We start from the raw sequence: 144,179 nt of genomic DNA on the forward strand, positions 1-144,179 counted from the left end.
TATCACCCCATTACTTGTAGTATGTAAGCTCGTTGGAGCAGGACCCGCACCCCCATTGTTTCCATCAATTGATTACTATGTAACTGTAGTTCTGTAATGTTTGTACTTTTGTCTTTCTGTATCCCCCTGTCTATGTAAGCGCTGCGGAATATGTTGGCGCTGTACAAATAAAGTTTATTATTATTATTATTAATTGACTTTCTACTCACAGACATACTTCATTTTATTCATGGATACCTTATTTTTACATTTTGCATGTTGTATGTAGAGAAGGATTAGAGTAAATGTACTTTAAAAGATAATCTACACCATTCATGTAAAAACACACATACACAGCATATTAACTATAATTTGCTCTATACATTTGCAAGGAAAGGTAAATGAACTCTTTGGAAATATTGGGATTTCTGCATTGATTTAAAATGTGGTTTGATTGTTATCTAAATTACAATAATTGACAGCTAATGGGCCATTTACACAAGACGTTTATCGCTCACAATTCGTTCACAGGTTTTTAAGATGTTATCCTTGGGTCAGCTGCAAGGCAGCCACATATTTCTTCTGCAGAGAATTGGCACCCATTCAAATGAAGAGGCGAACATATAATTACAGGGGACACTTAGTTCTCCACAGCTGTAGCCACCTTTTTGCTGGTGATCTCCCCTCATGCTACAAGAGATGTCAATAGAAGATGCTAATTTGCCATAATAGTGAATATTGACAGGTGTTTTCCTAATAGGACAACCCTTATAAAGAGTAGTCCTTGTAGGAAAACATTTGCAAGGTCCCACACATTGAAGAAGGTGTCTAGTTGTAGGATTAACCCTTTCCAATCCAATTTGTATCAAGATTTTTCTAGGGGCTTACTCGTTTTCTGCCATTACACAACTGCACTATCTGCTGGCTAAAGCCAGTACTGCATCAGGTGACACGTTGGATGGGCTCCAACAGCAGAGAGGCTGGCAATATACAGTAAGAGAACCCGAACAGATGTCTTCCAACATCGGAGCTGTACAGCCTTAAAGGGGTTGTCTCGAGGAAGCAGTGAATATTTTTTTTTGCCTAGTCCCCCTAATTAAGCATACATTACTAAGCCCCCCTGTAAATGACTTTTCTAGCTGGTTTGTACTTACAGTTCCAGCGTTTCAGCAACTTATAAAAATTTTCCCAAGATGGCCGCCGGCTCTTTTCCCATCGCTTGCTGTAGCCCGACGTGCGCGCTCCCGAGACGCTACCAGCTGTGTCTCCCTGACAACCAGACGCCCCGCAGCCGCCGACCGGACCCCTGGATTGAACGCGGCCGACCACGGCACACAGTCACCCACCGCCAGGCAGCAGGTAACCGGCGCAGCCCCCCCCGGCACAGCGGCAGCCCCCCCCGGCACAGCGACAGCCCCCCCGGCACAGCGACACCCCCCCCCCGGCCCAGCGACAGCCCCCCCGGCCCAGCGGCAGCCCCCCCCCGTCACAGCAACAGCCCCCCCCGTCACAGCAACAGCCCCCCCGGCACAGCGGCAGCCCCCCCGGCACAGCGGCAGCCCCCCCGGCCCATCACTTACCTGGGCGGCAGGACGGCGGGACAGCTGTGCGGCTTCTCGGGACAGCTGTGCGGCTCTGCACCTTCCTCTAACAGAGGATGGTACAGAATGGCCGCTCCAGCGCGCTCCCGAGCAGTGACAGCTCGTCTGCGCATGCGCAGAAGAGCTGTAGCGGCGAGCACACTGAAGCGGCTCGTGCTGAGAGGAGAAGACCGGACTGCGCAAGCGCGTCTAAAAAAGCAAGCTGCCAGCGAATTTAGACGGAACCATGGAGACGAGGACGCTAGCAACGGAGCAGGTAAGTGAATAACTTCTGTATGGCTCATATTTAATGCACGATGTATATTACAAAGTGCATTAATATGGCCATACAGAAGTGTATAACCCCACTTGATTTCGCGAGACAACCCCTTTAAATCATAATGTCTTCAGAGGTCAGACAGTGGATTGGAAAGGGTTAATGGTTCAGTAGTTTAGTCTAGCGGATATGTTGCTCATAGCTGCAAAGAACTGTGATTTCATATTTTGATATTTCATCATTTGGTTATTAAACAATATAAACACGTAAGCCATCTGTAGTTGATCCAGACAGTTTAGCATTGGCCACAGAAGATGATTGGACGTGATAAAATATACATAATTTACGTTTTTGAGCAAAAGAAACAGTGGCAAATAGTGTCATAAATTTAGTGAGTACAGGGTAAGTACAATGAGTAACCAAAGAGGTGCATGCCCATCCACATAAGCTTACCATGTGCATGAAATTGGAGCAGCTCGGCTGGCAAGTGGGTGCTTGGTCTACAGCTTGATAGTTTTTTCTCTCTAAAACAGAAGCGGGCACTTTCAGTCTCATGATGCTCTGTCTGATGGCTATATGAGCATAGTAAATGCTGTGACTAGTTGGGAATTGATTCTTTGGTCATAGAGAAGTGGTTCAACAAAGAAATTCCATAGAATAATAGACTAGATATATGCACGTCAGTTGACAACAGCAGAGAACATTACTCTTTTGTTTCCCCTTGTAAAGTCTTCACCTATGGGGGTCATCTAAAATCCATCTACTGTCTCATAACAGGCTTAAAATGGCCATACACATAAGCAGAAGTAGGTTGATGGTTGAACAACTAGTGAATGAACAATTGTCTAGTGAACTATCAGCTGTACATACTGTAGTCCATATTGACTATTATATTTGTTCAAACTGACCATAAATGTTTAATGACATACTTTAAAGTAGGAGTCCCCAACCACCGGTCCGCAGACCAGGAGCAGGCCAGGCCACTAGCTTTTTGTTTCCCAGTCCGTGGCGCCTCCGCAGACCAGCACTGAACACTGACAGTGTGCTTTTCGTCCAGGGATACTTTGGCCAGGGAACATACTTGCAGCTGGGCTGGAGAGCAAATGGGAGAGTGACCTGCTCGCTGCCAACACTGCTCCGTGACCCAGCACAGCTCAGAAGCCGAGAGGGACTCTTAGGAGGCTACTGGCGGCAGTGGCAAAACACCCTGCACTGCGCAGAGGCCGAGAGGGACCCTGAGGAGCATCCTGCTGCCGGCAGCGGCAAAGCAAGTGTCGCCACTTACGCCACTGGGAGCACTACGAAGCAAGTGGGGGAAGTTGCAGGTAGTCAGAGCGTCGTGAGCAAAGGCAGCCATACCCATCTCGCTGTATTTGGCAGGGTGGGGAGCAATGTCAGCTCCCCATCCCGCTGTGTTCTGCTGCGCCCATAGCTGTATGTATGAGGGCGAAACACCTGTGAACCACGTACAGCATCAGCTAATGGGAAGCTAGGGGCTTGACAGGGGGCATACACTGCAGCAAAGGGCAGTCAGCCCCTAGCTTCCGGTGGCGTCAAGATTCAACAGTACCTATTATGCGGGGCGTCGCATCTTTCAGCGTTAGGGGGCCGGTACTGTTGTATTATGTCACCACCGGAAATTAGGGGTGGTGACATAATGCAGCAATCTTGAAATTTGTAGACGCCACCAGCTTCTGATTGGCTGGGGGCGCTACCATGCTATGAGACTGTCTCACCTCTCAAGTGCCATCCAGCAGTGAGATGCTACAACACACGCTACTCCACCGGGCAGCAAAGCGGCGCTGGAAGGTCCTGAGATGGAAGTCTGTAGGGGAGCACAGCGCCAGCAGTGTGAAAGGTGCCAGCAGGTGCGTGCACAAAGGAACAGCAGCTGCAAGGGAACTGGCGGGGAGCAAAGCGCAGTGACACAACCCCAAACTGATGAATGCCTGGCTGAAAGCTGTTGAAGCCGCTATTCACCTCATCGCATGGGAGCGGACATCCCCGCTAAAACTCCAACCCCCTCCATAACCACGCCCCCATATGACCAAAGCCCCACCCCTGCCCGGCCATGGAAAAATGGTTTTACTTGAAGCCGGTCGCTGGTGCAAAAAAGGTTAAGGGACCACTGCTTTAAAGCATACCTGTTGTTTCAGGTGATATAAGCTGCCATTGTGTACATAAGGAATAACATTATCTATGGCAATCATATTACTTATATTCTGCATCTTTCAGCAGTTGTCCTCTGCAGGCTACACCTTTAATTCTCAGTTTCCTCTGAGCTGGTGGCTGGAAACTAACTGCTATGAAGTCTTCCATACATTACACATGGAGAAAAAAAGAGGATTCTGCTCCTTTACTCACTCTCACTTAAAAGCAGCAGCACCATATAAGACATTATATAGAAGTACTGGATACTATTGGAGTGAATAAAGTAATTGTGGTGAGATAGAAAACTCACTATGAGCTGTAGAAGCCTCAGTGTGTATGTGTCTTTCACTCAGCTCATTTCTTCCTCCTCCCCCTCCTCTCTCCATACACCCCTATGAGCAGTATGTCTGTATCTTTTTGCAGCACCTCCCTCCTCTTCCTACTCACCTCTCCATAGATTTCCCTGAGCAGCATGTTATCTGATCTGTTAGTGTGCTGTTAGTTGTCTTGTGTTTATCAAGATGGAGTTTAGCAGTTTTTCAGGCCTCCCTCACACAGGCGTTCACTTTCGGCTGCAGCACCCTGCGGACGGCGGTGGAGTTTAGCATATCTCATCATGGATGAGGTGCGCTAGACGTCAAAAATAGAACAGACTCTGCTCAAAAATCTCAGTGCTAGAAAGCGCTGCAATCGAGCGGCTGTCTGAGAGGCTCATTGAAAACAATGGGAGCATTATTGTCAGGTTTGTGCTGCTGGAGTCTGTTGTTCTACAGGGTTTCAGGAGCACATCTTCACAGGTGAGGGATAGTTTAGCTGGCAGGGTGTGGTTTGCTCTTGCCAGCCAATCCCCAGGGTCTGAGCTCATATATAAATACAGGCCTCTTTCAGTGTCTGTTTGGTGTCCAGGGTGAGTAGTCATGTTTCCTTCTGTGTTGCAGCTTGCTGTGTGACTTGCGTTCTGCTAACCTTGTGTTGAAGCTTGCTGTGTGACTTGTGTTCTGTTACCTTTGCGGTGCTGCTTGCTGTGTGAACTGTGTCCTGTGCTGCTGGATCATGTGTCTCATTAGAGTAGGGACCGCGAGACACGAGGACCCTTGATCGCTGGGCTTGCGGCTTAAGTGACTTGGCCAAGTCATGAACCAATCCCTCGTATTTATATTTCAGCTATTCCATCTGCTTTAGCGTGCGGGATGTTTGGCGAGTGTGTTGGCTGTTTGTTCTAGGTTATGGCTGTCTGTGAGTCCAGTCCGCAGTATGCAATTCTTTGTCCAGTTTGGTTTCTGCCAGTATGTCCAGTCTCTGTTTGTTTTCGGTCCCCGTGTTTATTCTATCCCCATCCTGGGCATGTTCGTGTGGGCCTGGTGCTTAATTTCCCACACGAATGTAACAATTATACCATGATTAGCACAGAGTTGAAACGCAAAAAGAGCCTGTGTGAGGGAGGCCTCAGAGTGAGTGAACAGTTTAGGAGGAAGGGGTGAAGAAAGGAGCCTGATAAATGGAGAAAGCAGCATTTTCTTTCTTCTAAGATATATTTGCCTGTACTATTGATGTGAAGTTTGTTCAACCATCAGTAGCAAACATGTCATCCCAGACTAATCTAGTAACAAAAAAGTCATCCAGGACTAATCTAATTTCATTCTTTGACAGAATCATGGACTGGATTAATCAGGGAAATGTGGTAGATCTAGTATATCTTGACTTTAGTAAAGCATTTGAAATATCTCATACCAACCTTATTGAAACAATGACCAAACATGGGATTGACAAGGCAACTGTTAGGTGGATTCACAACTGGCTGTATGATCGTACTCAAAGAGTGGACATAAATGGCTGCAGATCTAATTGGAAGAATGTATCAAGTGGGGGACCACAAGGCTCTGTCCTAGGCCCAGTGTTGTTCAACATTTTTATAAATGATCTAGATGAGTGAATTGAGAGGAAACTAGAGATGAGCGAACGTACTCGGTAAGGCCGATTTCGCAATCGAGCATCGCGATTTTCGAGTACTTCACTACTCGGGTGAAAAGTACTCGGGGGCGCTGTGGGTGAGCAGGGGGTTGCAGAGGGGAGAGGGAGAGAGAGAGAGAGCTCCCACTTTTTCCGCGCTGCTACCCCCCGCTCCACCACGCCACGCCCCACAGCGCCCCCGAGTACTTTTCACTCGAGTAGTGAAGTACTCGAAAATCGCGGTGCCTGATTGCGAAATCGGCCTTACCGAGTACGTTCGCTCATCTCTAGAGGAAACTGATTAAATTTGCTGACGACACAAAGTTAAGAGGGATAGCTAACGCTAAGGAAGAGCGAGGATTGGAAAAGATCTAGACAAGTTTGTGACTAACAAAATGGTATTTAACAAGGAGAAATGCAAAATCATACATCTGGGCAAGAAGAATGAAAAAAGCACATACAGAATGGGAGGAATGGAGCTTAGCGGCAGCACATGTAAAAAAGACGGGTATACTAAAAGATCACAGAGTGAGTCAACAGTGTGATGCAGCAGCAAAAAAGGCAAACCCAATTCTGGGATGTATTAAAAGAAGCATAGAGTCTAGATCACGTGAGGTAATTATCCTTCCTTGGTCAAAACTCATTTGGAGTACTGTGTCCAGTTCTGGGCACCCCAATTTAAAAAAGACATTGACAAACTTTAACAAGTTCAGAGAAGAGCTTCCAGGATGGTGAACGGTCTGCAAACCATGTTCTATGAGGAACGGCTAAGGGATCTGGGAATGTTTAGCTTGCAAAAAGGAAGGCTGAGAGGACACATGCCCCTTTTAGACGAGCTGATTCTCATTTGAATGAGGGAGTAACATCAATGCTAACTCTTTCACACCTGTTTAGACAGGCAGATCATCGTTGAGAATCATTCACTTCTCATTCAGTGTTTCACATTGTTACTCTGAGCGGAAGGGGGTGGGGTGAGAGGGGTTAGATGCAGCAATAAGTGCATGACCCAATGATGATTTTTAGTCCTGCTGAAACTGAACAACAAACAAAACATGTGTTACCATGCGGCGGTTGCTAGTTCTCCTAGGGCAGCGGTGTGCGCGGTCCTGCGGTCGGGGCACGTCCCCCCAGCTTGTTGTCCGGCTGTTGGGGGTGCGGGTGCCAGGCCGGCATGGTGCTGGTGGCGCGTGCGCACCTGTGAGCACAGCTGCCAATGCACGGGCTCCCTTTTGTTGTGCTCTGTTTGGAGTTGGCTGTCTCCCTCTCTCCGCCCCTGGGTGGAGGCTTTTGTTTAAAGGTCAGGCAGAGACTTGCCATCACTGCCAGTTATTGGTTTCCCTCAGTGTGCTAGCTAGTCTGCCTCTGTTGGTCTCCTGCTCCTGTCAGCTTGTCTGCTATACTTGCTATTATCCACCAGATTTTACCATCTGCCTCAGTTCAGCTTAGTATTGTTCGTGTTGGTTATTTACATCTGCCTTTTCTGTCTGTGTTCTACCCTTTCCATCCTGGTACGCCAGTGTCCCTTTTTCAGTCCCTAGTGAGAGTAGGGACTGCCTCCCAGTTGCCCACCTGGGGTTAGCCAGGAGTGGAGGAAAGCAGGCAGGGACAGGGGTTGTGGGTGAGATCTAGGGCACCCGGGCTGGCGTATCAAGGGTAGTATACTGTAACAACATGATTCTCGTTCGCTATTCGGCTCTTGTTTAAACCAAACATTTTTTGTTCACTTTCCTTTATTTGAAAGATTTTCTGAATGATAATAGTTATGTCAAACAAATTTTCAGGTGTGCTCTAAAAACACACCTCTTCAGGGAGGCATACCATATCCCCTAATCCAAACCCCTCTTTACGCCGCCTGACAATCTTCTCCCTGTCCTACTGACTGCAACCCCTGCTAGCCACCCCCTACAGTCATACCGATTCAGCCACCATACGGCTTAAGTCTGACCATTGTCTATGCGTATAGCATCCCTTACTCTCCACTTTGCCCAACCTTGCACAACTCCAGCCCTTTTACCTTCTTTATCACCTCACTATTTGCAGTATGTAAGCTTGTTGGAGCAGGACCGTCACCCCTACTGTCTCCATCAATTGATTACTAAATGTAACCGTAGTTTTTGTATTTTTGTATCTATTCCCCCCCTGTTGTGTAAGCGCTGCGGAATATGTTGCCACTATACAAATAAAGATTATGTCTAAACACAACATTAAAGGGGTTGTCCCGCGCCGAAACGGGTTTTTTTTTTTTTCAACCCCCCCCCCGTTCGGCGCGAGACAACCCCGATGCAGGGAAGTAAAGAAAGTTTACCGGAGCGCTTACCTTAATCCCCGCGCTCCGGTGACTTCAATACTTACCGCTGAAGATGGCCGCCGGGATCCTCTGTCTTCGTGGACCGCAGCTCTTCTGTGCGGTCCACTGCCGATTCCAGCCTCCTGATTGGCTGGAATCGGCACGTGACGGGGCGGAGCTACACGGAGCCACTCTCTGGCACGAGCGGCTCCATAGAAGACTGCTGAAGACCCGGACTGCGCAAGCGCGGCTAATTTGGCCATCAGAGGCCAAAAATTAGTCGGCACCATGGAGACGAGGACGCTAGCAACGGAGCAGGTAAGTAAAAAACTTTTTATAACTTCTGTATGGCTCATAATTAATGCACAATGTATATTACAAAGTGCATTATTATGGCCATACAGAAGTGTATAGACCCACTTGCTGCCTCGGGACAACCCCTTTAATAGCTGGCTACAAATATCTGAAAGGGCTGTCACAGTGCAGAGGGATCAGACCTATTCTCATTTTCAGAAGGAAAGACTAGAAGCAATGGGATGACACTGAAAGGGAAGAGATAGATTACATATTAGAAAAAATGTTTTGACAGTGAGGGTGATCAATGAGTGGAACAGGTTGTCACGGGAGGTGGTGAGTTCTCCTTTAAAGGAAGTCTTCAAAGAAAGGCTAAATAGACATACTTCTGGGATGATTTAGTGAATCCTCCACTGAGCAGGCGGTTGGACATGATGACCCTGGAGGTCCCTTCCAACTCTGCGATTTTATGACCATTTAAATTACGCTTACCTGTCTGTCTTGCACTGAGTCACACTTGTGGAAAGAAATGATCAATCTTTTTATGTGTTCATGCTAGAATTAATCTAAATGCTTACTATAAACACTTCCCAGGATAGGCGTTGTACAGCAAAGTATATTCCTGTCTCTCGGCTAGTACATCTCTTATGGCAATACCTAGAAATCACAAATGTAAATTATATCTGCTCGAGATCATGTATTCTACTAGTCTGTGTAAACACATAGCAGTATAATATACTGTTTGATTGTGTCTACTGGTGGTTACATAAATAGTTATAGCTTTAGAGTTAGTCTATATATTTCACAATATTTATGGTGCTTGTCACAATGAGTAAGTGAAGCATGCGAGAAGTTCTGATCTGTAATGGTAAGTCTGACTGTCCAACGAAAACAACCAGTAATTTACAAGTGTACATAGATAGCTTCAGACGAGATGCTGGATAATTTGCACCTTCTTATTTTGAACCTCATAAACAAGTGATGGCCTCTAAGTAACATCAATATCAAATATCACATTAACTTATTTTGATCTGAATCATACCTCATATTAGAACTTCATCCAAAGCTGTCCATAAACATGACTTTAAAACCCACCAATTACAACTTGTTCTTACAAAGTTAAAGGGGTTGGTATTATCACCGAGAACCCTTTTTAATGTGGAAGCGGTTTATTCTGCCAGGAGAAGTTGCTGTCAAATGATCACTTTCTCTGCTGGGGCCCTACAGTTGAAATATAGAATTACATGATGGCCATTGAGGTTCATGTAATACATAGAAGGGTGAAGTTTGCCACAGAAGGAGCCACTGCTTGTTAGTGGTTCTTGGCTCTTGCTTATAGAAGTGGGAATTGGGTTTAAAGGGGTTGTCCCGAGGCAGCAAGTGGGTCTATACACTTCTGTATGGCCATAATAATGCACTTTGTAATATACATTGTGCATTAATTATGAGCCATACAGAAGTTATAAAAAGTTTTTTACTTACCTGCTCCGTTGCTAGCGTCCTCGTCTCCATGGTGCCGACTAATTTTTGGCCTCCGATGGCCAAATTAGCCGCGCTTGCGCAGTCCGGGTCTTTAGCAGTCTTCTATGGAGCCGCTCGTGCCAGAGAGCGGCTCCGTGTAGCTCCGCCCCGTCACGTGCCGATTCCAGCCAATCAGGAGGCTGGAATCGGCAGTGGACCGCACAGAAGAGCTGCGGTCCACGAAGACAGAGGATCCCGGCGGCCATCTTCAGCAGGTGAGTATGAAGACGCCGGACCGCCGGGATTCAGGTAAGCGCTGTGCGGGTGGTTTTTTTAACCCCTGCATGGGGGTTGTCTCGCGCCGAACGGGGGGGGGGTTTAAAAAAAAAAAAACCTGTTTCGGCGCGGGACATCTCCTTTAAAATATTCATATGCTATAAAAGGGTATATTGGAAAGAGGTAGTATTGATGGGACAGCTCCTTTAAAGAGAACCTATTCCAACAATGCCCTTGTTAAAATAGTCAGCTTGGCCTTTAATAATGAAATTTAATAACATACCCAGAATCACTGAGACAGCATTGGAGCCATGCAGGATTATGGCTGTAATCATACCCATTCCCAAGTCATTCACATCCCCCTTGCCATTTGATTTCAGTGCTACCCATGTGCAGTGAGACAATGAAGGCAAGGTGTATATACCTTGGATCACTGTGCATGATCAAAGTGTACCAATAAAGGGGACAAACAATTAAAGGGGTTGTCCCGAGAAAGCAAGTGGGGGTAAGCACTTCTGTATGGCCATATTAATGCACTTTGTAATATACATTGTGCATTAAATATGAGCCATACAGAAGTTATTCACTTACCCGTTCCGTTGCTAGCGTCCTCGTCTCCATGGAGCTGTCTAATTTCAGCGTCTAATCTCCCGATTAGACGTGCTTGCGCAGAAGGGTCTTCTCCCTTCTCTTGGGTCTCGGCACGAGCGGCGTTCTGGCTCCGCCCCCTTCTACGCGTCATCGCGTAGCTCCGCCCCGTCACGTGTGCCGATTCCAGCCAATCAGGAGGCTGGAATCGGCAATGGACCGCACAGAGCCCACGGTGCACCATGGGAGAAGACCCGCGGTGCATCGTGGGTGAAGATCCCGGCGGCCATCTTGGTAAGGTAAGTAAGAAGTCGCCGCAGAGCGGGGATTCGGGTAAGTACTAAACTTTTTTTTTTTTAACCCATCCCTTGTGTTTGTCTCGCGCCAAACGGGGGGCCTATTGAAAAAAAAAAAAGCCGTTTCGGCGCGGGACAACCCCTTTAATATAAAAAGTCTACAGACCCCCTTAAAACGCCAAGACATTACATATACCAAGGAACATAGTGAAGACGGTCATCAAGAAGTCGATTAAATTTGGCACAACAGGGATATTAACAAGAACTGGACGTCCCTCAAAACGTGATGAAAAAAACTGAAGAAAATTGGAAGCTGCCAAGAGCTCTACAGCAACATTAGAGGAGCTGCAGGAATTTCTGGCAAGTACTAGTTGTGTAGTGCATGTGGCAACGATCTGCCATATTCTTCATATGTCTAGGCTGTGGGGTAGGGTAGAAAAGCGGAAACCTTTTCTAACAAAGAAAAACATCCAAGCCCGGCTAGGTTTTGCCAAAACCTACATTGAGTCTGGCAAATGTATGTGGGAGAACGTGTTAGGTCTGATGAGCCCAAGGTGGAACATTTTGGCCATATGTCCAAAAGGTATATTTGGTGCAAAGCCAAGATTGCGCATCACTAAAAGAACATCATATCCGCAGTGAAGATGGTGGAGGCTGCATTGTGCTTTGGGGATATTTTTCTGCTGCTGGAGCTGGGGCTTTAGTCAAGGTGGAGGGAATTATGAACACTTTCAAATATCAGTCCATTTTGGCACTAAACCTTCAGGCCTCTGCTGAAAATGAAGAGGAATTTCACCTTTCAGTACCACAACGACCCAAAGCATACCTCCAAATCAACAAAAGGATAGATTTGTCAAACATTCGAAGTTTTAGAATGGCCCAGCCAGAAACTATTGAAATCTGTGGGATGACCTGAAGAGGGCGGTACACAGAAGATGCCATCACAAGGTAGAGTGGGGAAAGATAGCCACGTCAAGATGTGCCATGCTGATAGACACCTACCTAAAAGACTGGATGCTGTTATGAACTCAAAGAGTACATCAATAAAGTATTAGGCCCAATGTCCACGGGCAAATCTGATCTGCGGAATCTGCGCGGGACATCCGCGGGGAAGATCCGAAAATCAAACCACCCACAAGAATACATGGGCGTACGCAAGTGAAATAAAGCATGCAGGTCCGATTTGCGGACCTTTTGGTCTGTGAAAAAAACCCAAAATGCAGCATGCTCCATTTCACTGCAGATGCCGCATGGACTGCTTCCACTGAAGTCAATAGAAGCTGTCTGATCTGTGGATTACGCGGGAAAGCAGGAATTTAGAAAAACTTCGGTACTTTCTCACACATCTGCAGTGAAGAAAAGAGAAGACCTACAGAAGATCCGGATGGTTAAGTAGAATCCCGCAGTGTTCTCGGCCAGGGTCAGATTCCGCTGTGGGCTCCCGCATGTGGAATCTGATCCACCCGCAGACATGAGGCCTTAGGACTCATGTCCACTGGCAAAATCGAATTGTGGATTCCACTGCAGAATCCGCATTCGATTTTGCCCATAGGGATCTATTAGCCATCTGCGGGCAATTAAATTGTAATTTGCACCCACTGATGGCATTTTAATGGATTTGCGTTTTCTCCCGCACGTGAGAGAAAACGCAGCATGCACCATTTTCTGCGGGTCTCCCGCAGGCTTCCATAGAAGCCTATGGAAGTCGCCCGGTCTCGCGGTACACCCACAGCTGAATTTCTGCTCTCCGGCGCGGGAGAGCAGAAGTTCAGAGAGGAAAAAAAAAAAGAGTGCACGGCGCATGCACACGGCACGCTGCCGGCGTGCCGAGCGCATCCGCCGGGCACAGGGAAAGAAGATCCGGCCGAGACGGACAGGAACCTGCAGCGTCCGGTCAGGTAAGAAAATTCTATTTTCAGGCCTTGTGTCCCCGGGAAAGGAGGGTCCCGCTGCGGGATTCTGCATGGAGAATCCGCGCGGGCCCGAATTTCCTAATGGACATGAGGCCTTAGTTCTAGGGTGTGCTTATTTATGCAACCGCATTATTTTTCAGCAAAGACTTCAGCTTGTTTTTCAATGGAATTATACAGATGTATTATAATGGGTCACATTGAAGGTAGAAATAAATTGGAAATGATTCATCTTTGTCAAATTGTTTAACATGACAAAAACATGGCATTTTAACAAGGGTGTGTAGACTTTTTTTATCCCCTGTAGCACCCTGGATTTCAGCAGCTAGTGCTGTTGTCAGACAGCAAGTTGGATGTCAGTCACTCAGGAGCTATTGTTAATTCAGCCATGACTCAGTGACTGCACAGATTTGGCACCACCCCGATGACTCCAGGTATGTTGTTTGCACACAGCATGGGCTCCTAATAAAGTTCTTTTTCTTAAAAAAGGCCAGCCAGACAATCTTAACAATGGCATGGTTGCAGTAATGTTCAAAAGTCCGATTCAACCATATCATTGGCTTAACAACAGAAAAACTAATGACAGGTTCCCTTTAATGAATTAAAAAACAATACTTAGGCTAGGTTCACACAGGGCGGATTTGCCGCGAAAATTCCGTCCGGAATTCCCCAGCGGCTGCTAATCCTGGGATTAGCCAGCCATGTGGACGAGATTTGTGAAAAATCTCGTCCACACGGGACGGCGAATCAATTGCGGCAATGCCAGCGTTGCGTCACGGATTCCCTAGCCGCAGCATGTCCATTTTTTTTCCCCACTGCGGACACGCTCTCCCCTATGGGAGCGCCGGCCGCAATGGAAGAGCATGCGACCAAGCCGCTCCAAAACCTGTGGCTAAGTGCCATGGGTTTTTCGCTGCGTTTTCCCGGTGGAAATCGCACGGTTTTTCGCTGCGGCAAAACCGCAAGATTTCCGCCGGTAATACGTCCCGTATGATCCAAGCCTTAGGCCTCATGTCCATGGGGAAAATCAGACCGCCGTGGATTCTCCATGCAGAATCCCCCAGCGGGTCCCTCCTTTCCCGGGGACATGAGGCTAAAAATAAGAATAAACTCACCTGTCCTGACACTGCAGATCTTCCCTCTGTCACGGCCGGATCTTCTTTCTTCGGCCCGGCGGCTGCCGGGCACATCCGCCGAGCCGAAGACAGAAGATCCGGCCGCGAGGGAGGGAAGATCCGCAGCGTCCGGACAGGTAAGTTTTAATTCTGGTACGGGTGTTCACGGATCCGGACGACTTCCATAGGTTTCAATAGAAGCCTGCGGGAACTGTCCCCATGGGAGACCCGAACTAAAATGGAGCATGTCGCGTTTTTTTTCCCGCACACACAATCCGCGCCTCAAGGGGAAAATGACATCTGCAGGTATTTAACTACCTGCGGGTGTCTAATGCATCCCTATGGGCGCACGGATCCCCATCTTTTCTCCGTGGACATGAGGCCTTACACTAGCAAAAAAATGTGCAATAGTAATAATACACAGATGACCACAAATAGTCAGCCTACATTGATGGGGCAAACAAAGCACCAAGAAGACCTGAGGTTATTACGACCACCAAAGAAAACCTAAAGGTCAGCACATTGTGCATTGTCCATATATAAGGCACAGTGCAGCGCACATTCCTGTCTTATAGGTAAGCAATAACTAATGAAATGTGTGCCTCTGATTGAATTATGGTAAGATGTATATATTTATGGTTTCCATCAGCCCTACAGGGACTTGATTGTCAAATGTTATTTCAATTACGATGTCCACTGTTCATATTCAATGTACAGTGCACTGTCCTCTTTCTTTATATTGATTATGAAGTCTAATGTTATGAACTCCCATTATTACAGTAAGATCTGTGCATTTATGGTCCGTTAGCCCTACAGGGACTTTTTGGTATCATGAATGACATTTGTTTTTGCTAATCAATGCAAGGAGGGTCTATTTGGTTCCCAGATTAACCTATTATTTGTAGAAGAAACGCATCTGAACCCTGTCTTTCTTTACCTTTTGCGCAGGAAGGTTAAGGAAACCGATGAGTCTCATAGACCTGTTTCAGGGACATTCATGCTTTTCCTTTTTAAAGGTACAGCATTTTGTTTCTAAAGGTCCATTTACACACAAAGATGATCTCTGAAAATTCGTCAAAATCTGACAGCTTTAAGCATTAATCAGCCCATTAGTAGCTAACAAGCTTCATTTGCATGTATTTAGAGAACAGCAGGTGGTCTTTTCTCTAAATACATTGCTTTTGTTCTCCTGAGGGCTCCTGGCTGCATGCAATACTATCAGCGCTGCCCGCGGAGACCACAGCATGCAGTCCCTCTTATCAGGGACGACGACTTTTATGCTGAGCTGAAGTCAGCGATGGACGAAGAGTGCACGATGGGCACACATTTACACGCTACAGCTATCGCTCAAAAGCCGTCGTTAGGATGGATTCTGAGTGATAATCTTTGCGTGTAAATCAGCCTTAACTTCATCCTTCCATTTTTTTTGGGGGGGGCACTACTATGAAGGTTCTTTTTACCACCATTTTTCTCTTAACACTCTGTCAATTTGTACCATTTCTCCATCCCCTTTGAGCTCTTTCATAGGTAACGAAATTTGTCCATCATTGCAAATCCATGTCTTTTTTCCATAGTGGAAAAGGTTGCTGCTGAAGAATTAATAAGATCTTGCAGAATTAAGCTGGAGCTGTAAGAAGATAATAGTATTCATTCCATGTAACAGTATTCTGTTACATGGAATGACAGGCAATGAGGGGGGTAGCACTTGTCAGATTGTGACGCCACCGTTCCATACACCGGCACTCTCTGGTGGTGGGACGTTTGGGGGAAAAACATTTAGGCCCACTCACTCCCATGCGCTTCACATATGGTTGGGTAGTCTTACCTTTTCCTACATCTTCAGCGACACAAGGGCTGATGGTTCCCTCATGCGCTTCTGTGGTAGCAAACCCTCAGATGGTAGATGGGCGCTCCTCAGCAACAAAAGACAGAACTCTCTACTAGAACCTAATCACTCATACTTATAGATTCATCCACACCATGTCACATGACACTGCAAGATAGATACATTCAACATGCAGCAAAGCTCACAGGCAATGGTTTTAATGTAGTTAACCCTTCAGACGCTGCAGTTGTGCAACACACATACAGAAAATAGACATAACAGCTTTGTACAGTGCATCTACATAAGACAAACATGTATGACAATTATGGAGGGGACCAGGATGGTGTTCTAGGACACTACACAAATTTTGAGCGTGTAAATGGGGCTTAAGTATGAAGAAGAACCCTAAGGAGGTTCAAAAGCTCACTCTAACATGTCTTTTTGTAAGCCATTAAAAGGTATTATATCTACAAGATTACTTGGTTTCTCTTAAGGCTCATTTAGACAGAACGAATATTGGGCAAACGATGCCCGACACTCGTCCCCGCATACACTCGCTCCCGTTCTGTTACACGGGAGCTGGTATCACTGGCTCACTCACAGAGCGGCCAGCAAGGGGGCAGGGAGGCTGCATGAGATTTCAATCCTCACTCTCCCCCGCCCTTCTGCATTGACTTAACATAGCGGCTGTTCAATACTGAACGGCTGCTAGTTACACTGAAGATCATCGTTCAGCTCATCGCCCATTGTTTATGCAGCATAAACGATGGACAATGAGCTGAACGCTGATTGCTCAGTGTAAATAGCAGCTGTTCAGTACTGAATTGCTGCTATGTTATGTCAACGGAGAGGGGTGGGCTACAGCGAGGAGTGAAATCTCCTCCAGCTGCCGACTGTGAGCCAGCAATACTAGCTCCCGTGCAACAGCACGAGAGTGAGTATGTGTGGGGACGAGTGTCGGGCATCGTTTGGATCATGGGGGCACAGACAAAGCATGTTTGAAAATCAATAAAATACTATATAAATTAGGCTTTATAAATAAACTATTACAAGGAACAGCTGCACCTGCAGTAGAGAGATCAGTGCAGGCACAGCTGGAGCTCCCTGTTCTGCTATATAGTTAGCTAGCCGAAGATGGATTTCTCAGTACCGACTTCACCTAGCTGAATAGGGTTTTGTACAAAAATCTACAGAATAAGCTGATGAAACCTATTGCAAAAATGCTTATAATCCCCTATTCTGTACATTAAAAAATAATTAAGTGCAGTCAAGGCCCTTTTACATGGCAAGATTATTGTGTAAACTGCTCGTTAGATGATTATTGTGCAGTATAAACACATACAGTAAAAGATCAGTAATCTACAGCATATCAAAAAAACCTCTTGGTCTGCTGCTGCATCTGCCTGTGTGAACAGGTAGTTCATATAGGAACGACTGCCTGTTTACTGTGAATGTAGGTAGAAGGGCCGGAGCGATCTCCGGCGCCGCTTCACGTCCGTTCACTGAGCGACGATCACTCCTGCGCAAAAGAATAGGAGCGATTATGGCCGGGACGGCTGGAGCCCCGAGAGCTGTCCTGTGTAAATGGGGTTTTCCTGTCAGGCCAGCTTCACATGAGCAGAAGCGTATTTACATGTGCTAGAGCGCTGCGTATTTGCGAATGAACTATGCTTTTTTTTGCATGCGTTTGGCGTATTTTGCTCTACTCTTTGCTCACGTAAGACATGTCCACTTTTCTGCAGCAAAGATTGAAATGGCTAATTAGTCTACTGAGCTCCAGATGTGTTTTTCCAGCGTATCACGCATCTCCTGGAGTACTGTGCGTGCATTTGTGCAGCCCCCCCCCCCCCCCCCCGTTGACTTCTATGGAGACCTTTGGTGTGCAAATGCGCAGGAAAATAGAACATACTGTTTTTTTACACCCATGAGAACCAAACCATAAAAATCAATGGGTTCTATTGTCTGCGTATTGTGTGCAAATACGCCTGTGTGAAGCGGACCTAAGAAGGGGGGGGGGGGGGGGGGGCTTTACAGGCTTGCCTTGTGTCTATTGCCAACGTGTAGGGCAATTTGAAACCTTTCTGCACTGCCTATATACTCCAGTGTATACTGCGGTATAGTCCCAGAAGTAGTCTGTAGATTGGATTTGTATACTCCACAGTATAGTCCCAGAAGTAGTCTGTAGATTGGATTTATATACTCCACTGTATACTACAGTATAGTCCCAGAAGTAGTCTATACATTGTATTTATATACTCCACTGTATACTACAGTATAGTCCCAGAAGTAGTCTATAGATTGTATTTATATACTACAGTGTAGCCCCAAAAGTAGTCTGTAGACTGTATTAGTAGTCCCCGTGACCCTGAGGAGAGCTGCAGCCTCTCTCCCTCACCTCACCCCTCCTCCTCCTCCTCTGGAGACAGATAGGGGGCTGTTTATTTTGGCACAGCCTGGTAACACAGGAGAGAGAGGCTGAGACTCCCCTCCTCTGTCCCTCCCCTGAACGAGCATCTCCTGCCGGAGAGTACAGGAGAAGCCAGCGGTCCTCCACTGCCTGAGGTAGTCCGGCAGGGAGCAGCCATATATAAGCGCAGTGGTCACACTATAGCAGTACAGGTAGTGAGCTGCCCGCTAGATCCCGGCACACAGTAACAGGTGACTCGGCCGGCATCAGCTGCTGTCCTCCGCTCTACCTCGCACCGCGGAAGTGTCCGCAGCCGGACCAGGTGTCTCACTACACGAGGGTGGAATGTGCCGCCGCTGAGGTAAAGAAGTCCCGCACGTTGCTCTTAACCCCTCCACTATGGATCACCACGATGTGGAAGTGTCGGTGTGGCCGGCGGTGAGCTGCAGGAATATACCGGACGACGACAAGGTGTGCCCGCTGCACGGGACGGTCCAGAGGCTGCAGGCGGAGATGGAGGAGTTCAGGCGCGGGGTGGAGAGGCAGCTGGAGGACGTGCTCAGGCTGGCCGCACCGCTCTCCCGTTCTGTCACCGACCTGCAGTGCGAGAACCGGCGTCTCCGAGAGCAGGTGGAGAAACTCAGCCGCCAGGTGGAAGCACTGAGCCGGACAGTGGGGCTGAGCGCGGACGAGCAGACCAGGTACTCCAGCCATGCCCAGCTGGCAGTGTCCACCAAAGCTCAGGTCAGTAGTCCCTGCTGCGGGAGGGCGGCAGTCAGAGCGGCTGCTCACATCTGCGGGGGGTGCCATGCCCTTTTTCTTTTTAAGCCACTCCATAAGAAAGTCTTAAAGGGGAGTTCCATTTTCCACACAAGAGGCAGATTTATAAATGCAGTTTACAGTTACCCTGCCAGCCCCAACCGGGCTGAGAGATGGTGCTCAAATGGTGAGCAAAACTCCTATACCGTGTGTCTATGGGCTCTGGAGGTGCGCAAATGTGTGGGGGGAAAAAAAGCTTTTGTTTTTAACTTTGCGTAACTGAACAAACCTATTGACATTAACAGGCTCTATTCTCGGTGTACTGTGCGTGCGAATCCGTCCGTGTGAATATGGCCTAAGCGGTCGTTCACACCGCAGATTCCACCACTGACTTATCCACACAATCTGCCTGTAAACTCCGGCAGAAGTCGGCAGCTATTCCCTCGCAGGTTTATCCCGCTCAATAGGCAAAGCTGTGTGTGGAAGTTCCAAGGGGTGCGGGTGTGCCCGCGTGGATCTGCCGAAAGAAGCGACTTGATACTTCAACGGAAACATCAGGGATTTTGCCCATTGATAAAATAGCTGCAGTTTTATAGGCGGAAAGTTCTGCAGTGTAATCGGCCTTGTGAGCGCACCCGGAGGGGGGTACCTGCGTATCTGCGTGTGCAAGAAGGTGCAGGAGACTTCTCCTTCCTTCCTGCGTAAATCCTTTTTTTTTACATTTTTTTTTTTTTTTTTTTTTTTTTTTTTACATTTTTTTATTTTTTACTTGGGTGAAGAAAAAAAAAAATGTCTGAATACCCCAATACAAGTCTGTGGGGTTTCAGCACTGTATTACATGCGTAATACGCAGACAAAGTACTTGTGTGAGTGAGCCTTCATGCCACGTGAAATTCTGCACTTATTTAGCACAATTAGGGCTCATGTCCACGGGCAAAATAAGAATTAAAATCCGCAGCAGTTTTTAACTCTTCTCCTGCCCGCGGATCCGCACCCCATAGGGATGCATTGACCACCCGCGGGGTAGATAAATACCCGCGGATCGTCAATAAAAGGAATTTAAAAAAAAATGGAGCATGAAAAAATCCGGACCATGCTCCATTTTCATGCGGGTCTCCCGCGGGGACGGCTCCCGCGGGCTTCTATTGAAGCCTATGGAAGCCATCCGGATCCGCGGGAGACAAAAATCAGAGTTTACTCACCCGCTCCGGTTCTTCTCTTCTCCGCGGCGCCATCTTCTCTCCGTCGCGGCCGGATCATTTTGCTTCGGGCCGGCGCATGCGCGGGGCACGTCACCGACGTCATCCTGCACATCCGCTGAGCCGAAGAACGAAGATCCGGCTGCGACGCAGAGAAGATGCCGCCGCAGCGAAGAGAAGAAACGGAGCGGATGGGAGGTGAGTTTATTCTTATTTATTGTTATTTTCAGCGCTCATGTCCGCGGGGCAGGAGGGACCCGCTGCAGATTCTCCATGTAGAATCTGCAGCGGATCTGATTTTCCCCGTGGACATGAGGCCTTAGGCCTCTCTCGCACAGGCGTCTGTTTTTTTTTTTTTTTTCTTCTACACGCTAGGGCTTATTCAGACGACCGCATATCAGCCGCGTATTCAGGCCGGACGATATACGGTGTCCCTCTCTGCAGGGGGAGGAGGCTGGAATAGCCGGGAGCAGTGCTCTGAGCTCCCGCCTCCTCTCCGCCCTTCTGCACTATTTGCAATGAGGGAAAGTGGGGTGGGGGCGGAGCTAATTCCCAAAAGTTAACCCGCCCCCCCCCCCCCCCCCATTACAAATAGTGCAGAGGGGCGGGAGCTCAGTGCACTGCTCCTGGCTCTTCCAGCCTCCTCCCCCTGCAGAGAAAGACGCAGTATATCGGTTGGCGTGAATACCCGGCCGATATACGGTCATTTGAATAAGCCCTAAATTGAATACTGTATGTCCTACTTTACAGCATTGCAGAACGTTTTTTGACGCCCTACATCACCCATTAAAATGAATGGGGTGCGTTAAAAACTCTAGCGTTATTAACATCGCTTACTATGTCACCGGGAGGGACAAAAAAATATTTGTGACATAAGCCGACTCTGCCTGCGCTGTTACTGCACAGCATATACATTAAAAAATGCAGTGTATTTGCAGCCGCTTATGTTTCAGTGGCTTTGGGGTCTGCGCCCACGGGGTGGATTTACAGTAGCGGAAAAATCCACAGCAAATCCTCAGTTCGCTGTGAATCAGCGGTAGATTTAATCGCTTCAACTGAATTGAAATTTGCATTAAATGCTGTTTTGCTTTGGCTTTTTCTGCTGCCGCCGCACCTTCTCCGTGTATCCAGGAGGGCCCAGCAATTGGCCAGAGCAGATCAGCCTCAGCAAGAACAATCACCCTAAAAACAGCAACGATCATCAATTGAAGTGACAACATTTGGGATGATGCGTACCTAAAGCTGAATCCCTGTCTAGTAGAACGGTCAGCAGCTTCTTAATATACTTTGAATCCTTCACTATTTGAAGACTTTAGATAGCGGTCAGTGAATGAAAACCTTTAGGCCTCCTTCACACGGGCGACACCGCACCGCTGCACCATGTGATATCGCTGCGATTTTTTTTTTTTTTTTTTTTTTTTTTTTTTTTTTTTTTTTTTTTTTTTTCCTCGCAGCAATACTGCGATTTTTGTAGCGCTACAAAGTCGCATGTGACACTACAAAATCATGCGACTTTGTAGCATCACGGGGGGGCTTGAAATATAAGCCCTACCCCAAAAATAAGCTAACTATAGGAGAAAAGTATACATTGCCTCTTCCGCGCTGTCCGGGGTGCCGCTGCAGCTTCTCCCCGGGTCCCAGCACTGATCTTCTTCATCTTCTGGCCTGGGATTGAAAAATCCCCGACTGCTGGAGGTGTTGGCTGTGATTGGCTGACACTTAGCCAATCACAGCCAGTGCTCAAAGAATGGCTGTAATTGGTTCAACCACTGCCATTCATTGAGCACTTGCTGTGATTGGCTGACACTTAGCCAATCACAGCCAGCGCTTCCAGGAGGTGGGGATTTTTGAATCCCCAGCCAAAACAGAAGATCAGTGCCAGGACCTGGGGAGAAGCTGCGGCCGGACTGACGGCTCGTCTAAGGGTGTGTGTCTGTCTTTTTCCGGCAGATAGGGCTTAGATTATAGCTTTGACAGTAGCATTTGCTTCAAAGCTAATCCACCCCTTGTGCATTTACTTTTAGGGTGTCTTCACATATTGCATATTTATTTATTTTTTTCTTTTTTAATTGTTGTTTTGTTTCCTAAATGCAAAATGAATCCACTTTCTGTCGGCTCTCTGCTCTTTCCTCACCTCTGTTAGAACTAGCAGGAGTCCTACTTGGAGACGACTGTCAGAGCTGTTGAGCAGCTCAGTAGACAGCATGGGGGACACTTTCCAGAGCAGCAGTGGCAGATTAAAAGTTGATTTTCTTTGCAGTGGTGACAGTGATGACACTAAAGAGGTGTGCCCTAGCCCTGCTCCCATCCCCAACTGCTGCTGGACTCCATTTCAAGGGGTTGTATTAGGATCACAAGTCATCCCCTATCCACAGTATAGGGGATAACTTGCTGATCTGTGAGGATCTCACTGCTGACTCCATCCCCTAGAAGGAATTGTCAGAATGGGATGGAACTTTCTCTGTGTGATTGTGACATTGATATAAGTAAGTGATTACAATATCAAAGCAAAAGGAGAATTTTAAGGGGTCAGTTTTTCACAATAATGGAAGCTCTAGTACCCTGTTGTACCGCCTCTAGCTTGGTTACAAGATGTGATATGGGCGGGAATGGAGGCTCTAGCACCCTCTTGTACCGCCTCTAGCTTGGATACAAGATGTGATACAGGCGGGCATGGAGGCTCTAGTACCCTGTTGTACCGCCTCTAGCTTGGATCCAAAATATGATATGGGCATGCATGTAGGCTCTAGTAGTCTGTTGTACCTCCCCCCCCCCCCCCCCCCCCCCCAAAGAAAAAAAAATTCCGGCAAAAGAGCAATATTGCCACGAGAGAACGCAGCAATATAGCACAAAACACCGTGGCAATATCTCTGTCGCCATGTGGAAGAGGCCATAGGCCGCCCGCAGACGGGCGGATATTCCGCTGTGGGATTTCCCGTAGGATTTCCGCCGCTGGAAGCTGCCATAGGATTGCGTTAACAAACGCAATCCTATGCAGACGGCCGCGATTTCGTGCGGCAAACAAATCGTGGCGTGCTCTATTTCTGTGCGGGGCAAACGTCACTCGCCGGCTCCGCTCTGCTCAGCCGGCACATGAAAGAGTCGGGGCCGCGGGAGAGGTGAGTGCCCGTGCTGCTCTCTGCAGACACTCAGGTCTGGTCCCGCTGCGAGAATTCTCGCAGCCAGATCCGACCCGGCCGTCTGCAGACTGCCTTATAGTACAAGCTATGTGGATGAGAATTTAATGCTGTAAATGTATTTAATTTCTTCACTTGAGAAGGAGCATCTGCAATGTTTACACTAAGTGCTATCTTGTGGGGACTCGGAACTCTGCATTTTGATCCCATGTGGATGGTCTGTTCGCAGGACAAGACAACCTCTTTATTTCTAAGTCCAGGTTTAAATAGACCGATATCTTCATCCTTCATACGGCTTTATACAGTTTTCACTGGAGACACTGTATCTTGTTCCTTTTTACTCCCAAGGCCACACATCTCGGTTTGTTGCTAAACTAGGCCATTTTTGCAGTTCAATGGAATAATTCGAAACAAAGTTTTCCTTTTTGGTTTTTTTAACACTGATAAAGGCTTTCATTTGGCAATTCCAAAGAATAAGTAATAATTAGTGGTTACGGGGGGTTGTTCACTTTGAAGAATGTTTGATTTGTGGTTTTCTCTAGCAATTACCACTACTAATAAACTGCTGTCACAGGGAAAATGAAGCCGTACCCAATGAAAGCTGATATTAGAGGCCGGGTGCTCCAGCACAGGAACCACGGTTTGTACTGACTCAATATTCAGGCACAGAAAGGTCTGGAGCGGAGGATCCTCCTTCTATTAACTCTGTATGCTGTGGATGTGGGCATAACATTCATGTCTGCTAAGTGTCTACGGACTTAAATCCGTATTATTGAAATTAAAGGGCTCGCCCAACTTCTCAGGGTGTTTTTTTTTTTTTGTTTCCGCATTGACCAGTTTGAGGCACGATATGCAAGCTACAGCATCTTAGTTGATATATAGTAGCTGGGACATATGTGAATTTAACATGACCCAAAACATGCACTGTTTCTTTTTGGATGCATAGGAGTGGAATTTTTTTTAAAAGCTCATTCACTTTAATAGGAAATGTTTTTGGTGAAATAAGACCTACCTTTAGGCTCTGTGCACTCAGCCATATAATGGCTCTATGTAGGGGACATATCTTTAGATCCTGATTGGCTAAGATAATGATCTGATGAGTTGGGGAATGCCTTTTCCAAACTTTGCTGTGGGAAAGACTACTTGCCTTACAAAATGGGATTCAAACTCATACATTACTTTAAATGTCTGTCTACATGAGATTCTAGCTTTTTTTTTTTTTTTTTTTAAAGGAAATCGGCGTCTTCACAGTTGCTATCAAGTCTACCGACAGCATGTCGTAGAGCAGGAAGACCTTGCAGAATGACATCTTGTATCTTTTTAGACAAAATACAATAACTTGTAACGGATTCAAATCTCTGCTTGTCCTATGGTTAGGAGTTCAGTGGTCGGTCTCTTTCCAAAATTGGCAGCCTTAGCTGTCAATCGCTGACTAGGACCGCCCACTGGACTCCAAAGCATACTGCAAGAAGTTACAATTTATACTGAATTGTTTCCCATAAAACGATATATCAATCTGCTCAGCTCGTCCTGCTCTATAACATGCAACTGGCAGATTGGACTGAATATCCAGCATGACTGAGAAAAGATGGCGTTTCTGACCCCAGAATCCCTTTAAACGTGGCCCTGTAATAACACAGAGCTGCTGAAGTAAAAGTATTGGAAGTGTGCTATAGGCAAAGAAGATCCCCAGAGAACTGTAAACTCCATCATACATCGAGGAGTGAGATATTTTAAATGCTTATAAAAACCCTTAAAGGATATGATGCACTTCGGTATTAGTGTAACTTGACGCCACCAGAAGCTAGGGGTTTGACAGGAGTAACGCCCCTGTCACACCCCCAGCTCCCGATAGGGTCAACATAGTAGGGTCCTAGCAGCACAGTGTGGATTGATTTCTGGACAAATCAATCCAGTGTGCTGCTGCCTGTGTGTTCTGTGGGCCGGGCGTCATTTCAGCCATGCTCCACCGAAGAAACATCAGAAGACGATGGCCACCTCTGTGATAGGTGACGGCGGCCGCGACAGTGATCCATTACTCCCGCTGACAAATGTGAAAACGTGATGCTTATGCGAAAGAATACAAATGTTACATTAGGCTCCCTGCTGGGGTTCGGCGTTGTGGGCCTGCCACAGCTCCCTAAAGGACGCTCCCCTGCTGACAGGTGAGAAGCTAAGTGCCATTCCTTCAGTGGGCCAGCCGGGGAATGCACTTGCACCAGGGACTGTGCGGAAGCCGTGGCAGCACCCCCTCTGTGACTAATTTTAGTGCCCTTGCAGGACCTGAGGAATGACAAGCACTACAGCCAATCACGTTGTCAATCTTGACTCCACCAGGAATTCCTGGTGGCGTCAAGATACACTAATACTGTACACTACTTCTGGTGAGAGTCTTATAACCAAGATATTAAGATTCAGAGTTTGAGAAGTCTTCAGTTGACGTGATTGTGTAGTACTAGAGAACTTTTAGACTGCATCACCTCCGCTGTTTGCCCTTAAACGTATACAGTGTAATGTTTGCATCACAATAAGGCAAAATTCAGACATGACAGATTTTTTTCTTTGGTTGGGGAGAATGGCGTTCGGTGCCTGCCGATTCCACACTTCAAACCCTTTTCATGTGTGATGGAGAAACATCATTGTGGATTTTATGGCGCGCTTCGGATTTTCAAAATCCACAGTATGTCTTATGTGTCACAAACTTGTTAGTGAGTTTTCTTGTGTTTTTTTTTTTTTTGTTTTTGTTTTTTTTTTTTCCTCACCTCTGTGATTTTATGAGTTTTCTCGAGGATTTCGCTGGTATTTTTGCATAGCTGAAGTGATTCATTGGTTGGCCAGCATGGTACTAATGTTCAGGACTCCTTGTACATGGTATCCCTGTAGAGTGGTAAACCATAGAAACCACTACAGACCCTGTTTCTGTAAATGATACCACAAGTGAACTACTGCCTGTATATGATGCTATACTGTGCCGTATCTTTAGATTTTCCCTTACATGAGTAAAATGTATATAATCGTTTACAGCCCCTTTTAAGCTTTAATTGCAAGTTTTGCGAGCTGGAAACAAACTAACATTTTTATTGCATATGAACATTGACTAACTGGCTGGACACATTATTTCTAAGTGCTTTTAATGACTTGTAGCCACTTCTTTTCTATAAATTGTTGAATATCTTTAAAGGTTTGTCTCCTCTTACTCCATATACCGTGTGTTTTTAAGACTGGGGCTAGCATTGGTAAATCTGAGATGACAATTGCTAGATACGTCAGCCCTTTCTCATTGACAAGGACATAATAATTCTAAGCTATTCAGTATTTTCATGTCTAGTAGAAACAAAGTAACCAGTTCAGGATGAAAACATCATAGATACGTTCCCTAAATATCTACTTGCGCAATCATGTGGCTATATCTAGAGTTCAACTTCTTGTGTCTTTCACTGCTGGACATTTGGTGTGGAATTCCTTCCTTCCTCCCCCTTTCATGCCATTGTTAAAAATAGCTGACCACTTTAAGAAGTCCCTTGCCCAGTCATTGTATCAGACTGTCCCGCGGAGAGCCTACGCACAATCTTTATCCTCATGTCCTGTGCTTCACAGGTAACCCCAACGTCCCTGCTCAGCAGTTTTTTTTCTTGGTTTGTTGTGACTTGCCTGTCTTGTTAGAGATGATTGTATTTTAGTAGAGTTCATTGAATTTAGTTTTGGCTGTATTACTTTTCTGTTTTTATGCTAACACAGTTAAAGAGCATTTACTAAGTGCTCCTCAAAAAAATCACTAACTTTACCCTATTTTCTGGTGGCTTGTATTTTATTTTTTATGTAATTTGGTGTTTTTTGATGTATACAGTTTGTTTCAGACAGATTTTTAATTTGTAAGATATTAATTCACCCATCAGTGGCTTGAAAGCTCTCTTTGAATTCCCCATTTTAGAGTGCGTTCACACGTTGCAGATTTGCTGCTTATTTGGGGGCAGATCTGCTGCAGATTTCACCACTTTTTAATTTGATTTCAGTCGAGAGGGTCAAATATGCTGCAGATGTGGGCCAAAATCTGCAGCAAATCGGCGACTGGTGAACGCACCCGTCAAATAGTCGCTAGAGGCGGTCGCTACGGCGAGTTGCACAGAGTGGTTGTTCATGGCACACCTTCCTGCAACGTTGACTAGTTGTTGAAAGAAGAATAGTTGCTCTTTTCCATCAGACTGGCAATTGTTTTTAGGTGAGCTGAAAAGAAACCTCCAGTGGGTGAATTCTCACTGGTCGCCCTGTTTGTGGCCATGTTTGCGCAATGGAGTGAATGTACTGCAAGGAATAGTAAGTAGTTCTGTGTAACTATTTGCACAACAGATGTGCCATGTAAAGCCGCTTGTACTTTATATATGGGCTGTGTTTTCTAATGTTAGATGATTTGTTTTATGCTCAGTTATGTTTAAATACCACAAACATTAGTCCAAGCTGATTAATTATGATTGTAGTAAGTTAATTTTAATTAAGCGCTGCAGAATAAGTTGGTGCTATACAAATAAAGCTTCTTAATAATAATCCATTTAGTAGAATAGCAGGGGGTAGTTCTCTTGCTAGAATAAGGAATCCATTTTTCTTGTGAGCCTGAAAAAAAATGGCAATGTACAAATAAGTTATCAGGAAGTTTGACAAATTCGGGGCCATAATGTATGCCTATTGTTCCACCGGGACTCCCCCAGAGTATCACAGTACATGTACAGTATGTTGTAATGATTCACAGACCGCCACTGTCATGACATTGCCAGCGCTGCCTCCTGATTTCCTGAAAGTCACCTGCTGTGCTCTATATAGCGCAACTGAAATCTATTTTATGGGAAACCTTCCCCGTCGTTTCTTTCCCTTCCCCCTTTTCGGGACTAAAGGTTGTGTGATTTATTGTCTTGGAACAGGTGGATAAGTGGGTCGCTGTTGGGCTATGGCCGTTCTCTCCGTAATGATGAAGCCACCTGCTGTGTAATGTATAGAGATCATGAGAATGTGCGCAGAGTTCAGCGGAGCTGGAGATCACCGACTAAATATAAATGAAGTGCAGAGCAGACCCACCAAAGTGACCTATTTCCCACTGCACCTGCTGTTCTACTTCTCTTCTTGCCCACTTATTTCCACAGAAAATTGAACTATAGTAAACCGACTGGAAAAGTAAAGGGAGGGGGGGGGGGGGGACGTTATCATTGACAATGCACTAAAAATAGCAGTTACTCGTTACCATTGGGGCCGTGTGTTCAACAAAACATCCATAATTTTGTAAATATTCTGGGTCTACCATGAAAACACAATCGTTCCTTTTTTCTGAAGTAACAATTTAATCAGGGTATCGCCCAAATAGTTCTCGAAACTGCTTGTTTTTTTGTTTTTTTCCTGGTGATTGTTGGTCCTTTTTATGCAAATAAGGGAGATGGAGCAATACCTCCTGCAGCGCCACCTATTAGAATGTAGCCTTCTAAAGGCCTATTTAGACACAATGATTATCGCGCAAAAGTCATCTTTTGAGCGTTAATCGTTGTGTCTAAACGTGCTGCCATTGTGAACTATTCGTTCATCGGTGATTTCTAGCGAGCTAGAAATCACCAATGACTTATCAGCGCCGCACGCTGATTTTTCTCAGTGGGCAGCGCTGCTAGTATTTTTTTTTTAATTTTTTTTCCAGCTGGTATTCCGCTGGCAGTTCTCACCAGCTGAAAGCTCAGAACAATGCAGCCGTTTGCATATACAAAACAGCTGCTTTGTTCTCTAAGCTGCATTAACTCTTAAGTAGCTACTTAGAGTTATGCAAAGATGATCGCTCAAAACTGTCACTCAAACTTGTTTGACAGTTATTTTTCAGTGTAAATGGGCCTTAATAGGTGGCGTTGCAGAGGTATTGTTCCATCTCCCTTATTTGCATATTACCCAGAGGCGCATGCATGGTCTTATAAGTCTTCTCACTCACCTTCTAGGTGCTCTCCCTAAGGAGAAAAGGTGGTGTTCCTGACCCTTGGTCCTCTTACACAGAACTGATGAGGGGGCCTGAGTGACACTTTGCTCAATCGCTTTCCAGCTCGTGAAACGAAGCTACCAATGAGCAGCTTGTCGCGCAGTTTAAAAAGCAATTGCTTAGTCTTTGAGCGACTGTCTGTTTGCAGTGAATGGAGGCAGGTGACCGGAAGAGATCTCTGGCACTCTGCCTTCATTCACTGAACGACTATGGCTCCTCTGTGAAAGCGTAGGAGCGATAGTTGTAGGGACAACTGTTGGGCGCCTATATACCCAACAGTTGTCCCATGTAAAAGTACCTTAAGAAAAGTAGTCCTAAGACCATTATCATAAACTAGTCTGCAGCTGGTAAAGGTGTACTACGTTAGTGTAAATACCCCCTGGGATACACTTACCAATGGTTGAGAACCTAGCTTCTTAAAGGGAACCTTACAGCAGGTTCATGCTGCCAGAGCCACAATGGCTATAAGTGCATTGTGTACCTCTATGTCTTAAGATGGCTTCATAGGGAGCACTGACAGCGGGAAGTCTATGGAGCAGGTGAGGGGGATCGCCGCATAGTATGAAATCGTCTGCGTATCCGCGCGCATGCCCACAGAAAGGGCTGTGACTGCCCCCTCTGGCACGTGTGCCATAGGTTCACCACCATGACTTTAGGTGATCTGGGCAGGAAGAGGCTAGCACAACCCCACCTTCATGACTCCAAGCTCCCAACACTGTACAGTTTCAGAATAAGACTTGCATGCCCCCATTGTACATGCCTGTCCCACCACGGGGAGCATCAACCTGCTGACAGGGTTCCATTGAATATGAAGGATTTGCAATCTGCATATGCAGCTCTTCCCAGCCTATAACACACATGTGCATATAGGCTTTAAAAGCCGAACATTAGGCATTACAATCTTGTTACTCATCAACCGTTTCTGCATCATTGTCTGTTTCTTCTTAGATATTCCAAGATTTATGTAATAATCCTGATTGGATGAATGAAAGGCCACAATTTCATAAGGTCCTCTTACATTGTTTGCTTGATATGGTCTGTGGCTATTGGGGTATTTGGCGCTGAGTGTGATTGTAGATGATCCCTGTGCTTGAGAAACTTTCTGCCAAGCACCTGCATTGGAGTGGTAGATATAGCAAGAATGTCATGCTCTGGTTGGGTAATGTGGATTGATCTTACATCATGAAAGCTTTCTGCTGAACCATCTGTAGTCTTTCTGTTGACAGGAGCTTTTAATAATGACATAAGTGTGGTGCTGGGCTACATTTCTATAGTCTGCCCTGTATAAAGGTGAGCATAGGGCCGAAGCTGCATATCCCAAATCGCTGATCGTTACAGAATACGTTCATGGATGGTGGAAATCTCACTTTTGGCCCGGAGTTGGCATATAAGATTCTTGCACTGAGCTCTTCAATTGATTGCCTATCCTTAGGTCATTGGTGCTGATTTGCTAGGGTTTTGGTCATTGGACCCCTGCTGATGATTACAGTGGTAGGGCAATTTTATTGCTTCCACATGCCACAGTGGTTCATCCGCACACACTGTGAATATACGAAGTTACCAATTTTTTTTTTTTTTATGTAGAACACTTGTGTATGTATTAAGGCCCATTTAGACGCAATGAGAGTCGCTCAAAGACATCATACAGTTTTTGTGCACGAGTCGTTGCTCGCTGAATTCTAGTTTGCTAGAATTGAGCGATCAGCTGTTATTAGCAGAGCCGGCTGTGCTGGTAAGATTGGCTCTGCTAGTTTCTCACTGTGAATTCACAGCGGGGACACTGGCAGTCAGAGTGGAGAAGCATACAGCTGTTTGCTTAAGCAAAACAGCTGTATTGTTCTATTAGTGGCCATGGCTGTGTCCCGCCCCGGCTGCATATTCTATAGTAGCTACCTAGCTACTATAAAGTATGCAAAGATGATTGCTCAAAACTGTCACTTAAACTATGGTTTGAGCGATTTATCTTTAAGTGTAAATGGGGTATTACTTGCAAAATGGTTTGATCTTCCAAACTGTTTTTCAAAAAAAAATAAATAAATTGCGTAGCTGATGCAATCCTTCTTACTTTGTTGACACAAATCTGAGTACAGTGCTGGCAGTGTGTATGTGGCCATATAAATGAGTAAAATAGATCTTCTGTAGAAGACTATTTTTGTCATCCTTTTAAGGTTCCAGTAACTTATTTTTTTTAATATAGAACTTTTTTTTTTTCTTCTTATTGCCAAAAATAAAACTGCTCTTTCGCTTTTGGAACTTTCCCAAGCATTTTGGTTCATTCTTTCCTATTGTTTTGACTTAAAATAGAGACTGACACTTATTTTTAGCCCTATAAGCTTATTTTATGGGCTGAAAATATGTGATCCTCTGAGATTGGGGATGTAAGTGTTAGGCTGACTGCACACGAACGATCTGGATTCCGCATGCGGGTGCCTGCAGTGGAATCCGGCTGTGACCCTGGCCGGCGACCCAGCGTACCTCCTATTTCTGTGCTGTGGATGAGCATGGATGCTCGCCGTCGGTCAAGGGCAATACTTATTAAAAAATTATTATGAATAATATATATTTCTCGCTGTCGCTAGGTGATAACGTGGTTACCCACAGCCTGTGTGCAATGTCTGTTGTCAATGGGCAGCAGGTCGGATGGCCTCCATTGACTTCAACGGAGAGTCTGCAGCAAAATAGAGCATGCTGCTATTATTTATTTATTTTTCCTCCCTCTGCTTGCAGAATACACAATTCGTAAAATGGCTTTTTTTTTATTTTTAAAAACACTCCTTTTCAATGCATCCAATTTGCAGTGGATCGTCCAGGCGGACGCTGATCGCTGTTTCCGCGATAGAAATCCACCCGTGTGAGACCAGCCTTATATTTGCCTCCCCAGTCATTCCCCCCGATCTTAGTGCTGGAAGCTGCAGTGCATTGAGCAGTGCTGCGAAGTAGTCCTTCCATTGTAAAACTAGAATGGACTGACTACTTAGCGTGCCGCTCACTGTATTGAGCAGCAGCTTTAAATGGTGACCCTTGGGGAATGACATGGAAGATAAGTATAATGCTCATTGTACTTTTCTGTCTTGAAGACCAGAAAATGGAGAGAAAAATCTCTGCATCCTATTTTGTGACTGTACCTTAAAAAAAAAAAAAAGTTTTACTTTCTTTCAGTGAGGAGGGTTGTACAGAGGCAGTTTTATGGCTGAGCAATCCTCTTCTGAGAGTTCTTATCTCTCTTTGTGTCTCCTGTGGGGTCAGCTGTAGTTCCAACCTGTGGACAGTGTGGTGGCTGGTGGAGGGGGATGTGTGTCAGGATGGATCCCTCTGTGATCAGATTAATTGGAGTTTTCATATAGTTTTATTGCCTTGCTGCTGACAGTTTGATGGCAAACATGGGCGGATTTTTACTGCGGAATCCGTGGCGGAGATCCGCAGCAAAGGCCATCTATAGCAGGCTATGGGAAATCGCTTCTTCCTGCATACGAATGGAGACCAATTGCGGTTTCTGCTTGTGGAGGAAAAATCGCAGCATGCTCCATTTTTGCATGGATTCTGTACGGACGGCTTACATTGAAGTCAATGGAATCTGCCCCACCTGCGGCCCTTCCGCAGTTAATGTTACAGAAGGGTTGCACGTTCCCCGTCATCGCCCAGCGAATATAAAAGCAGGAGTATAAGAAATAAAAAATCTGTAGTGCACATGTCGGACAGCGAGCCATGTGGACCACTCACAGTACAGAAAATGCAAAGAAACTACAGGTACCACATGCGGAATCCGGCTCTGCCATGTGCAGGCAGCCTTAGGCCTCATGTCCACGGGGAAAATCGGGCCCGCTGCAGATTCTCCATGGAGAATCTGCAGCGGGTCCCTCCTGCCCCGCGGACATGAGCGCTGAAAATAGCAATAAATAAGAATAAACTCACCTCCCATCCGCTCCGTTTCTTCTCTTCGCTGCGGCGTCATCTTCTCTCGTCGCGGCCGGATCTTCTTTCTTCGGCTCGGCGGATGTGCATGATGACGTCGGTGACGTGCCCCGCGCATGCGCCGGGCCGAAGCACAATGATCCGGCCGTGACTGAGAGAAGATGGCGCCGCGCCGAAGAGAAGAACCGGAGCGTGTGAGTAAAATATGATTTTTGTCTCCCGCGGATCCGGACGGCTTCCATAGGCTTCAATAGAAGCCCGCGGGAGCCGTCCCCGCGGGAGACCCGCATGAAAATGGAGCATGGTCCAGATTTTTTCATGCTCCATTTTTAAAAAAAATCCTTTTTATTGACCATTTTAGCGGATTTTAACTCTTCTCCCGCCCGCGGATCCGCACCCCATAGGGATGCATTGACCACCCGCGGGGTAGATAAATACCCGCGGATGGTCAATAAAAATCGGGATTTACTCACACGCTCCGTTTCTTCTCTTCGCGCTGCGCCATCTTCTCTCCGCCGCGGCTGGATCTTTTTTCTTCGGGACGGCGCATGCACGGGGCACGTCACCGACGTCATCATGCGCATCCGCCGAGCCGAAGAAAGAAGATCCGGCCGCGACGCAGAGAAGATGACACCTCCCATCTGCTCCGTTTCTTCTCTTCGCGCGGCGAGTTTATTCTTATTTATTCCTATTTTCAGCGCTCATGTCCGCGGGATCTGATTTTCCCCATGGACATGAGGCCTTAGGAGGAAGCTCTCTGCACTGAAAATCTGCGACTTCTATCTGTCCGGGCTTCAAGCAACTGTCCTCTTTTAATACCACTTCTGATGATTCCTGCACCATGCGGTTCCAGGAGGTTTTGTCAGGGGGAAGGGTATCGTTTCTACTTAAGGAGAGCATCTAGGTGTGTGAGCAGACTTATAAGGCCACCCATGCTCTTCTGGGCAATATGCAAATAGGGAAGATGTAACAATACCTCTGCAGCGCCACCTATTGGAAGGCAGCATCCCTGCAACCCAATGTTAGACTCTTTAGATAAGCCTTATAGCAATGACTGGGAATCGAAAACCAAGCTAGAAAGCCATATACATACAGCTGCTTTGGGGTTTTTGCACCTCCTCAGTGTACAGTAGGTTTCTGGCTTGGCTAGTAAGTGCCCTATAAACATGGGTCAGGAAAGGTATTGTTTTCAATTCCCAGTCATTGTTATAAGGCTCGTATAAAGAGTCTGAAATTGATTTGCAGGGATGCTGCTTTCCAATAGGTGGCGCTGTAGAAGTATTGTTCCATCTTCCTTATTTGCATAGTTCCAGGGGCTTGAAATGTAACAGAGGGATGGAGAATAGGCTCTGTCAATCCACAATCACTCTCGCATTTTGTCCCACAACATTCCTTGATTGATTGGCCAGCCTGCCTGTGTACATAACAATGGGAAGCTACTGTCAGGAGGACTTGCACTTTTTTATGGCATACTGCTGAAGCTGAACGACAAACGGAAAATGCATGACTTTCGTTCACCATTCAGTGATTTGGTTTGCGTTTTAAAGCAACCAATTCACTTTCGATCATTTAAACAATTTTTATTTATTTTTTATTTTTTTAACTATGATCGATATGTCTAAAGACGGCGTAAGTGACATACGTATACTGGATAAGTAATGAATGGGGAGTTAGACACTTGCAGAAAAGCAACGTTCTATAATTTTTCAACTGACTAACAGATGAAAAATTCACCAGCACCTGGCCTTGAAATATTACCCTAAGGTGATAGCTTTTGTAATATTACAATAAAATGACAGTCTTGTGAAGCTCCTGGGGTCCGAAGCAGAACCTGTCACACTGATCTCAACTAATGTGCATCATTTTTAGTACTCTTCTTGTATAGAGCAGAAATTCTTTAGGATTCCTCAGGCCCGAGGGCAATCCATATAGTGAAGACCACAGTAGACTGAGCTCAGTCTTGAGTTTATAACTGGAATGGAGCAAAATAATGTAAAGGGCCAAAGAAGATCGAAGGCAGCAAAAGGCATCATTTAGAGGATTGTGTTCATTGTGAAACATATTGGTGCCTGACTCTGTTAAGCCCTTCCTTCTTTTGGGTCTGAGACAATTTTACAAATACATTAAAAGAAACAAAAAAGGAAACGCAGGGCACAAATCTAGATGTAGTATTAACCCTTTGCAATCCAATTTTGGATTCAAGGTTTCCTAGGGGGCTTTGTCTTTCTGCCATTGTACAATGGTGCCATCTGCTGGCTAGAGCCAGTGCTGCGATATGTGACATGTTGGAGAGGCCCCAGACAACAGAGCAGCCAGTAATATACAGTAAAAATACCCTGCTGGGCATCTTCTGACATCGGAGCTGTACAGCCTTCAATCTGTGTTTTCTTATCCATTCAGATGGCTGGGTGCCGCTTATATACGCTGCAGCCCGGAATTCAGTCAGTCGGCGGAAGAGAGTTTAGCGATGCTTAACTCTCTCCTACCTCCCTTTGCCAGCTTATCGTGGCAATAGAAGCCTTAGGGGAGCTGCAGGGAAAAAGGAGGTGGGTTGGAGTTTGGCAGTGTGAGCTGTTGCTAAAGTCTCTCCACCTCCCCTTGCCAGCAATGGGAGCTGCTGGCTGATAGGGCAAGGCCTATCTTTTGGACGCAATCTTCAACGGCCATACGTAAAAGCGTCCGACCAGAATCCGCAGCATAGTTGCAATTTTGGCTGGCTGATTTTATGTGCCGGAAAATCTCCCAACTGAACAAATGCATTAAAATCCACAGCTTCATATCGTTGCAAAATGACTGCGATAAAACGTTCATGTGAATACGGCCTTGGCCTACAAAATACCTGACTGCAAGAATAGCTACAACAATTGATGATGTTTTTGAAGGCAAACTGTAGCCACACCAAATATTGCCTTGCTTTAGATTTCCCTTTTGTTCATTGACTTTGCATTTTGTTTAACTGAAAAAAACTATTAAAACTTTTACTTTTGAAAATCTTCTTACTTTGCAACACTTTTTTTCCCCACACCTGCCTAAAACTTCTATACAGTACTGTATTGCATTGTCCTTCGGACCCAGGAGCCAGCGGGCAGCGCCTCCAAGTGATTCCTTTCCAATTAATATGCTTGTGGTTTGGTTTGTGAGGCCAGGTGCATACTTGCCATGTGTGCCCCCTACGCCCGAAAGGCACAACTTTGCATTGGACAGCTCGCGGATACCTGGACAGGAATAGGACATGCGATTAACTTTTCATTATTTTATTTTTTTAACACTGGCCATGTGAAGAAAAAAAAAAATTAAGCTATATAACCCCATAGGCCTATAATGGGGCCATCATGAATTTAACGTGGACAGTGCACGACCCGAAATGTGCTAGTGTGCTTGGAGGCCTTAGGCCTCATGTCCTCGGGGAAAATCAGGCCCCTTCTTCATGCAGAATCCCACAGCGGGTCCCTCCTTTCCTGCGGACATGAGGCCTAAAAAGATTTACTTACCTGTTCGGACGCTGCGGATCTTCCCTCCGTTGCGGCCGGATCTTCTTTCTTTGGCCCTGCTCTCCTGCGCTACTGCGCCAGAGAGCAGGAATTCAGCTGCGCTTGTGCCGCGGATCTGGACGGCTTCCATAGGCCTCAATAGAAGCCTGCGGGAGACCCGTACGAAAATGGAGCATGTCGCGTTTTTTTTTCCCGCACGCGCAATCCGCGCCTGAAGGGCAAAATGACATCCGCAGGTATTTAATTACCTGTGGGTGTCCAATGCATCCCTATGGGCGCGGATCACGTGTGCGGGTGGACCCACTGCGGATCTGTCCCCGTGGACATGAGGCCTTAGTTGTGTTGTGATGTATTTTTATATTTGCAGGGTGACCAGATAATGTTATGAAGAAAGCCTTTAGAATAAACGGGCACAAGCCTGTAATATCCAGTAGTAGGTCTGTTTTTGGAACTCTGAGAACTTGTGTTACTAAATATAGTGCCCATTTACATTAAGTGCACTACTTGTTCTCCCCTCTGTGACCTGACCTTTAGGCCCAAGAAGTAAATGTTCTTAGTCAGCTACACAAGAACCTTATGAATACTATTAATATAAAGTAGCAGTAAAGTCACATGTGAGTGGTTGTATCAGTGCTGTGGAATACGTTGATGCAATATAAACAATGGCTATGGAACAAATGGGAAAGACCACCATGATTTCATAACATCTGGAATACAACCCAGTGGTTGAATAGGGCCCAGGCTCTCCAGTGTATTCTAGAAAGCCTGGGCCCTGCTGTAAACTGTTCAACTGACAGTGGGGAAAGGACATTAAAGGGGTTATTCCGATCTTGGCAAGTTATCCATTAACTTGCAGGTCTGATTGCTACCCCCCCCCCCCCCCCCCCCCCCCGATCCAGATAAATTGCCCTCAACACGTTTCTGAACATTGACAGGTGGCTGTGCATGTGCACTGCTGCAACACTTAAAGGGGTTTTCCAAGTTGTAGCCTTTCCCATGCAGCAAAATGATCCCGTATATAGTCATACCGCAATCGATGACTTGGCTCTATTGGCTGCAACGCCTGTGATGTCCCGTAAACTGGGTGGGATTGGGGAGAGATGAGTATAAAAAAACCAAAAAAACAAAACAAAAAAAACCCAAAACATTGAATAATTTATTTACTTTTGATGCATGGGAAAGGCTTTTTACTAAAAACCTGCAACTCAGGAAAAACCCTTTAATTCAATGGGAACGGCCAGTCAAGTGTTTGGTAATCACCAGTGGTACCATTCACTTCCGAGGGACTGCCGAACACTTTGCTATCTCTGGTGGTCGCGTTGAAATGAATGGTGCGCACGTGTGACCACTGCTGTCAAAATTTTAGGGTATTGGAGAGAAATTTATCTGGAGTGATGGGGGTTCTAGCAGTCTGACCCCCACTGATGGGCAAGTTAGCCCCAGTCGTGTGGATGAAGGATAACTTGCTAAGGTGGGATAATCTTTTAAGGCTTCCTATACATAGCTGCGTGTGATATCGGGCCGTGAAACTTCTGTAAGGTTGCGATCCTCAGACGCAGCTGAAAGCCCCGCAGAAGGATCGGCAAGTGTTTCCTGGTTTCAGTGGAAAACCTTGCATCGCACTCTCGCGCACATATCGTATGCCCATTGAAAACAATTGGTGATGCGTTCTGAGGGAACGTCCAAAGATGGGACATGCTGTGATTTTTGGGAGAAAAATCTCATGTATATGACACCATTCAAAAGAATGGTATTCGCTACGCACACATCTTGTGTGATTTTCGTGGCCGTATGAAAGCAGCCTAAGGGTATCTGCACGCTGGACATATTGCTGTAGATTTTCCACAGCAGTTTTGTCATGGATTTTATCTTATAAGTTGCAAGCGGTGAAATTGACACTGCAAATCGCAGCGGCAGCTGACAGGCCGTGGCTTTCGAACATTGCACGGCAATTTTTGCAGAGAATATTTCTGCAGCAGGTAGACAAGGTTCTATAAAATATCTAATTCATCTGCCCTGCTGGTATTGCAGCATGATGCGGATTTGCAATCGGAGAATCTCCATTGCAAATCTCCAGGTAATCCACAGCATATGCATTTACCCTAAGGGCCCATTTACACGCAAAGCTGATCGCTCAAAATTCGTGCAAAATACAATTTGAGCAATCATTTTGTATAAACTACTAATGCTCTTTTGGGCCACAACCGTTGCGTGTAAATGGGCCTTAAGAGAATGCTGTAATCTACTGATGGGCCATGGTTATGAAGAGAATGTTTCCAATATTACATTATGAAAGGTACCGGTAAGAAAAATACCCGCAGCTTCACTCTATACATATTTTGGAGGGTTTTTTTTTTTTTTTTTTACCTGCTGGTTCTCAGAAAGTAGTGCTGAGCTAGCATGCCTTCCATTCACACAAGAGGCTATTAAATTGCAGTCAAACTTTCCATCCTATTATATTGCTGGTAGAGTGGTGACAAGGGAATTTACATTTTGTAACCTATTGGTTTCCGTAGTGAAGGTACAATAAAATGTACAATCTACAGGCTTCCTAATAAAAAAGCCCCTTTTAAGGGTGCATTCACACATCGCTGATTTGGTGCGGATCAGCAACAGATTTCACCCTTTCAATTGAATTGTAATTAAAGTGAAATCTGCAGTAAATCAGCGATGTGTGAATGCACCCTAAAAGCTCGTTAACACAAGCGCTGCGGGCGTGCAGTATAGACGCACACGAAGATCTTAGCTATACTGCAATGAAGATCACGTGAATGGATTAATTCCAGCTACTTGAAGTAGCCCGCTCATATGATACGAGGTGCGTGGTGCATGCTATCGAGCTCCCATAGGAGTCTACGGAAAGCACGCACCAAAGATGGGTCAGGTCCTTTCTTTGCACGCACCACGGAGCGCAGATGCGAGCTTGCCGTTGCATGTCCTTAGGTGCGCGAATAGTGATTCTCCGCTCGCGGCCGGCAAATCGTAGCATGCTGCGAGTTCCCGCGATTCTACGCAGTGATGCTGGCTCCTGCGGCGGATCTCCACCATGGGATACTGCACCGCCCGTGAATAGGCAGCCTAAGAGACATCCAGAGTACGACAGTCAAGTGAGTGCGGCACTGATGGAAAATTGTGTCTCTTGCTGCAATGGCTGTTAAAATGGGGAAAGACCATAAGTAACTATTTTCATTCGATGACGTTAAAAAGTAAACTGTTAGGCTGCCTGTCCACAGGCGGGTTTGAATTGCGTTCCCCGTGGCGATAGTCCGGCCACAGGGAACGCAGTGAAAGCTCTCCATAACGTTGCTATGGAGAGCGCTTCTCCCTGAGTTTTTTTAAAAATTTTTTTTTTAATTTTTTCCAACAATTTAAAGCCAACACTGAGGCACCAAGACCATTTGATGGGTGCTGAGCAGCATTCTAGTATGTCGTAGTAGCGTTATTTGTAACACTTTGTTTTTTGTTTTATGCTAGTGTTATCCCCACAAAAGGCAACTTTGGTGACTGTGGATGCTTTGGAGTTATTCTGTCTGGCTCTGAGACGTTGTTGTTTTTTCTATTTCTGTCACTGTAGCTCTTTGTGTTTACACGACCACTTCACATACTAATCACTCACGATAATAGAAAGTCTGCACTTTCTACATATCTGCCAAATGGACTTGGCAGTATGAAGAAAGAACAACCGTATGTTAGACTCTTTTGTGTATTTTTGAAAAGGGTCAACAAATTTTAAGATCGTTGTATAGGCACATATTGAAAGATTTTAGGATGCTGCAGTTTTTTGTATAGTCTTGGATACATTAATGTGGCTTATGGGGGTTGCAGTTGGAATGGGGGCTTTTAAGCTAGGGTGGCCCACAGCCTCCCCCCTCCCCATCCACCACACTAATGCTGTCTCTTCCTCTAATAGTCAGGTGACCACTGTTCCCCAAGTTGAGCACTAACACACTTTCACTGCTTTAGGCCACTAGGGATTCTGATATTAACCCTTTCAGTGACCTAGCTAATCAGGGCTGCTGATGCTAGGGCTACACAGTGACATTGGTTATGATGGGTCACACACACCCTGTGATCTCCAAATCCATTAGGCATTAATGTGGGTCTCAGACCAACTCACACACTGCAAATAATCCAATCTTGCTGACTTTTCTCCTTGTGACCTGTAAGTCGTGGCTACTTGAGAGTTGCTACAAGACCCACACTGACTTCTAATGGCTTAAGAGTTCACAACAGGGTTACATTGTAATCTCTGGTTGTACATACAATCCCTATTGTGGCTGAAGTCACAGTGTAGCCTTTACTGCCATAGACGACCAGTCATATCAATATTAACCCCTTCATTTCTCTAGACCACTGTTCGATGTGGCCCTCTATATCTGGTTGTTTTATAGCTAATTTTCAGGGCACTACATGTTAATTCATGTCCAGCTTCAGTATTGCCCATCTTTAGAAGAAACATTGCCAATGATCGGCATTCGGCACCCTTCCCTCTGAGGGGGCCGCAGCTTGCAGTCATAAAGAGAAATTGTATGCTGAACTTTTGCTCAAAGGCTCATTGCAGAGGTACTCTAGTATCATAGGGTTTGGGATTTTTTTTTATTTTAGGAGAGCCAATGGTCAATATTTGGGGAAAAACTTAAGGACTGTTTTCCTTAGTAGTAAATTGACGAATTGCTGCACTAGCCATTCATCAGTGAAATTGGTTTCTTTCCTATAGCTTCATCTAAGAAGTGTGTGTTAGATTTTCTAAATGGATATCTGAGGTAATGATGAGAAGAAAAAACTTTAATTTATGCTGCTAAGGAAATTATGTACTTCTCTGCACATGAGGAGGATAATCCATTCAGTCGCAACCAAGCCTTGGTCATTTTATGGATCAACATTCTGCACGCATTTTCTGTTTTTCACAACTTCCTTCAGTTCGGCAATTGACATGTTGGTGGTGGCCTTGGTTGTATCTAGCTGTCTTGTTCTTTGCCGTCTTGATCTTCTATTTCCACTGACCTTGCCAAGTATCAGTACTGTTTCCAGTGAGTTAGCGCGCATCACATTGCCAAAAAAAGAGCCGCTGTCTGATGATTTTGCCCTCTAGTGATATTTGCGGTCTGACATGATCTAACACTACCTTGTTCATTGTCATGGCTGCCCAAGGTATCTGTAGCATTCTCCTCCAGCACCAGAGTTCAAACGCATCAATTATTCTTTTGTCTGTTTTCCTGAGCATCCAACTTTCACAACCGTACATTGTTATGAGAGACGATTGCATTGACCAGTCTGGTTTTTGTTGCAATGCTAATATCCTTGCTTTTCCAGATCTTTTCCATTCCTTGCATTACAATCCTACCAAGTGTAATCAGTCTCTTGATCTCGGGTCCAGATTGCCCGCTGCAATTGATTATTTTTTATTTTTTTTGGATCCAAGGAAGATGAAATCCAGGACCGACTCGACCTTCTTGTTGTTGATCCTTATGCTCACTGTACTGTTGAGGTACAGTCCCATGCGTTCACTTTCCTTTTGCACTTGTTGGATAAGGTATTCCAGGTCCTTTTCACTTTCCGCAAGCATGGTTGTATGTCATCTGCATATCGGAGGTGGTTGACATTTCTGCTACAGGTTTTTTTTTTTGTTTTTTTTTCCCGACTCTGATTTTCAATTCGGCCAAGTTGCATCGCCTCCTGATAGTTTTTGCGTACAGATTGGAAAGGACCGGTGATAGAATGCAGCCCCGCCGTACGCCTTTCTCTATTCTGAACCAATCCGTGTTTCCATAAGCTGTCCTGACTGTTCCTGCTTAGTTGTCATAAAGCGACCTTATCACCTGTTCAGTATGTTCTGGGACGCCCATTTGCTTCAGACACTTCCAAAGCTTGTCATGCTCGATACAATCTAATGCTTTGCTGTAGTCGATGACACATGTACATGTCCTTTTGATACTCCCGGGTCTTCTCCGTAATCCAGCGCAGGGCTGCGATTTGGTATCTGGTGCCGCGTCCGTTGAGGAAGCCAGCTTGAACATCCAGTCGTTCCCGTTCAACAATTGTCGCAATTCGTTTTCATATGATCTTTAGAAGAATTTTGCTCACGTGAGATATGACGGTGATTGTGCGGTAATTGGAACTTTTTTTTGAGCATTACCTTTTTTTGGAAGTGTGGCGAAGACAGATCTTGTTTAGTCTTTTGGCCACGATTTGGAGCTCCAGATCAGTATCGCCATTATCGAGTACATGCCTGCTTGTCCGAAAAGATTCGGGGTCGGCGGGGGTGAGCAGTGAGTTGCAAGAGTGAGCAGGGGGGAGAGAGGGGAAGAGGGAGAGAGAGAGAGATTGATTCTACCCCCCCCCCCCCCCCTCCCTGCCGCCACTTGAATCTTTTCGGGCAAGCAGGCATGTACTCGAAAACGGCGATACTCGCTCGAGTAATTTCCTTTAACGATTACGCTCACATATCTCTAGTTAGGATGTTGGCTGATACTGCTTTGAGCAGTTCAGCTGGTAGGTGATCAATGCCTGGAGTTTTCGTGCTTGGTAGCTTTTTTTCAGGGCCCATGTGGGTTCTTCCTCCAGATTGCCCGGTGGTTCTTCTACTTGATGTATGTGATCCAATGGGTTGTCTGTTTGATTGCCTGCATACAGCTCTGCAGCGTATGCTTACCAGCTACACTTGATTTGATCATCTTCTTGTAGTAATTCACCATCCGAGTCTTTGGTTGCTGCCTTGCATGGTGCGAATGGTGCCTGGGTCTGCTTCACATGGACAAAGAGAGCTCGGGTGTGGCCTTACTGGTTTGCTTCTTCCAGTTTTGGGCATCGGTCAATCCAGTAGCGGTCCTCGTTTCACCTGCTACTTCTTTGCACATCAAGTCTTTAAAGTAAAACAAAATACCAATTAGCATGGTGTCTCACTAACCCAGCCAGAAATCTGTTGCACACTGATGTGGGGCATATAAGCCCCCCCCCCTTCCCCCGCCCCTTTAAATAAAAAGAATTAAAAAAAACCTAGCAAACTGAAAATAAGACACTGTCCCTCTTTTGGGGCAAAAATAAATATATGACAATGTCTAATTTTTGGGGAACCCCGGTATGAGGCTTGTTTAAAAAGTCTGACATTGACTTGCAGAAATGCTGCCTTCCAATAGTTAGCGCTGCAGAGGTAGTATTCCATCTTCCCATTTGTATGTTAGTAGTATACTAAGGGGTGTTACAAAGAAATTGCAGCGTAACCTCATTCCTGCATGAAATAAATTTTAGTGCATGTGTATAAGGTTTTGAAAATCCCTTTCACATGTATTGTGATTTATTGCAGATTTTCTACAACAAAACTGACGTCCCAATATGTCTTGCAGAATGAAGGCTTTAGTCCCCCTGTCCACGGGTGAGGCAGAATATCTCTAGTGATATTCCGCCGCCGGGGAGCGAACTAACAGCCTCACCGCAAAGAGCTATCTGACAGATGGTCTCACCATGGAGATTCGCGGCAAATCGCAGAATACTACGATTTGAGTCCAGCGAGTGGAGATTCTCTGCTTGTGGACAGGGGGCTGCGCTTTCCATAGCAACGGTATGGAAAGCGTACAGTGCGTTGCTCGCTGCCTTATCTCAGTGAGTAACGCAATGCAAGATCGCCTGTGGACAGGAGCCTTAAATAAGCACTATTACATTCTCCTTCTAAAAGTTAGGAGAAGTTGTAAAAAGGGTTAAATATTTTGGGTGCATTCGCCAAATATTCGGCAACTTCCCACCCCCTTCCCTTCTGAATCACATGTGATATACAAAGTCTGGTTCTAGGAAAATGGGTTTAAATGTAAACTCCATCCTGCAATAAGTCTGCTGCTCCAGACAGCTGTTGGCTGCGGCGTCCGGATTGGCTTCTGGTGACATCACTTCACCACAGCTGGCTTTGTGCATTACTCCTGAGGCAGCGTTTACAGCTGGAACTGCTTCCAGCATGGGAGGTGATATCTGCTTGTGTGATTAATGGCTTATTCTTTCTTAATAGACAGTGGAAGCACTTAATCCCTCCCCCCCCCCCTCTTATTTAGCCCCGTGCTATAAAGGCTGACCTGTATTGTGCATTAAGGGGCATAACCATTTTATGACAATACAATGTTTCATCAACCAAAGTGTGTGTATTTTAGAGAATTACCAAATTTTGCTTACAGTTTTCTTTAATCTTATACTAGTTCCACTTAAAACGGTTCCCCGGGATGTATATATGTGTATATATAAAAATTTATTTATAATTTTATTTTATTTTTTTAAATGGGCATGGAATATTGTAGGATAAAGAAATAAGTTGTACTCTCCCCTTAAATGGCCTTTAGTTCAGTGGAGGAGGCCCGGTGATGACTGCCCTGAAGCTGGTGGCGATCATGTATGCAGATAGGTCCTCTCCTGGCTCAGAACAACTGAGATTTTGCACATAAGTTTTTGGTTTTTCAATAAGCTTCAAAGTATTTTCAATGTATCACTTTGAGCACAGATGTTGAGTAGTACATTGCTCAAGGCAGTCACTCTTGTGCATAGCGTTACAGTCCGTCTTGTTGAAACATTTCACCATCCTTAGGCCTCATGTCCACGGGGAAAATCAGGCCCGCAGCGGGTCCCTCCTTTCCCACGGACATGAGGATAAAAAGATTAAACGTATCTTTCCGGACGCTGCGGATCTTCCCTCCGTCGCGGCCGGATCTTCTTTCTTCGGTCCGGCGGATGTGCTCAGCACACCAGCAGCGTGCCGCGCGCATGCGCCGGGCACTCCATTTTTAATTTTTTTTTTTTTTAACTCCTGCTCTCCCACGTTACCGAGCTGGAGAGCAGAAATTCAGGTACGGGTGGGCCGCGGATCTGGAGGGCTTCCATAGGCTTCAATAGAAGCCTGCGGGAGCCGTCCCCGTGGGAGACCCGCACTAAAAATGGAGCATGTCACGGGTATTTTCCCGCAGACACAATCTGCGCCTCAGGGGAAAATGACATCCGCAGGTATTTAACTACCTGCGGGTATCCAATGCATCCCTGTGGGGCGCGGATCACGCGTGCGGGAAAAACGCTGCGGATTTTAAATTTACAGGAAATCTTGTTCATCTTCCACAAACAAACAAGTTTCAAATATGTGGCTGTTGCTGGAAATAAAATTAAGACCTCCTGTGCACAGGTGTAACGATATCCCACAGCAGACGTCCGCCGCGGAAGCCACTGCCGGGGAGAGCTGACAGCTCTCTGCGCTGAGCCTGAGCCTATCTGACAGATGGGCTGACCATGGCAAATTGCGTCATGCTGCAATTTAAATCCCGCGAACAGAGAATCGCTATGATTCTCCGCTCGTGGACAGCGGAGCTGCGCTTTCCATAATAAGTCTATGGAAGGCGTTCACTGCGTTTCCTGTGGCTGGGTTTTTGCCGCAGGAAACGCAGTGAAAATGGCTCGTGGAAAGAAGGCCTTAGGCCCATTTACACGGAGCGATGATCGCTCAAACGACAGTTTGAGTGACCGCTTTGAGCGATCATTTTGCATATACTATTAAGTAGCTACTCAGCTACTTAATAGTTTATAAGCGTGCGAATGAAGCCTTTAGCTGAATGCAGTTAATAACCAGAGGGTTAAATAGCTGTTCTCAGACAGGGTAAATAGCTGAACCGATGCTATCAGCACTACGCACTGAGAACTCAGTGTGCGGTCCTGATAAGACTGCACAATGATTTTTAGGCTGGCTTGAGTTTAACATTCACGGAGCAGTGCATGATGGCCACGTGTTTAGACGCAACGATTATCGCTCAAACGATCGCTTCTGTGTAAATGGGCCTTAAAGGGTTGTCTCGCGAAAGCAAGTGGGGTTATACACTTCTGTATGGCCATATTAATGCACTTTGTAATATACATCGTGCATTAAATATGAGCCATACAGAAGTTATTCACTCACCTTCCCTGCGCTGGCGTCCCCGTCTCCATGGTGCCGTCTAACTTTAGCGTCTAATCGCCCGATTAGACGCGCTTGCGCAGAAGGGTCTTCTGCCTTCGGGTCTGTCCGGCAGCATCGACGTTCTGGCTCTGCCCCCTTCTACGCATCATCACGTAGCTCCGCCCCGTGACGTTTGCCGATTCCAGCCTCCTGATTGGCTGGAATCGGCACACGTCACGGGGCGGAGCTACGTGATGATGCGTAGAAGGGGGCGGAGCCAGAACGTCGATGCTGCCGGACAGACCCGAAGGCAGAAGACCCTTCTGCGCAAGCGCGTCTAATCGGGCGATTAGACGCTAAAGTTAGACGGCACCATGGAGACGGGGACGCCAGCGCAGGGAAGGTAAGTGAATAACTTCTGTATGGCTCATATTTAATGCACGATGTATATTACAAAGTGCATTAATATGGCCATACAGAAGTGCTTAACCCCACTTGCTTTCGCGAGACAACCCCTTTAAGTGTCTTGGTGCATCATACTTGCAGTGACTAGGTCAAATGCTACAGCGCTGCTACATAGCACCTGGTCCACTCTGCAGTTTCATTAATAGTTTGCCCTTTCCATAATTTTCAGTAGCTGCTAGAAAGATGTTTTCATCACCTCTATTTTATGACTCCCGAACCATGGTAATTTTAAGTGCGTTCCAATTTTTGGAAATGTACGGCAGTTAGGACTTCAAAAAATGTTTATATAAGGAGTCTGGAGGCTGGGGACTTGCTGGTAAGCGATGAGTTAATCTTATTATGGGAAAGGGTACATTTGCTTTTTCAATAACCTAGTGTTTTCTGAAGACCTTCTGTGTTATATTTCGGGATCTCAGAATTTGCACCTGTCCTTCCCTGAGGCTTTGTTTCAGACTGCTTGTCAAATTGCAGTGAAGGAGGAATCTTATTAAAATGCACAGGAATGAGGTAGGATGATCGCTCTAGAAAAGGGAAAACAGCGGGTTCATTTGTATATAGTTTCCACTGGCAAGCATCTGCTTTGTGCTAGAAGTATCAAAGTTTAATCATTTTTGTCTAGCCTCTGTTCATTCATCTGGCTTCAATCACTCACCATTTATATAAAGTGCAGACGGAGAAAGTGTTGATTTTTTATAAGAACTTTAACAACATTTACAACAGAATTGTAATATTAAAGTACATTTCCCTCAAACTTAAACCTTTGCAATCCAATTTTGGATTCAGGGGTTCCTAGGGGGCTCTCTCTTTCTGCCATTATACAATGGCGCCATCTGCTGGCTAGAGCCAGTACTGCGGTATTGGACATGCTGGAGCGGCCCTCCGACAACAGAGCGGCCAGTAATGTACAATAACAATTCCCTGGCGGATGTCTTCCGACATCGGAGCTGTATAGCCTTCAATCCGAATGTCTTTAGACGTCAGACAGTGGATTGGAAAGGGTTAAAACCATTACTTGGGCATAGGAATCAGAATTGTCTGTATGAAATTTGAACACCTTTCATTGATGGCTGAATAATCTTGCTATTCACCTATAAGAGTAGAAGCTGCTACATAACTATTGAAAAGCATCCTCCGAACATAAAGAGAACAATATTCAAATGTATGAAGTACAGGTGAGGTTGAGGAACCCACACATACCTGGACTGTGTAGATACTATTTTGGCCTTTGTTTCTCCTTTTAAAAGGTGCATTCCAATCTTGGCAAGTAAACTCTAGAAAATGGTCTATACTTTTGAGTATAGCAAGAGTAAACCACTTCTTAATTATTTTGATCAGTATTCAAGATCTCTGCTTGCTGTTCTTCAGTAGGAAGGTTATTTACTCCCATGAGATGAAATGTTATCCTTGGTCATGTGGAAGACACATGGGGGTGCATGGCTGTTGTGACACTCGTCACAGACAGGACACTGCACTTCTATCTTGGTCAAGTAATGACTGATTAGTTATCGGTTACTGGATATATTTGTATTCACTGTAAGTACAAGATCGCATATTGCTGCCCTTCAATAGCAAACTTCATTGATTAAACTACGAAAGTTTGAGAATTTGTATTATTCAATTATTACTATTCAACTTTCAATTATTGAAACAAAATAAAAACTTGAAGAGTAATTCACCAGATTTTCGTGTCCTTGACTAGAAAAGTCCCCTTTTTTGCTACAGGTTGCTAATTTATGCTATATATAAATTTAACTTCACTTTGAAATGAGTACAGTATAATTGAGCCTGTGGCTAGTTCTATGAGCAAAATGAAGTGCCATGATATGCAAATAGCTGCTTTTGCAAAGGTAAAACAGGTATTGTTCTCTGCATCATGTCCTGAAATGTTCAGGTTTTGCCACGTTTGCTCCAGTTCAGCTCTGATTCTATCTGCGTTATCTCTAGTTTCATGTATTAAATATTAACTTTCTTAACCATTCCAGAAATAATAAGAAATAAATAAAGCCGTAGTAGATTCCTTATCTTATCAGAAAGGCAGGCCACAATTATTCATACATTCCATTAGAATAAAGGTCCAGGCCTTGGAAATTCCTTACCAATTCTTTAAATAGAAATGAGGGCAGCCACACTTCTTTTCTTTTAACACTATTGCCACCAGAATTTTGAAGTGATCGCCTATCCACAGAATAGTGAGTAATTGCTGAGACCCCTGCCGATCTCAAGAACGGGGGTCCTGTGACTCCCATCCACTTCACTGCGGAGTTACTGCACAGTGAGGAGGAGACTGAACAAAGCACTGGTCGCAGAAGCACAAAAGCGCTCCATTCGCTTTCACTTTCGCACTCCATGCCAAGATACCCGAGCTGATGTAATTTCTGCCAGCCGCACTGAAATGCATGGAGTGCTGACCATACATATGTGGATAGTGCTCCATTCAGAGTGACATCACTACGGGGTGAGAAGCCAGTCTTGCAGTGATGAAAGAGCGGGACACACAATCCTGTTCTCGCGATCTGCGGGGTCTCGGTGGTAAGACACCCCACCGTTTAGCCCTTTTACACACGATGATGATTGCTTTTGAGCAATCTTTTGAGCAATAGTGGTCGTGTGTAAATGTGCCCATCTTTTACTTTTCTGGCGAACGATTATTTTATGTTCTGCATAAAATCCATTGTTCGCAAGAAGAGCTGATAAAGACCACACGCTGTGTTCTCCATTGTTTCAGCTGTCAGCCCCGTGGCAGAAAAAAGGGAATGTATTCAGAGAACAGACCACCCGCTGTTCTCTGAATATAGCTCCCAGCGGCTCACACTCATTGCTTAAGCTACTAATTGGTACTAATGGGCATTAGTAGTTTATGCAAAATGATATTTTGTGTGTAAATGGCCTTTATCCTCTTTTCCATGGATACGGGATAACTTGAAATTCTGGTAAAACCCCTTTTAAGGCTGGTTTCACACTTTGCAGCAGAGTGCCATGTAGTGAAGCATGTTTCAAAAAGGAAAAAAAAAATTCACCTATAAAGGTTGTTGGCAATAACGACATTGCAAAACTGTGACAAAATACCATAGCATGTGAGCTCCGGATAAGGCAAAGCTTAAGGCCTCCTTCACATGGGTGACAGTCGCGTGATTTTTGTCACATTGCTACTATGCTACGAATCACATGTATGTGAAGCCTATGCTTTCCTATGAATTGATTCACATGTGGGATGTTTTGTAGCATGCGACATCCCGAAACAAAAACCTTGCAGGTCCGGCGATAGGCACGTGACTTGTGAGGTTTTGTAGCCCATGTTTCCCTATGGAGCCTTCCCCTCTGTTGTATCGCACAAAAACATGATCCTCTTGCAGTGCAGGAAATCCTACTGTCAAAGCCCTAATCTACGCCCTGGCTGCAGGAAGAAATAAAAAAACAGTATACATCACCTTAAAAACACTGTCAGCCCAGTCGAATTTTCTCCCTGGCCCCCAGCACTATTCTCCTTTTTCTCTTCTGGACGGGGATTGAAAAATCCCCGCCTGCTGGAAAGGCTTCCTCTAAATGGCTGACGCTTAGCCAATCGCAGTCAGCGCTCGATGAAGCAATTGCAACCATTCGAGTGATGTCCCTGATTGGCTAAGCGTCAGCCAATCCTAGCCAGCACTTCCAGGAGGCTGGGATTTTTCAATCCCTGGCCAGTAGAGATGAATACCAGGGAAGAAGCTGCAGCAGAGCCGGACAGCACTTGTAGGTGATGTATACTTCTTCTTTTTTTTTTTTTTTTTTCCTCCTTTCTGCTGTTGGGGCTTATTTTCAGGGTAGGGCTTATATTTCAAGCCCTCCCCTGAAAATCCTTGCATGTGGTGCTACAAAGTTGCAGCGATAACGCTGCAATTTTTCTCGTGATGATGCTGTGTCACCTGTGTGAAGGAGGCCTAATACCTGACACATCTATAGTAGTTTTAGGTTTGCCATTTTAGAGTGGCCATTCCCAACCTAAATGATTGATTTAGGCTGGATGTGATTTCATCTGAGTGGTGATCCCACAATTCATATTGCGTTTAAGCTTTATATTGAAGTTTCTGTCCTGGGCTTTCATGTAAAATAGCCGAAAACTGTACTCAAACAGAATGGACAATGGGACCATTGATTTTGAACATCTCGTTATTAACTCTCTATCTCTCATTCAGGTGGAATATATCTGCATTCCTGCAGCAGAAAACTCATACAACTATTGGGAGTGGAAACCCAGCAGACTTAGCTGCGGAATGCAGAAATATTCCACCCGTGTGACTAGAGCCTTAAAGGGACGCTATGAGGTCCTTATCTACAGGCACATGGTATCTGGACAGATACTGATTTTAGCTGTCTTGGAAATCTAAAGTTCCCAGCATGCTGCAGGGCCGGTTTTAGTATGAATCCTTAATAATTTAGTCACCGGTCCACCTTCTCCCTTCTGATTGACAGGTATCTCCACATGCACCGTAACATAGGGACATGTCAATCAGCAGCAGGAGTGTCACTGTACCATGCTGCCCACAAATGGGAACCCATAAGGGACCTGATGGGTTCCCTTTATAATCAATGGTTCCTTTTGAAATAGTTTTCGCTTATTCAGATCGAACCCAAAGATGGTACGCCATTGTGTTCTCCAAAAGGAGAACCATATTGAACGGAGATCGGACTTTGCCCCTGTAGTCTGTTTGCCTCATTAAAGGTACAAACTTTGGAACCATGTTGAACACCAGACCATTCCCTTACATCTTTTTTCCCCTTGAGCACACAATAGCATACCATCCAAGGGTTCTGTTTGAATAGGCATAAACTGTATTCAAATGGAATCCTGAAAGTCAATGGTTCTGTTCATGAGGCAAATAGAGATGGAAACTAATCTCCATTTGCCTCATTAAAGTCAGTGTCTCAGGTTTTTTTTTTTTTAATTCTTTTTGACTATTCAGATGTAACCTAGGATGGAAAACTCAATCTGAACCATAAGCGCATTGTAAATGTAACCATTCTTTGGACTAGTTGTATCACTTGAGTTGATGTGATCATGCAGCGACCGTCACTATTTCCTGGGACAAGCTATAGCTTGCTGTGGGCCCTTTATGTCGGCATGTGGTGCATTCTGTCCTGAGATTATTTATTCTTCAGTATAAGGAGCTTTACATGATGGCAGTAATAAACTATGACTTTCCTTGCCAGACAGACTTCTTATATGAACACAGCACTTGTGAATGTTATGACACGCACGCCAAGGCTGGAGCCGGCCTGTAAACTCCGGCGGCCTGGATCCAAATAGTATTGTTGTGTGCGATGCTGCCTGGCCTGCGTGCAGAAGGATGGGACAGTTAATCATTGATGCAAGGTCACAAGCACAAGGCAATGTCACTTATTACCTTTTAATAATTTGTGTCTACTCAAACGGAGACGGAGTCTGAATCGATAATGACAGTGCAGCCCGGCACTGTGTGTTTGTGCAATAGGAGCAGTGATCTATTTGCTATAGTAAAACATTGAGCTTTGCAGCTGTTGTTCGTTAATGCAATGTTAGTCTAACAAAACCCTCCATGAATGGATTTATCAGTGTGGTCATGGCATTACAAAAGGAGTCTCTGCACTTTTTACTAGTTAATGCTTATGTATGCTTCAGAGCTCATGCCCATGGCCAGGGCAGATTCCACCTGCGAAATCTCGAAATGCACACGACTGGTTCATTTTTCCCAGAATACTTTTTCAAAAACTTCCTTTTTATCATTTCTCCTCACATTTAATGGTAGTACATACACGGAGCAGAATATAGATTTTTACTTTTCTCTTCACCTTTCTTGACTTTGTGGGATTGACACATAAGTGATAAGGATGCTGGAGGTATCCTTGAGACAGGAGTGTCAGGCTGCAGCTGCCAGGCAGTCTTCCAAAGTGAAGTGTCAGTGTAAGTAGGAGGATGAACCTCTGTGGTATGTTGTCCCGATAACCTCCACAGTGATACTTTTATTTGATGGACACAGAACACATTGCGATGGTGTCGGAAACTTTATCAGAGGACTATTTTTAAAGACCATCCATTATATGCTCCATCAGTCATCCGGTTTTTGAGAACTGATTCAAAAAGCTTATTAGAAAAAAAAATAAAAATGTCCTTTTCATTAGAGTTTAGGAGCGTTTTCAAATATCCCATGTACGTTCTATTCCTCTAAGCCCCTATTTAACAAAAACTTGGATAACTAAGATGTGCAAACGGCAATAGAAAATCAGTTATTGCCATTCTTCTCCTCTCGACTAATTACCCTTACTGCTGCTTCAAGGCTTTTTGTTGAAAGAAAACATGAGTCATCTCTGAAGGAGTCGGAGGTTTGGCTTACCGACTGCACAGCCCGGCCAGTATCAAACCATATTTAGAGATATTAGTACATCTACAGAGAGTCTCTGTTCCAGGAGGATGGTTGACAAATCTGGTGAACAGGAAGGAAGTATTTTGTTATAACTAGTAAAAGAAGTAGTAATTGTGTTTGTGTAGCATGACCATTTCAGTGTTAATTTTATTTTTAATATTTCTCAATAAAGTAATTTTTTTTATTTCTTATTTTTTCTTAGACAAAAAAGATTTCCATCAGGTTTAGAATTAAAAAGATTAAAATCAATTCTCTTGTTTTAGGCTGTATGCATACAGCCAAGTGCAATTTTGGACAGTGAAAAAGTTTTTCAAAGTTTTTCCATGTAATTTCCCCCCCCCCCCCCCCCCCCCCCCCCAATGCATACACATTTTTTTATCGTGCTTTTTTCCCCCTGCTCTGTTCTTCCGGTTATTTTTTCTCAGGCCCCCATAGTAACTTGCATTGAAACACATCGGGCTCGCTTGAAAATCTCATGCAAATCGCATGGCATGTCATTGTGCTGCGTTTTTTTTTTTTTATGTTCCTTTTAAATAATTAAGGGGCGATTTTTGAAGAACAACCCAAGTACGACGTGCAGCAATTTTTCTAACTTGGACTATCTGTCAGAGAAATCGATTGTGTGAATTGAAATCCATTCAAATCAATCAGTTATTTTCCTGTGCAAGTTCTGTCCATCTCCGAATCGTACACAACTCGCACATGAAAATTGCCTGTGACTATACCCTTAGATAAAAGTTATAGTTGGTCACCATAGTGCGTGTCATGCCAGATATAACACAGGCCAGTTTCACATGACCGAGAAATTCTTAGAAAGGCAAACAAATCTCACACGAATGTGAACCTCATTCTTTTGAATAGTCATGTACATGAGCGATGCAGTGCGGGGGAAAAAAAAACGCTGCATGTTCTATCTTTTTGCATTCTTTGGAATGCTTCCCCACTGTTTGCAATTGTAGAGTAAAACGCATCACACTGAGTGTAATGTGTACGATGCAAGGTTTGCTATTTTTCCATACTTGCTGATCACCTGATGCAGCTGAAAGCCATCTGGTGAAGAGCGCTACTTCACAGATATGATTGGAGGTGTTTTTGGCGTAGTTGGTGAGTGCGATATCTTCCCATTATCGTGCTTGCCCCGTGTGTAGGTAGCCTAAAGGCCCTTTTACACACAAAGTTGATCACTCAAAAGATGGCTTTTGAGCGATCATTTTGCCTAAACTACTAATTGGTACTAATATCAATTAGTAGCATATTAATGTGTGTGAGCCACCGGAGCTATATTCAGAGAACCGCTGGTGGTCTGTTCTGTGAATACATTCAATTTGTTCTGCCCTGTGGCTGACAGCTGAGATAATGTTATCAGCACTTCCTGCAGAGAACACAGCGTGAAGCCCCTGCTATCAGCTCTTCTGCCGAAAGATGGATTTTATGCTGAACATAAAATCATTGTTCGACAGAAAAGTGAAAGATGGGCACATATACACGCAACAATTATCACTTAAAAGATAGCTTTTGAGTGATAACTGTTGCGTGTAAAAGGGCCTTAACTCTCTTATGGTGCCTTAATCATAACTGCTCAGTAATACATCCCATTTCTTGTAAACCTTCTGAATGAATGGCCATTGGCTATGGACTCTTATGAAGCCTTGTGTACAGGTCACCCTTTCTTACGTTTCTAGCCAGGGATTACAGCCATTTATACAACTAAGATAGATTTGCATGCATTATAAATAGATATTCAGAAAAAGCATGCCTTTCTTTTACTGGTCTATGGACAGATATTGTGGTTAGAGATGAGCGAGCATACTCTCTAAGGACAATTACTCGAGCGAGCATTGTCCTTAGCGAGTACCTGCCCGCTAGGAAGAAAAGGTTCGGCTGCAGGCGCGGGTTACAGGTGAGTTGCGGCCATGAGCAGGGGGGGGGGGGGGGGTGGAGGGAGAGAGAGATCTACCCTCCGTTCCTCCCCGCTCTCCCCTGCCGCCGGCAGCCGAATCTTTGCTCCCGAGCGGGCTGGTACTAGCTAAGGGCAATGCTCGATCAAGTAATTGCCCTTTAGCGAGTATGCTCGCTCATCTCTAATTGTGGATTATAGATTTTATTTTATTTTCTTCTTTTGCTCAGAGATCACAAAGGCCACTGAGCATAATGGATATCAAATCCATGTGGAATAATCCTATATACAGCCCAATCCTTGTCCTGGTGCAAAGTGGGAGGTTGATGTGATGTGAAGCAGCTGTGGGCTTCGTCCATTAATGAGGTGATCTAACCACCTACATATTTAGCAGAAGGCATTATGATATATAAAGCTTTCAATTATACATGGGCCAAAGATCGCAGGATGACTTTTTGTAGAAACCGGAATAAGTGAAAAATCCCATGCGCCCAGGGATCTAACCAAAAATAGTGGGACACTAGTGTGGCGTTGCAGAGTTTTGGGTTAAACCTCTGAGCACAGGGGATTTTTCACTCCTGGTTTCTTTATTTGTCCAAGACCTTCACGGCATCTTAAGATCCTCTCTGCAGCAGCTCTCTATCAATTGTCCTCTGGAGAGAGTGCCCCCAACTTCATCCTTTGTGTTGCCCACTTAGACTCAAGGCGTGGTGGTCAACCCTTCCACAGGTTGAGCAGCACACGCCAGGTGAGTCCATCTTTTTATTTAATTTTTTTTTTATTTATTTTTTCACTTAATCTTGGCATTCATCCATCATTTTTGGAGGAGCTGTATCTAAACACTTTTTGTCTTTCCTATTGGATTACTTTTCATTTATGTGGAGCAGATAATAATGGGGGAAAAAATATTAAGGCGCCAAATCTACCAGCCGAAATAGGGGGTGGGTGGGGGGGGGAGGGATGTTAAAGGGGTGGTCTCGCGAAACCAAGTGGGGTTATACACTTCCGTATGGCCATATTAATGCACTTTGTAATGTACATTGTGCATTAAATATGAGCCATACAGAAGTTATTCCACTTACCTGTTCCGTTGCTAGCGTCCTCGTCTCCATGGTTCCGTCTAAATTCGCTGGCAGCTTGCTTTTTTAGACGCGCTTGCGCAGTCCGGTCTTCTCTATTCAGCACGAGCCGCTTCAGTGTGCTCCCCGCTACAGCTCTTCTGCGCATGCGCAGACGAGCTGTCACTGCTCGGGAGCGCGCTGCAGCGGCCATTCTGCACCTTCCTCTGTTAGAGGAAGGTGCAGAAACTGGAGCTGCCCAGCGGAGAAGCCGCCCAGCCCAGCAGCCCCGAGAAGCGTCCCAGGTAAGTGATGGGTCGGGGGGGAACTAGCGCTGCGCCGGGGGAACTAGCGCTGCGCCGGGGGGGGGGCTGTCGCTGCGATGGGGGAACTAGCGCTAGGCCGGGGGGGCTGTCGCTGCGATGGGGGGGCTGCCGCTGCGCCGGGCTGCGCCGGGGGGGGGCTGCCGCTAGGCCGGGGGACCTAGCGCTGGGCTCCGGAACCTAGCGCTGGGCTCCGGAACCTAGCGCTGGGCTCCGGGGCCTTCACCTGGGCTGAGGGTCTAGCGCTGGGGAGCCGGGGGCTAGCGCCTTACCTGCTGCCTGGCGGTGGGCGTCTGGTCGGCGGCTGCGGGGCGTCTGGTCGGCGGCTGCGATGCGTCCGGTTGCCATGGAGACACAGCTGGCGGCGTCTCGGGAGCGCGCACGTCGGGCTGCAGCGAGCGACGGGGAAAGAGCCGGCGGCCATCTTGAGAAAACTTTATAAGTTGCTGAAACGCTGGAACGGTAAGTACAAACCAGCTAGAAATGTCATTTACAGGGGGGCTTAGTAATGTGTACTTAATGGGGGGGACTGGGCAAAAAAAAAATTTAACTGCTTCCTCGAGACATCTCCTTTAAGATATCCCTAATTATAAATTGACCCTGTTATGCCTAGTATGCTTTATATAGCTTCCTCCCTAAGGGCTCATGTCCACGGGCAAAATATGATTTAAGATCCGCAGCGGATCTCCCGCATGCGGATCCGCATCCCATAGGGATGCATTGACCACCCGCGGGTAGATAAATACCCGCGGATCGTCAATAAAAGGGATTTTAAAAAAAATGGAGCATGGAAAAATCCGGACCATGCTCCATTTTCGTGCGGGTCTCCCGCGGGGACGGCTCCCGCGGGCTTCTATTGAAGCCTATGGAAGCCGTCCGGATCCGCGGGAGACCTAAAATAGGAATTTAAAGTATTTACCATCCGGCGCGGGCGGGGAAGGTCAGCTGTTCCTCACGGCCGCATCTTCCTTGCTTCGGCTCGGCGGATGTGCCCGGCGCATGCGCGCGGCACGTCGACGACGTGCCGGCGACGTGCCGCCGGCGTCAGGAATTCATCCGCCGGCCGAAAATGAAGATCCGGCCGTGAGGAACAGCTGATCTTCTCCGCCCGCGCCGGATGGTAAATACTTTTAAATTCTTATTTTCGGCGCTCATGTCCGCGGGGCAGGAGGGACCCGCTGCAGATTCTCCATGGAGAATCTGCAGCGGATCTGATTTTCCCCGTGGACATGAGGCCTAAGGCCTCATGTCCACGGGGAAAATCAGATCCGCTGCAGATTCTCCATGGAGAATCTGCAGCGGGTCCCTCCTGCCCCGCGGACATGAGCGCCGAAAATAAGAATTTAAAAGTATTTACCATCCGGCGCGGGCGGAGAAGATCAGCTGTTCCTCACGGCCGGATCTTCATTTTCGGCCGGCGGATGAATTCCTGACGCCGGCGGCACGTCGTCGACGTGCCGCGCGCATGCGCCGGGCACATCCGCCAAGCCGAAGCAAGGAAGATGCGGCCGTGAGGAACAGCTGACATTCCCCGCCCGCGCCGGATAGGTAAATACTTTAAATTCCTATTTTAGGTCTCCCGCGGATCCGGACGGCTTCCATAGGCTTCAATAGAAGCCCGCGGGAGCCGTCCCCGCGGGAGACCCGCACGAAAATGGAGCATGGTCCGGATTTTTCCATGCTCCATTTTTTTTAAAATCCCTTTTATTGACGATCCGCGGGTATTTATCTACCCGCGGGTGGTCAATGCATCCCTATGGGATGCGGATCCGCATGCGGGAGATCCGCTGCGGATCTTAAATCATATTTTGCCCGTGGACATGAGCCCTTAAACTTCATCTTCCACTCGTCATCCAGGAATTACCTCGGCAAAGTACACATTGATGTGACTTAAGGAATTTTTTTTTTTTTTTTATAGCTATAGGAATCCGGCCTTGACTGCGGCTGCGACCTTGTGTACCTGTCATTCTCTATTTTCTCTGTGCTGTGGATGGTCTGCACAGCTCGCCGTTGGACATGTGCAATGCAGATTTTTTTTTGATACCCTGCTTTTCCCGTGTCATCGCCTAGCGACAATGCAGAATCAATTACCTTTCTGCAATGTCAATTGTGAAAGGTCTGCAGATCGAATGGCTTCCATTGACTCAATGGAGGCTGTCCGCGCAAAAATGGAATAGATATATATATATATATTTTCATCCGCAAGCGGATACCGCAATTGGTTCCCGCTCATGTGCATGAAGAAGGTTTTTGCTGCAGAATCTGCAATTTATCTCCACCCATGTGCATGAGGCAACTTTGACAGAACAAGTGCAACATGGTGAACCATAGGTGTAGGACAGCAATTTTATTTCTTGCGTCTCCCTTTCTCTGAACGTTCTTTAGTGGTGTAATAGCTGTAGTTAAAGGGGTTGTCCCGCGAAAGCAAGTGGGTCTATACACTTCTGTATGGCCATATTAATGCACTTTGTAATATACATCGTGCATTAAATATGAGCCATACAGAAGTTATTCACTTACCTGCTCCGTTGCTAGCGTCCTCGTCTCCATGGAGCCGTCTAATTTCAGCGTCTAATCGCCCGATTAGACGCGCTTGCGCAGTCCGGTCTTCTCCCTTCTGAATGGGGCCGCTCGTGCCGGAGAGCTGCTCCTCGTAGCTCCGCCCCGTCACGTGTGCCGATTCCAGCCAATCAGGAGGCTGGAATCGGCAATGGAACGCACAGAGCCCACGGTGCACCATGGGAGAAGACCTGCGGTCCACCGTGGGTGAAGATCCCGGCGGCCATCTTAGCAAGGTAAGTAAGAAGTCACCGGAGCGCGGGGATTCGGGTAAGTACTGTCCGTTTTTGTTTTTTTTTTTAACACCTGCATCGGGTTTCTCTCGCGCCGAACGGGGGGCCTATTGAAAAAAAAAAAACCAGTTTCGGACAACCCCTTTAATCTTTGAATTGACCAGGCGAGTACAGCAGACTTGAGACAGGTCCATTATATCAGGTGAAAATAAGTACATTAAATGTTTTAATTTTTTTTTCCAACCAGAATTTGACTTTAAAGCATGCCCGTCATTTCAAGTGTTTGTTTTCCCCTCCAGAATTAAGCTGCCATGTGTACATGTGGAATTACATTATATCTGATCACTATAAAGCATGTGTAAGGAATTTTTCACCAGGGTCCATCTGTAATTCTTGGTTATCTCTAGCTAGTGGGTAGAGACTAACTGGTATGATGTCTCCCTAGTCCTCTATAACACACCATCAGAAGTAGCAGCACCATGGTGGACATTATACAGCAGTACTAATGCAGCGCCGTCTTTGTCTCTTTGTAACTCCTTCCTTCTCCATTGACTTGTATGGGCAGCATGTAACCTGATTCCTCAGTGAACTTATCTGTTTTGAGCTGGATTTTATCTGTATTTCAGAATTAATGATCAATGTAGGAGGCAGAGGGAAATCAATGGGAGCTGTGCCTGCAGTTATAAGCGCTGGCAACTACATGGGAGGTCGGCACGGAGACTTCCGCCCTGACCTCTGTGTTATTGCGTCGCTGACAGCATGCACCCACTCAGCTGATCAGTCAGGGGCCCGAGTGGCGGACCCCGGTGAGAGACCTTATTGGAATGCGAGCAACTAGATGGTCATAATGATGGCTTGCCTGTACCTGGGCCGTTTTGACCAGACTGTTAGGAGGTGTTGGGACAAGTGAATGTGTGAGGGCACGTACATAAGACAACTGGGTTTAGGACGCCCTCAGCAGACCACCAGTAGAGCAGATCGTCTCATGGTCCAACCGTTTCATTGTCTGCCATCCTGTGACAGGTGGCGCCATAGTTTCAGTCCCCTGTGTCTGTCAGAAGACTTTCTAGGCGCTTGGATGAAGGACATTTGGTCTCACAGCACCCATTACCTGTACTCCCTTTGACACCCCCCATTGCCTCCGTTTGCAGTAGTGTCATGAAAGATAAAACTTGACTGCTACAGAGCACAACCTGGTTGTCTTCAGTGACTAATCCGATTTAGTTTGAGCACTGATGACGGACGTGTTCATGTCTGGGGACCTAGAGATGAGCGCATTTGTTGTGGAGTGGCACACTGCCTCCACTGCTGGTGTGATAGATTGGGGGGGGGGGGGGGGGGGCATTGCATACAACAGTCGGTCATCCCTAATAGTGGTACCAGGGATAATGACGGCTCAGCAATGTGTTCAGGACCTCCAGCAGCCACATGTGTTCCTCTCATTGGCGGCTTCCAAAAGGCATTTTCCAGCAGGATAATGCTCAGCCACACACACAAGGGGGTCGCAGGAATGTCCCCACAACATTGTCACATCTCCGTGGACCGCTCACCAGATTTATCGTCAGTAAAACATGTATGCAACCTTCTGGGATGCCAACTTCAACAGCTCATGAGTTTGCATTTTCTAAAGGCTCAGTTACAGCAAATGTAAAGTGATATTCTGCAGAATACCATATAGAACCTGTATGTCTTCATGCCCACCTGTATCACATCTTGCATCCAACCTAGAGGTAGTACAACAGAGTACTAGAGCCTCCATGCCCACCCGTATCACATCTTATATCCAAGATAGAGGCAGCCCAACAGGGTACTCGAGCCTCCATGTCCGCTTGTACCACATCTTGTAGCCACGCTAGAGGCGGTACAACAGGGTACTAGAGCCTCCATGCCCACCTGTATCACATCTTGTAGCCACGCTAGAGGCGGTACAACAGGGTACTAGAGCCTGCATGCCCTCCCATATCCCATCTTGTAGCCACGCTAGAGGCGGTACAACAGGGTACTAGAGCCTGCATGCCCTCCCATATCCCATCTTGTAGCCACGCTAGAGGCGGTACAACAGGGTACTAGAGCCTGCATGCCTGCCCGTATCACATCTTGTATCCAAGCTAGAGGTGGTACAACAGGGTACTAGAGCCTGCATGCCTGTCCATATCACATCTTGTATCCAAGCTAGAGGCAGTACAACAGGGTACTAGAACCTCCCTTCAAGGGGTCCGTTTTCTGCAATACGTTTTTCTCTGATATTGTAATCCCTTATATCAACTCTGCAATCACACATATAAAGTTTCATTAGATTCCGACAACTTCTTCTAGGGGGGGATGTTATGTTTTTGTTTGTTTGTTTTTTGACGATGTGTATGTATCCTGTGTAATGCATAGTATGGGGTGGGACATGACACAGGTTTTAAAGTACACCAAAGAGAAAACCCTTCTGTCCTGCTCCACCCCCAAGCCCCTCTGATATACGGTATAGGTTTTGCACATTCCTTTTTATATTTTTTACATCTCTCCTTGTTCTCTGTACCTTTTTATAAAATGATTGAGCATACATAAGTAGAAATTATCCTTGGCTTTTATGCTGTAACGTGTAGGAAAAAATAATTTGGGAGTAGACTTGTTAGGTAGATCTAGTTGTTATGTTTGGTTGGCAGTAGTGAAATGCTACATTTCATACAAAATATTCATTGACTTTTTTTTTTTTTAATTTAGGAATAAAAGGCATAGACATAATATATACAATTAGCCGGATCGCTCTGAATGTTCTTATGAGTTGACGTTGATGCAATGGTAATCTTTCACTGCCTGAGCATAGCTTTACTGTAATCCTTGCACTCTCAAGCATAACCCCAGTAAAATCTCTTAAAGCCCTGGCTAGCCATCCAGTGTGAAAGTGTATTAGATTCTAAGCCTTCTGTAATCCTGCTATTATTCAAGTTGACATAATCTGTACCCTTGTGCCTTAAATGTGATCGCTAATCGGCTATGAGCTGGCATATTCATGTTCTATTTGGTTCATTTCCTTGGCAGAGCGTGGTGCCAGAGGCACACAATGATGTCGATGCTGCAAAACAAACTAGTAATTCAGTTATGGAAAATGGACATCAACTATACACTGGTATGTATGCTGATAAAATGGCGTAGCATGGTTAGTTCAATTTAATTTTACTCAGTTAAGGTAGTTGTTTTTAGCTAAATAGTCCCGTATATTCTTTTCTATGCTCCTTGCACATTTGGCGCCTCCCATATTTTTAATTAAGTAGAAACCTTTTGTAGGCAATAAATCTGTTTTTAGAAAAACTGTATATATTACAACTAGGTGTTTGCTGATGCAGAATTACATTGTTCTTTATTAAGACAATGGCATGCATTTTCTGAAGCTAGGTCATTTGCCCTACTTTCTGTCCATGCTTGTGTTGCTTGATTTTTGAATGACTTTGCCAGTTCAAGTATTCTTGCCTAATGCTTTTCCCATACATGTTTAACAGAGAAAGCGAAGATCCCATTGGATTCTGTCTCTGAGGTTCCCATGCTTCCAAAACAGGACCATTTACCAGGTCTGCCAGTCAGAATGCCACACATGCCTGTTACCGCTGTGACAAAAGTATGCGGAGACTCCCACTCTATCACTTCCAATGGAAGCAGCCGTCAGCATGCCTCAGAACCAAAAGGTCCAGTGGAAATTGTATCGAAGCAAAGCGGTACGCAAGGTGAGAACGCTAAAGGATTAAAGGTTACATTCCTGTATATATCGTCATAAGCGAGATCATAAGTTCATCTAAAGAATTACACCTGCCAGCTGTAACTTGCTTGTGAATATATAATATGGGGAATCAGCAATTTGAACACCTTTTCTTATGTCCCGATCCTACTGTTTTTAGATTTCCCTTTTTTTTTTTTTTTTTTTTTTTTTTTTTTTAAAGAGGGAACCAGTTTACAATTTTATTTCTTGATTGGTAAAACTTGTTTGCTGCCAGTTCATTTTCTGAGACTTGGCACAGTCTTTTTTGGCGAATATTCAGATTTGATTGTGAGTGTCATTTAATTACAGAATATAGTAATAAGTGCTTTTTAATACACAAAGCTTTTATATTGTAATAAACTGATTTACATGGAAAACAACGATTTGCTAAATTCTGTTCAGGAAAAGGGAGAAGGGGAGGCGATTTCCAGGACTTGGATATTGATGAAATATCCTTATGATACTTGGGATAAGTCCTCAGTGTCCGGTCAGTGGGGGTCAACCTTCAGGCACCCTTTTCCTCCCCCTGATCAGCAGTTTCAAGGGGCTACAGTGCTTCGGGGAGCGTTGCAGACTCCTTTTTATAGGCCAAATACAGAACCACTTTTAAGGCCACAGGTGGCAAGACCATTCATCTAATAATTTGTATATCTACTTGAGGTGTAACTGCATGCCAAGTTTTGCAGCAAAACAACTTCTTTCTAGGTGTGTGTTTTTTTTGTTTTTTTTTTTTTGTTTTTTTTAAACTAGTGTAATTTCTAAAGGACATTACCCTCTGCTGGTTCTCCTCCTACCTATCTGACCGCTCTTTCAGTGTCTCCTTTGCTGGCTCTACCTCCCCTCCTCTTCCCCTTGCTGTTGGGGTCCCCCAGGGCTCGGTCCTCGGCCCCCTTCTCTTCTCTATCTACACAGCCCCTATTGGACAAACCATCAGGAGATTTGGCCTCCAATACCACCTGTACGCTGACGACACCCAGCTATACACCTCTGCCCATGACATCTCTGCACCCTTCCTCCAAAACATCACCGACTGTCTGTCCGCTGTCTCTAACACTATGTCCTCTCTCTACCTAAAACTAAACCTCTCTAAAACTGACTTACTGGTATTTCCACCCTCCACTAACTGACCTCATCCTGATATCTCCATCTCAGTGTGTGGCGCCACCATAACTCCTAGACAACATGCCCGCTGCCTTGGGGTCATATTTGACTCTGATCTCTCTCTTACCCCCTACATCCAATTTCTGGCCCGAACATGTCAGCTGCACCTCAAGAACATTGCAAGAATCCGCTCTTTTCTCACTGTGGAGACGTTAAAAACGCTTACTGTCGCCCTCATCCACTCCCGGCTCGATTATTGCAACTCGTTGCTGATCGGCCTCCCCTGCACCAGACTCTACCCTCTCCAATCCATCCTGAATGTGGCAGCCAGGCTCATCTTCCTGTCCAGCCACTACTCAGACGCCTCTGCCCTGTGCCAGTCACTGCACTGGCTGCCCGTTAAATACAGAATTCAATTCAAACTCGCTACCTTCATCCACAAAGCCCTCCACAGTGCAGCGCCACCCTATATAGTCTCCCTCATCTCAATCTATCAACCAGCCCGGGCTCACCGCTCTGCTAATGAAACCAGACTGAGTGCCCCTTTCATTCGAACTTCTCATTCCCGCCTCCAAGACTTCTCCAGAGCAGCACCTGTCCTCTGGAACGCACTACCAAAGGCTACCCGAGCAATCCAGGACTCGCAGAACTTCAGGCGTGCTCTAAAAACGCACCTCTTCAGGGAGGCATACCGCATTCCCTAAACAAACCCCTCTGTACTCCGCCTGATAACATGCTCTCTGACCTACTGACTGCAATCCCTGCTAGCCATCATAAACCGCTCCTGCAGTCATACCGTTTCTGCCATCACACGGCTAAATGTCTGACCATTGTCTATGTGTATATCACCCCTCACTCTCCACCTCGCCATACCGCGCACATCTCCAGCCCTTTACCTTCTGTATCACCCCATTATTTGTAGTATGTAAGCTCGTTGGAGCAGGACCCTCACCCCTATTGTTTCCATCAACTGATTACTATATGTAACCGTGGTTCTGTAATGTTTGTATTTTGTCTTTCTGTATTCCCCCCTGTCTATGTAAGCGCTGCCGAATATGTTGGCGCTATACAAATAAAGTTTATTATTAATTTCAATCAACAGCCACTATAAAATCCTTGGTCTCAAAAAAAAAAATCTTTACCCTCAAATGATAAATTAAGCTGCCTGCAAGTCAGCTAAATTTTGAGCACTATTTGAGTATTGTTAGTTTTTTTTTTTTCTGCTATATAGCTGGTCATAATAAAAATGGTTACTAATTAATATACAAAAAAATTTGTTACATTTAGATGAATATATATGAGTTGTAACAACCAGGTCTTGTAACAGTTTCTGTTACAAGTAGGCCTGTTACCAAGTACTTGGGACCACCTTATCCTGCATACCACCAGTTTCCTTTGCCATTTCTGCTAATCCCTGATGATAAAGGGACTGACGGCAAATAAGAGCAGCTGAGTGATTGCATATTATTACACAATACCAACAGTGTACAGTCAAACCTCTACTTTCGTTGTCTTCTCCTTTCACCAGTGTCGCTGATTTTTCTAGCCAGTATTTCGCCTCCAGTTTCGCTGTCTGCTTCTAGTTTTGCCGGCCCACTTGACCTCGCAGGTGGCGTCCCCTTCCCTCTTCAGGCGCTCCGGCAGGCTTCCATGTCGGAACTAGAGGTTTGACTGTAGTGGTGTTGCAGATTTTACTCAAGTTACTACCAACAATACTTTTATTAGTTTATTTTTAAAGGTATCTGTACAGTTTTTCATAAATTTCCAGCTCAATGATAAATTAAAGAATGTAACAAAGGACTGGCCCTGTAGAGACCCTTTCATTGCAGCTAGCTTAGAATTACACTTCCTCCTGCTGGCAGCTTCCTTTGTTTTATTTTTGAGTTAATTGAACATCATTGAGTAAATCCTACATAATTACACAGATTAACAATTATGTTTTTTTAAGCCAGCAAAGCCGCGGATCACACTCCTGTAACTGATAGTTAGGTGAAAATGATAAATCGTTAGAGTAGATTTGAATAGCACTTAACTAAAAGTGGTTTGTTCTGTGCGATAGTTCATTGCTGTGAGATATTGCACTTCATGCTTTGCTAACAGCCTTCACATAATGTTACCTAAGGACATTAAATAACTTTGGGCCCTTCTTGTATTGGACAATTATTATTCAGATTCTTTCTGAATCTTGCAAATCTGAACAATTAGGCTGGGCTCACACAGAGCTGATTCATTGCGGTTTTCCTGCAGAATTTCTGCTTATGTGGCAAACCACTGACAAGCTTTATGTGCAGTTTTTTAAAAAATTTTTTTTTTTTCTGCGGTTTAGCCACAAAAACTTCCAAAGAATTGACATGCTGCGTACTCCAAAAACACGCCGCAACATTTCCGCACTGTGAGAACAACTTTTTGCCAAAACACATTGACTTTGGCTTGCACTGCAGACGCAACGGTTTGTCCGTCCGGCGGATCTGCAATGAGTAAAGGCAGGAAATCCACGATGAATCCACCCCGTGTGAACCCAGCCTTATTCAGTTTAAATGCTGCCAGTGACTGAACTAAAACAATTATCGTTCATCATTCAGTTTCTGCAGACCTAAAAATCCGATTACAATCAGCTTGTGTAAATAGGCAGTTGTTCATCTATGAACGACTGCCTGTTTACTGTGAATGGAGGTGGGTGGAAGTGCTCTCCAACCTCCCCGGTCTTCATTCACTGAGCTATCATGGCTCCTGTGTGAAAGCACAGGAGAAATTATTGCTGGGACGACTGTCCGGAGCCTAAGCACTCAACAATCGTCCCGTGTAAAAGCACCTGTCGTCCTGTAACTTTTCTATACCCTAAGTGCACATGAGTTGCCATTTAGTACTGAGACCCATGAAAGAGTTGCTGGTATGAAAAACTTCCAACACCCCCCCCCCCCCCAAAAAAAAGTGGTATTTAAATAAGTTGCTCCCTTCTGCAAGTATTGGTGAGCATTCACATGGTGCTTTCCACTACACTATAGGACTCTGTCTCAGTTATGTCACAAAACACTGTTGCGATGGAGCTCCTGAATTCAACCATTCACTTTATTAGTGGAATGGACACCACTTTGGTTTCTGCTTTGATAAGGATTCCATTCGTTTTTGTTATATTGGAGTATAGAATAGTGTAGTCGAGCCAGCTTGACCTAATTCCATCTCTAAGGTCGAGGATTCAGAAGTATTTGTGTTGTTTTTTTTTAAACTGCAGAGTTTTTACTATCTTAAGGGAAAAAAAATCTTAGGTGCTATTGTTGCTCACCAGTATATTGCTTTGTTCACAACAGCGGTCATTCCAGTCTCTTCAGTTTTTTTTTTTTGTTTTTTTTTAACCATGGGAAAAAAATTGCTTAGTCCTGATAGAACCCATTGTAAGTCAATGAGCTCTTCCAGATGCATGGAGAACCCAATATATTGAAAACAGACCTGTAATGGCTGTTAGCAGCTACAAATATCTGTATTGGGGCTCACACCCACTTGCATTTTTTAACGTGATTTGTCAATGGGACTTTCTAATGTTAAAAACTCAAGGGCCTTTCTGTGTTTGGGCTACCTTGGTATGACTACCTAGGAACCTTTACTAACTTGGGCTTATTTCTCAGCAGTAATGTTGTGTGTCTCTCCTCACTTGCTCAGCATCTCCTGTGACATTGGAGAAGACACAAGGACTTCAGAAGCAGCCGCTCACCATACTAGGGATCCCTCCACATACCCAGTGGAGCAGAGAGGGGAAGCAAGACTGAGCAGGTGGTACAATTACTGAGATGGACACAGAATAGTGCCACCTGCTGTTTCCAACATTAGTTCTGGACTATTGAAGGCTAAAAACTTTTTTGTTTTTACACTTCTTTAAAAAAAAAAAAAAAGTGTTTCAGACTAAACTAACTATAGGCAATATTTTTTGTGGGACAACCCCTTTAAGGAATGACTTTTTCATTTGAACCAGGTGTTGCTTGGATGACCTCATTCTAAATACTTGCTGATGACCTGGTTAATGTAAGGATGAGGTATTGTTATCGAAACACTTCAGCTTATCATTTTCTCTTCTTTACTCCTAGGTGCTGTCAGGACATGGAATGCCAGTGTTGTCAGGACAATGGGTATAACGGCGAACTCTGGTGAGAATCCTCTTGTCTTACTACTTAAACTTTTAATTCCCTCAGTGCTGTGAGTCAATGGATTATGTGATTATATGTGAAGTATAGCCATTAAATGTAAACTATTAGAATCACAGTTGATACCTGACTGTAATGCTCTGCAGGCGTCAGAGTTCTAACACATAATCCCAGCAAGGTGGAATTTGTCTACATGTGCTTGTCATTTAGTAACTTTCTCCTCTTTCAGTTAAACCTGCTAGAAGTTATGATGTAATAGTGTGTGTTGTGTCAGTGGTAATTCATGCCTGAAAAGAGCATTGTCAGCGAATGACAAAAAGAAAACAAGACTAGGACTGATCTAAATTAGAGCATCGATTTCAATTCCCTAATAACACTAAAATAGTGCAATGTCTGAACATCTTCTCAAAGTCCCAATCAAAGAGACAAATGTTTGAGCTGCATCCCTCTTTCATTAGGCTGGGTTCCCATACGGCGTATTACAGCGGAAATCTCCAGGTTTGGCCGCAATGAAAAACCCAAGATTTCCGCTGGAAAAGCACTGCTTCACAACCCAGGGCACTTAGCTGCAGGTTTTGAAGCTGCTTGGCCGCATGCTTTTCCATTGCGGACGGCGCTCCCATAGAGGAGAGCGCAACCGCAACGGGGGAAAAAAAAGAATGAACCTGCTGCGTCCATCGAATCCGCAGCGCCGGCTTCTGCCAGGTTTGCCGCGCTGGATTCGCAGTCCTGTGTGGATGAGATTTCTGAGAAATCTCGTCCACATGGTCGGCTAATCCCGGGACTCGCAGCCGCATGCGGATTTGCTGCAGCGACATTCCGGACAGAATTTCCGCGGCAAATCTGCCCTGTGTGAACCCAGCCTTACAATACAGCAGTTGCTCTATTTTAGTCGAGTGCACTTTATTTGGATGTCTATTAGCTGCACTCATAACACATTTTTTGTGGTGACAGTTACTTTTTGAATAAGGTTATGGATGTGCATAAATCAGATTGTCCCCTCTTTTCTCAAAAGTTGCTTTAGCAGTTATTGAACTTTTTGCTTTTTTTAACATTTCAGTAACAGATTCATGATTTTGTTTTTGTAATTTTCTAGAAAAAAGCCTATCTGCTACAAAATCTGCACAAAGCTACAGTGTTTCCAGCACGTCAATCTCTGAAAGGTATGTGCTTAATTTTGCATTCACTTGATAGGCCGTTTTCTCTAAAAGTGGTTATTGTATCCGAAATTTTTTTTATTGGGGTTTTGTGTTTATGGAACAAATCTTTGGGGTATGAAGGATCATGCAAATCGGAAGATGCCCATTGGAACAAATGCCTTTACAGCGCCACCTATCAGAAGGCGGCATTCTTCCATGTCAATGTCAGACATTTTAACAAGCCTTGTAATAATGACTGGGGATTTAAGTCAGTCAGGCTTCTCCAGAAGGAAAAGTCATGGACAGGCCGACCGTTTTTGGGGCTTTTCTCCTAATCGGGTGACAGTATGTCGTTGGAAATTCATTTCGATACATTTCATATAACATTTGATAATCCCTGCTTGACACTATAATTCAAAACTGTACTACTAAATATTTACCTACTACCACTTAAAAGGAGCATGCTCCCTCGACTTCTAACCACAGGAGAATAACACATAGAGGAGTGATGTTGGGGACAAATGGCTGTTGGGAACAAGCTGCCTATTCTTAGTTTATAGTTAATTTTTCCTTTTTTTAATAGAAAAGGGAAAAAATAAATCAGCCAAAAAATGTCTATGTTCTGATGTTCATACTTATTATATACTAGTATATCTCCTGCCAAGGGAATTTATTAGCTTACAGCCTATATGGATATGCCTAAACTCTTTAAAATTATTTGAGGCAAAAATGAACATTCCCCATCTTTATCTTGGAGACATGGGCTTTGAGCTGCGTCCCTTGCCAGTCACTAGATGGATTGAAGAGGCCATGACCCTTTAGCTTAACTTGCAGAGGATTTGCGATGCATCTTTTTGACCATGTAGCTTGTATATGTTAGTCTAGAGGTTTTCCGGTTGTAGACCATTGATGACTTATCCTGAGGATAAGCCATCAATAGTAGAATGACTGGGGTCCATTGCCCAGGGCCTCCACAGATAGGCAGTTTGCCAGGCTGGCATGCCAATTCATTGAGCTGAGTTCTATAGGAAAAAGACAGCTCTGTTCTTACAGTAGTGGCCAGGCTTTGTATTACAGGTAAAGTTCTCATTCGTTTCAATGGGACGTTCGCCTGCAATACCAAGCCTGGTCACTACAGTAAGAACACAGCTCTCTGTTTCCTGCAGAATTTAGTTCCATACATGATTGCACCAGCCCAGTGAACGGCCTATTGGCAGGGGTCCTGGGCAACAAATTCCTGCCAATTTACTATTGATGACTGATCCTGAGAATAGGCCACAAAAGTTTTTATAAGCGGAAAGCACCTTTTAACTTGTTGAAAGCACTTGTTTCACTTGTAGAAGTTAGGCTTGAATCAGTGGTATCTTGCTGCACAGCTAATTATCCTAAGAGTGCCTTCACACTAGCGATAAAATCGCACAATGCAAGAATGAGTGAAAGCGTTATGAAATCAATGGTTTCACTCATTTGATATGGGGTGAAAAAAAATCGCAGCATGTCCCATCTTTCTGCACCTTTTTTTTTTTTTTTTATTTTTAATCTCCCATATTTTCCTATGGAGCCTTCTTTTTTTATCGCAGAGTATGAACTTGCGACTTTCATGCAATGCATTTTTAACATTATAAACTCCTATTGTCTATCACAAGACAATTGCAAGCGGCAGTGATGTTTTTGCAAGAAAAAGCATCGCTGATGCTCAGACATCTCATGAGCAAAGTTGTGACTTCTCGCGGCAATTTCGCGCTCGCCAGTTTGAAGGAGCCCTAAAGGTGGGAAAAAAAGGTATGCAACGTGATCAAAATTTACCATACAGCAAGCTAATTCATTACAGCGTGTCACTAGTCCTTTTACTACATGGAAGGGGCAGCTCTTAGGGCTCTGGAGCTCAGAGTGGGCTGTGGTTTAGATTGACCTTTCTGTCATTACCATGAGTAGTGTGAACCTAACCACAGCCACCACAACATTGGTAAAGAATGTAGAAACTAGCTGAAGGGACTCGTTACTAATCTTGTACAATGATGAATGGAATTGCTACATTTAACAAATGTTAATAATTCAGACAGTCAGACATTCCTTCACAACACTCGCCGTACATGTACGATGCAGCGGGGCTGGTAGTTCCCATGTTGCGCTGATTACCAGGGAACCAGAAGCTGAGATTCTAGTAATCAGATTGGAATCATGGCTGTAACTTGCAGCCGGTGTCCAGCTGCAAACCCCAGGATAGAGATTACCTCTGATCCGGGTGACTTTAATTCTATAGATTCCACTATCCATGCAGACAACATCATCTAGAGTGTTTTGGGTGAAGGAGGGAGCCCTCTCCCTCTCCAATCAGCACTTCCGCAATACAATCATGGGGTGCTGATGTTGCCATGTTCGGTGGCCTGTGAGCGACAGTGCTGTACTGTCAGCAGTTAATGTCAATGAAGATAATACACTGTACTAAGTGATCAAAAGAACACCACAAATTTGAGATCAAAGAGTTTGTAACAATCAGTACTATAAAATTATTTATCCCATATGGCAAACACCGCTATAATTAAGCAAAATCACTGATTTTGATCATCCTGCCTCTCAAAAAAATATAAAAAGCATCAACTCATCCTGCAAAAATTAAGCTCTCATACAGCTCCATAGATAGAAAAATAATAACGTTATGACTCTCTGAATACGGTGATTCAATAAAAAAAAATAATTCTATAGAACCTACTGCTGTTATCCCAAAGTAGTGGAATCGTAGTGACCCTGAGAATAACAGAGCGTAACATATCCTTTATACCGTATGGGTAACTGTATGGGAAAACAAGAAAAACAAAGTCCGCATTGCATTTTTTTGTTCACTTTAGCTCTCAAAACATGCAATAAAAAAATCATCAAAAAGTCACATGCATCTCAAAATGGTACCAGTGAATGAATATGCTTTTCACAGAAAAAACAAGCTTAGCAGCTTTACAGTTGAAAAAATAAGTTGTGTCTCTGAATATGGTGCTGCAAGGAAAACAAAGTCTATGAAAAATGCTTTTATTTTTCAAAAGTGGTAAAAAAAAATTATATATATAATATCTCACTACAACCATAGTGACCCACAAAATAAAGACAACAAGCCATTCATTCCACACAATGAACGGGTTCCGAAAACAAACACATTGAATTAGCAATTTCTTTTTTGAACAGCTTGTCTCTTAAAAATGTAATAAAAACTATCAGAAATGTCTTCATCCCAAATGGTCCCAATGAAAACGTCAGCTTATCCCCCCAAAAATATGCCCTTAATGTCGTAGTGGGGTGATTTATAGGACTTCGGATGTATACAGAACTGAATTGGTGCATTAAAAATAGATTTCCCCCAGTCGTCTCCACGACAACACCAACTGAGATTGCCTCCTCCTGGTAGGACAGGAACATACTGAGAGGTTAAAAGCTCCCCCCCGTCCCCACTTTCCTCAGTGTCTTCCTGTCCTGCCAGGAGGCAGGATCTCTGAGAGGAGCTGGTGGAGAAGCCAGCGAAAGTATACAGGCGGATCGGAAGGCAGTGGCTCACCCTGTCATCCCTTCGCAGCCAGACGACTCCCGGGACGCCACATGGGGTGGTAACCCCCGGGCCAGGTTCCTCCCGCGGCGACCCATGGGGGGTTCAAAGCGGGAGCCTCAGTCCCCCTCGTCCTCCGGCAGAAATTACAGCGCGGCGCTCCAGGAAGCCCTTTGACGGCAGGGGGCGGGGCGCCGCATCTCGCGTCCAGCGCGATGACGTCATCGCGTCTGCATTAGGAGCGGAGGGGGCGGGGCTTAGCGCAGGAGCGCGAAAATTCAAATAGGAACCTGAGAGAAGCCAGAACACCAGCACTACAGGTCGCAGGGTGTCTGCAGCACTGGTATAAAAATGAGTGCTCCAGCCCCAGAGACAGCTGAAACCTCAGCCTCAGCGGCCGTAAGTAGCCAGTGCGGCAAAAATACAATGCAAATATCCAGTATGTTGTATATGGAAAAATTGCATGTTTACCCGCAAAAATGCTTTGTTTGTCAGGGGGATAAAAAAGACATCCCCCCCCCCCAGAACAAAACTGCGAAAATGCGTGGAATGCGGGACGAGACTGCCAGCCACGTACCAGAGGCCTCTATGCAAGGCATGCGTGGCTAGGCTAGTCAGAGAGGAATCGGGGGGGATTCCTGGATGACGTTAGGAAGCTGGTGAAGGAGGAGGTTCGATCAGCTCTAACGTCACTGCCGGCACCGCCAGCAAAACGCCAGAAAAAGGCGTATGTTCCCGAGGAGCCTTCTGATTCCGAGAATTCCATCGGATCAGAGCAAGAGGAACAGGCGGCCGAGGAGTCCTCAGAGGAGGAGGACTACAGGAAATATTTGTTCCATCAAGACGACTTGACGGAATTAATTAAATCAGTCAGGGCTACATTAAAAATGGAACAGCCCAGAGAGCCACGGACTCTACAGGATGAAATATTCAGTGGACTTGGGGAGAGGCGTAAACATACCTTCCCGGTCCACAAAAACATCTCTAAAATAATTCAGAGAGAGTGGAGTAAACCAGACGCAGGTTCCTTCTCCGCTCGAGGCGTAAAAAGGAGATACCCCTTGGAAGAGGAAGCTTGCGCAAGCTGGGACGAAATACCTAAAGTAGACGTCCCGGTGGCCAAGGTAGCCAAGAGGACGACTCTTCCCTTTCAGGATGCCGCACAGCTAAAAGACCCCATGGATCGCAAGGCAGAGGGACTCCTAAAGAAATCATGGGAGGCAGCGGCAAACATCCTTAGGCCAGGGATCGCAGCCACTTGCGTGGCGCGGACCCTGGGGGTATGGTTAGAGCAGTTGGAACTACACCTGACCAACAAAACACCAAGGGATCAGATCCTTAACTCCCTTCCCATCTTGCGCATGGCAACTAACTTCCTAGCGGACGCCGCGGCCGAGACCGTCAAGCTCTCAGCAAAGGCCACAGCCTGCTCTAACTCGGCCAGAAGGGTGTTATGGCTGAGATCATGGTCAGGCGACCTGGCCTCGAAAAACAAATTGTGTGCCCTCCCATTCTACGGCCAATTTCTATTCGGACCGGACCTAGACAAAATTCTAGAAAAGGCGGCCGACAGGAAAAAAGGGTTCCCTGAGGAAAAGCCACAGAGAGTGAAGACCTTTTCCCGGGCCCCAATGCAGCAGCCCGAGGCCTACCGAGGCAAGGGCAAGACAGGCCGCTGGAGTTACCCCAAGGGGGGCAGAGGAAGGAATATCCTCTTCAACCCCCACCAGGGGGAGCCAAAGCAGAGACCCTGACGCCATCCCCGTAGGGGCAAGGCTGGGGAGCTTTGCGGATCAATGGGCCGCAATCTGCGGGGGCCCATGGATCCCAAAGATCCTACAGTACGGATACCGGATAGAGCTAGTGTCCATCCCCAGAAGGAAATTTATTACCACGCGAGCCCCAAAAAAACAGCTACATTTACTAAGGCAAAGCGTGCGCGACTTGCAACGGTTAAACGCAATATCTCCCGTACCGTGAAACGAGGAAACCCAGGGCTATTATTCCAGGCTCTTTCTAGTAAAAAAACCCGGAGGGAAACACCGGACGATAATAAATCTGAAAGACCTGAACACCTGCGTCCGATACAGGAGATTCAAAATGGAAACCATCTCCTCGACAATAAAGTTGATCCCCAGAGGAGCCTACATGGCGTCCATCGACCTAAAGGACGCTTATTTTCACATTCCGATCCACAAAGATTCTCAGAAATACCTGCGGTTCGCAGTGGACATTGGCAGAAGAATAGAGCACCACCAATTCAGATGCTTGCCCTTCGGGATATCCTCAGCCCCCAGAATCTTTACCAAGATTATGGCGGAGGTAGCCGCCCACTTGAGAGAAAAATCGATCCTAGTAGTACCCTACCTGGACGATGTTCTATTAATAGCAGAGTCCAAAAAACTCCTAACAAAACACCTGGAGACAGTACTAGAACTTCTCCAATCGTTGGGATGGATTATAAACTGGGAAAAATCCAGCCTAGATCCCGACAAGCAGAAGACGTTTCTGGGAATAACTCTCGACTCAGAATCGCAATGCTCCTACCTACCCGAGGAGAGAATGCAAAAAATCTGCAGAATAGTCAAAACTTTCCTACGAAGATGATTCTGCACAATTCGGGAGGCAATGTCTCTCCTGGGGAGCTTGACATCATGCATCCCAGGAGTAGCATGGGCCCAGGCCCACACCAGAGCCCTGCAGGCCGTAGTCCTATCCTCGTGGGACAAAAGGCAGTCCTCGTTAGGGGCAAGGATGTACATCCCAAACAGGGCAAAAACATCCCTGCGTTGGTGGACATCCCCAGAGAACCTGCGGAGAGGGGTTCACTGGCTACAAAACCCAGCCATCCACATCACAACAGACGCAAGCGCCTGTGGATGGGGAGCGCATGTGGGGAACCAATTCTTTCAGGGTCCCTGGCCTCAGAGGATAAAAGAACAGTCCTCAAATTTCAGAGAACTACAGGCAGTTTGGCAGGTTCTACAGCAGTTGGGCAACTCGCTACAGAACCAACACATAAAAATACTGTCAGACAATGTCACCGCGGTCGCTCAAATACGACACCAAGGGGGCACAAGATCTCCCCCACTGCAAAGCATCGCACAGAAAATCTTTCACTGGGCGGAGGGCTGGATCCTCTCGATCACGGCAACCCACTTGAAGGGGACACTAAACGAAAAAGCAGACTTCCTCAGCAGGAAGCAAATAGACCCAGGAGAGTGGTCCCTCTCCCCAGAGGCATTCAGAATCCTAACCAACCGGTGGGGGACCCCACAGTTGGACCTCTTCGCAACCAGGGAGAACACAAAAGTAGGCAACTTTTTCTCCCTCCGGCCAGGAGATCGTCCGATAGCGGTAGACGCCCTAGGCCAGGACTGGGGACAAGGACTGGCTTACGCCTTTCCTCCCATACCACTAATCCCCAGGGTTTTACAGCACTTCAGAACCCAGGGATGCACGCTAATCCTGGTGACCCCCTTCTGGCCGAAAAGAAGCTGGTTCGGTCTTCTGACAACACTGAGCGTCCAGGACCCAGTCACCTTCCCTACCTGGACAGATCTTCTATCGCAGGGGCCACTGAACCACCCCGGCCTAGACAAACTCCATTTAACGGCATGGCTCTTGAGGAATCCTCGCTAAGAAAGAAAGGATTCTCAGAGAAAGTAGTAGAAACCCTAATGTCCAGTAGGAAAAAGACGACCCACCTGATCTACCAGAAGGTCTGGAGAAGGTTTTCCTCATGGAGACAGGGAAGGGATCGCGGGGATTCTATCCCCGACACTCCGCTAATCTTAGAATTCCTGCAGGAGGGCTTAGAGATGGGCCTCTCCCCGAGCACCCTAAAAGTCCAAGTTTCAGCCCTTAGCGCCATCTGCGACACAAAATTCGCAGACGACAGATGGGTCCACAGGTTCCTAACAGCAGCAGCTAGACTACGCCCTAGGCCCATAAACCTGTTCCCAGACTGGAACCTTAATTGGGTTCTAGGGGCCATGACAGCGGTACCATTCGAACCGATCGAAGCGCTACCTATAAGAATGCTTACAATCAAGACCATCTTCCTAGTAGCCATCACCTCCGCAAGACGGGTTAGCGAACTACAGGCCTTGTCCATCCGCCACCCGTTCATGAAAATCGCAGACACCAAACTAATATTTAAAACAGACCCGGCCTTTATGCCAAAAGTAGTGTCAGATTTTCATAGGTCCCAGGATATAATAATCCCCTCATTCTTCAGTAACCCAAAAAACGAGGAGGAAAGAACCCTAAGCTGCCTGGACGTTAGGAGAGCAGTCCTAACCTACATAGATACAACGAGCCACTGGAGGCGGGACGACAACTTGTTCGTCCAGTTCAGTGGCCCAAATAAGGGTAGCAAAGCAGCAAAAAGGTCCATAGCCAGGTGGATCCGTCTGGCCATCATAGAATCCTATAAGGCCCTCGGGAAGGAGATCCCGTTAGCTCTTAAAGCCCATTCCACAAGGGCAGTAGCGTCCTCATGGGCCGAACACAGTTCAGCCTCGGTCGAGCAAATTTGCAAGGCCGCAGTCTGGAAAAAAACCCACACGTTCACTAAACACTATAGGGTAAAAGTGCAGCAGGACGAGGACATGGCCTTCGGCCGCAAAGTCCTCTCGGCAGCGATCCTACCCTAATAAACTTTAGTTGGTACGTCTCAGTTGGTGCTGTCGTGGAGACGACTGGGGGAAAAAGTGGATTATACCCACCTGATAATCAGGTTTCCAGTAGTCTCCACGACAGCACCCGTACCTCCCCCCCCCCCCCCCCTATAAAAGTAATATAATAAATTTAAAAATAAAAAAAACCCCGGTTAGGGGAAGAAATTTAAGTTTAGCTCCTGCCCCGGCAATTCGTTAGAATCCACTGAGGAAAGTGGGGACGGGGGGGAGCTTTTAACCTCTCAGTATGTTCCTGTCCTACCAGGAGGAGGCAATCTCAGTTGGTGCTGTCGTGGAGACTACTGGAAACCTGATTATCAGGTGGGTATAATCCACTTTTTTGGCTATTGTCATCAAAATTACTAAAATTGCCCCTATACTTGCACACTCTATCATCCAAAATTAAATAAAAGCATACTTTCAAATTGGTACCAACCTACAGCGTGTATATGGTAAATGTTATTTATTAGCTATTTTGCTAAGCAGAAAAACTCAGTTTGCAGAATTTTTTGAAAGAATTTGCAATTTTCAAAGTTAAGATATATTTTTATAAATAAATGTAAAACCGATTAACGAAAACTCACCACTAACGTGAAGTACAATCTCAGAATCCCTACATAAGTAAAAGCATTCCAAAGTTATTACCATTTAAAGTGACACAAGTCCGACTTGAAAAATGGTGCCTGGGTAGGAAGGCCAAAACTGGCTGCAGGGAAAAGGGGCTAAGTGTTGTGGGAAAAGCCACTCTGTTCCATTACTAAAAACACTGACCACTCTGGATATGACATAAAAGGTTAGTAAGGTTTTCATCCAGTTACTGTCTCATTTCTTTCTATAGACCAACCAACATTTAGTTTCTAAGGTTATATCATTTACTGTATTATGAAGACTGTCATTCATAGCAATATTTGCATAAAGTGTTTGCAGGATGTATGGAGAGGACCTGTCGCCACTATTTTCCCTCTGAAATAAATCTGTGGAATGTTCTGGTTCTCTAAACTATGAGACTTGCTTGGTAGCCAACTACACAACTATCGTGCCATTGGCTTAAAAGAAGTCAAATCAAAGCATGTGAAGTACAGTGCAGCCTAAAATTAAAGTGGATGAAAATGTTTAAGAATTGCCGCAAATTGGCTTCAAAGGGACTCGTGCATTTTCCAAGGTTTCATTGGGAAAAAAGTGGTGACAAATGCTTTTTAGGTGATCACCACAGGTCAGGCTTCTCTAATCCCCAGCAACAGGGAGGGCACTGTTCCTGACCATATATCTACTATATAATCTAGACAGACTGTAGCCACTGTTTTATAGTGGCTCTTCATTCTGAGGCATAGAAGATGCTGGTACGGAGCCATCTCTCTGACGTCCATATGTTCTGCAGTTGTGGTAATAATTTATTAAAAATATGAATTTACATATACACATTTTAAAGATAGCATGGAAGCCTTTACTGTATCTTGTCCATTTTCCTTGTTATACTTGATGTAATGCTGTAGTTAAAGGCTGCGAAGTCCATTACAATTACTTTCACTTGAGAACAGCACAAACAAAAATTAGGTCTTGAGCCCCATTTACACGCAACAATTATTGCTCAAAATACGTCCAAACAGCTTTTCATTAATAGCCGTTGCGTGTAAATGCGCCCTCATCGCTGTAGGTCAGCATGAAATCTGTGGTCCCTGATGGCAGGGACCATATGCTGAGTTCTCTGCAGGCAGCGCTGATAAGATTGTATGCAGCCGGCATCCCGCGGCAGAACTATGGATATGTATTTAGAGAACAGACCACCCGCTGTTCTCTAAATACATGCAAATGAAGCTAGCAAGCTACTAATGGTCTAATTAGCCTATTAGTACCTATTGCAATATTATCACTCGAAACTGCCAGAAATGGACAAATTTTGAGCGCTCATCTTTGCGTGTAAATTGGGTCTTAGCAAGGTAAGCTGCTGATTGTCTTTTTGTATAGAAGAACAGGTAGAAAGTCAAATTATTGACCATTATAACCAGCTGCTTGCAATCTAGAGCAAATAAAGAAAAAATAAAAACTGGACAAATACTATAAGTTGGGCCAGAACTGAATGCATTTTGTTTTTATATGATCTTTTCCATTTATAAGTATTTTATGGGCTACTCATGGGATTGTTTCTGTACGCCGAGATCTGCATCCTATCCTGTAGGCAACAATCAGTAAAACCTTTTGACAAGAACAACCTTCTAAATCCCCAGACCTATTATTACAAGTGGTGACACATTCTCTGCTCCCGTCTGCGTGGATTCCTGTCACAAAGGAAATAATTCTTCCACCTCCTTGCAACTGTAATAATGGTAGTCAGAAAGCAAAAATTTCATAAAACCTTAAAAAAAATAGTCAAAATGGGACGGCTTCCAGACAAAACTGGTTATTCTGGATATTCAAGACATCAATATGACTCTTAGCCTGTCCCGCTGCTGTAGCTTGGTGATTGATGGCTTGGTCATCAATCTTAACGGATAAGCACATGTCCTCTACAATAGACGTGCCCCTTTTACAACTGCTTTGTGGAATTGTTTGAACGTGTAATTAATTTTACACCATGCTGGTGAACAATACATTATTTTTTGACAGTAATTAAAGGGGGAAAACGGGAGCGGCCAATATACAGCATTGACACTGTACATGTCTTTATTTTTACTTTATGCTGACAGCATTCCGTTTTTTTGATGACCTGTTGAAATCAACCTGGCCAGAAAATTTGAGGTTTTTAAATGAGATTTTCTGCTCCAAAAAAAGAACAAAGGCTGAATTTGGACAGAACTCTCTACGGGCGGGCTCGCATTTTACTGTAGTGTGGACCCGTGTATCGCCGCATATGACAGATTTTGGCCTGCGCATGACCACCTATCTCACTATCTCATGCACAGGTATCCTGGTTTTTATTTTACTTTAGTTTTAAATTTCCCGCTCTGTTGCTTAGCGGCGTTGTGTATAGGCCCCAAACATCACCCATAGAGAACAATAGTGAGTGATATCTGCTCTTTGCAATTGCTCTCTGCTAAGGTCAAGAGATTAGGATCTCAATTAAGGGTGGCTTTACACAGGAAGACTTCTCACTTTCACACAAGAGTGATAGCCGTTCAGTGAATGGACGCACAGCCCGCTAGAGATTTCTTCCGCCCACCTCCATCAATTAAATGACTGGCTGTTCACATGAATGAACTGCCTGTTTACACTGAGCGAGAAGTCGCTCACTAGTCTTTTGTTAGCGCACAGTTTGGGAACCGCTGACTTAAGCCATAGAACTGTAATATTTTGGACACTGTTAATGAATACATTTGGAGTATTGGATTTGTTTTGGATACATTGTTGTATATCCCCATTTTTTTATCCACACTAAACCTTTGAATGCTCAATCCATTGTAGTGATTATCCTGGAGGGTTTTCAGCACCACAGCTTCTCAATGCATCTGTTGCGCTATCTTGCCCAACAATATTTGGTGATTAGGGCAGCTATGGTTTGCAGTTATGAGCCGTTTTTATTTTTCATCAAAATTTCTTTTAGTTTTTCCACCAAAAATAGGTGTTTGCTTTTCTAAACTGATGCAAAGTTTTTAGTATAATTTCTTTGTAGTGCTACAGTCACAGGTCTGATTTTTGCCAAGGCACTTTAGTCATAGCCTTTGTTGTCATATTTGTCTTCCAACATAAGTTGATTGTGTAGCTGTCATACCACGGCGAGGGGATTTTATATTGTGCTTATAATAATTTCTGTTTCGCTCGTAGATGAATTAATGTGTAAGATGTTTTTTGGACAGTTCAGAGAATAGTGTGATTACATTATTTGGAAAATGTTATAAATTCTAAAGCATTGTTTTACAGAGCAACATTAAAATTCAGTCAGTGGTCTGTATTCACTTCAGAAGTAGAATGGAGACCTCTGTAGTAACCATAGGTGGTACATGTGTTTTTCAATGATCCTATAGGATTTATTGTTCATATTTCAGACTGCAATCCATTATTTATAATGTGATGTTCATGTAGGCCAGTAGTCAATGTTGTCTTTGTTTGCTTTTTAGCACAGACAGATATTTTGATGTTACTCCCAAATCTCACTCTCCACCCCCGGCTCTGAATCGTCAGCCTGAGAAGAAACGTGAGTTAATGAGGTCACAGACTTTGCCAAGATCCTCCGGAACCCAAGTCCGCAAAGCTTTCTTTGAGAAGTTTGAACAAGACAGTGGCAAGTAAGAGCAACATTCCTTAAATCCAGACCTTTATGTAACGTTTTGAACAAAGCTGTAACATTGTAGAAGTTCACAGATGTACGGACTGTTTAAAGGGCACTTGAGTCAGAAGTCTCTACTCGATAGGTGATAAATGCTAGATTGGGGTTCTGACCCTTGAGACCCTACCAACAGCCAGAGCAGGAGACTCTGCTACCCAGTTAACCCTCAGTTACAAGACCGAGCTTGACAAAGACCGCTAAGGTCAAAACTTTGCACATTTTATTATAGGGGATTAAAGAGACTTTTTATCTTTTACACCATACATGCTACCACTCTTTCTTGAGGATTACTGGACAAGACCACAGCCATGGATTTGATTTGGCGATCACGTGTTCTTTATTCAAAGTCTAAAGGCTCCTTCACACTGGCAAGAAAATTTGCGCGATTTTCTTGCGATGCGAGAGTGTGTGAAAACGCATGGTCATGAAACCAATGATTTTCAATCGTTTCATTCTCACTTGCGCAGTTTTCACTCCTGCGATGCTGCGTGAAAAAAAAATCAGTTTTTTTATTTTATTTATTTATTTTTTTAAATTTTGCGATATCGCCCATTGTTTTCAATGGGACTTGCGGCGGCAAGTGTCTGCCCCATTGAAAACAATAGGAGAACATCGCGATCCCTTGCCGCGGCTGTGACAGCTGCTGTGCGGGATTCCTTCAGCCTTGCAGGGATGCGAGGCTGTCGGATCCAGGGGTTTCCACGTGTTTTCAATGGGGCTGGCGGCAGCAGCGCTGGCCCCATTTAAAAGCGATGGAAGAACATCGCGGTCCCCTGCTGCGGCTGCAACAGCTGTGGTGGAGATGAAGGGAAACCCCACAGGGATGCCAGGCTGTTTCCATGTGAAAGCGCCTCGCAGCCATGTTTTTCTTTTTTTCTTAGAAGCATTGCGAGAGCAATATTGGGCTGTGAATCACTGCCTGATATCGCTCTCACCAGTGTGCAGGAGCCCTAAGACACTGACAGAAATAGCTGATCCTAGTGCCATAGGTATTGAATTGAGCAGCAGAGTGCATGCTCGACCTCCGCTCCTTTCAAACCTCTAGCCATGGTCTTGCTGTTGAGGGAGACCAGGTCCCTTGTTCTGACGATTCATGGGGGCTGAGTGGTCCGATCCCCACTAATCTAGCTTTTTATCACCTTTCTTATAGATAGGGTGATAAATGCTTTAGGCTAAAATACTTCTGCTAGTTCTTTCCTGTTCATACTTAAGTAAACATGCAAGAAGATGTAACCAAGTACATTGATAAACCTATAATGGATTGGTTTAAATAGTAATTTCGTATTCCTTCATTTTAATGGCCAACATTATATATCTCAATGATACAATATGGCAGCTACAGAACGGGTCCTTTCACTGAGGCAGATGAACTACCCATAACGAGTGCCGATCAATATACTAAGATGAACAATGCTCCTTTACTTTTATATATTGCAATTATCTGGGAAGTTTTCATGACTAGTTGTACTGTATTTTCTGACTATATCTGTGCCAGCGTAAAAGATGTGGCGAACGACAAATAGTAAGACACTAGACCTGTTTACACTGGGCAATGGTCTGGAGGGAATGTTCGTATTTACAATCATTCAGGCAATCTTCACCCCATGTAAAAGGCCCTCCAACTAAATTCCCAGTGTCTTCCCCATCACAAAACTACAGATGTAAAACACATTAAACGGCCTCCTGTGGTCTCTCGAAATCCCTTCCCTTTCCTGCAGCATCCTAATGTAATGCTCTACTGCTGAAGAGATTTATTTATATAAGAGATATATTTATGACTGATACTGGTGCAAATAGTTTTCCTCCACAAGGAACAGTCTCTATAGTGCCATTTACATAGGTTACCCATTTAAGTAAATATCGCACTCCAGAAAGCTTTCTAGAGCTCATATAATAGTGCATAGCAGAGCTAAATGTAAAATGTTTATATATCGAATGTATTACTGTGTGTATATATGCAGTCTTTAGTCCTAAACTCAGTGAAATTGTATGTTCACACAAATGAAGAGCAGATGGAAATATGCCTACGGCCGGTCTCGCACAACCAGACTTGAATCTGCGATGGTCACCCACACTAATGATCCGTGGTATTCCGCATACATTACAAAGATAGATAATTCGCATATTTGCTCGGACGAGCAGATCACTATTTCTGTGAGCGGAAATAAAATCACAGCATGTTCTATTTCTGTGTTGATTTCGCTCGGACTGCTTCCATTAAAATCAATGGAAGCCATCCGCAATTGACATTGTGGATGGGCCTTGGGTACCCGCATTATCAACCAGCGGCGGCGCAGGGAATACAAATGTTTAAAAAAAATAAAATAAAATCTCTACTGCGCATGACTGGTGAACGTCTACGGTCATCCGCAGTAAAGATAATTCAGGTACTTGGGGTCAGCAGCTGCGGTCAGGGCCGGATTCCGCTGCAGGTTCCTGCATGCAGAATCCAACCTGTCCGTGTAAGAACGGCCTGATACAGTTGTAGTATCACAGTTTAAATGTGTATACGCATATAGAACTAGCATATGTTAACAGCTCAAAACAGATACATTAATCTTGCGTAAAAGAGGGTGCACAATATGTTTTAAAAAAAAAATGTAACTTTTCGCAGTGGAATTCAAGCTCTGTTAGATTTTGTGATGTCTACATTTTTCAGAGACAGGTACAGGAGTATTCAGGGATGATTATCTCTTGGGTAAATATGCGATGGTTATTAATCTTGTGGGAACATGCTTCCAATATTTCAGCTGACTGCATTTTATTTTGCAATTTATACACGAGTGGTTATTATGTTCTGGAAAAGTTTCCATATGGCTGATTTAAAACTGGAACCCTGGTATACTAATGTCACAGTGCATAAGCCTTATGGACAACTACTACCATTATTTAGTGAAGAGAGGGCAGAAACACTAGTGGGTATAATACAAGCCTGGCGCTCCTGTGAAGAACCATGTAAATGAGAATAGAAGTCTGAGTGAATAAAGATGTCTCAGCGGGAGTACATCACTAATGGCAGCAGCCAGTGTGATAAATTGGGACAGTCTTCTAACTTTTCAGCACATTTGGTTGAAAATTTTTGAAGACTTTTTTTTTTTTTTTTTTTTTTTTAAATTTTTTTTTTTATGTTCAACAACAGAATTTTGGACGGTATTTTGTCTTCAAATGCCCTTTTCATCTGTATGTTATGTATTATGGGGAAAAGAACTACGGTATATGACAATTTTATTTAGTATCCATAGTTATGTTATTTGCCTTTGACAGAAACATTATAATTTCTTTTATTTTTTTAGACCTGGGGCTGTACAGCTGTGGTGAACCCACAAGTACCAGCATGCCATAGATGGTATGTAGCTGTCATGGCCTGCTGAGACATGAGATCCACAGGCTTTAGCTGTACACCAGTGCTTCTACATTTTAGTTGCTTTTCGAGTGAAACTGAATTATTTAAATTCCCCCCAGTATACTGAAATGAATTCTGTATAAATGACCCCTTGTTTTTAGGATTTTGTCTGGGAGCGCTGATATGTCAATACTTCTTGTTTTATGTAATCGTGTTTTTGTTTTTTGTTTTTTTTTTCTTTTAATGAGTACAGTTTAGTATCCACTCACCATGCTATTGGAGCATACTCACAAGTGGCAGACTGGTTGTAGAAGTTGATGCAACTAAGGGCTCATGTCCACGGGGAAAATAGGATTTAGGATCCGCAGCGGATTTCCTGCATGCGGATCCGCATCCCATAGGGATGCATTGACCACCCGCGGGTACATAAATACCCGCGGATCGTCAATAAAAGTGATTTAAAAAAAAATGGAGCATGAAAAAATCTGGACCATGCTCCATTTTCATGCGGGTCTCCCGCGGGGACGGCTCCCGCGGGCTTCTATTGAAGCCTATGGAAGCCGTCCGGATCCGCGGGAGACCTAAAATAGGAATTTAAAGCATTTACTCACCCGCAGCGGACCGCGAAGCTCTTCTCTTCCTCACGGCCGCATCTCCCTTGCTTCGGCTCGGCGGATGTGCCCGGCGCATGCGCGCGGCACGTCGACGACGTGCCGGCGACGTGCCGCCGGCGTCAGGAATTCATCCGCCGGCCGAAAATGAAGATCCGGCCGTGAGGAAGAGCAGAGCTTCGTCGCCCGCGCCGGAAAGGTAAATGCTTTAAATTTCTATTTTCGGCGCTCATGTCCGCGGGGCAGGAGGGACCCGCTGCAGATTCTCCATGGAGAATCTGCAGCGGATCTGATTTTCCCCGTGGACATGAGGCCTTAAACTCTCATCCTTACCTTTTATGAATGGGGTTCTTTCTACAACATTTGTATGGATATCTGCAAGGCCCATTCAAATAAATGGGGCAGTTGCAAAAACTTGTACTACAAACATGTCTGTAAAGGGCCTTTTCAATGATCCAATAATGAGGCAAAAACTTGCATAAGAATCAGGCAATGTAAAGGTGCCACCAATCCTCTGACAAATGAGCAAATTCTGAGTGATTGCTTGGGGGCTCCAGCAGTAATGGTGTCACCCCTCCCTGGCGGCCCCCAGCAGAAATGGTGACAACCCCCCCCCCCCCTCCACGACGGTGCGGCCTCCAGCAGGAATGGTGACTCTCTTCCCCACCCCCACCCCCCTGCAGTCCCCGGTAAGACTTTTCCTATTTAGGACCTAAAGAATGCTTGCGCCAAATTTCACACTTGTATGACACTGGAGAGTTAGGGCACCCCTATGTAATGTACCTAATCTAATTCTCTAACTTCTCGATGTTAAGGGGGGGGGGGAGCTGTATTAATCATCACTCGTGACGCCACTGTTTCCATACACCAGTATGCTACACGGCAGATAGGAAATACAGATCCTGGAGTATAGTACCTCGGGTCCCCAGGAACGGTTAGGGCCCAGTATAACATTACTTGGTACACTTTCAACAAACAATTATTCACAGTAATGTAGGTACAATCCTTCACAGAGAAAAACAGAACAGCACTCAGATCAAGGAGGATACACAAGATGACATCAGTCCTACAGTCCACGTTATCTGTCAGGTACCACATCTGTATTGGGAGCACTCTGGAGGAGGAAAAGGGGTAGGGTTCACTCCACAGACATTGCAGCAATTATTTACTCAAAAGATTAGTATCAACACCCCGCACTGAAGACGCGTGGGGGTGACCTCAGCGTACTTTTGTACAGTGATCCTAACTCTGGACGGCCGTGCAAGAAAGACTTGTAATTTGAATTCGTACATTTACGTTGGCTCTCTATATACAGAATTACTGATGAATGCTCCCTCTTGCGGGTTTTTGGGGCTCACTCCACTCACATGCAGATTTAAGTCACTACAGGATATCTCTCCTTCTCCTCAATCTTCACCTACATGGAAGCTGAAGGTGCTTCCATGAGTCTGTATTAGGTCAGCAACTCTTACTGAAGATGGACTTGAACTCCTTTCCCGCTCTCAATCTCTCCCATTTATAACTTATACCACATGACAGACTGATACATTTACAGATGGGCAATGATTTTAGAAGAGTTAACCTCTCAAGCGCCACAGCTGTGCAACACACACACTAGATATGACAAGATAATCTTTGCACAGTGCATTTACAGAAGACAAACGTGTAGTGGCCAAGAACACCATCCTGGTCCCCTCCATAAATGTCATACACTGTGTGTACACTGCACGCATAATACACAATTCAAATACATTCATGCGAGCCCAGCCTTAGTCAAGTAAGCTAGATGGATGTGAAATGTGCATCGGGGTTCATGCAGATCATGGGAGGTATATATGTGTTGCTACTATAGCAGTTTGGATGGTACTGACTTTTTCTTATGTACCTGATTGGATATTCTTCCTTTTTGCTACACAGCGTCCTGTATTAGTGATGTGTGCTTTACTAATGAAATATTGCAACTGGATTTTTATTTTAATCAGTATATAAATTTTAGGGCATTGAAAAATTTACTGGTAGGTTGTAATAGGAGTCGTATATTATAATAATAATGCACTTTCTCCTGATCTAAATGGAGAAATATTTTAAGGCCCATTTACACGCAAAGATAATTTTTCCAACAAATGAAAGATTTATCGATCTTTTTGGCCATTAACACTTTATTTTCATTTGCATGTGAAAGAACTTCCAGGAGCTGTTTACAGAGCCCAGCGTGTGATTAATCACACTTTGGGCTCTGCACACAGCTGCATTGTTCTCATTGCAGCTGCCGGCAGGTTATAATGTTATCTGCCGGGTCCCTGCAGAGATAACAGCCTACTAAAGGTCTTTTTGCACCGGACGAATGGCGGCAAACAATGACCGACACTCGTCCCTGTGTCTCCGCGCTCCCAAGCTGCTGCACAGCAGCTAGCAGAGCAGGCTGGTTCACGGAGCGGCCAGCAGGGGGGCGGGGCAGTGCAGGAGATTTCTCTCCTCTCGCTTCCCCGCCCCCATACATTCATATAACACAGCGGTCATTCACTACTGAACATGTCTGTTTAAACTGCACGATGAGCTTCATTGCTGATTGTTTATGCAGCTTAAAAGATAAGCGATGAAGCTCATTGTGCAGTTTAAACAGCCGCTGTTCAGTAGTGAACAGCCGCTGTGTTATGTGAATGGAGGGGGGCGGGGGAGTGAGAGCAGAGAAATCTCCTGCACTGCCCCGCCTCCCTGCTGGCCGCTCTATGAACCAACCTGCTCTGCTAGCTCCCTGCAGGAGCTCGAGAACGTGGAGACACAGGGGCGAGTGTTGAGCATCGTTTGCCTGACACTCGTCCTGTGTAAATGGGGCTTAAGAGATAAATGTGTTTGCTTCATCTCCAGTAGCTGAATAATTGATTTTTAGTTCCCCCTTAAAATCCTCTTTTAAACAAAAACTACACGATGCCCGCTTTTACACGTAAAGTTGATCGCTCAATTTCGGTCGTTTGAAGAAATTTTGAGTCCTAATTGTTGCCTATAAATGGGCCTTTACACACTTCTTAACTTCTGATTTAATTGTTCCTTCCAAGCAACTGATCGTATTTCATCCCTCGTGTCCTAACAAATATTCAACAAGAACTTGTCAATGATTTGTAGTGTGGCATTAGCTTATATGTAATTACAAATTTATTGAAAATATTGCTCCTAATCTTGGAGGTTACATGTACAGACAAAAATTAGACCATTTATATACGGTTTTGAATTAATAAACCATTTGATCAATAGGAATGAGGGCCCGTGTTGGCTTACAATCTGAGGAGATACACAAGAAGTACAAGTGCTGCTTCTGTACAATAGTCCAGAAGTCTTTTAAATGGGGTAGTATACAGGGGCAGACCCAAGTGGTTTAATTCTGTTGAGTCAGTGTAGGCTTAAATGCATATTAATATAGAACATCTGTAGATTAACAGTTCACCAAAGTGTGACATAATGGGAGCTATACTGGAATGTAACATTCATGGAGCCACATAAGATCTGAGATGAGCCTTGTTCTGCTGTCCACCCCTGCAAGTTGACTGAAGTGTTGTAATGCAAGCAGCAGCATAACCATTAATAATCCGGCATCAATCAAGGGATGGCTAAGTAATGATGTGTTTTTTATGGTAGATCTTTCACACCATTCTTTTCCAAACTCCAGCCCTTTTTATCCCCTAGCAGGTCTTAATTTGAAGACTGTAGTTTGGATTCTTCTTTGTATAAAACAGTGTTTTTAAGGAACAGTTGTAGATAGTCACTGTATTGTACCCACCGAAAGCAATGTGGTAGCTGCACATGAATGGATTATCATTGCGGAATCTGCTGTTGACGACTACTGCAGATCCGCAGCAAATACTGTTTGTAACATAAAAGCGCTTCTTCATCCACACTCACAGAAAGCAATTGTGATTTCTGCGAGCAGATGTAAATCGTAACATGTTCTATTGTAATGTGAATTCCGCCAACTGACTCGTGGCCCATCTGCAGTTGACATTGCGGAAAGGTCTCGGATTCCGCATCATCACCTAGCTACAGTGCGGGGAAAAAAAACCTTAAAAAATGTTTAAATCTATACTGCGCATGTCCGACGGCGGCTTGCCACAGCTATCCGCAGAACAGATTAGGAAGAAAAGTGACAGGTATACGCAGATGCCAGCTACGGTCTGGGCCAGATTCCGCTGCGGAATCCAACCCGTTCGCGAGCGGTCGGCCTTGGTGTGCTCCTTTATTACCATCCTCCATACGAAATAGCCGCTACAATGCCTGTAGTTACACCCATTGGCGCCACAGTCTTAAGTATAAAAGGCAGTATTGTAGTAATGAATTGCATCTCAATCAATGTGTTTTATGTAAACCAGGCACAGATATCTCATTGAGAATGATGTTCCTGTACATCAATATTAGTGATATATTTACAAAATGTGTCTAAGCTGTGGTAACCAGGATGTACCAGTTTAATGTTGCCTGATTGTATAATATGAAGCTAATGCCAGACTACACAATACATGACCGCTGATACGGATGACTCATTAGACACGTCATTGTTTTTGGCTGAAGAGCTTGATAATCTGCAGTTGAGGTTCACCACATCAGTTGTGGATTTTATTTCGCTGACTAGAATTGGAAGTATGTCCAAACATTGGTTGATCAGTCTTGTTTGTTTTACACCTCACATGGCCTCAGGCAATTATATTAATATGGTTTGTCTTGTTTATGTGGTGGAAATTTTAGGACAGCAAGAATTGTTACATCCAACTTGTATAAATGTTAATTTGTATCAGCTTTCATATAATTTTGTTTGACAGTATCAAAACTTAAACAGTATCAAAAAGGGGTTTTCCATTAAACTTAAAGGGGACCAATCAGATCTGCTGACTTGTCTGTATTAATAATTTTGTGTATTCTCCATGAAATAACAAATGTGAAGCCTCTTTTCTCACAAAACCTCAATTTATTCACAGCGCAATGCAGACTGGGCATTTCCCTTGTAAAAAGCTGCTATGCGGACACCCACGTATCCCTATGGGCAGCCTAATTTGGGGATCTCCCATGCGAGTGCCGCATATCAAATCTGCCCGTGTGAGCCAGGCCTTGGGCATTAAAAATATTTGTTTTGTATAATTTTGCAACTTTTTTTTTTTTTTTTTTTCTTATAACCCAGCTTTTTTACCTCCTAAATGGCAAACCTGCTTCATTATGTAGCATTAGGGGTGGGTTTATTATTCCATTACTGTTCAGCAGGGTTAGGCAACCAAATGTTACATCTGTAATAGTGATCGTCATCTATCTTCTCTAAAACATGTAATTAAGAAATGGTATCAGAAGAAAAATGTCTAATCTATTACATGCTGATGCTTTAGACATTCTATCTGTTGGCGATGCTTTATTTAGGTGTAACTGCTCTGTCTTCAATGCTGATTCTTTTCCTCTTTCATTGATTGCACAAGGGAAGTTGTTGGATTTATTTCTTGGTAGATTTTTTTTCTTTTTAATATCCTGTGTTTATGAACAAGGAAAACCATAGAACTATTGTGTTGTGTAAGAAGGACCTCTGAGTTTATTAATTTTCTTTTTTTCTCTCCTATTTTTAGAAGCAAGGGGGAATCCAAGGTGAAGCTGAAAAGGTCTCAGAGTTTTGGAGTCGCCAGCGCCAGCAGCATTAAACAGATCCTCCTGGAATGGTGCCGCTCTAAAACGATTGGCTACAAGGTAAGATGTTGTCTCCTCTGCAAGACGTTTGTGCTCATGTGCAGCTAGGAATAAGGAACGAAGTGTGACATAAAAAGCAGTACATCTGGTCTATTTTTTTACGCTGAATTTAAGTTTAGTATAGAATATAGTCCAACGGGGACCTTTTTACTTTTCTTAGAAAGTCTGGCCTCCCACTGGCAGTATTTTCTTCTAATTTCAGAGTACATAATACTGCCATATATTGTCACAATAATGCTGCTGTATACAGCTCACATACTGCTCAGTTTCTGCACTATACGGTGATATTCCATGAAAGGGTTCTCTATTACGGTCATAATTCCCCACCCCAAATACTACAATTCAATTCCAAAAAAATACTGCCATATACCACTAAATAGTACTACAAGCACTACTTGAAGATCATGAGTTTTAGCTACATGGCTTGTTCTCTAGTGGTCCAAATGCTTCTCTATAACTCCAATATAATGATAAATCTTCTAAAAAGGTTTTTCTGACAGCCGACCTCTAGGACATGTCAACTGGGCGTGTTATAATGGTAAACCCCTAAGAAACCTACAAGTTCTAACTCCCATTTTAAAGAAGTGGCCAATAATGATCTCACTTGGTTCCCCCCCAATTAGAGTCTTAGACCTTTTGTGTCAAATGAATCTTAAGTTATATAATCTGAAATCGCTTTTATACTTTTATCATATTTGCCAGTCTTTTCTTTAAAAGACTGGCAAATATGATAGTTTTCGCAACCCTACTTGTAGTACAAGTACAGATATACAGTGTGTGTTTATGTGCATATATAGTGTATGTGTATGATTTTATATATATATATATATATATATATATATATATATATATATATAATTTATTTTTTTTTTTTTTTAATGATAATATAACATTTGCTGTTAAACTTTTGTGAAAAGATGATGTAGAAGCACAATACCTACAGGTCAGTCTCAGCAAGGAATAGTTTTGCATGGCCATGTTTTCTTAGAAAAACATTCAGCGATCAGGAAAGGCTGATAAATGTCTCTGCATGTTGAGTAAAGTTTAGTGTATGTTTAAAGCTTATAACTCAACCAAATTGTATGAGGGGAAAGCCATTGAAACATGAGATGAACATACAACCTTCATTCAGGTATTGCTCTGAACAGACTTCATTTTTGCTTTGCAACTTTAGCAGGGTGGACTAATATTTGAGCATTATGCCAGTGCCTAAGGGTCCATAGCTAGAGAGGCCCGCTGCCCCTTATAACAACCAGTGTAGGGTCTTTAAAAAGAAAACACATTCACTCATGAGTTCTTAGTTTATTAACCCAATACAGTTGGTAAGAAGCCATGATCTTTAATGGTCAGGGGCCATGATCACATTTTTTGCACTCCGATTGCTAATCATTATCACTACACATGGATGGATTCATTTTTTTTCTTAGCATTTAGAAACCATCATCTTGACCGAACAATATAATGGGCAACTTTTGAGAAATTCTAATTGCCATATATACTCGAGTATAAGCCTAGTTTTTCAGCAAATGTTTTTTATGCTGAAAAAGACCCCCTCGGCTTATACTCAAGTGAGGTAAAAAAACAAACAAAAAACCCCCCACAATACTCACCTCGCAGGCTGCATCTGTGTCCCCGGCGCAATGGTCTCCCCGGTGGTGGGGCAAGCTGCTTGAGAATTCTCCCCGCTGTCATCTCCATTCTCAGCTTTGAATTCCCCGCCATCAGCGCTGTGTAGGTAAGCACTGTGATTGGATTGAGCGCCAGCCAATCACAGCCGGCGCTCGATCATTCACAGCCATTCAGTGGATGACATCACTGAATGGCTGTGATTGTTTTATCGAGCACCGGCTGTGATTGGCTGGCGCTCGATCCAATGACAGCACTGACGGCGGGGGAATTCAAAGCCGAGCAGGGAGATAACAGCAGAGACAATTCTCAAGCAGCTTTCCACACCGCCGGGGAGACCATCGCATCGGGGACACAGACGCCGGCTGGTAGGTGAGTAGTGGTGCATTTTTTCTTTACCTAGTATATACTTGAGTATAGCTAGGCTTATACGCGAGTCAATAAGTTTTATCATTTTTTTTTTTTTTGGTTTTTTTATGGTTGACGGCTTATACTCGAGTATATACGGTAGCTGTTTTATATTGCAAACTGATATTTAAGCTTTCTGAAACTGTAGTCACTTTATGGGTTGTTAAATAGTATTTGTGGTTTGATATTTTTCTTCAGAACATTGATATGCAGAACTTTTCATCCAGCTGGAGTGATGGAATGGCTTTCTGTGCGCTCGTCCACTCATTCTTCCCAGAAGCTTTTGACTATGACGCTCTAGTGCCTTCTAATCACAGACACAACTTTGAGCAAGCCTTCTCTACAGCTGAGTGAGTATGGTCTCTGAGTCTCTACTCATGTGTCACATGAACCTCGCCAAATTTTCTACTACTTTTTTTTTACTGGAATGGGCATGCTGTCTTGGTGGGAAGATGGAGTTCAATTTCTTAACTTTACACATACGGTTTTATACCAGTGTTCCTCTGGTAGATGTTTCCTTTTTTCCACTGTAAAATCTTAATGGTCAAATATCATAGACATGCCCAATGGCCTGTACAGAAAATCTGGATATTGTCTCAACCTTTTCCAAACAAAAATAGAAAGTATTGGAAGCTAAGGAACAATATTTTTTTGGAAGCCTGGACAGAGAAAGCACATCTGCTCTGTCATCTCTACTTACAAAGGACAGCACAGAACTGCATGCATTGACATTGCTGAACAGCTTTACATGATCTTGTGCTTTACCTTGGAATTGGATTTAGAAATTTTGGAACATTTTGTAACATTGCCAAATCGAGAGAGAACAGTATTTGTATGGTGTTGAATCAATTGTGCATTTGCATTGCCAGACATACATTTTACTCTAATTTATAGTAAAGTAAATGTTACAGTACGGTCACCTCCTTTTGTTAAAGGACTTATTCAGGGACATAGTTTTTTCAAAAACTAGTTCAGCCTGCAGTAGTAAAATTACAGAATTCATACTCTCCCTTCTACGCTCCTCCGTCGTTCTCTCTGCTGGTCTGTGATTCCTGTTGCAGGGAGCCAGCGATGACCTCCCCAACAAAAAATGACCATGTGACCAATGCTGCCAATCACCAGCTTTCTTCAGCCAGTGAAGAGCTGCAGCACTCAACTGCCCCAGTGTTGGGCCGTCATCACTCCCTTCCTAGAAGTGAAGTTCAGCCAGGACTGGTGAGTTGGCAGCAGTGGGGAAGGATGAGTGTGAATTCTGTTGTTTTACTACAGCAAGCTGAAGAAGTTTTTGAATAAAACTATATCCCTGGATCACCCCTTTAAGTGGTAAATCCTAATAGTCACTACTGATTTCCATTATCAGAGTAAATTAGATGAGCTACAGTAAAGGCCCATTCACGCGGGACGAATGTCGGGCAAACTATGCCTGACACTTGTCCCTGTGTAAACTCTCTCCCATGATGCTGCTGAGGAGCGAGTATCGCTGGCTCTCTGACAGAGCGGCTAGCAGGGGACCAGGATGGCTGAAGGAGATTTCACTAATCGTTCTCCCCTGCCTCTCACCATTCACTTAACGCAGTGGCCGTTCAGTACTGAATGGCTGCTGTTTACACTAAACAATCATTGTTCAGGATTTTGTGCAGCTTAAAATCCTGAACGATCATCAGGCCACTTTGTGAGCGAGTCGGCGATACTCGCTCCCGTGCAGCAGCATGGGAGCGAGTACACACAGGGACGAGTGTCCGGCATCGTTTGCCAACATTCGTCCTGTGTAAATGGGCCTTAGAAGGCACAGCCATCTAAATTGACAAACCATGCAAACTCTTTATTGTGCTGATCAGCAGTAGTCCCAAAGTTCATTGTGTTTATGGCCCATGAGGCTGCTGCAAAGCATTGCTCCTAAATGCTTTAAACAGGAAGTCAAGCATAAGAAATGCATGGAGGCAAATCTGAAAAATAGTTGCAAATTAAACAAACTGCGCTTTCAGAAAACACACGACATATCAGAACTTTTGATCAGTATTGGTTTGAGTGTTAGCTGAGCCTCTTTATTTCAGTGATCAGTAAGGCTCTCAAAGTGACTGTCCCCCTTTGACTGTGATCAGTTCTCCTCAGAAGCTGAAGCAAGCCAGACTCTTAGACTTCCATCAATCTTTAGTTTCCAAGGTGAGCCCATCACAGCCGAACGAGCGCGGTGCATGGTTGAGCAGTTCTACCCCTTCGTTTCAGCGATCGGTGGAAGTCTCAGCACCTGAACCCTTACAGATCAAAACTTACAACATGTTGCTGTGACGTGTCAAAATGTTTTATGAAAATACAGTTACTCTTTTAGTGCTCAAACAGACCTGGTCATTTAAACAGCGATGTCAGCAGTTTACAGGAAAGAAACGGGTCGGGTTACAACTATTGATGCAATAAGTCAGAAAAGCAATGGAAAACACATGTTAACTGCATGTATAGGAATTCCCATGAACATGGATTGTGTAAAATGGTTACGCTGATCTGCATGACCTCTTTGAACATCATGTTGTCATGTCTCAGAATACCTTAAGTATCCATTTACCACATAGCTGTCACGGATGCCTCATGCTTGCTATTGAAGATGTCTTCATTTATTGCTATAAAATCTGTAACCTGAAGTATCTTCTCTTGTTTACATCAGACTTGTCTGTCAAATATAGTAAAGCAGAACACAGACTAGTGAGCACTAATAGAGCATTTACTCTGGGGCACTATAGGTCTGAATTCTGGAAACTGCATTCTTGAAAGGAAGATATCACCCATTTCTCTGAAAAGTTATATCAAGCAGAGTTTTACTATGCAGACATGAGAAAATGTAGATTGCTACATAAACCTACATGGATGTGGTTCGTTACATTGGGTATATGTCGCACAGTATTACTGTATGAAATGGGAAGCAGTACAATGCCTCTGCAACATCACCTAGTGAAGTGAATGTCCAACCTTCTAACAGGCCTTGTAACATGACTGGGAATATAAGTCAGTCTTGGCAGGAAGGAAAAGATAACCTGTACAGATGGGCTGTTTTGGTGGGTTTGCCCCTTGTCAATGTACAGTAGGTTTCTGGCTGGCTGGGTGAGAGGCCAATGATGTTGGTTTAGAGGGGTATGGTTTTTCCTTTGGAGACTGTTTAGTAGGTGTGAGGAGACTTCTAAGGCCATGCAATGCTCATTTGGGAAATTTGGTATGCAACTGAGAGATGGTACAATGCCTCTACAGCGCCATCTATTGGAAGGCACCTTCCTTAGGAGTCAATGTCTGGGCTTGTAACAGGGCTTGTGACTGGTATATAAACCAAACCAGAGTCTTTTCCAGAAGGAAAACATGCATATCAGTGGCCGCTCACTCAGCCAGCCAGAAACCTACTGTATATAGGCTGTTTTGGCACTTCTGCTACTGGTCCGTTTGTACATGGTGATCTTTTCCCTTGTGGAGAAGACTCTAGTTTTGACGTATATTCTCAATCATGTTACAAGTCCTGTTAGGACAAATGTTGTCTTCCAATAGGTGGCGCTGTAGAGGCATTGCACCATCTCACTTTTACAGACCAAATTTCTCAGAGGAGCATTGCATAACCTTATAAGGTTCCTCGTGCCTACTAGGCAATTTCAAAAGGAGAAACTGGATCCCGGCTCACAGTATTCCCGTGTAACAGGTGCCGTTATGAGTGCGTCCTTAGTTCAGGGGAAGCACTCAAGAGTGCCGGATAAATCTTGTTGCCAGGTTTACTGGCCTAGCACCTGAGTGGTTGGCAGAGCGCTGTGGGTTGTTGTGGGGTGTTTTTCCATCCATCATATATTGCACTGTAGGTGGCAACCTACTTTCCCTCGTCCTGGCCCTGGAATCTATTAGTGTATATATATCAGTTTGCAGTAGATTCAGATGTCTAATGGAAGTTACTTTGATATAACAGCAGAGTTCTAAAATAAAGCACCGCTTCTCTTTTATAGATGGATCCATACTTTAAAATGCAATATTGCATGTGATAAAGGTTTTTTTTTTTTCCCAGACAAATGCTACCGATAACCTATCCTTAGGATTGGCTGGGGTCTTCTGTCGCCATCAGAATCTCAGCTGATCAGGCACCCGCTGGCAGTGCCGCAACACACTGGATACAGAGGGGAAACAGTTGGCTCCAACCCCTGTAATGGTAATTGCAGGCGCAGCTATGATTGATTTCAATGAGCTGCACCTGCTATTATGAGCGCTGGACACTACAGGGGACTGAGCAATCCATTTCAGTTCTATATCCCTGTGTCTTATGTTGACAGTGGATGCCCAGTCAGCTGGTGAACCCCAGCTGATCACTATTGCTGACCTATTCTGATGATAGATCATCAATAGCATTTGCTTGGAAAACCCCTTTTAATGCCTTACTAGGAAAGTCTTAAGGCCCATTTACATGCAAATATAATCTTTCAAACGATTAACACTATGCAGAAAGAATGCTAAAACTTTCAAAGGACACTAATGTCCATTAACACTTTATCATCTTTATTTGCATGTAAATGGGCCTCCAGGAGATGTTTGCAGACCCAGCGTATGACTAATCATATGCCCTGTTGTGCAAACAGCTGCATTGTTCTCGTCAGGGGCTGCCAGCAGAATATAATGTAATCTCCCGATTCCCGTGGAGAACACATTATGCAGACTATTGAGAGATACTTTAAGTTCACCTTAAAGTCATCGTTCAGATGAAAAGTGCACAATGCCTGTGTTTAGATATAACGAGTATCGCTCCTTTTCGGTTGTTTGAATGAATTTGGAGCGATAATCCTTACATGTAAATGGGCCTTTAGGAAGCTATTTTCTTTCTTGTGCTACAAAGTTTGAGTGCTCAGCTGTTAACTGCAAGAAAACCCCAAATCCTTTCCCATTGTACCAAGGGCTCATGTCCACGACCGTGTTTTCACCGCGTATTATGCGTGCATTGCACAGCCGCGTGATACGCGATGCATGGAGTCAATGGCCTTTCATTTATCCATGCACATGTGCGTATTAATAGATCTCAGCATGCTCTATTTCTCTGCATGAGCCCTATATGTTGGTATAGGCAGCGTATGAAACGCTGTCCATATGCAATACATTGCGTATGCGCGGTGCTTTCATACGCTACGCCGCTCTGCTCCAGAGCAGGTAACTTAGAAAAAAAAAAGTCGCACTGCATGTCTGTGTGCGTGTGATATGCGGCCATGCGGTGCACACTCTGCCATGGGCGGGCTCTGCCAGCAGTTTTACCGATACATTCGTGGGCATGAGCCCTAAAAGATCCCAAGCTTTTTACCTTATTGCCTGTAACCTCTTTAGGGCTCGTAGACCTCTTCCACCCTGTATGTATATTTACTGTAAAATTGCATTGAAGGCATGTGGTTTAGCACATGGAAGTGTACACTGTATATGAACTTTGTCTCCATTCTCTCCAGTTAGTATACAGAGCACAGGAGATACTAGTGTTATTGCCCAACTGCTTGTGATCTGCAGTAATTAGCGGCTGAACACTTCTGCAGAGCCAAGGGTCTGCACAGACTTCACACTTAAAGGGGCAGCGGAGTCAGTCCTATATCGGTGTGAACCCTGGCTGGCACATGTAATCACTTTTGCTCTTTGTACACATGCCCCCAGGTTCACTTATTCTGTTTGTGTTTCAGGAATGTTTCCATAATGACTTCATCCTATCTTCGCCCCCCTCCCTCCTCTTGTCCCCCAAGGAGGTGCAGATCATGTGTGCTATGTGCCTCTGTCTGTAGTCATTCTTAACCCTTTCTTTTCGTTAAGAATAGTTACATTGCAGCATAACAAAAACTAGACCGGAATATGAACCCAATACAATAACAATTAGAGCAATTATGTAGCGAAGCGTGATTTACCAGGATGTGCATATTTGTGTAGGATATTTGTGGGCATCATATCCAAAACTAACAGTGCAGTTATTCAGTTTATTCAGACATCCAGGCTTGTTGTATCTTGTCAGTAATACATTAACCCGCTGGTTACAAAATATGACCGTCTTTGCACACCATTAAGCTTTAGTACAATGGGAATGAGTAAAATAGATTACCTACCCATGATTGAGTAATTGAAATAGTCAAATTAAAATCCTGGATTTACTATAAATATAATCTTGCCTCTTAATGGCCGTATGCAGAGTATATCATTTGGTTTAGTTACCGGACACCTGCCAAGTGTGGCTTTTATAGTTGGGCCAGGAAGCTTGGGCACAACTCTATTGCCCAAGTGCTGTCCGATTTACACGGACACACCGCATAGACATGAATTGGCATGTCTTATTTCTCATTCTTGATACAGACAGGAATAGGACATGCTATGAGAAATTTTTTTTTTTTTCACGTAGATCATTGGTCCACATGAAAAACTGTCAATGTACCCCATAGGCTGTAATGGGCCCTTGTGCTGTCTTTTGAATTAAGCTGGATAGCCTATGACCCTGAATATACTAGTGTGCTGCAGGCCTAAGGCCTTGTTCACACGAGCGTGATTTTAGCGCAGAATAGGGACGTAAAAAGATCACAGCCTAACTGCACGAAAAATAGCGTGGACTGGCGATTTCCAGCTATTAAGTCTCGAGCTTAATTAGCAGTGACATTGCCCGTTCACCCCATCGGGAGCTGCGTGTTGCGTGTTCTCCTGCTTTCATAGGAGTCTATGGACACTCCAGTGCAGCACGCACCAAAGATGGGTCTGGTTCTATTATTCTTACAGTACAGACCTTAGATGCGTGCATTGCAAACGCATGTCCTTTCTTTGTTAGGTGCGAGTTTTTTGCACGTCTAAAATTCCTTCGACTGAACGTTTCCGTAGGAAACCATTGGTTCTATTAGACGCAATCTTTTCATGCACCTATTCTGCGCTAAAATCCCGCTCATGTTTACGAGGCCTGAGTTGTAGGTTTGCTAATCTGTATGACTGTTAAGAATCTTTCATATTTTGATCTGAATCAATGCCATTGTAATAATAGTATTCTTATCAAAATATTGAACACTATAGGGGGGAATTTTAGTATGTTTATTGGGTATCTGTCATCTTTGAGCCCTATAAACTACATTATGGGGCTCAAAGGTGAGGGGATGGGGCACTTGGGGATCTGATTTCTAGACTCATCGGGGCTGAGAAATTCACACATAGCCTTGTAAAAAGTCGAGGCGTGTGTGCCACCTGATTTCTTGTTGGCACAGTGCTGGAATGAGTCCCCAGTAAGTATGGAAAGTTACTCCCTGGACCCCATCTCTCACCTTTTGAACCCCTATAACTTACTTCATGGTGCTCAAAGGTGATAACCGATGCCCTTTACTGACTACCTACTACGAAAATTTGTGAATACGTAAATCTACCACAGGCAATGTTTTAAAGTGGATTTTCAGGAAGATAACACATTAAATTCAAATTCCCACATGCCTCTTTATCAGATCATGGATACACCTCATAATATGGGGCCATATTGTACAATGTAATACAGCGCTGTAAAACACACTCCTTGGATAAAGATTTCCCAAAAATTCAGCAACCTTCCTATATTTTTCACTCTCAGGCCTATGATCATTTAAAGGGGTTGTCCCGCGCCGAAACGTTTTTTTTTTTTAACCCCCCCCCCCTCCCCCCCGTTCGGCGCGAGACAACCCCGATGCAGGGGTTAAAAAAACACACCGGGTAGTACTTACCCAAATCCCGGCGGTCCGGCGTCTTCATACTCACCTGCTGAAGATGGCCGCCGGGATCCTGTCTCTCTGTGGACCGCAGGGCTTCTGTGCGGTCCATTGCCGATTCCAGCCTCCTGATTGGCTGGAATCGGCACGTGACGGGGGGGAGCTACACGGAGCCGGCATTCTGCACGAGCGGCCCCATTGAAGACAGCAGAAGACCCGGACTGCGCAAGCGCGGCTAATTTGGCCATTAGAGGCCGAAAATTAGTCGGCACCATGGAGACGAGGACGCCAGCAACGGAGCAGGTAAGTATAAAACTTTTGATAACTTCTGTATGGCTCATAATTAATGCACAATGTACATTACAAAGTGCATTAATATGGCCATACAGAAGTGTATAGACCCACTTGCTGCCGCGGGACAACCCCTTTAAGGTACATTCATATATATTGGAAGAAAAAAGCTAAAATAAAACTGCATTCTGTGAACCCGACCCATGTCTGTACTTTGTATTCTACAGAGTCTAGAAATAATGACACTGCTCTTGTGTAAGAAATTTAGAGATTCATGACCTCTTCCTACAAGGCTTAAGCACAAAAAGGGACAGAATTTTTCATAAAAGCCTGTTGGGTATAGGGTCTACATTTGAGAATATCTCCGTCCAGATGTTAATAGCTGTACTTATATAGGATTCAAGCTGTTTAAAGTGAATTACATACTACAAGTCATCACTTATGTGTCACTCACCACTAGCGATCAAAGATTACTCCTCTCTACTGCTGCGTAAATAAAAGGTGCAGAATTTACATGAGTCAAGAAGGGTATTGTTTCTCCTTAAGAAGAGCACCTAGAAGGTGAGTGAGGAGACTTATAAGGCCATCCATGCTCCTCTGGGAAATATGCAAATGGGAAGATAGAACAATACCTCTGCATCACCACCTATTGGAAAGCAGCATTCCTTACAATATTTGGTGCTGCAGAGGTATTTTTCCATCCTACTGTTTAACATGTAAATTCAAATAGAAAGATTGGCATGGTATTTCTTTATAGTTTGGTAGAGGCTGCCTTTGTAATGAAGTGGTGGGATCAATAACTCTAAACGTCAGACTCTTATGTTAACATATAAATCAGATTACACAGGATGAATAGTCACTTGCTAGTCTGTCTTCTAAGGCCACTTGCACACCGTTTTTACAGTGTTTAGCATAGTGTTTCAAATGCCGTGCTAAATGCTGTAAAGCACCTCTATTGATTTCAATGGGGCTTCTCCGTCTAGCATTCTAACGCAGCGATTTTCAAACATTATCTACTCTATTTTAGTGTGTTTTAGTACTTTTTAAAGTGTGCTTGTTCCCAGTAAGAGAAACCAGGTAATCTTGTAGATGTGATACCTTTTTAATGGCTAACAAAAATACATGATGTTACAGCAAGCTTTCGGGTTCTTAATAACCCTTCATCAGGCTAATAAAAATGGGGGACACAAATATAACCATACAAATGCAGAGTGGAGGGGGGACACCCCTCTTGATCTAAATTAATGGTTACACACAGAAATTTGAGACTTAAAATAATACCAGAAAATAAGAGCAAAGAGATAAATACTTAATCAGTCCACTGAGCTGAGGAATGTGGCAGATTTATAATGTCTTTTTTTAGTGCTTTTTAATGCACCTCTTCGCCTATTGTAGTGATGGAGTGTGTTAAACTGTGGCAAATGTGTTTTGTTAAAATGCTGCATTTTCGAAAAGCTTTTCTAAACTGTGTGTGTGTCGCCTAAAGATCTCCCCTTCTAGTAACTCTATTAGGTAACTCAGAGATTTCCATTCAGGACCTTCCTCTATCGACTCCTATCACATAGAGTAAAGTGCCGTTCTCTGCAGGACTAAGCACATCCGAGCATTACATGTATAGTAGTAAATTGATGTCAATGGGAAATGTGTAGCAACGCCACAGTATTGTACGCTTACTGCTAGGATCCCCTACTGATAACAGCTGATCATTTGCACTTGGTCAGCGGGACAATCAATGATCATGTCAACATTGAGGGACCCTTCAAGCAAAAAAAGGACTGTCCAAAGCAGATAACCCTTTTTTAACTTTAGTTGTTTATTTCGTCAGATGTAATGTGATTACATTTTATTTTGAGTTAAGAAGGATTAGTTACGTGCTCTAATCTGAAATCTAAAAGTTTTTTGCAGACTTGAGCCCTGTCAACACTGGCCAACTCCAAACACATGAAGAGCAGGTGGATGCAAGTGGCGTAGTTACCAACGCTTCATCAAACCTCCTCATCCTTTGCATGTAATCAGAGATTTGGGAGCACCCAGTGTCAGAAATCCTCCTGTTATGAATGCTAATCTTCAGTTTGGGTCAGAAGTGAACTTGTGTCCCTGTGTTTGAAACGAAGTATGAACATTATGGCACAGGATAAAACAATCTACACAAGTGCCTTGGCACTAGTACGCCAGGTCGTCTGCTAATGAGCGGCTGCATATCAAAGAGACTAAATGTTTTTCCCCTTCCAGATAGTTAATAGGATTTATCTCTTTAAGTTAAGACTTCTAGTGGACCACATTGCCAACACTGAGCTGGTATTAAAGGAATAGCTGAAATGTATTAGTTTCATGTAATTAAGTTTCTCACTCTGCCTTTTAATTGACATTAACTCTTTCCCCATCCTGTTTTGTAGCGGTTTATGGGAGTTGCCTATTATATTGAATAGCTCCTAAAAGGGCTTGGACAATTTCTTAGATCAAAACCATATCAATGTTTTATGGAAATGTATAGAATTGTTTTCTTTTGAATCCAGTCTGATTGCTCCTTGGAAAACCTTTTCCCTCTTGATTCCTTCTTGGGCTGATCAGCTTTATGGGGAGGATTTTAGAGTTTGCACACACCCCTTTATCTGCATCCCTTACATGTCCATTGAGTTCAACGAGGAGCTGGAGGTAGTCTCTTCAACCACAATAACTAAGTAACTTGTAATACAGAGCCATAACAAGGAACAGGTGAATGGGCTGCCCCCAAGGCCTCAGTGTTGAGTAGGGGTTTGTTACGAGTTTTAGCTCAAATTATTTTTAAGTGTCTTTTACTTAGAAATGTGGTACTGGAGCTGGGATCCTAGGTAGCATACATAATTAGCAACATAAATACAGTGGAAGTATGTATCTAAGTAATCTCTGATCCATTGACTCCTAAGGCTGGGTTCACACGGGATGGATTTGTCGCCGAAATTCCATGCAGTATTTCTGTGCGGCAAATCTGCCCACGGCTCCTAATCCCGGGATTAGTCAGCCATGTTGACGAGATTTAACAAGAATCTTGTCCACCCCGGGCGACCAATCCGTTGAGGCAAAGCCGGGCAGAACCAGCGATGCGGCACGTAATTGACAGCTGCAGCATGTCTATTTTATTTTTCCCGTTGCAGCCTCACTCCTTTCTACGGGGAGAGAAAGCCGCAACGGAATGCCGGCGGCCGAACCGCTACAAAAACTGCTGCATTTCGCCGTGACTCTCCTGTGCAAATCTTGCAGCTTTTCTCTGTGAGGCCAAGCCATGAGATTTCTGCGAGATTTCCGTCCTGTGAGAACCCAGCCTAAACTCTAAGGAAAAATGTTGGGTTTGTTCTATTTCTAGGAGGCTGCATTAATTGTACTAAAACATTTCAGTAGACTGTTTTTCGTTATTTAAAAAGTCTGAACTTTTTTGCATTTTCCTCCATTAAATTCTTTAACAAAGTTTGAAGGTACTTATTGCAACAATAAGGATAATTGCCTTTTTTTTTTTTTTTACCACATTTTAACATGTTTATGACACAGTTGACTTCAGCCCAGAAGGAGTTGATGTTTTGGTAGTTTTACCTGCTGTTTCCATACATCATTGCTTCAGTTAATGATCGCCTGTTATTTTGTTACTCGTTATTTCAGAAAAATGGCTCATTGTGACCGACTGATTGAAGTTGAAGACATGCTGATGATGGGCAGGAAGCCGGACCCTATGTGTGTGTTCACCTATGTTCAGTCTCTCTACAACCACCTGCGACGTTTTGAGTGATCTTCCTGCCAATGCTGCTTGTTCTGGTCAAAGTTCCCCATCGGCAACACTCTGCCTCCTGGTATCTTTTTCTCCATTCATCCTTGTTTTATCTCAGCAGCCACCTGACAACATGTCCATGTCTCCTACAGTTGGCATCCGCTTGCCTTCATTGGGACAGATAACACAGGAATGTCCTCAAGTTCCTCAAGACACTATTTTTACAAAACCATTTACAGGTCATGCTTGACAAAGAGGAGGAGGGTGTTGGTTTTGTCACCTCTGGACTTGTTTTGATAGTCTACAGGCTTTCTGAATGACACCCTGGTGGCTCATTGTCTAGCCATCCGAAACCAACAGAGCCTGCGCTACACGGCGCTGACAAGAAATAGAGCAAGGCACTCGGATTCATAGAAGTGAGCAAATGCTTTGATGATCAGTCTGGTGCTAATGGACTGAACCCACTTAACTCTCATCAAAGCACTGCAGCTTTTTCTTGTTTTTTAGCTCTTTACAAACTTAAGAGGTCTTGTGTCTGTTTTTTATGCTCATCCCATGGAGGGTAGACTGTGCATGCATCTTCCAAGCTTTATCGTTTCTATAAAATATCTCTAGGTCTTCATCAGTGCAATAGAAGATGATGATATGGACAAAAGTGTGAGCACGAGCCAAAGAATAGAACTGACAAATCTGTATATTGCAATGTGTTTACTGGTTTAAATATATATCATTATTGGAGGCCAGACATGCAGGGTTTCCATGTGTCCTCACTACTGCCAATCTTAATTCAAATTAACAGACCTTTTTATGAAAGGGGTATGTCGACTGTTTTTATACTAAATGCTGTTTTTGACTCCCATGGTATTGGGCAGCTTTTAATTGATTCAGCAAATGTTATGTCACTTGAAGTTCATATGGAAGTTTTAACTAAATGAAGTAAAGTTTTATTCTGTCATCACAAATATAAATGTTTGTACAAGACTTATAGAAAGTTTTATATAGCTTACTCAAGTTATAGTCCATTATCATGGATGTGTATGTATACTCTGTTGTATATAATGTTTTTGCTTTCATTTTTAAAAGGCCCGTCGCCTCTCCTGACAAGTCTATAATAGTAAATTCTTGTATTCCCTATAAACTAACAATTGTGAAGCATCTTCTCTTATAGCTCTCCATTATTCCTCCTGGAAAGGTGCTTTTACACGAGCTGACTATTGGAAAAAAAAATCGCTCGTTTAAGTGATATTTTTTAATTTTTTTTTTTTTTATCTGACAGTCTTCCTGTGTAAAAGCAGAACCTAACAGGGTATTGAGTGAGAAATTGCTCATTAGTTACTTGGTTTCAGCTTACAGAAACTAAGCAACTAATGAGTGACTTCTCACTCAGTGTGATCAGGCAGTCACTCTTCTATAAATGACTGCCTGCTCACAGTGAATGGCGGCGGTTAGCTTGTAGACACCTCTGGCACACTTCGCCTCCATTCGCTGAATGACTATCGCTCCTGTGTGAAAGAGGAGTGACAGTCATCCCATGTAAAAGCATCCTAAGAGGTGAATAAATTGACAACAGGGCGATAGAATTTCCCTTGTCATCAGGAAATGTTCCCACACATGCTGCCACTGTCGCCATTGGTTGGTGTGTTTAGGGATTTACCATATTGATATTTGAAACAGAACACCCTTTGCTCAATTTATTCATTTATTTCCCGGAGGAACACGAGGGAAAAGCACAACATAGAGTTCTACGAAAAGCTGCATCAGTATTGTTACTTTATGATTAGAGATGAGCGAGCATACTCGCTAAGGACGACTGCTCGATCGAGCATTGTCCTTAGCGAGTATCTCCCCGCTCGGAAGAAAAGGTTCGGCTGCCGGCGCGGGTGACAGGAGAGTTGCGGCGGGGAGCGGGGGAGAGAGATATCTCCCCTCCGTTCCTCCCCGCTCTCCCCCGCCGCCGGCAGCCGAATCTTTTCTTCCGAGCAGGCAGGTACTCGCTAAGGGCAATGCTCGATCGAGCAATTGCCCTTAGCGAGTATGCTCGCTCATCTCTATTTATGATGAATCCAAGTGTTTACTAAGCCAGGAGAGCTGACTGGTCTGCTTTTAAGAGTGGTGAAAGTGCGGAGCAGTGATCATACTGTGGATACCTTGGTGATTTGCACCTTTTTTAAATGATCAACGCTACAAGCTGATAAGTTCTAATTTTTTTCTATTTCTACACTGTTACAATATGTGAAATAAATAAGGTCATTGTCACTCCACCATGTTTTAAAGCGACCCTCCAGTCCAGGGACAAACAAAGATGGCCGCACCACTTGTAAGACTAATGATGCATACTAAAGCAGTGTGTGAATCCAGTATTCAGACACTACAGACTGCATTGATTAGCCATTGTTGCCCAGGCGAGCAGCATGCAGTACCTTAAAGCGCTGGGTTTTGAACTCTTCCTGATTCTGGAATGATAGTCGTCTGGTGTAAATGCATGCAGAGACAGAATGACTGAGCGAGAGTTGTTTAGCTTCAGCATGCTTGAAAACTGAACAACTAGCCGTTCAGTACTGACCGTCTGCAGCTCACCAGTGAGTGGAGGTGGGCAGGGGGAGGGCTGAGAGGGAACACTCCCTGGCCACCCTGCCTCCCTGCCGTACTCTAAGCGATGCAGCGATACTCGCTCCCGTGTAACGGCACAGGAGCGAGTATACACGAGGACGCGCTCTCGGGCATCCTTAGCCTGACACTCGTCCCCTGTAAATGGGCCTTTAGACTACTGATGCATACTAATCTGGTAGTAAAAGAATCAGTGCAGCCAACTTTCTTTGCTCAGGACCAGAGGGGTGCTTTTAAGCATTTCTTCTAGACCCGTCCTATTGGTAGCGCTCTTGTGTATGCACTGACTTTTTTTTTTTTTTTTTTTAATGCAATATTGATTTCATTGTTTTGGCAAATAGTGGAAAACGTGTGCATTAAGCAACATACTAAAACATTTATGACAGGCTAGGGAAGAAGACTGGAGACTGCTTGTTCCTTATTGGTTGATATTAAACACTGATTCCTTTCTTGTTTGTCAGATTTACTAATTGCTACCATCCAATTGTCTTCGTCATAACCTTGGCTTTGGAAACTAATATAAAATATAAAGCCACTACAAAGTCACTGTATGAAAGGAATGGGTAAGCACCATATGCTTTATGCCAAAAATAGGCAAAGGAAAGCTTTGGGATCTAATCCTATCAGATCCTGCATACGGCTCTCTCAAAAAACATCAGTTTTTGGACATGTCAAACAAATCCGAATAGAGACATGTTATGTGATGAGATTTGTAAACCTTTCCTAGCAATTTAGATAACATTCCAAATCTGAAAAGTTGTTTGACAACTGTTAAAATTTTGCTTGACCAGACTCATTATGTAATCTATGTTTGCACAGTCTCGGGGAAAAATCCTCTTGTAGCTACCAAACTATTCTAATGTCAAAAACCAAATCCGGTACTAGAAGTGTTTTAAATGACTGCTTTCTATCGAGTTGTAGAAAGTTATATTACTAAAGGTGGTCGTACACATCAGACAAGGCCAATGACTTTAGTGGAACCTGCTAAGCATCTATTGTGTTTGGGGGTATGCTGACATTCTCAATGGCAGGGAGGGGGACGGCGCACAACAGCTCAACGGCAAATGTTGAGGGGGAGGAAGATGGGGCATGTTGTAAACAAATGATCAGACATGTTGAATTTTAAGGGAGATGAGCTTCATCCAGACATCTCTGGGTGGCTTATTTCCATCTCCCCATTGAGAACCCATGCGCACATACATGTGCATGAGTAGGTCAGGAGTAGTAATTGTCGGCAGAACAAGTGTTCATCTAACAGCTATTGAATGTGGATGGCCATCTTAAGTTTTATGCGTTTCTGGGAAAGCAGGATGACCTTCAAATTACAGCTGCCTCAGGGTTTCTCATCCAGCTGTGTTGGGGATCATTCTCACGGCCGTATGCGTAAAACACGGTGTGTATCATGCAGCGTTTTATCGCAATGGGATCCAGCTATCACTGCATATGGCAGTGATTGTGCACTGCGCATAACATTGGCTACACTGTGCCTTTTTTTTTTTTTTATTCTCTGCTCTCTCATAGCGGCGTTACGTATGTACAGCATTAAATACGCAACCCATAGAAAACAATAGGGCTGTACGTGCGCAATAAATGGTGAAAAAGAACATACGCTCTTTTTCATATGTGTATTACACGCAATGTGTACATTGATTTTCATTATATATCCAAAGGTGAATGGATCACTTTCATTGCCTCTATTCACCAGGTAAATAAGTTTGTGGGAATGAGCCCTTAGTGGTTTTTACAGTGCTTTAGATTGCTTTCACACGGGCTACAAAATTGCGCGATCTTGTAGTGCGCAACAGTGCTATAAAATGCATGTATGTAAAGCCCATGATTTCCATTGGGCTCCTTCACATTAGCTAGGTTTTGTCTGATGCTATGTTAGAAAAAAATAAAACTGCGTCTTGCTAAATATTGCCGCGGTTTGCGATGTGTTGTAGCCCGTGTTTCCCTATGGGGCTTCCTTGTTTATCGCATAGCATGTACTTGCGATTTTGGTGCTATGTGATACTAATGTTAAAAATGTAACACTTTTTCTCACGTGAAGTTAGTAGATCGCGGGTCGTTGTGACCCGATGCAACATTTTTTTTCACAAGAAAAAAAGTATTACTGACGCTACAAAATCGTGTGTACAAAGCTGCTATATCGCTGTCGCCTGTGTGAGAGGCCTTTAAGAGAAATACATTTTTAGTGGTGTACTTCAAGGCATTTCTTTTATTTTTTCATTTTATCATTTTAGTTAACTTAATAGGATCACCGAGGGAACCACTAACTAAGAAATAAAATATAGCCTTTATTAATTAAATTAAAAAGTGTAACAAATATTAAAAGGGCGTGTTTTGTCTCTTTATACGTAGCGTGCCTGTCACGACCAATAGGCACTTTACCAATGATGTAATACCTTGAACCGGTCTTATTAGAAAAAACCACTAATAGTGTATCCTGATAGTACCTTTAAGCTATATACACCTGGGGGGTGAGTACCCGAGTATATGCTCAAATGGATATGATAACACTATTATCACCATATCATCTATCCCATTGGGGATAACGCAAAAGGTAAGATATGTATCCTTTATGGTGAAATGTAGACAAAAAATCGTCTTTCAATAAAGCCCACACGATTTCGTCAAATCACTTGTTCAAGGTATACGTTCATCTAGTATGCGATTGGTGGTTAAAGTATACTGCTCACCATCTGCATACAAGAGAATTGCTGCTTAGTGCTTATTAACAAAATGCACTAAGTACTTATAACCCCAACAGTGGCACCCAAAGGTCATAATTAGACCCGGTACCACTAACAATTTATAAGTTATAAGTGACTATAAGAAGAACCAATACAGAGGACAGGACTAGATGTTAGTCCACAGCAAATTGCCCAATGATTGGACTTCTGTACGGTGCTAAACCCGTGTAGATAGCACATATGGAATCAGTGTCCAGGAGCAGGACTGGTTAAATAGCGTCACAAACACTCCTGACACTTGATATTAACAAGCTGATTAGCCCACTTGGTCATATAGTAGTAAGTGACCACAACATACAGTCACACTACTGATCACTTAATTTTATGCACAATACCATCTACGCGTTTCAACAGCTTATAACACATAAGCTGTATCATCAGGATGGTCTATTGGATTGCAATAACAAGATAAAGAAATTGCATCACAAATTTAGCCAAGTGTTGCAGCAGCCATTGATGGATGTGACTGCAATGCAACACTAGCCTCTATGAACGGGTAGCGAAGTGAACAGCCTGACCGGCTGTATACAAATGAGCAGCAATGGTCCGTAGCCCAGATGACAGGGCTTAAGAAGACCAAACCACGCCCCCCTGTAACGGGGCTCGTCTCCGCTCAGCCAATCTGCTGTGTTTCCTCTCCTGTCACTTATCAGACCGGGATCTCGCGATAACGGAGATCCCGCGCATGCGCAGGACCGCACAGCGTTCATGGATGCCAACCAGCGCCAACCAGGACTCCGGCAGACGCAGCGGCACCCAGACACTATGCAGAGCCGGCGCACATCGTGCACAGGGGAAAGCGGGTCACAATACAGCCCCAAACAGGACAATAATAGTAAAGGTGTAAAACGGGAAATGGATACAGTAGCTGCAGTTAATTATATTAGCAGCATAAACAGCATATACTGATGCATGGAAGCAGGTAAGTATTGGTGCATAAAGATGATACTCAATACAAATCATTACAGCATGATGGAATTACTTATGGATCTGGGACCTATATATTCACATATTACCATGGTCCCAGATTTTTTTGTAACGACCAGCAACCATTACTGTATGGATTATGCATAAATGAACAATTAAAGGCATATACCAGTGCATGGAAGAAGGTAAGTATTATAGTATACAGCTAATAACAAATACACTCCATTAGACATGATGAATATAATTATGGACCTGGGACCCCTATATTGGCGTCCAAGCATTGTCCCCGGATTATTTAGTTACGACCAGTCTACCATATTGCCACCCTGATATATGATACAAGTAGAGGGTGACAGTAGAGAACCAAAATGTAGAAAATAGTGTACAATATATGCATCAAAGCAAGCACACATACATTATATGCCCCACACATACCAGTGGTGGAAATAATGGTGCGATACCATAATATACTAGTAATCATTGGTAACATAGCTCAAAGGCATAATATATACCATAAACCAGATCAATTGTTCCACTAAAAGCAGAATACTGCATGTCTGCTACACTACATCAAGCGGTTATATAAATGCAGAAAACGATAGTTGGTCGTTTAACCCCTTCGGACTACAACAATCTAAACGGTGGATCCACCGAGTCTCCTTTTGTAGCAACATTTTATCTATGTTGCCTCTTCTTCCATTTGGTCTAATAATTTCAACTCCCTGAAACTGGATGCAATCAGGATCATTGTTGTGTACATCCCTTATATGGACTGCAAGACTTGTCTTGTCCCCACGATTGACATTCCCAATGTGTTCCAGTACACGTCTACGTAGTTGGCGGATGGTTTTGCCTACGTAGTCCAGTGGGCATGGACAAGTGGCTTTATATACGACGCCGCTGGATCTACAATTAATGAAATCCTTTATTTGGTACGTCATGCCGGTGGAGGAGCTGGAAAAACTATCACCTCGTTTGATATACCTACATGCCTTGCATCCTGTACATCTAAATGTGCCCTTAGGGAGATCCGAACCAAGCCATGTTTTTGTTGGTATCTGAGCTGAAAAATGGCTATGGACCAATCGGTCCCTCAAATTGCGTCCTCGCTTGTACGTAATCAGGGGTTTATTCGGAAGATGTTCAATAATGTCCGAATCTTTACACAGTATATGCCAATATTTGTTCAAAATATATCTGACTTCATTGGACTGATCGTCATAAGTGCCAATAATCCGGATCTTTGCATCACCCTCAACTCTATTCTTCGGTCTTAGACAATCTTCTCGTTTTAGGTTTTTAGCATGGATATTAGCTTTCTCTATTACCTCTGCAGGATAGCCACGATTACTAAATCTCCTACTCATCTCCTGAGATTTAATCGAAAAGTCGTTGTCAGAGGAACAGTTCCGCCGCGTGCGAATCAATTGTCCCTTTGGTATCCCGCACTTAAGGGAGGTGGGATGATGACTCTCCCAGTGCAACAGAGTGTTGGTTGCCGTAGTTTTTCGAAATATGGATGTCTGCAGAGATCCGTCCGGCATCTTGGTTATGGCAAGGTCCAAGAATGTAATTTTTGAGGAATCAATTTCGGCCGTAAAGTACAGTCCTAGGTCGTTGGTATTCAAGTGATTGACGAAACGATGGAAGTCATCAATCTCCCCTGTCCAGAGAATGAGCACATCGTCAATGAACCGGACCCAGAGATCTATAAATGGGGTCCAGGTCTCATTGTCCTCACTAAACACGGTGGTCTCCTCCCACCAGCCCAGGTACAAGTTGGCATAGCTGGGGGCACAAGGGCTCCCCATAGCCGTACCCCTGAGCTGGTGGAAGTACCTCCCCTCGAAGAGGAAGTAATTTTTTGTGAGGACAAAGGACAACAGGGTCATTAACAGATTGTTGTGCTGTTTAAGGTGTGTGCCCCTCTGGTTCAGGTAGTATTCTACGGCTTTGAGTCCCCCGCTATGAGGTATCGAGCTGTACAGAGCCTCTACGTCGAGGCTAGCCAGTTTGGTACCCGGGGACAACACAACGTCCTCCAGTTTTTTAAGGACATCCGTTGTGTCTTTAATATAAGCCGGTAACGATTCAACAAATGGTCTTAGGGCGACATCTAGGTAAGTACTGATTCCTTGTGTCAGGCTGTCATTGCCTGCAACGATGGGCCGGCCTTTTAACGGAGTCAGGCCCTTGTGAACCTTAGGTAGGCCATAGAATGTCGCTATTTGAGGTGTTGAGGAGAATAGATACTGAAATTCTTTGGCATCAATCAAGTCATCCATTTTAGCTTGCATCAGAATATTTCTAAGTTCCGTGAGAAAGATGTCTGTAGGATCCTCTTTCAGGATCTGATAGTTGGATTTATCTAATAGTATCCGAAGGCACATTGCTCTATAGGTCTCACGATCCATCAATACTATATTGCCCCCCTTATCGGAGGGCTTAATGATTATATTTTCATCCTTCTCGAGCGTTTGGAGAGCCTTTTTTTCCCCAAAAGTAAGATTTTGATGTTTATACTTTTTACTTTTAGAAAGCCTCTCAAGATCCTCAATCACCATTGTTTCAAATATCTCTATATAAGGAGAATCACCAGATGGAGGTAAACTCGTGTTCTTGGATTTTAAGTTGGTGAAGGGGCCCTTACTTGGGTCTTTCATATTTTCGTTCTCCAGGGCTTCCAGGGCTAAAATGGCTTCCAGATCTTGATGGTCCAAGCCTAATTCAGAACATTTTTTTCTATCACGAATGGCAAAGTGCTTTTTCCATCGCAATTTTCTTAAGAATAAAGCGATGTCTTTTGTCCATTCGAACAGACAAAATTTATTAGTGGGGATGAACGACAAACCCTTCTTAATCACGGATTCTTCTTGTCTGGTCAAGTTCCTGGATGACAGATTTATGACTTGTAACTCATTCTCCTTAGTGGTTAGCTCAGCGACATTCTCGGCATTATCCCTAACAGACGTTGATGGTATAACTAGGTCTGGTGGTATGATGACGTTTCTAACAGGCCCCGATTTCGCGTCATGTAATGTGTGATGGGTTGCCCTAAAAAATGATGCTGACTCTCATTGTTATTACCTCTTCCTCTACCCCTTGTTCTCATTCTATGACCTCCTCTGCCCCTTCTTTTATCACCATAGCCGCCTCTCTTCGAATAATCACTCGCGGAATGGTCACTTTCTGATGAACTAAGTTCACTTTCAGTAGGTGGTCTAGCTTCGTAAGCCCTATTTTCGGTAAAGTCACGCAAGTCTCTTTGGTACTGACTATGTTTGCGCTCCTTAAGGAATCCAGTGTATCTCTCGATGGTCAGTTTTAAGGAGTTCTCCCTTTTCTCATAGTCCGCCTCAGCAGAAAACTTCTTTCCTTCTTTAATTAATTCTTCAAGAGTTTTACCTGTTTTCTCTAGGTTGATCTTCTCCTCTTCAAGGAGGAGATTCATCAATCTTAGTGAGCTGTCCGTCGATTCTTTCTCCCATCTACTCATGAATTCTGTATTCCTCAGTTTGGGGGGGGGCATGATGTGAATTCTGAGGCCCCTGGGAACAATTTTGTTCTCCAGGTAATTAGTGAGAGCCTGCACTTCCCACCAGACTCTAACAAAGTCTTTATAGGTTCTCGTTATATTTTTAAAAGCCTGATTCAAAGAGGTGATTTGTGATGTAGTATCCATTTCCCTGTCTGAAAATACCATTTTGGCCTCCATAAGCCAGGAGGCCGTGTTAATAGAACTAGATAGAAAGCCTGTCATATTTGCAAAAAGTTCGTCACCGAGACAGAAAAAAATTCCCTAGAGGAATAACTGGATCACCGAGGGAACCACTAACTAAGAAATAAAATATAGCCTTTATTAATTAAATTAAAAAGTGTAACAAATATTAAAAGGGCGTGTTTTGTCTCTTTATACGTAGCGTGCCTGTCACGACCAATAGGCACTTTACCAATGATGTAATACCTTGAACCGGTCTTATTAGAAAAAACCACTAATAGTGTATCCTGATAGTACCTTTAAGCTATATACACCTGGGGGGTGAGTACCCGAGTATATGCTCAAATGGATATGATAACACTATTATCACCATATCATCTATCCCATTGGGGATAACGCAAAAGGTAAGATATGTATCCTTTATGGTGAAATGTAGACAAAAAATCGTCTTTCAATAAAGCCCACACGATTTCGTCAAATCACTTGTTCAAGGTATACGTTCATCTAGTATGCGATTGGTGGTTAAAGTATACTGCTCACCATCTGCATACAAGAGAATTGCTGCTTAGTGCTTATTAACAAAATGCACTAAGTACTTATAACCCCAACAGTGGCACCCAAAGGTCATAATTAGACCCGGTACCACTAACAATTTATAAGTTATAAGTGACTATAAGAAGAACCAATACAGAGGACAGGACTAGATGTTAGTCCACAGCAAATTGCCCAATGATTGGACTTCTGTACGGTGCTAAACCCGTGTAGATAGCACATATGGAATCAGTGTCCAGGAGCAGGACTGGTTAAATAGCGTCACAAACACTCCTGACACTTGATATTAACAAGCTGATTAGCCCACTTGGTCATATAGTAGTAAGTGACCACAACATACAGTCACACTACTGATCACTTAATTTTATGCACAATACCATCTACGCGTTTCAACAGCTTATAACACATAAGCTGTATCATCAGGATGGTCTATTGGATTGCAATAACAAGATAAAGAAATTGCATCACAAATTTAGCCAAGTGTTGCAGCAGCCATTGATGGATGTGACTGCAATGCAACACTAGCCTCTATGAACGGGTAGCGAAGTGAACAGCCTGACCGGCTGTATACAAATGAGCAGCAATGGTCCGTAGCCCAGATGACAGGGCTTAAGAAGACCAAACCACGCCCCCCTGTAACGGGGCTCGTCTCCGCTCAGCCAATCTGCTGTGTTTCCTCTCCTGTCACTTATCAGACCGGGATCTCGCGATAACGGAGATCCCGCGCATGCGCAGGACCGCACAGCGTTCATGGATGCCAACCAGCGCCAACCAGGACTCCGGCAGACGCAGCGGCACCCAGACACTATGCAGAGCCGGCGCACATCGTGCACAGGGGAAAGCGGGTCACAATACAGCCCCAAACAGGACAATAATAGTAAAGGTGTAAAACGGGAAATGGATACAGTAGCTGCAGTTAATTATATTAGCAGCATAAACAGCATATACTGATGCATGGAAGCAGGTAAGTATTGGTGCATATAGATGATACTCAATACAAATCATTACAGCATGATGGAATTACTTATGGATCTGGGACCTATATATTCACATATTACCATGGTCCCAGATTTTTTTGTAACGACCAGCAACCATTACTGTATGGATTATGCATAAATGAACAATTAAAGGCATATACCAGTGCATGGAAGAAGGTAAGTATTATAGTATACAGCTAATAACAAATACACTCCATTAGACATGATGAATATAATTATGGACCTGGGACCCCTATATTGGCGTCCAAGCATTGTCCCCGGATTATTTAGTTACGACCAGTCTACCATATTGCCACCCTGATATATGATACAAGTAGAGGGTGACAGTAGAGAACCAAAATGTAGAAAATAGTGTACAATATATGCATCAAAGCAAGCACACATACATTATATGCCCCACACATACCAGTGGTGGAAATAATGGTGCGATACCATAATATACTAGTAATCATTGGTAACATAGCTCAAAGGCATAATATATACCATAAACCAGATCAATTGTTCCACTAAAAGCAGAATACTGCATGTCTGCTACACTACATCAAGCGGTTATATAAATGCAGAAAACGATAGTTGGTCGTTTAACCCCTTCGGACTACAACAATCTAAACGGTGGATCCACCGAGTCTCCTTTTGTAGCAACATTTTATCTATGTTGCCTCTTCTTCCATTTGGTCTAATAATTTCAACTCCCTGAAACTGGATGCAATCAGGATCATTGTTGTGTACATCCCTTATATGGACTGCAAGACTTGTCTTGTCCCCACGATTGACATTCCCAATGTGTTCCAGTACACGTCTACGTAGTTGGCGGATGGTTTTGCCTACGTAGTCCAGTGGGCATGGACAAGTGGCTTTATATACGACGCCGCTGGATCTACAATTAATGAAATCCTTTATTTGGTACGTCATGCCGGTGGAGGAGCTGGAAAAACTATCACCTCGTTTGATATACCTACATGCCTTGCATCCTGTACATCTAAATGTGCCCTTAGGGAGATCCGAACCAAGCCATGTTTTTGTTGGTATCTGAGCTGAAAAATGGCTATGGACCAATCGGTCCCTCAAATTGCGTCCTCGCTTGTACGTAATCAGGGGTTTATTCGGAAGATGTTCAATAATGTCCGAATCTTTACACAGTATATGCCAATATTTGTTCAAAATATATCTGACTTCATTGGACTGATCGTCATAAGTGCCAATAATCCGGATCTTTGCATCACCCTCAACTCTATTCTTCGGTCTTAGACAATCTTCTCGTTTTAGGTTTTTAGCATGGATATTAGCTTTCTCTATTACCTCTGCAGGATAGCCACGATTACTAAATCTCCTACTCATCTCCTGAGATTTAATCGAAAAGTCGTTGTCAGAGGAACAGTTCCGCCGCGTGCGAATCAATTGTCCCTTTGGTATCCCGCACTTAAGGGAGGTGGGATGATGACTCTCCCAGTGCAACAGAGTGTTGGTTGCCGTAGTTTTTCGAAATATGGATGTCTGCAGAGATCCGTCCGGCATCTTGGTTATGGCAAGGTCCAAGAATGTAATTTTTGAGGAATCAATTTCGGCCGTAAAGTACAGTCCTAGGTCGTTGGTATTCAAGTGATTGACGAAACGATGGAAGTCATCAATCTCCCCTGTCCAGAGAATGAGCACATCGTCAATGAACCGGACCCAGAGATCTATAAATGGGGTCCAGGTCTCATTGTCCTCACTAAACACGGTGGTCTCCTCCCACCAGCCCAGGTACAAGTTGGCATAGCTGGGGGCACAAGGGCTCCCCATAGCCGTACCCCTGAGCTGGTGGAAGTACCTCCCCTCGAAGAGGAAGTAATTTTTTGTGAGGACAAAGGACAACAGGGTCATTAACAGATTGTTGTGCTGTTTAAGGTGTGTGCCCCTCTGGTTCAGGTAGTATTCTACGGCTTTGAGTCCCCCGCTATGAGGTATCGAGCTGTACAGAGCCTCTACGTCGAGGCTAGCCAGTTTGGTACCCGGGGACAACACAACGTCCTCCAGTTTTTTAAGGACATCCGTTGTGTCTTTAATATAAGCCGGTAACGATTCAACAAATGGTCTTAGGGCGACATCTAGGTAAGTACTGATTCCTTGTGTCAGGCTGTCATTGCCTGCAACGATGGGCCGGCCTTTTAACGGAGTCAGGCCCTTGTGAACCTTAGGTAGGCCATAGAATGTCGCTATTTGAGGTGTTGAGGAGAATAGATACTGAAATTCTTTGGCATCAATCAAGTCATCCATTTTAGCTTGCATCAGAATATTTCTAAGTTCCGTAGACGTGTACTGGAACACATTGGGAATGTCAATCGTGGGGACAAGACAAGTCTTGCAGTCCATATAAGGGATGTACACAACAATGATCCTGATTGCATCCAGTTTCAGGGAGTTGAAATTATTAGACCAAATGGAAGAAGAGGCAACATAGATAAAATGTTGCTACAAAAGGAGACTCGGTGGATCCACCGTTTAGATTGTTGTAGTCCGAAGGGGTTAAACGACCAACTATCGTTTTCTGCATTTATATAACCGCTTGATGTAGTGTAGCAGACATGCAGTATTCTGCTTTTAGTGGAACAATTGATCTGGTTTATGGTATATATTATGCCTTTGAGCTATGTTACCAATGATTACTAGTATATTATGGTATCGCACCATTATTTCCACCACTGGTATGTGTGGGGCATATAATGTATGTGTGCTTGCTTTGATGCATATATTATACACTATTTTCTACATTTTGGTTCTCTACTGTCACCCTCTACTTGTATCATATATCAGGGTGGCAATATGGTAGACTGGTCGTAACTAAATAATCCGGGGACAATGCTTGGACGCCAATATAGGGGTCCCAGGTCCATAATTATATTCATCATGTCTAATGGAGTGTATTTGTTATTAGCTGTATACTATAATACTTACCTTCTTCCATGCACTGGTATATGCCTTTAATTGTTCATTTATGCATAATCCATACAGTAATGGTTGCTGGTCGTTACAAAAAAATCTGGGACCATGGTAATATGTGAATATATAGGTCCCAGATCCATAAGTAATTCCATCATGCTGTAATGATTTGTATTGAGTATCATCTATATGCACCAATACTTACCTGCTTCCATGCATCAGTATATGCTGTTTATGCTGCTAATATAATTAACTGCAGCTACTGTATCCATTTCCCGTTTTACACCTTTACTATTATTGTCCTGTTTGGGGCTGTATTGTGACCCGCTTTCCCCTGTGCACGATGTGCGCCGGCTCTGCATAGTGTCTGGGTGCCGCTGCGTCTGCCGGAGTCCTGGTTGGCGCTGGTTGGCATCCATGAACGCTGTGCGGTCCTGCGCATGCGCGGGATCTCCGTTATCGCGAGATCCCGGTCTGATAAGTGACAGGAGAGGAAACACAGCAGATTGGCTGAGCGGAGACGAGCCCCGTTACAGGGGGGCGTGGTTTGGTCTTCTTAAGCCCTGTCATCTGGGCTACGGACCATTGCTGCTCATTTGTATACAGCCGGTCAGGCTGTTCACTTCGCTACCCGTTCATAGAGGCTAGTGTTGCATTGCAGTCACATCCATCAATGGCTGCTGCAACACTTGGCTAAATTTGTGATGCAATTTCTTTATCTTGTTATTGCAATCCAATAGACCATCCTGATGATACAGCTTATGTGTTATAAGCTGTTGAAACGCGTAGATGGTATTGTGCATAAAATTAAGTGATCAGTAGTGTGACTGTATGTTGTGGTCACTTACTACTATATGACCAAGTGGGCTAATCAGCTTGTTAATATCAAGTGTCAGGAGTGTTTGTGACGCTATTTAACCAGTCCTGCTCCTGGACACTGATTCCATATGTGCTATCTACACGGGTTTAGCACCGTACAGAAGTCCAATCATTGGGCAATTTGCTGTGGACTAACATCTAGTCCTGTCCTCTGTATTGGTTCTTCTTATAGTCACTTATAACTTATAAATTGTTAGTGGTACCGGGTCTAATTATGACCTTTGGGTGCCACTGTTGGGGTTATAAGTACTTAGTGCATTTTGTTAATAAGCACTAAGCAGCAATTCTCTTGTATGCAGATGGTGAGCAGTATACTTTAACCACCAATCGCATACTAGATGAACGTATACCTTGAACAAGTGATTTGACGAAATCGTGTGGGCTTTATTGAAAGACGATTTTTTGTCTACATTTCACCATAAAGGATACATATCTTACCTTTTGCGTTATCCCCAATGGGATAGATGATATGGTGATAATAGTGTTATCATATCCATTTGAGCATATACTCGGGTACTCACCCCCCAGGTGTATATAGCTTAAAGGTACTATCAGGATACACTATTAGTGGTTTTTTCTAATAAGACCGGTTCAAGGTATTACATCATTGGTAAAGTGCCTATTGGTCGTGACAGGCACGCTACGTATAAAGAGACAAAACACGCCCTTTTAATATTTGTTACACTTTTTAATTTAATTAATAAAGGCTATATTTTATTTCTTAGTTAGTGGTTCCCTCGGTGATCCAGTTATTCCTCTAGGGAATTTTTTTCTGTCTCGGTGACGAACTTTTTGCAAATATGACAGGCTTTCTATCTAGTTCTATTAACACGGCCTCCTGGCTTATGGAGGCCAAAATGGTATTTTCAGACAGGGAAATGGATACTACATCACAAATCACCTCTTTGAATCAGGCTTTTAAAAATATAACGAGAACCTATAAAGACTTTGTTAGAGTCTGGTGGGAAGTGCAGGCTCTCACTAATTACCTGGAGAACAAAATTGTTCCCAGGGGCCTCAGAATTCACATCATGCCCCCCCCCAAACTGAGGAATACAGAATTCATGAGTAGATGGGAGAAAGAATCGACGGACAGCTCACTAAGATTGATGAATCTCCTCCTTGAAGAGGAGAAGATCAACCTAGAGAAAACAGGTAAAACTCTTGAAGAATTAATTAAAGAAGGAAAGAAGTTTTCTGCTGAGGCGGACTATGAGAAAAGGGAGAACTCCTTAAAACTGACCATCGAGAGATACACTGGATTCCTTAAGGAGCGCAAACATAGTCAGTACCAAAGAGACTTGCGTGACTTTACCGAAAATAGGGCTTACGAAGCTAGACCACCTACTGAAAGTGAACTTAGTTCATCAGAAAGTGACCATTCCGCGAGTGATTATTCGAAGAGAGGCGGCTATGGTGATAAAAGAAGGGGCAGAGGAGGTCATAGAATGAGAACAAGGGGTAGAGGAAGAGGTAATAACAATGAGAGTCAGCATCATTTTTTAGGGCAACCCATCACACATTACATGACGCGAAATCGGGGCCTGTTAGAAACGTCATCATACCACCAGACCTAGTTATACCATCAACGTCTGTTAGGGATAATGCCGAGAATGTCGCTGAGCTAACCACTAAGGAGAATGAGTTACAAGTCATAAATCTGTCATCCAGGAACTTGACCAGACAAGAAGAATCCGTGATTAAGAAGGGTTTGTCGTTCATCCCCACTAATAAATTTTGTCTGTTCGAATGGACAAAAGACATCGCTTTATTCTTAAGAAAATTGCGATGGAAAAAGCACTTTGCCATTCGTGATAGAAAAAAATGTTCTGAATTAGGCTTGGACCATCAAGATCTGGAAGCCATTTTAGCCCTGGAAGCCCTGGAGAACGAAAATATGAAAGACCCAAGTAAGGGCCCCTTCACCAACTTAAAATCCAAGAACACGAGTTTACCTCCATCTGGTGATTCTCCTTATATAGAGATATTTGAAACAATGGTGATTGGGGATCTTGAGAGGCTTTCTAAAAGTAAAAAGTATAAACATCAAAATCTTACTTTTGGGGAAAAAAAGGCTCTCCAAACGCTCGAGAAGGATGAAAATATAATCATTAAGCCCTCCGATAAGGGGGGCAATATAGTATTGATGGATCGTGAGACCTATAGAGCAATGTGCCTTCGGATACTATTAGATAAATCCAACTATCAGATCCTGAAAGAGGATCCTACAGACATCTTTCTCACGGAACTTAGAAATATTCTGATGCAAGCTAAAATGGATGACTTGATTGATGCCAAAGAATTTCAGTATCTATTCTCCTCAACACCTCAAATAGCGACATTCTATGGCCTACCTAAGGTTCACAAGGGCCTGACTCCGTTAAAAGGCCGGCCCATCGTTGCAGGCAATGACAGCCTGACACAAGGAATCAGTACTTACCTAGATGTCGCCCTAAGACCATTTGTTGAATCGTTACCGGCTTATATTAAAGACACAACGGATGTCCTTAAAAAACTGGAGGACGTTGTGTTGTCCCCGGGTACCAAACTGGCTAGCCTCGACGTAGAGGCTCTGTACAGCTCGATACCTCATAGCGGGGGACTCAAAGCCGTAGAATACTACCTGAACCAGAGGGGCACACACCTTAAACAGCACAACAATCTGTTAATGACCCTGTTGTCCTTTGTCCTCACAAAAAATTACTTCCTCTTCGAGGGGAGGTACTTCCACCAGCTCAGGGGTACGGCTATGGGGAGCCCTTGTGCCCCCAGCTATGCCAACTTGTACCTGGGCTGGTGGGAGGAGACCACCGTGTTTAGTGAGGACAATGAGACCTGGACCCCATTTATAGATCTCTGGGTCCGGTTCATTGACGATGTGCTCATTCTCTGGACAGGGGAGATTGATGACTTCCATCGTTTCGTCAATCACTTGAATACCAACGACCTAGGACTGTACTTTACGGCCGAAATTGATTCCTCAAAAATTACATTCTTGGACCTTGCCATAACCAAGATGCCGGACGGATCTCTGCAGACATCCATATTTCGAAAAACTACGGCAACCAACACTCTGTTGCACTGGGAGAGTCATCATCCCACCTCCCTTAAGTGCGGGATACCAAAGGGACAATTGATTCGCACGCGGCGGAACTGTTCCTCTGACAACGACTTTTCGATTAAATCTCAGGAGATGAGTAGGAGATTTAGTAATCGTGGCTATCCTGCAGAGGTAATAGAGAAAGCTAATATCCATGCTAAAAACCTAAAACGAGAAGATTGTCTAAGACCGAAGAATAGAGTTGAGGGTGATGCAAAGATCCGGATTATTGGCACTTATGACGATCAGTCCAATGAAGTCAGATATATTTTGAACAAATATTGGCATATACTGTGTAAAGATTCGGACATTATTGAACATCTTCCGAATAAACCCCTGATTACGTACAAGCGAGGACGCAATTTGAGGGACCGATTGGTCCATAGCCATTTTTCAGCTCAGATACCAACAAAAACATGGCTTGGTTCGGATCTCCCTAAGGGCACATTTAGATGTACAGGATGCAAGGCATGTAGGTATATCAAACGAGGTGATAGTTTTTCCAGCTCCTCCACCGGCATGACGTACCAAATAAAGGATTTCATTAATTGTAGATCCAGCGGCGTCGTATATAAAGCCACTTGTCCATGCCCACTGGACTACGTAGGCAAAACCATCCGCCAACTACGTAGACGTGTACTGGAACACATTGGGAATGTCAATCGTGGGGACAAGACAAGTCTTGCAGTCCATATAAGGGATGTACACAACAATGATCCTGATTGCATCCAGTTTCAGGGAGTTGAAATTATTAGACCAAATGGAAGAAGAGGCAACATAGATAAAATGTTGCTACAAAAGGAGACTCGGTGGATCCACCGTTTAGATTGTTGTAGTCCGAAGGGGTTAAACGACCAACTATCGTTTTCTGCATTTATATAACCGCTTGATGTAGTGTAGCAGACATGCAGTATTCTGCTTTTAGTGGAACAATTGATCTGGTTTATGGTATATATTATGCCTTTGAGCTATGTTACCAATGATTACTAGTATATTATGGTATCGCACCATTATTTCCACCACTGGTATGTGTGGGGCATATAATGTATGTGTGCTTGCTTTGATGCATATATTGTACACTATTTTCTACATTTTGGTTCTCTACTGTCACCCTCTACTTGTATCATATATCAGGGTGGCAATATGGTAGACTGGTCGTAACTAAATAATCCGGGGACAATGCTTGGACGCCAATATAGGGGTCCCAGGTCCATAATTATATTCATCATGTCTAATGGAGTGTATTTGTTATTAGCTGTATACTATAATACTTACCTTCTTCCATGCACTGGTATATGCCTTTAATTGTTCATTTATGCATAATCCATACAGTAATGGTTGCTGGTCGTTACAAAAAAATCTGGGACCATGGTAATATGTGAATATATAGGTCCCAGATCCATAAGTAATTCCATCATGCTGTAATGATTTGTATTGAGTATCATCTTTATGCACCAATACTTACCTGCTTCCATGCATCAGTATATGCTGTTTATGCTGCTAATATAATTAACTGCAGCTACTGTATCCATTTCCCGTTTTACACCTTTACTATTATTGTCCTGTTTGGGGCTGTATTGTGACCCGCTTTCCCCTGTGCACGATGTGCGCCGGCTCTGCATAGTGTCTGGGTGCCGCTGCGTCTGCCGGAGTCCTGGTTGGCGCTGGTTGGCATCCATGAACGCTGTGCGGTCCTGCGCATGCGCGGGATCTCCGTTATCGCGAGATCCCGGTCTGATAAGTGACAGGAGAGGAAACACAGCAGATTGGCTGAGCGGAGACGAGCCCCGTTACAGGGGGGCGTGGTTTGGTCTTCTTAAGCCCTGTCATCTGGGCTACGGACCATTGCTGCTCATTTGTATACAGCCGGTCAGGCTGTTCACTTCGCTACCCGTTCATAGAGGCTAGTGTTGCATTGCAGTCACATCCATCAATGGCTGCTGCAACACTTGGCTAAATTTGTGATGCAATTTCTTTATCTTGTTATTGCAATCCAATAGACCATCCTGATGATACAGCTTATGTGTTATAAGCTGTTGAAACGCGTAGATGGTATTGTGCATAAAATTAAGTGATCAGTAGTGTGACTGTATGTTGTGGTCACTTACTACTATATGACCAAGTGGGCTAATCAGCTTGTTAATATCAAGTGTCAGGAGTGTTTGTGACGCTATTTAACCAGTCCTGCTCCTGGACACTGATTCCATATGTGCTATCTACACGGGTTTAGCACCGTACAGAAGTCCAATCATTGGGCAATTTGCTGTGGACTAACATCTAGTCCTGTCCTCTGTATTGGTTCTTCTTATAGTCACTTATAACTTATAAATTGTTAGTGGTACCGGGTCTAATTATGACCTTTGGGTGCCACTGTTGGGGTTATAAGTACTTAGTGCATTTTGTTAATAAGCACTAAGCAGCAATTCTCTTGTATGCAGATGGTGAGCAGTATACTTTAACCACCAATCGCATACTAGATGAACGTATACCTTGAACAAGTGATTTGACGAAATCGTGTGGGCTTTATTGAAAGACGATTTTTTGTCTACATTTCACCATAAAGGATACATATCTTACCTTTTGCGTTATCCCCAATGGGATAGATGATATGGTGATAATAGTGTTATCATATCCATTTGAGCATATACTCGGGTACTCACCCCCCAGGTGTATATAGCTTAAAGGTACTATCAGGATACACTATTAGTGGTTTTTTCTAATAAGACCGGTTCAAGGTATTACATCATTGGTAAAGTGCCTATTGGTCGTGACAGGCACGCTACGTATAAAGAGACAAAACACGCCCTTTTAATATTTGTTACACTTTTTAATTTAATTAATAAAGGCTATATTTTATTTCTTAGTTAGTGGTTCCCTCGGTGATCCAGTTATTCCTCTAGGGAATTTTTTTCTGTCTCGGTGACGAACTTTTTGCAAATATGACAGGCTTTCTATCTAGTTCTATTAACACGGCCTCCTGGCTTATGGAGGCCAAAATGGTATTTTCAGACAGGGAAATGGATACTACATCACAAATCACCTCTTTGAATCAGGCTTTTAAAAATATAACGAGAACCTATAAAGACTTTGTTAGAGTCTGGTGGGAAGTGCAGGCTCTCACTAATTACCTGGAGAACAAAATTGTTCCCAGGGGCCTCAGAATTCACATCATGCCCCCCCCCAAACTGAGGAATACAGAATTCATGAGTAGATGGGAGAAAGAATCGACGGACAGCTCACTAAGATTGATGAATCTCCTCCTTGAAGAGGAGAAGATCAACCTAGAGAAAACAGGTAAAACTCTTGAAGAATTAATTAAAGAAGGAAAGAAGTTTTCTGCTGAGGCGGACTATGAGAAAAGGGAGAACTCCTTAAAACTGACCATCGAGAGATACACTGGATTCCTTAAGGAGCGCAAACATAGTCAGTACCAAAGAGACTTGCGTGACTTTACCGAAAATAGGGCTTACGAAGCTAGACCACCTACTGAAAGTGAACTTAGTTCATCAGAAAGTGACCATTCCGCGAGTGATTATTCGAAGAGAGGCGGCTATGGTGATAAAAGAAGGGGCAGAGGAGGTCATAGAATGAGAACAAGGGGTAGAGGAAGAGGTAATAACAATGAGAGTCAGCATCATTTTTTAGGGCAACCCATCACACATTACATGACGCGAAATCGGGGCCTGTTAGAAACGTCATCATACCACCAGACCTAGTTATACCATCAACGTCTGTTAGGGATAATGCCGAGAATGTCGCTGAGCTAACCACTAAGGAGAATGAGTTACAAGTCATAAATCTGTCATCCAGGAACTTGACCAGACAAGAAGAATCCGTGATTAAGAAGGGTTTGTCGTTCATCCCCACTAATAAATTTTGTCTGTTCGAATGGACAAAAGACATCGCTTTATTCTTAAGAAAATTGCGATGGAAAAAGCACTTTGCCATTCGTGATAGAAAAAAATGTTCTGAATTAGGCTTGGACCATCAAGATCTGGAAGCCATTTTAGCCCTGGAAGCCCTGGAGAACGAAAATATGAAAGACCCAAGTAAGGGCCCCTTCACCAACTTAAAATCCAAGAACACGAGTTTACCTCCATCTGGTGATTCTCCTTATATAGAGATATTTGAAACAATGGTGATTGAGGATCTTGAGAGGCTTTCTAAAAGTAAAAAGTATAAACATCAAAATCTTACTTTTGGGGAAAAAAAGGCTCTCCAAACGCTCGAGAAGGATGAAAATATAATCATTAAGCCCTCCGATAAGGGGGGCAATATAGTATTGATGGATCGTGAGACCTATAGAGCAATGTGCCTTCGGATACTATTAGATAAATCCAACTATCAGATCCTGAAAGAGGATCCTACAGACATCTTTCTCACGGAACTTAGAAATATTCTGATGCAAGCTAAAATGGATGACTTGATTGATGCCAAAGAATTTCAGTATCTATTCTCCTCAACACCTCAAATAGCGACATTCTATGGCCTACCTAAGGTTCACAAGGGCCTGACTCCGTTAAAAGGCCGGCCCATCGTTGCAGGCAATGACAGCCTGACACAAGGAATCAGTACTTACCTAGATGTCGCCCTAAGACCATTTGTTGAATCGTTACCGGCTTATATTAAAGACACAACGGATGTCCTTAAAAAACTGGAGGACGTTGTGTTGTCCCCGGGTACCAAACTGGCTAGCCTCGACGTAGAGGCTCTGTACAGCTCGATACCTCATAGCGGGGGACTCAAAGCCGTAGAATACTACCTGAACCAGAGGGGCACACACCTTAAACAGCACAACAATCTGTTAATGACCCTGTTGTCCTTTGTCCTCACAAAAAATTACTTCCTCTTCGAGGGGAGGTACTTCCACCAGCTCAGGGGTACGGCTATGGGGAGCCCTTGTGCCCCCAGCTATGCCAACTTGTACCTGGGCTGGTGGGAGGAGACCACCGTGTTTAGTGAGGACAATGAGACCTGGACCCCATTTATAGATCTCTGGGTCCGGTTCATTGACGATGTGCTCATTCTCTGGACAGGGGAGATTGATGACTTCCATCGTTTCGTCAATCACTTGAATACCAACGACCTAGGACTGTACTTTACGGCCGAAATTGATTCCTCAAAAATTACATTCTTGGACCTTGCCATAACCAAGATGCCGGACGGATCTCTGCAGACATCCATATTTCGAAAAACTACGGCAACCAACACTCTGTTGCACTGGGAGAGTCATCATCCCACCTCCCTTAAGTGCGGGATACCAAAGGGACAATTGATTCGCACGCGGCGGAACTGTTCCTCTGACAACGACTTTTCGATTAAATCTCAGGAGATGAGTAGGAGATTTAGTAATCGTGGCTATCCTGCAGAGGTAATAGAGAAAGCTAATATCCATGCTAAAAACCTAAAACGAGAAGATTGTCTAAGACCGAAGAATAGAGTTGAGGGTGATGCAAAGATCCGGATTATTGGCACTTATGACGATCAGTCCAATGAAGTCAGATATATTTTGAACAAATATTGGCATATACTGTGTAAAGATTCGGACATTATTGAACATCTTCCGAATAAACCCCTGATTACGTACAAGCGAGGACGCAATTTGAGGGACCGATTGGTCCATAGCCATTTTTCAGCTCAGATACCAACAAAAACATGGCTTGGTTCGGATCTCCCTAAGGGCACATTTAGATGTACAGGATGCAAGGCATGTAGGTATATCAAACGAGGTGATAGTTTTTCCAGCTCCTCCACCGGCATGACGTACCAAATAAAGGATTTCATTAATTGTAGATCCAGCGGCGTCGTATATAAAGCCACTTGTCCATGCCCACTGGACTACGTAGGCAAAACCATCCGCCAACTACGTAGACGTGTACTGGAACACATTGGGAATGTCAATCGTGGGGACAAGACAAGTCTTGCAGTCCATATAAGGGATGTACACAACAATGATCCTGATTGCATCCAGTTTCAGGGAGTTGAAATTATTAGACCAAATGGAAGAAGAGGCAACATAGATAAAATGTTGCTACAAAAGGAGACTCGGTGGATCCACCGTTTAGATTGTTGTAGTCCGAAGGGGTTAAACGACCAACTATCGTTTTCTGCATTTATATAACCGCTTGATGTAGTGTAGCAGACATGCAGTATTCTGCTTTTAGTGGAACAATTGATCTGGTTTATGGTATATATTATGCCTTTGAGCTATGTTACCAATGATTACTAGTATATTATGGTATCGCACCATTATTTCCACCACTGGTATGTGTGGGGCATATAATGTATGTGTGCTTGCTTTGATGCATATATTGTACACTATTTTCTACATTTTGGTTCTCTACTGTCACCCTCTACTTGTATCATATATCAGGGTGGCAATATGGTAGACTGGTCGTAACTAAATAATCCGGGGACAATGCTTGGACGCCAATATAGGGGTCCCAGGTCCATAATTATATTCATCATGTCTAATGGAGTGTATTTGTTATTAGCTGTATACTATAATACTTACCTTCTTCCATGCACTGGTATATGCCTTTAATTGTTCATTTATGCATAATCCATACAGTAATGGTTGCTGGTCGTTACAAAAAAATCTGGGACCATGGTAATATGTGAATATATAGGTCCCAGATCCATAAGTAATTCCATCATGCTGTAATGATTTGTATTGAGTATCATCTATATGCACCAATACTTACCTGCTTCCATGCATCAGTATATGCTGTTTATGCTGCTAATATAATTAACTGCAGCTACTGTATCCATTTCCCGTTTTACACCTTTACTATTATTGTCCTGTTTGGGGCTGTATTGTGACCCGCTTTCCCCTGTGCACGATGTGCGCCGGCTCTGCATAGTGTCTGGGTGCCGCTGCGTCTGCCGGAGTCCTGGTTGGCGCTGGTTGGCATCCATGAACGCTGTGCGGTCCTGCGCATGCGCGGGATCTCCGTTATCGCGAGATCCCGGTCTGATAAGTGACAGGAGAGGAAACACAGCAGATTGGCTGAGCGGAGACGAGCCCCGTTACAGGGGGGCGTGGTTTGGTCTTCTTAAGCCCTGTCATCTGGGCTACGGACCATTGCTGCTCATTTGTATACAGCCGGTCAGGCTGTTCACTTCGCTACCCGTTCATAGAGGCTAGTGTTGCATTGCAGTCACATCCATCAATGGCTGCTGCAACACTTGGCTAAATTTGTGATGCAATTTCTTTATCTTGTTATTGCAATCCAATAGACCATCCTGATGATACAGCTTATGTGTTATAAGCTGTTGAAACGCGTAGATGGTATTGTGCATAAAATTAAGTGATCAGTAGTGTGACTGTATGTTGTGGTCACTTACTACTATATGACCAAGTGGGCTAATCAGCTTGTTAATATCAAGTGTCAGGAGTGTTTGTGACGCTATTTAACCAGTCCTGCTCCTGGACACTGATTCCATATGTGCTATCTACACGGGTTTAGCACCGTACAGAAGTCCAATCATTGGGCAATTTGCTGTGGACTAACATCTAGTCCTGTCCTCTGTATTGGTTCTTCTTATAGTCACTTATAACTTATAAATTGTTAGTGGTACCGGGTCTAATTATGACCTTTGGGTGCCACTGTTGGGGTTATAAGTACTTAGTGCATTTTGTTAATAAGCACTAAGCAGCAATTCTCTTGTATGCAGATGGTGAGCAGTATACTTTAACCACCAATCGCATACTAGATGAACGTATACCTTGAACAAGTGATTTGACGAAATCGTGTGGGCTTTATTGAAAGACGATTTTTTGTCTACATTTCACCATAAAGGATACATATCTTACCTTTTGCGTTATCCCCAATGGGATAGATGATATGGTGATAATAGTGTTATCATATCCATTTGAGCATATACTCGGGTACTCACCCCCCAGGTGTATATAGCTTAAAGGTACTATCAGGATACACTATTAGTGGTTTTTTCTAATAAGACCGGTTCAAGGTATTACATCATTGGTAAAGTGCCTATTGGTCGTGACAGGCACGCTACGTATAAAGAGACAAAACACGCCCTTTTAATATTTGTTACACTTTTTAATTTAATTAATAAAGGCTATATTTTATTTCTTAGTTAGTGGTTCCCTCGGTGATCCAGTTATTCCTCTAGGGAATTTTTTTCTGTCTCGGTGACGAACTAGTTAACTTAATACACTCGGTAAAATCTTGCAACTGATTTTTCTCCCACTTCCACTAAATATCAATACTGAATATGTATACTAAATTTAAATTCTGACTTTACAATATTTCAATGATTTTGACCAAAAATTCAGAAACCCTGATGGAGGAGCAGTATTCCATTCATCGACACTCAAAAGCCTCAGCTACACTAAAAAGTACTAAAATTTGATGAAGCTGGTTAGGCTGCAGGATACTGTACAAACATGTGAGATGCAAAGCATCCAACAGAACATCCTCATCACTTAACACTATCACAAATTCCTTCAACCTCATGTTGTTGAAGGCCCATTTAGATGGGACGAATGTCAAGCAAACTATGCCCGACACTCGTCCCCGCTCATACTCGCTCTCGTGCTGCTGCACAGGAGCGAGTATCTCTGGCTCACATCGGGGTGGCTGGATGAGATTTCACTCCTCGCTCTCTTCTGTCCCTCCTTATAGACTTAACCTAGCGGCTGTTCAGTCCTGAACACTCATCGTCCAGCGTTTATCCTGCATAAATAATGGATGATGAGCTGATCGCTCAGTGTAAGTGGCAGCCGTTCAGTACTGAACGGCTGCTATGTTAAGTCAATGGAGAGGGACTGGGGAGATTGATTAGTAAAATCTCCTACAGCCTCCCCGCCCCCTCCTGGCCGCTCTGGGAGCGAGCCAGCAATACTAGCTCCCGTGCAACAGCACAGGAGCAAGTGTATGCGGGGACAAGTGCCGGGCATCGTTTGCCCGACGTTCGTTCTGTCTAAATGGCCCAATAGTGTCTTCTTCAGACTGCCTTGCATAATGTTACAAAGGATATTCTTCACTGGTGGAGCTGCTGTGGACAAGATGTTCCTGTTGAACCTGCTACAAAATCAAATCAACAATTATGTGAAGGATGCAGTCAAAGTGCATGTATTGACTGGAGATGCAGCATATCCAGTAAATGCCTCAACAATTCATATCAACTTGGTGTGTCACCACTGCCCAGAAACTACCTGTGAGTCATGTGACAACAATGGAGCAACACAGTTTATCATTGATTTAATATCTATGGTCTTTTACCAGATGTTATCCTTGATTGGTTTACAACTTACACAGCTGAAGAACGACAACTTTTTTTTTTTTTAAATTAGTGGTAGGAATCTGCTGTTCTTTGGTGATCTGATGCAACTACCGCCAAGCACGAGATCGGGAACTCTATAAATGATCTGAACATCTTCAAACTAATCAGCCTCACGTCTAGGGCGGCTGTTCACATTGTCACCCTGCTGCCACATTTTCAGTGAGCTTTCACGCTTTCATCGATTTTCTAAATGCATTGTGAATTGGAGATATATTTATTTTATTCCATGTGCTGAAAAGCGAAGCTATTATAATCATTTAACTTATAATCTAATATTTAACTCTCTCCATAATGCACTATAAGGTAAAAAAAAAACTACTTTCTTGTACCACAATTTCAATGGCGATATCACTTTAAAATTGTGGGCCGTCCTTGAGTTTATTCAGTCAGTGTTAACTCATGCTCCCCATGATTTTATTAAAAGTGACAAAACTATAGATATTGTGGTGCAAAAATACTTATTTTAACCTTTTTTAGTGCATTATTGGCTTAAGTTAAATTGTGGGGTTTTTTTTGTTTTTTGGTGGTTGATTGGCGCTCACTCTATTGGGACGAGTATTGATCCATGTCAGTCAGGAGTTATCTTACACATTTTCCTACTTACGCCACATGTCCACGGGCGGATCGGATTCCGCATGCAGGAGCCCGCTGCAGAATCCGACCCTGGCCGAGGACACTGTGGGTTTTCACTTTCTTCACTGCGGATGTGTGCGGAAGCGCACATGCGCAGTGGATCTTTTTTTTTTTAAACTGCTTTACCGCGGAATCTGTTGTCCGTCCACAATTCAATTGTGGATGGGCCGCAGATCGGTTGGCTTCCATTGACTTCATTACATGGCAGGTTTTCTTGTTTAGAGCTTTAGGGCTCTTTCACACGAGTGTAGCGTTTTTCGTCCGGCCAAAAAAAATCGTGAACGGGCACACAAATCTGCCGTTTCTGTGCCCGTTCAGACATCCCCGTGCATCTACACCGAGACCACAATGCCGTCGGGCAGGGGGAGGGGAAGATAGTTTAGCTCTGCTAAACTGCCTCCCCCTTTCCGCTGACTCTTTGCAAGGGGCAGAGGCGGGATCTAGTGTGCTAAGCTCCTGCACCCTCTCCGCCCTTTGTCGGCAGCTGGCAATGGGAGGGCCTGAGCGCTTAGCAACAGCCGGCAGTGGGAGGAAAGAAGGGGGAGGGAGTTTAGCAGTCAGGCTGCTAAACTCCCTCCCACCTCCCTTCTCCGGCAGCTGTCATAGGCTCCCATAGGACTGTATGCAGCGGCTGATGTATTCCACCAGGAAGATAGTTACTAAACTATCTTTCCTGGCTACGGCGTAAAAGCGCTCAGCCGAAATGCGCTATCTTGGCCGGCTGGGCGCTTTTACATGACAGAAAATAGCCGATCTGATGCATTGGAAGCCAATGTATCAGATGGTAGCGTAGATCGGATGGCCGTGAAAACTGTGGCCAATATACGCTCATGTGCATAAAGCCTTAGGCTGCACTTCCACACAGAATTTGGTAAACACGGGTGTCGTGTATATGGCAGCTTCAGGAGTGACTTTCAATGTGACTTTAATGTAACTTCAGATCTTATTAAAATACTTGACCGACGGTCACATAAAAAAATGTCATGAACTTTGCATGTACTTAGAACGCAGCATATTTCCAAGGAGTCTGTCGCGTGATAATTATAATTGCTGCTGTTGTGCTACAAAAAAGTATGTGTAGCTCCAGCCTTAGGAAAGCTGGTTGCTAACCTCATATGTCAGCCATATTGGTTCTGTGGCAAGTGCAAAGTCCTTCAAAGGTGAATGAACTAATCTACACCTGTGTAGAATTTCCAAGTGTTTGTATGTTAGGAGTCAGCCCCAAATCCTGGTTATTAATAAGTTAGCACTACAAGGAAAGTTCCTGCCTTATTCCTGGAACGCTCATTTGTTCACTGATTTGCTACTTAAATAACATAGTAAAGTTGCAATTGGGGCACTTTTTGAGGATATGGCCCTGGGCTAAAGCTAATAAATTTAAGATATCCTCGGTGTATAGAGTTAAGCGCTTTATGCAGCGTTTAACTCCAGAAGTTCTTGGTACAAGTATAGTGCATAAGAAATCGGATCCCAGCAGTCGGTGATATTAATAGTGACTTAGAAATGGATCTGTCATCAGCTGTGATTGTAGGGAGTCAAGTGACCAAATGCAGCCTCCTGTTTGTTTCTTACAAGTCCCGTTGCTCTGCTCAGATTTCTTGTTCTTTCTTTTTCAAGTGGAAGGAACTTTTCATGCTGGGTACATGCATCCACCAGGGCTGAGATATGCAAAAGACTACAGCCAAACTAAGTAAAAGAATGATCCGCTTCTGCTTCACCAGTAACTGATAGAGTACACATCACACACTGTCCTTTCTTTATACAAAATCCTTTTCACATTTAAGGATTTGTAAGGATCTGGAAAGGGCACATTTCTCAATTCATTCTGAAGTTTATCCTACTGCTTTTAATATGTAACTATACAAGAACTTTGTCACATAAAAATGCTAACTTCAGACTCCTTGATTTCAATAACAGTGCCACCTACAGGCTGTATTTAAGATGAAATACATTACTTAGTACCAGTAATATAAAAAAAAGGATAGGGGAACATAAAAAAACACAATTGAGGGCTTAATGAGAATCCAACATATCAGATCTAGTTTAGTATTGCAGCTGTAGGGTTTTAAACTTTCTTGGCTAACCAGTTACACAAAATGTTGTCCTATTTAAAGGGAACCTGCCGGGTCACCTTAGCTGTGGGTAGCAGGCTCTAGTGATAGACAAACTGATTTCAGCGATCTGTCAATTATGCCAATTGATTTAGTGGTTTTCAAAATTTACTTTTCAAACTTTCTAGGGTTGGACTGGAGATGAATCAAATGACATTCATGCATATTTTTATATGCACACTCCTCCCTCCAGATGCTGATTGGCAGGTCTGTCCTTGTGCACAGTAACACCAAAGGAAAGGAAAAAAGGCCACACTGTTCAGTCCACCTTTCAATGAAATAAAAAGTATTATATTCCTTGGTTCCGAATAAAGATTAGATATTTTATCCCTACATCAAGTGGACAAGCTGTTAACCCTTTCCAATCCACTGTCTGATGTCTGAAGACATTATGATTTAAGGCTGTACAGCTCCGATGTTGGAAGACATCTGTCGGGGTTCTCTTACTGTATATTGCCAGCCTCGCTGCTGTCGGAGCCTATCCGTGTCACCTCATGCAGTACTGGCTTAGACAGCAGATAGCGCCATTGTATAAGAGCAGAAAAAGAGTAAGCCCCCTAGAAAAACCAGGATACGAATTAGATTGGAAAGGGTTAAAAGGTTCAGTTCATGGACTTGCCTTGCTGTGATAGGACTCAAATTTCTAGGGCAAAGTCAAGATTTTGGATTTGCAGTCTACAGCGAACTATATAATATGTGGAACAACTCCAAAGGCACAGCACTGAACACAAATAGACTTGTTTTTGTTTTGTTTTAATTTGCCCTCCTGAAAACCTTGCAAAATGGTTTGAAATGGTTTTGAGAACAAGCTTATCTGAGACTGGGGCAAGACAAGAAAGCACATTGAGGGGTACAATTGCTGAGACAACTGTGCAGTACCTGAAGAGTCTTGTGACCGAATTATATTCTACTTGAAAGAGGCCATGCATAGCCTACTTCAGGTGACACATGGTTTTCTCAGCAGCTGTACCACCTAATGTACTGCCTTTGTCTCTTTGCACCTCATATTCGATCAGGCAGGAGAACAACCCTGCATGATCCCACCAGCTACATTAAAAATCAGTACCTGTCCCAAATGGATGATGGGCTTAAAATAAAGGAATAAGCCTAATACTCAACTCTTAAGGGACAATGTCTAGTACTGATGCTCTGTTCTGCACCTGGAAGTGGGCACAGGACTTATGCTCTAAACTGAGAAGAAGCTGGAGTAAGTGACTGGTGGTCCTGCACCGAACTGTGTATTTGTAAGCCAAAACCTGGAAGAGATGCAAGTCTTTACAATATACTTTTTCTAGATGCCATTCATAGTTTTGGCTTACAAACAGTGATGCAAAATAGTGACCAGAAAGGGATTATCTGGCTTGGAAAAACATGGCTGCTTTTTCCCAGAAACAACTGACCATAGGTTGTTCCGCTGAAGTGCAATACCAAAACCAACCCATGGATAGATGTGGTGCTGTTTCTGAAAGAAAGCCCTGTTTTTCTAACCTTGGAAATCTATTTTTAAAGTGTACATAAAAATTGAATTAAACCATTTTCATCAACTTTAGTCTAATAACTATCATTTTAGCTGACCGATGACAGACATTATCTGGAAGGGTGTTGGTTGGATTTCAATTTTTCTTCTGATTCATCGAAGGAAAGAACTTTTTTAAAGAAAGAAAGAGCTTTCACAAAAGGTCATTCCCCAAAGGATCGTTCAACCGCCGCCTGCTATCATTGAATATGTATGGCCAGTTTGGCTGCATCTATTCACCTGACGACCATTCAACTATCAACCTACTTCTGTCTGTGTATGTCCACATAGTACAGACACACTGGATTTTCCACACTGAATTTGCAAGTATTAAGGCGGCCTCAAATGGGTGTATGTGCAAAAATGCATGCAATATCCTGACTTTTTTGCGCAGTGAAGGTTGCGCTATCACACACATGCATTTTACTGTACTTTCTGCGCTGCCGAGGCCTGTTTACATAAGTGTAAATGATAGTATTCGATGTTTTTGATTCATTGCGCGGTAATCAGCTGCGCATTTGCTCACCCCCATAGACTCCTATGCTGCCTTTGGTGCGCAAATGCCCAAAATAGAGCATGTCTTTTTTTTTTTTTTTTTGCGAGCGTGAAACGCAAGAATGAGCCTATTGAAAACAATGGGTTCTATTCCCTGCACGTTGTGCTTGCAAATACACTTGTGTGAGACTGTCCTTATAGCAGCAGCAAAGTGGATATGATTTTTGTAAATCTCATCCACAGGATGCAGAAAAAGCATATATGGAATTTGCACAAATTGACATGCTATGTCAATGTAGATTACAGATTTTCACTGTCTATTTTCTGCCTTTCAGTGAGTGGGGTGAAACCTGCAGAGCTAAATCCCCATGTAATCTTGTGCAGATTTAGCATGCTCCCGCATGCCTGATTTGTTGCAGGAATTTCTGCAACTGTCACATTGACTAGAATGTCACAGAAATTTTTGAAAATCAACTCAATGGAGGTTTCACACACAGCACTTTGCGTCAAAATGCAGGGTTTTTTGCAGCATTTTAATGCTGTTTTGGCTACTATTTACCTTTGTTTTTCCTCTCTAGAGGATTTTTTCCCCCTCATTTGTTTTGTGTCCCTTGGGTTCATGGCATTTATTTTTCTTTAAATGCAGCATGCTGTAGTGATAGTGTCCCTCCCCCTACCACCTCACCCCCGTTTAAGGTGTTTTTCCATAGACCTCTCTATGTGGCTATCTATACACGGACGAGCGCGAAATCGGGCTTGCCAACGTATGTTTTTTTTTTTAATCAAAAGCGCCTCCCATCACTTCAGTAAAGTAGCTGTCTGCAAACCTTGCATTGCACTTGAGTGTGATGTATTTTCCTGTCCCATTGAAAGAAATGGGTGATGGGTTCCAAGGAACTCTTGCGATTTTTCTCAGCTGTGTGAAAGCGGCCTAAAGGTGAAATCACGAGGGGAAATGCATTCATGTATTTAAAAAGGGGGGAAACGCCCCAAAAAGACTTGCTTAGAACCGAAAAATATTTTTACAAGCTACAGAAAAATGCCATCAAGAAAACTGAAGGAAGCCTAGAGCTTCACAAAGGTGGGAACTGTGTGGACGTGCTACAGTGGAATAGGCTCAGAAAAAAATCCATACAAGTTACAGCATATACATTGGCAATGAGAGCTTACATATCCCATCTACATGCTGCAGAAAAAAATCACAGTGTAGGTTGACGTGTTACAAATTTTTAATCTGCAACATGTCAATTTATTCTGCAGAATTCACTTGCCATTTGCTGCCTAAAACCAGCACCAAATCTGCAATGTATGAACATACGCTAAGAAAGTTAGACACTAGACTACAATCCTCCCATGAGAATATATTGTAATACAACATTGGTTGTAATGTAAAACCTGTAACAGAAGATCTTTAACCTTTTCATCATTTAAACCAATGTTTTATCTACCGATGGTGACATGCAGAGAGTGGGAAAGCACTTTTTCTCTCTTGAGTAAAACTTCTGAAACATGCATTTTCTGTTAGGTCATGCTAATAATGTGTCACAAATTCCCATAGGAGAAGTCTTTAGTATCCTCTATTATCATTCACATAAACCCAGTTTCCTGTGGTGTTTCCTCTAATTGTGATCTGTACTTCCTGCAGTAGCTTTTATACCTCTGAACAGGACAGCAAGTGTCTGTAAAACCTCATTTTTTCGTAGACCTTTCTAACATCAAATGTGTATGTGTGGTAATTATCTATTGTTTCCAACATCATATCTGCACTTGTGGTTTGTGTTACTAATGTCTTAGGCAGTATGCATATTGTAGCATTACCTCTCACTGAAACACACTGGGCAATTTCAGTGTATCCACCACTAAACAGTATAACAAAGGCGAGATATAGTACTTAAACGATAAGTAAATATATACTGGCTTTAAGTTGTATATTGAAGGATGTTTTTCTAATTATAAGTCATTGGAGAATTATTGGAATTGTATTACAAAGTATAACGTGCAATTCATATGGTTACAGTTACATTTTCAATTAGACAGATACGCCAAAAGTCATGGGACAGGAACTAATATTGTGGAGCTTGGCGCTGTGCAGTAACGCACTATGGCATTGATTCCACAAGTGGACAGAAGACGTCTGGAGGGATCATAGAGTTGGAAAAGACCTCCAAAGTAATCGAGTCTAATCTCCCTGCTCAATTTACTAAATTATCCCAGACAGATGGCTTTCCAGCTTCTGTTTGACAATTTGCCACCTCCCGTGTCAACCTATTTCACTCATTGATCACCCTCACTGTTAAAAAAAAGCTATTTCTAATATCTAATCTGTGTCTCCTCCCTTTTAGTTTCATCCCATTGCTTCTAGTCTTTCCTTGTGCAAATGAGAATAAGGCTGATCCCTCTGCAGTATGACAACACTAGCTATTTGTAGACAGCTATTAAGTCTCCTCCGACCCTTTTTTTTGCAAGCTGAACATTCCCAGATCCTTTAACTGTTCCTTAGAGGACATATTTTGCAGACTGCTTGCCAGCCAGAAAGCTCTTCACTGAACATGTTGAAGTTTGTTGATGTTTTATTTAAATTGGGGTGCCCAGAGCTGGGCACAGTACACCGGATGACGTCTGACGAAGGAAGAGTAATTACTTCATGTGTAGAGTCTATGCTTCTCTTAATACATCCCAAAATTATGTTTGCCTTTTTGCTCCTGCATCACACTATTGACTCATGTTCAGTCTGTGATCTACCATGTTTCCCCAATAATAAGACCTGCCCCGGTAATGAGCCCTACCCTGATTTTTGGGGAAAGGCAGGGGGCTTAAAAAAAAAAGCCCTACCCCGAAAATAAGCCTTAGCAACAGTACATGAAAAATAAAAAATAAAAAAAAACAATACTCACGTAGCAGGCGCTGCCCAGGTACCACCCGCTGCTCTCTAGAGCTCTGGGCAGGCTTGCTTGCAGTTCTCAGCGCCGAATGAAACATCTCTTGCTGGGAACAGTTGAAAACCTCACCTCCAGCAAAAGATTGCTCTGATTGGCTGAGTGGTGCGGCTCAGCCAATCATAGCCAGTGCTTGATGCACTTATCACAGCGGATTCATTCAATGGCTGTGATTGGTGCTTCGAGCGCTGGCTCTGATTGGCTGAGCCATGGCACTAAGCTAATCAGAGCAATTTTGTGCTGGAGGCAGGGTTTTCTAACTTGTTACCAGCAAGCGGTGTTTAGTTTGGCACTGAGATGGGCCAGCAAGCAAGCCTGCCCGAAGTTCCAGAGAGCAGTGGGAGGGGCCGGACGGCACCTGCTAGGTGAGTATAAGACAACCCCCGAAAATAAGGTCCTGTGCCTCTTTTGGGGCAAAATTAATATGACAAGGTCTTATTTTTAGGGAAACACGGTATTAGCATACCCAAGTCTTTCTCACAAGTGCTGCTGCTTAGCCAAATTCCTCCCATTCTGTATATACTTTTTTATTTTTCTTGCCCAGATGTAAGACTTTGCATTTCTTGTCTAGATATTTTTGAATGCCCCCTCTCTCTTCTCTAGTGTTAGCTATCCCTTCTGGATTTGTGTCATTGGCAAATGTTATCAGTATTCTCTCCTCTAAATCATTTATAATAATGTTGAACAACACTGGGCCCAGGTTAGAGCCTTGTGGTACCACACGTGAGATATTCTTCTACGTGGATGTGCAGTCATGTATGACCAAACAGTTGCCCTGTTGATCCCCTATTTGGTCATTTTTCAATAAGTATGGTATGAGATACCTTGTCAAATGTTTTACTGAAGTCAAGATATACTATATTTACTGCATTTCCCTGATCAGCCCAGTCTGTGATTCTGTCATAGAAATAAATTAGATTTGTCTGCTATGACGTGTTTGTTACAAACCCATGGTACTTGCATACTTGCTGTTTAATTATTTGTTCAAAAATCTTTCCCGAAATAGAAGTCAGGCTCACAGGCCTGTAGTTTTCTGGGTCCACCATCTTCCCTTTTTTTGAAGATAGTGGAAAATCTTTGAATTTTCTTTTGCTTTTGACATACCCCCAAAATCCTTTTTTTATTGCTTTTGCCCTCTCTTGCAAACCTCAATTCATTACGCTTTAACTTTTCTTAGACTTGCTCTACAGTTTCTGAAGACTGCATTATATTCTTCTTAAATGTTCTAAATGTTTATATTTTATATACCCAAGCTGGAGAATTCTTTCATTATTTGGATAATAAGCTATAGTAGTCTAATTTCATATAGAGGTAAGTCCTGTGCAATACAAAAATAAAAAATAGCGTGCTGTGGATCTTATGTTGCTATAAGGAGATACCATACAGTGGCACAAGGAATGCCTATGGCTCCCTAGTATGACGCTCTAGGGCCTGAGTCTGCTGCTGTACAGGCTCCATAGACATGGCTTTGCTGAGTACATATATCATAATTCTAAAATATTTTCCCATCAGGATCATAGAGCTAGCTAGTAATCATCTTGAAGCCATACATCAAACCATAGTTGCACACAATACTACTTGTAAAAATAACTTCTAAAGCCTAGAAAACTTAACTAACCTTTAGTGTCTAGGAATACAATACCAGAAGTATGTCAATGTGAATGAACCATGTAGGTGTAGGAAGAGAAGGTCGCAGATACATATCAGTCCATATAATGACGATCAGCAATCACACTCAGCAGGGAGAACTAAATTAAAAAAATCCTTGGTTCATTTTCTTAGCAGGGAACTATCAAATACACCTAATGACATAATTTCCAAAGAGTACAAAGAATGAACTTTCCTCCATGTTTCCACTTACCAGAGCATGTGTCTTGGGTAAGACTTGTGTACAACAGAACATATACCTTCTGCAATGCCTTATCATAGCGATCATAGGTGCCATGGTGCAAGTGCCCCACAGGGACATAAAAAGTGTAAAAAGAAGATAAAAATAATGTAATAAAAATGTAAAAAAAAACTTTTTTGTGCTTTTTCCCATATTAGCATTAAATTTTTTTTTAAAGAATTAAAATCCCACATGTTTGGTATTGCCATATACGTAACGAACGATGCGTACAAAGAATTGAACATACTTTTTATCCTGCATGGCCTAAAAACTGAAGCAAAATGCTTTTTTAATTTTGCCTCACAAAAAATGTAATAAAAGTGATCAAAAAAAGTGATCAAAGAAGCCGTATGTACCTAAAAATGGAACCAATAAAATCTACAGTTCGTCTCGCAAAAAATAAGCCCACACAGAGCTCCGTCCATGGAAAAATAAAAAAAGTTATAGAACTTGGAAATTTTTTTTTCTATATCTTCCATTCAAATAAAGGGTTTCTATTGTGGAAAAGTGGAAAAATATATAAGATTTTTGGTATCGTCATCGTACCGACCTGCAGAAAAAATGGATTATGTCATTTATGCTGCGTGTTTAACGCTACAAAAAACCAAAAATCTATGGCAGAATGAATGCGTTTTCTCTACCTGCAATTATAAAAAAATTTATAAAAGTTCTACAATATAGTATTATGTACCCAAAAATGGCAACAGAAAAAGCTACAGTCCTTCACGCAAAAAACAAGCCCTTATACGGCTGTGATGCCGGAAAAATAAAAAAATTTATAGCTTTTGAAAAATAGAGATGAAAATCCACCAAAAACCATTGTGTCCTTATGCCCAAAATAGGCCATATCTTTAAGAAGTTAAAGGGGCATTCCAGGACCTTTTTAATTTTATCTATATATGAACAACAGTTCATTAATAGATAATTAGTGGGGATCCACTGCTCGGATCTGCACTGATCAGCTCATTCCAAGGGCCGCTGTCACTGCCATCAGAGCAGGAAGCAGAAAGCGCTGACCATAGTGCAGTGGTCCAAGTTGGTATTGCAGGCACAACTCCTATTAAATTAATTGCTGTTATAGCCCATCCATGCTAAGGAATAACAAGTTATGCGTTAGTGGGAGCACTAGCATAATAT

The 144,179-nt window shown here is 43.8% G+C and overlaps 1 protein-coding gene across 1 annotated transcript; it reads left to right on the top strand.

Annotated features, from left to right (window-relative positions):
• Window positions 1-18,502: 18,502 nt before the first annotated feature.
• LOC136625499 (smoothelin-like protein 2) lies at window positions 18,503-108,754 on the top strand. The gene is made up of 9 exons (XM_066599711.1): window positions 18,503-19,140; window positions 62,727-62,814; window positions 63,185-63,406; window positions 68,619-68,678; window positions 69,772-69,838; window positions 82,081-82,248; window positions 91,838-91,955; window positions 94,188-94,339; window positions 105,593-108,754. The coding sequence occupies exons 1-9, from the start codon at window positions 18,796-18,798 to the stop codon at window positions 105,717-105,719; spliced, it is 1,347 nt and encodes a 448-aa protein (XP_066455808.1). The 5' UTR covers window positions 18,503-18,795; the 3' UTR covers window positions 105,720-108,754.
• The last annotated feature ends 35,425 nt before the right edge of the window (window positions 108,755-144,179 follow it).

Source organism: Eleutherodactylus coqui, chromosome 4 (assembly GCF_035609145.1).
Source record: "Eleutherodactylus coqui strain aEleCoq1 chromosome 4, aEleCoq1.hap1, whole genome shotgun sequence".
Taxonomy (NCBI): Eukaryota; Metazoa; Chordata; class Amphibia; order Anura; family Eleutherodactylidae; genus Eleutherodactylus; species Eleutherodactylus coqui.

What these genes read in the sequence shown, in the direction of transcription:
- LOC136625499 (XM_066599711.1), top strand. Translation starts at nt 18,796, where the DNA reads ATGGATCACCACGATGTGGAAGTGTCGGTGTGGCCGGCGGTGAGCTGC. An exon ending in CAGTGTCCACCAAAGCTCAG is followed by an intron (nt 19,141 to 62,726) that starts GTCAGTAGTCCC and finishes TTTCCTTGGCAG; the next exon opens with AGCGTGGTGCCAGAGGCACA. An exon ending in CTAAAACGATTGGCTACAAG is followed by an intron (nt 91,956 to 94,187) that starts GTAAGATGTTGT and finishes ATTTTTCTTCAG; the next exon opens with AACATTGATATGCAGAACTT.